General features: G+C 40.1%; 1 protein-coding gene across 7 annotated transcripts; it reads left to right on the top strand.

Moving 5' to 3' along the window:
* The first annotated feature begins 6,880 nt into the window (after nucleotides 1-6,880).
* On the top strand, nucleotides 6,881-102,504 carry RIC8B (RIC8 guanine nucleotide exchange factor B). Of its 7 annotated transcripts, XR_014314182.1 has the most exons (14): nucleotides 6,881-7,438; nucleotides 15,642-15,689; nucleotides 40,516-41,124; nucleotides 52,170-52,264; nucleotides 62,801-63,029; nucleotides 63,918-64,013; nucleotides 69,442-69,586; nucleotides 79,198-79,342; nucleotides 86,702-86,821; nucleotides 89,957-90,040; nucleotides 91,055-91,136; nucleotides 94,238-94,376; nucleotides 95,019-95,195; nucleotides 101,119-102,504. XR_014314182.1 is itself a non-coding variant. In XM_082740572.1 (11 exons), the coding sequence occupies exons 1-10, from the start codon at nucleotides 7,355-7,357 to the stop codon at nucleotides 89,994-89,996; spliced, it is 1,611 nt and encodes a 536-aa protein (XP_082596698.1). In that variant the 5' UTR covers nucleotides 6,884-7,354; the 3' UTR covers nucleotides 89,997-90,040; nucleotides 101,119-102,504. The 7 variants fall into 7 exon arrangements, 3 of the variants coding, with proteins under 3 accessions (XP_082596698.1, XP_082596697.1, XP_082596699.1); XR_014314183.1 differs by lacking the exon at nucleotides 89,957-90,040 and having other exon boundaries at nucleotides 6,883-7,438; XR_014314185.1 differs by lacking the exon at nucleotides 91,055-91,136 and having other exon boundaries at nucleotides 6,884-7,438.
* The last annotated feature ends 19,392 nt before the right edge of the window (nucleotides 102,505-121,896 follow it).

Below are 121,896 nucleotides of genomic sequence, written 5' to 3'. Positions count from 1 at the left end.
TGCCTTCTTCCTCCTTCCTCCTTTGTCTCCACACCACCCCCCACCCCCTCACCCCTGCCAGCCTCTCTCCTAAGCGCCTTTGGCTGGTGCAGTTTTTAAATCAACCTTGACCATGGTAATAGAACCTACTGGGGTTGAAAAGAGTTTCAGAAGTTCTGGGAAATTCTTGTGTGCGCTCAATGAAGGCAGTCTCTAAGCTGGGCACCAGATCCTTCCCCCACGCCCGAGGTGGCATTCCACTCACTGTAAGTCAACAGCACACGAGCTTTCCCTCTGTCATTTCCCAGGGTACCTACGAACAATACATGATCAAGGACCAAGATTGGGTCATTCTACACAGAAACAGGAACAAAAGAAAATCAGTAATAATGTAAAAAAAAAAAAAAAATACCAGGTCACAGGAGGATTTTTATTAGCAGGTTGAAAAAAGACTCTGCAGGGGAGGTGCAATGAGCCAAGTATTCAGGAGAATGAAGTCATTTGAAGGGGGGAGGCGGTGGGGGGGGGGCTGGCTACCTCTTGCTGTTCAGGTCACTACCCTTTGACAGCAGTGGCCTCTGACCTCAACAACCCCACAATTCTGTTTTGACTGACCCTGAAACCCATGAAATTCAGATGTAGGCACTGCCCAAAAGTTGAGATAAAGCTGACTAATATGGGAAAAGCTCCGGGTATGTGCCCCCAGCTGAAAGGAGCTGGCAGTTCTCTGGCGGTGGATGCAATTTATTCTGTCCTCCTCCTTCCAGGGAAATGCTAATCCTTCATAGGCAACTGGAGGGGAAGACTAAAACGTGTTGATGATGAATGACAATAATCCTTTGTCCACTCCTGCCTCCTCCTAGGGTTGAACCTTAAGAGTTTAATCAAATGTTGGTAAGTAAATTAATGCTTTACTGCCTAAACAGTTAAAAAGCAAGTGGTGGGAAGACAGGCTTTGAGAATATATTTCTTTTGACTTGTGAATCTCAAACACTTAATTGCAAAGACACGGATATAGGGTGTGTGTGTGTGTGTGTGTGTGTGTGTGTGTGTGTGTGTTTTGAGTGTTTTAGTCTCCTTACTTACACATACACATATATATGACAATGTCCCCAAACTGTCCTATCCCCTGTTAAATTATGTCAGCCTTAAAGACATGAACTTCAAGGCCGAAAGACCAAAGCAGTGTGCTAGAATTACTCTTCTGTTGTTACACATCAGCAACAACAAAACTCATGTGTTTGTACACCAGTAGGAATAACATGACCTTTATCCCTGGATCTTCACATCATTGTGAGGGAGGCTGCAGTTTTCATTCCAGTTCAGCTAACATTTCAAGGGCTACTCCACACTGGGGCTGCTGTGCTGCCCACTTGGATGGCCATCTCTTGTAACCCTCCAAAGTTTTATAATGCTCGCTGCAGCTGAGAAAAATCAATGCTCAATGAGGGTGAGTGACTTATCCCTGAACACCCAGGGACAGAGTTAAAATTCAAACAAGTCTTTCGGCTTTCAAGTTTTCCCATTAGATACAAAAAATCAGTGGTCAGTAGGGGTTTTAAAGAATTTCACGAATGATGGGCTTCTGAGATGCACGCAGAGAGTCGGGACTCAAATCCAGGTTTTCCAATCCCCGGTCCCGGGGCCGTTTGCCACATGACAGCACCGCCACCCAAAGCGCTGGGTTTTCCCAAGAGGTGCTGGATGGGATTCCAAGCCAGCAAGATGCAAATAGGTCTGACCCACATTCCAGCTCTTGGATAAATAAAAACTCCTAAAGGGCAGAGCCCATTTTGTGTGCTTCATTTGAAAGTCCCACTGTGGACAGTCAATATTAAACAACGATAGAAGGACTAACAGCATGGGTTCAATTTTAGCAATTAAAATACTGGGAATATGCCCGAGGAACCTAATAAAGGTGCTAAAAGGCTGGATCGAGTAATCATAGATTTTTAGGAGGTTTTTTTTCTTTTTTTTTAAATTTTTTATTTATCTGACAGACAGAGATCACAAGTAGGCAGAGAGGCAGGCAAAGAGAGAGAAAGGAGGAAGCAGGCTCCCTGCTGAGCAGAAAGCCCGATGCAGGGCTCGATCCCAGGACCCTGGGATCATGACCTGAGCTGAAGGCAGAGGCTTTAACCCATTGAACCACCCTGGTGCCTCAGATTTTTAGGAGTTAAAAAAACAAAACAAAACAAAAAAACCTTCAAAGTCATCCAGTCCAACTCTAATTTTAAGATACTTGAGAAATTAAAATAATCTGCACAATTATTTTACACCAGCTGGCAACAGACCCTCTCCTGTTTCCCCAGTGTTATTTATCTTTGTCATATGGCATGGTAAGAGAATGTTTTCAGGAACATCACATTCCACAAACTGAAGTTGCACTGGTTGGCTGTGGGGTCATCATTGATAATGAACTGTCTCTCAGATTTAACTTTTACTTATCCCACTGACCAACTGACCTCTTAAGAAATCTCCACTGCTGGCTTTCAAGTTTAACCAGGTTGGTATTTTTCAATAAGTGTCTCACTAATTTTGGTCTCTTGAACTCCTCTCAAGGCATCCCCCCCTACCCCCCAGTCTCCTGGCCCTCCAAGCTCTCTCCACTATTTTCTCTATATAATTCACCTTCGCCAGAAAGGCTTCTCTGCTTCCTTGTCTTCCCATTAATGTGTATCTTGCTTTGATTTGCACAGTACTTAATTCTCCCCTTCCTGCTAGAAAAGATTCATGGATTGCCTGGCTGTTTCTTAGACCCCCCAAAGGACAAGATAAATGGTTTCTACTCACTTTTCACTCACTTTTTTTTTTTTGGGGGGGGGGGTGCCTAGCACAACACTGTGCTCCAATAAGCACCAAATATTTGTTAAAGGAACAGACCATGTTAATTAGCTTCACTACAAAAGGGGGATTATTGGTAGAAAATGAAATAAAAATCACTTTTATCTGCTAGTTTATTCTGAATTCTCAAAGACTAACAGGTCACAGGCACACGAGTTTGATAAGTCTACGGAAAAACTAGTTGTGGTTGATACGCTATCAAAATCTTGGCCCAGGGACACCTGGGTGGCTCAGCTGGTTGAACAACTGCTTTCGGCTCAAGTCATGATCCCAGAGTCCCGGGATCGAGTCCCGCATCAGGCTCCCAGCTCCACGGGGAGTCTGCTTCTCCCTCTGACCTTCTCCCCTCTCATGCTCTCTCTCACTGCCTCACTCTCAAATATCTTAAAAAAAAAAAAAAAATCTCGGCTCAGTGGTTCTCAACCCTGACTGCTCACTCAAATCAACTTGGAAGCATTTACAGCTACCAAGACCTCACCACAGATCAACTGAATCAGAATCTTTGCAGGTGTCCCCAAGCAATGCTTTGCAATGATTTGTAATACATTGGTATTTGATCGGCACATACTGATTCCTACAACCTCACCCTAACAGATTTTTCTAAAGACTGAGCATGATCAAATATGGTTTTGTTGTTCTTGGAATCATGGAGTTTTGGAACTGAGAACTAAGATACTATCTGGACCAACCCTTTTATTTTATAGCTGAAGTTTCTGTGACTTAAGAGAGATTGAGCAAGTAGCCTGACACAGTGGCAAGGTGATTCCTGTGTGACAGGTCATGTCCTGAATTAGTGGAATTCTCTGGTTCAGGGACTGTAGCAAGTAGACCAAACTGTTCTGTTCTTAAATTCCTGCTTTCTTCTATAGAAAATGTATAAAGTGTGTGTGTATAAAATGTATATATACATTTATAAAATGTATAAAGTGTGAGCACTCGCTCACCCATGCACATACAAGATTTGGATTTTAAAAGCTGTTAGCACCAGGTACTCCTTAAAGACCAATCTGGCACATTCCATCGAGCCCATTGTCACAGCAGAGGAAATACCACAAGGGGATATATCAAAGTCTAAAAGAAATGACTAGTATGTATTTGCGGGTTTTTTTCACTGGCCTCGGTCCATAACATTTTATGCTTCAGAGCCCAGTGCACTTTTAACCCTTAACTATACCACTTATTAGTAGACTTCTTGCTTGTGAGCAAGCTAATCAACACCCTGAACTTCCCTTTTCTCTATAAAAAGGAAGATAGTGCCTGTCCTATTGACCTTGCATTTTTCCGCCATTAGGAGGATTAACCTAGATGATCTATTTGGAGATATCTGAGAAGAGTAAAGCACTATGTGAATATATGTACAGAATATACATATTAATAAATATATGTATAAAATCATTATATTACTATCTTTCAGAGCAACGACTCGTGAGTACTTATGTATTTTTTTTATTATCTGGGCTCTAAATCCTAATTCTTCAGTACATGCCACCCAAGAATCAACAGGAACTGGAGCTATGCTGGACTAGAAGCTCTAGTCACTGAAAGTATCACATAACTAAATATTCAGCGAGGTAAAGTGATGTAGTGGCAGAATTTAGCTAGTCTAGGCTCTAGTCCCAGAGTCTGCTTTTAACTATTGACTTTGGACAAGTCACTTAATGTTTCTGGGACCAGAGTCTCGTCAGTGGTCAAAGGATGACTTGAATTAGAGTCAAAGATCCTTTTGATTTATAAAATCAGAATATTAGTGCTTAATTAAAATTACTAAAGTGCAGTTTCCCAAGTTGTTAATTGATGTGGTTTTACATTTTTTTAAAATCTCTTTTTAGAAATACAGGGTCGGAGGCTAAAAACACAAGCCTATTTCTGGTAAACAGATATTTTGAATCCATGTCTAAGACCCTCTTTAAAAGAAACATCTCAGGGCACCTGGGTGGCTCAGGTCATGATCTTGGGGTCCTGGGATAGAGCCCCACATCAGGCTCCCAGCTCAGTAGGGAGTCTGCTTCTCCCTCTCTTTCTGCCTCTCCCCACAGCCCAGCTCATGCTCTCTCCTGCTCTCTCTCAAATAAAGTCTTTTTAAAAATTCTATAAAAGAAACATCTCAACTCTGATACTTCATGCTTGTTAGTATCCTGTCATGGTGCCCTTGTTCCAAAAATAAATATATGGTTACCCAAAAGGCATGTAATAGGACACAGAGTAGGAACCCAAATACTGTTACCTTAAAGCTCTCAGTTTGAGTCCTAGCTCTTGTTACCTAGCTCATCTGAGCCTGTTTTCTTATCTATAAATGGGAACAGTACCTTTCTCAATAATCCATTGAGACAGTGTATATTAAAATGTTTTGTACACTGTTAAAAACAATTGCAAGATATTACTATTATCTAAGGAATGTAGCTTATTACCACAACACCTCTAAGAACTGTACTTTTTTTTTTTTTTAAGATTTTATTCATTTGATAGAGATCACAAGTAGGCAGAGAGGCCAACAGTGACAGAGAGAAGGGGAAGCAGGCTCCCCGCTGAGTGGAGAGCCGGATGCGGGGCTCAATCCCAGGACCCTGGGATCATGACCCGAGCTGAAGGCAGAGACTTTAACCCACTGAGCCACTCAGGCACCCCAGAACTGTACTTTTGATTTCAAAAGATAGATTAAAATCTTTTTGAATTAGTTTATTATGGGCACAGCATGCACTCCAGGGCCTGGCTCAACAAATATGCTCAATAAATGCCGCATGAAAAGTATAATCCACAGAAAGACCAATCCATGAGCTTAGATACCATATTCCTTTTTATCGCCAAATTCCCAGAGCTAGCACAGCATCTGACACATAGAAGAAATAGAATAATTATGAGAGGAACAGATTTCTGTTCCGGAAATTCACTCGGGAATTTCTCGGGAAATTCACTCATTCTCTAACAAATAGCTTGGGAGAGCAAAAAGAGTATAGATTCAGGTTGTTTCCAAATTGCCCAATCTTGGTACATTACTCTATTAACCTCTCCAAGACTATTTTTTTCATCTTAAAGTGAGAATAAGAAGAGAACAGTACCTCCCTCAAAGGGTTAAGCACTAGACTGGAAGCCCCCTAAGAGCAGGGGCGTTATTTGGGGCCCACTGTACCTACACTGAGCAGCACTGAACTTTATTGAAGAGTGCCGGGCACAACGCAGGTTCTCAAGTACTTGTGGACTTTGTGAGACACCGACTGAGAGGACACAGGTGGAGCATGTAACTTACAGGAACAATGGCCCATAGTAAAAACATTTAGCAAACCTGAGCCTCTTTCACCTTCACTTTCCGCATCGCCACTATCATCACTAGGACATCAGTATTATTACACGACTGGAGGGTGTAGAGCAGCTGTCTTTGGGGGAAAGACCCGGATTTAAGTCTCTCATTCCCATTTACCAGCTATGTGACTTAGGACAAATTACTTAACCTATCGGGGTTCCTTTGCTTCCGCAAAAATCTGCGTGTCGCGAGAATCAGAAGCTGCATGGCGAGCACCTATCTATCACTGAGTCTGGAGCCCCCGCGGCGCGCGATACGTGGCAGCCACTATTACTAAGGGGGGGGGGGGGAGGGCCTTTTATCCAGATAAGTGCCTGCAATTTCCCACATTACTGCGGCTGAATACATAACATGACCGCAAACAAGGGGAGGAAGGAAAGAATTTCAGAAAGACCGAAACCGCTAAACGAGAAAAAGAGGGAATTAAACCGGTGCTCGGCAGTTCCCACCAAGGGGTGCCAGTTTCCGCGACTGTCAACCTGCCCGACCAGCCAAGGCTAGAGCAGGACAGTCAGCTCCGATAGGAACAAAAAGGAGGCAGAGCCGACGCTTACACCCTCCCCCTAACGGTCTCCTCGCCGCCGGCCTCGAGCGGCCCCGGGACTCCCGTTTCCGGCCCTGGCCGGACCACAGCTCCCAGCATGCCTTTGGAGGGAAGTCTTTCCCGCTGGATGACTACTAATCCCGGCATGCCATTCGGCAAACGAGTAAATTAGATGGAAGAGGGGAATGCCCCCAACGAACGCAGGGAATTGTAGTCCATTTAGGTGCTGGCTCTTAGAGGGGAGGAGAAGAGCCGGGTCGCTCTCGTCAGCTGAGGAGAATGATTCATAGAGGAGGGTCAGGAGAGAAAAACAGTTCTGTCTGCAAGCGCCCACTTAAAAGGCTGGACTTTTCTCCGAGGGAGGGAGAGGCTGGAGAGTAAGCCAGGCCTCGGGACTGACCCCGCCTCAGGCCGCTCGTCAGGCCTCTATCGAGTCCTGGGCCTTGACGGGGGCGGCCGCGAGGCGCCGGTTGCTGGGGGACCGTGACGTCGCGGGGTGAAAGTTGAGGGGCGGTGACGTCGGCCCAGCCCGGGCGGAGGCTGGCGGGTTGGAGGCAGGAGGGAGGGAGGGAGGGAAGGAGGGAAGGAAGGAAGCTGGGAACGAGCGAGCGAGCGGGGGCGCGAGGCGTTTACCTGGAGGCAGCGGCTTGGGCGCGCAGAGCGGCCGCGGCTCCCCCGCACCTGCGGCCATGGATGAGGAGCGCGCCCTTTACATCGTCCGGGCCGGCGAGGCGGGGGCTATCGAGCGGGTCCTGAGGGATTACAGCGATAAGGTAAAGAGCCCTGGACCCGGGCGTGCGGTAGAGCACCCCCGGGCCGCCCTCGGGGCTTGCACCTCGCATCCCTCCCAACCCCCTTCATTCCGGGGATGCGCGTTACTCTCCCCCGAAAACGTTTCCGGCTTGGGCATGCGTGTTTGTGCCCCCAGCCTTCCCGGTCCGTGCATCCTGCATCCCCCTGCCCCCACTCTGGCGCCCACTCCTCTGATTCCGGCCCAGCAGGCTGTCCTGTGGTCCTCCTCCCAAGCGTGCAAGTCACACCCCCGGAATCCGTAGATGTGCGTCTGTGCCCTGTGCCCCGCTCTGGGATGCCTAAATGCACGCGAGGCTTCCTCACCTGTATAGCATGAAAATCCGTGTTTCCGTGCTTAAACACGGCCCTTGATAGGCATAAAACCTATCAGCCACGATGGCAATTCTTTGTATGCCTACAGCACCGCACACTTTCAAGGCTTGATGTCTCCTGTATGGGCAAACTTGATTCTCAGGGTGTTTATAGGGTAGATGGTAGCATCCTTCCCATTTTATAGATGAGAAAACCGAGGCGTTAAGAACTGAAATCATGCCAAGGTCATGGACGTACTATGTTGTAAATTGGGGGTAGGTTCTGACTCCGAATAATACCTATTACATGTATCGGATTAACAGCTTTCCCATCCATCATCTCATTTAATCTCAACAGCAGTCCTGTGAGGTTTTATCTTCGTTTTGCAATTGAGATTGTTTCTGTTAAGTAACTTGCCCAAGGTCATCCTTGTGAGTTGGGATTCCAACCTAGGTCTTCAAACCATTAATTGTTCTTTCCACTTAACAACTGTGCAGTAAAAAGGTATCTTGTTATAAATCCCAGTCACTTCTCTGAATGTTTCCTCCAAGAACCGTTAGCTCTCCATTACTTCTCCTTCCAGGAATTTTACATGCGCACTACAAAAGGTAGCACATCACACCTTTATTCTTCATTTAGGAGACTACTTTATAGGAATTGACTGACTCTTCACTAGTGTGAAAACAGCCAACACCAAGTCTCACCTTAGATACCGCATCTTCTTCCTTTCACTTGCTCCCACTCGTAGTTTCCCCATCTGTGTTTGCTGTGTGCCCACCACTGCACTTTATTGTACTTTGTATGACTGAGCTGCCATTGTGCTGTTTCTGCCCTGGGTGGAGAAGATCCAAAGATAAGACACCTTCATTTCCATTTCATCTTCCCAAAAACCCTGTGAGGAAGGTGGTGGTATTCCCCATTTCCCAAATGACATTTAGGATAAGGTTGCCCTAAGTCCACACAGTCACTGAGAGATGGGGCTGGGATTTGAATATAGGTTGTCTGACAGCTCTTTCTACACTACTATGTTGCTTTCTCTGGGAGGATGTGTGGCTTGATTAAATTCTGTTTGTATCTTGCTCTTCCACTCTCTGATACGCTTTACTATTGCGTATCTGCCTAATTTAGGAGAAATTCATTTAAGGCATAGGTGTACATATTGTGGAGATTAAATTCATTTAACCCGATTTGTAACTCCTTTCCAAAAAGAAATTGAGGCAGCTACCAACTGATTTTCAAAAGAAAGAGTGTTGAATCAATGAGTATTTATTTTGCAATTACTATATGCCAGATATCCAGCAATAAATAGGAACTTTCTTCTTTAGGGAAGGGAGGAGGGAAAACCCCCCAACTGGATCTTACCACTTTCTTCAGTATTTCTCCTTCCCTTCATGTCTAAGCTGACCAGAACTCCAGATTTGATTCCTTGAGTTTATCTCTTCCTCTCCTTGATCTCCCTCCAGGTTGGTTTCCACTAACTACTCCTGGCCAGGTGCTGTCAGAGCTTAGCTTCTGGACATCTCCAGCTCTCCTTTCACATTGGGAATGTTTTTAAAGTTATAGTGCCCGGTGTATATTATTTAAGGCGGTATTCCTGAAGTACTCTTTGAGCCATGCCTGAGAATGCTCTGATTTGACACAAGCCCCATCAGTCAGCTCCTTCAGAAAAGAGCTCTCATGTTTAATGCTGATTATAGTAGGGCTAGCATACAAAGAAAATAGCGAAGGTTCATATTGACAATGGGGCTTTGCCCATCAAGGCAAGGGAGACCTTGGAGGCAGATGAATAGGAAGGGGAAGTATGACTGTGGTGGTCTGGCGATAAAAATGGGGAGGTGAAATTAAACTACCCAGCTGTATGGGATATGGAGTCTAAAACCCTTAAAAAGTAGCTGAATATTGTGTGCTTCATTTTCCTCATCTGGAAAATAGATTTGAGAAATGTTTAGGGACATTGAAGAGTCTAACCAAGAATGGAAATAAACGATGTATGGGGAAAGTGACAGGTTATTTGGGGGATGAGGTTCTTTATGCTACCTTGTTTCTCTAATAAAGCTAGAACTTGGGACAGTTCTAGAAACACAGTGTACACATTTGAGTAGGGTATGTAAATAGCCTGGACCATGTAAGAGGACTTTTGCTTTCCAGTTTGATGTTGAGTTCCAACTCTTTGAGTTCATTCCACAGATTTTTGCAGAGAGCATGTTTAATGGGCTCTTCCTGCCAGATAGTGGAAAGAAGGTAGAATTTAGAGTCAGATAAATCTTGGTTCAAATCTGCCTTTTATTGGCTTCATGGCTATGGATGTTATTTTAAGCTTGAGTCTTGGCTTACTAATCTGTAAAATAGGGATACTATTACCTAAGTTATCATGTGGCTTAAATTAACTGAAGTTTAATGCTGTACACTGAACACAGTGCACCTAGGAGGCGCTTACTCAGTGAGTTATAGTTCTAGTGATCAAGGTACTGAGGACGTTCTGTGGGCATAGCACAGGCTCTGGAGCCAGACTGCCTGGACTCTGATTTTTAACTCACCATCTATGTGGCCTAGGACAAGTTACATAACTTTGTTGTGGCTCAGTTTCCTCACCTGTCAAACAGGGACAATAATAGTACCTACAGCATAGGTTTGTTGTCAGGATTAAGTGAGTTTTATGTCTAAAGCACTTAAAACAGTACCTGGCAGTGAGGAAGGCAGGAGTTAAACCTGCAGCACTGAGTTGATGTAGCCTGATTTAACAAAAAATTAGGGGAGTATACTCTAGCCTTTCTTTTTCCTTGACACTTATATTTTCTAATGGGTAGCAAAATACCTTGTACCTTGTTTAGAGCATAGTTACCTATCTGGCTCCAGGTAACAGCATCTAATTTCTACTTTATTACTGAGACTCTAATTTTCAAGCCTTCTTCCTTCATTCCCTGACCCTTGTTATTCTGGGGAAGAGGGAAGATCCATCTATCCCAGAAAAAAATGAAATTTGTCTGTTTCTCAAGGGCATAATGCAAGTTGACCTAGCATAGGAAAGTATTAAAAAACAAATAGAGAGAATGGTTACTCTTTTTCATTTGTCTCAATTCACCTGTTAACCTTCACTGAGTGCTTGCTATGTTCTATGTATTATCTATCCCAAGCATTTTCACACGTCATCACGTATAATTCTTACATTATTACTTATGAGAAAGATAGAAGTATTCTCTTTCACAGGGAATAGGAAAGACAAGTGACTACCTATGGGCTCAAGGGCGTATAGCTAGAAGTGGCAGATTCCATATCCATATTCTTTGGATTCCATATCAGGACTCTTTGTGCAAGGTCATGTTGCCTTTACCCTGTCTATTCTGTGTTTTTGAGCACAGAAGAGAAAAATGTTTTCAGGACCAATACAGTACTTCCTTTGGTTACCGTTGGGTCCTAATCACCTCCACTCCAGTTATAGAGTGAGCTATTAATTATTTGACATATGGATTGGTCTAGTGTAGGCTGTCCAGCCTCCTCCTCCTTCAAGTCTTGTTCTGATAACAGATTTACTAGAGGGGGGCCTGGGTGGCTCAGTCAGTTAAGCATCTGCCTTCAGCTCAGGTCATGATCCCAGACTCCTGTGATCAAGTCCCACATCAGGCTCCTTGTTCAGTGGGGAGTTTGCTTCTCCCTCTGCCTCTGCCTCTTCTCCCCGCAAGCCCCCCACTCATGTGCTCTCTCTCTTTCTGTCAAAATAAATAAAATCTTTTTTAAAAAACCAACAGATATAGTAGAGAGATTACCACCTTTATGGTGTTGTTAGGATTATCAGAACAGTGATCAACGGCCCTGAGATATACAGTATTATCTTAGCTCCCTGAATCAGAGGATATTTAGACTGGAAGGAATCTCAAAGGTAATTGGATCTGTCCCCTTTAGTTAATAAGTGAAGAGACTGAGCCTAGAGTCATCAACTATGATGATAGAGAGATGGCTTGGTAGCCGTAGAGACTACCTGGATTTATGATTATCCCATAGCAATTTCCAACAGGATTCCATTTTGGAAATATGACAAATTTATGACTAAATTAAAGATAAAAGTTATATAAGATTTGGGGAAGTAGGTAGGTCTCCAAGAGTACTCCTCATAAGAAAAGAAAATGATACTGATCACAGCAAGGTCTTCATTTATGTGCTAGAAGAACCTGATGGATAGGGACCTAATATTGAGCCAGTTCTAGAAATACAGGCTACACATTTGAATAGGGTATGTAAATATCCTAGACCATGTCAGAGGACTTTTTGCTTTCCAGTTTGAGGTTAAGTTCTGACTCTTTGAGCTTGTTCCACAGATTTTTTGCAGAGGAGCATGTTTAGTGAGTTGTTTTTTGTTATACCTTGTTCTTGTTTCCAGACTTATAATTCTCAGTAACTGAGAATTATACAATCTCAGTTACTGGCGGTTAGTTCTAGGAATAATCTCTATTCGTGAAATACAGCACAACACACACACACACACACACGCCCAGTAGGCTAATTCCCTTGTATCAGTACTGTTTGAGTATATCTTCTAAAATATGAAATGACTCCTAGTTCTCTAGTAGGTCAGTATTTGGCTAGATGCCACATCATAGGCCATGCTATAATAACAATAGTGGCCACTTATTGAACACCTGCAATGTGCAAGGTGCCATACATAAAAGATAAGGAAACTCTGACAGGTAGTAAAGTTGGATAACTTGACCAAGGTCACACTTTTAGTAAACAACAGGACTGTACTCAAACCCAGTGCCGTCTAACTCCTAAACCTGAGCTTTTTAGAGCCTACTCATGGGATATAAAACCTACAGGGAGGAGTCCTCTTAAAAATCTGGTCTATCACGGAGCTGTTCCTAGTTTACTTGGTCTCTAAATTGAACAATGGTTTTACTCTTTAGTTTATATTTGACTTGTTGCTCCTGTTCATCTGGAAATTAAGCATATAAAGAAGGTGAGGTGGCTGGCTCTTGGCTAGCAGTTCTATAAAGGTATTTATAGCCAGAAATGCTAGTTCCCCTTCCCTTCCCTTTCAGCCTTTAAAAAGGTATAGAATAAGGGCTAGAAGTACTAAACAGATTAGGTACAATCTAAGTTGTATAAAAGAAACCAGCCCTAGAGAAGCCAACATCTTTGGATCCAAATAATCATAGAGGGCTGAGCTTCTGAATAGATTGGCACATTCAAAATTCAATTTGTATTGCCTCATATGCGAGTATATTTTCTAATTAAATTAAGCCCTCATGCTAGTTAGGGCTTTTGAAAGCTTTTCTCTCTTTCTTTGTTAATGTTCTGGTTTTATGACCGGATCAGCCTTGCATTTAAAAGCAACAGAAAATTTAGTCCTTGGTACTATTCTAAATTATCACCTTAAAAGATGAATTCTATGTAGAAATTGTCTGAAAGATATTTTTATAACTTAATGAGGGTTTTTCCAAAAGATGATTTCTTTCTCTGTTCCTTTAACACAAATGCCAGAAAAAGTTGAGGAGAACCATTATATTGGCAACCAGGTTCATTTATCCCAGATAATTTATGAATTTAATATTTCACATATAATGGAAAAAATCAGCTTTCTTGGTCTCTGAGTGCAATTTATTATCATATGTATTGGACTTTTATTATGCTTTAGTTTAAAACTTTAGCCTGATGTCTGCTGCTTCTTTATCTAAAGTTAGTTTTTATTAAACCTTGCCTATAAATTCCTGAGTTACAGACTTCGGAGTTACAACTTGTTCTTCCTTTCTCTCTTCTTTCTTTCTTTCCTTGTTCATTCATTCATTTTTCTTTCATTTTTTAAATTTCCCTTTTAATTATGAAAATAATATACCAACAATGGAACTTGTCAGACCTCACCAGAAATCCTACCACCGCTATACAGTTGCTTTTATTTTTGCATTTTAACACTCAAGCCTTTGTTCGAATGCATCCATGTACTTAAACATGTACTGTCACCATAGACATCTAGCTTGGTGTTTTACTATTTTTCCACTTGATGCCATTATAAGTAATCTTCCATTGTTGTTAAGATATTTTTAGCCATCTTTTGTTGTAATTGCAATGTAAAATTTTATCAGTGGATGCACAGCAGTTTATTTCCTCAGTCTCCTGTTGTTGGATATTCAGACTGTCTCCTTCTTCCATAATATTAGATAACTCTGCAACAAATATTATGTATATAATTTTTCTCTCCTTCTGGATGACTTCATTAGGATAAACTTCCTAGGAGTAGAAGTTCTGGGTCAAAGGATGTGAATATTTTTATATTTTCTAGTATATGATGCCAAATTACTTTCACTTTTAGAGTTTATTTCAGTTTATACTGCTGCCAGCAATAGCACACCTGGATTATTGATGCCTATTTCTTAGAAGGCTTTATGTCCTCAGTCTTGGTCTCCTTTGATCTGGCCTGTAAGCAGCTGCCCAAAATATTCTTCCAGAATGCTCTATTGTTTATACCTCCCTCAGAATCTTCCTTTAGTTGCCTGTCACCTATCTGCTAGATCAGGTATAAATTTTTAAATTCAAGCCCATCTTACCACCTGACATCATCCATTTTAATTGTTTCACAAACCATATGTGAGGCAGCCTCTTTCCAGTTTCTTTGAACAGCCTTGTCTCTTACCTCTAAGTCTTCCCCCTGACCATTTCTTCAGAACTGCTTCTCTGTCAACATTTTCCATCTCATTTAATTTCAAAAATTGCTTCTTCTGTAAAATTGACAACATAGAACCACCTGTAATCAAGATGTCTTTGGTACTCTGTGTACTTAACTCCTGATGAGTTGCCAATAAATGTCATTGTGGCCAATGAGAAAAATACAAAAGAAAGGCAGAGATGTTCAGTGGATATTTTTTTAAAGGAAAACTTAAGATTCATAAGAGCACTTGATTCTCCTGAATAAAACCTGAGAAAGGGAATGAGAAGCTTTGTGCTCTATTTTGGGTAATATCACTGTTTCTGTTGACAATGGGCAAGTAACTTACTCCATCCTCTGTTTCAGCTACAGAAAGGAAAACAGTGTTGCCAATCATTTGGATCGGAAATTTAAAGAGTCCTGGTGCTCTGTTCTCTTCCAGTTATTTTTTTTGTCAATATCATTGGCATCATCATCATTATAATCCTAATATTTACTGAGTGTTTACTCAGCAGCAGGCACTGAGATGTATGTTATATGCCTTAGCTATTTTAACCCTCACAGCAGCTCTGTGAACTAGGTATTCCCTCTTTTCACAAGAGAAATCCACTAATAAAGATTTTATTATCTGCTCCACTAGTTAGTGGTGGAGCAATAATTTAAACCTTAATTCTTAGAGAATTACTTTTCTGAAATACCAGTCTCTTAAATCTCTTTCCTGTCTACAATTCTCTGATCATTTCTAAGTGTGTATGAAAAAGAAAGCAACATTGGGTCTTAGCAACACTGAAGACCCTTCCAAATTTCTGTCCATTTTATTTTTCCATTCTCTTTCTCCACTTTCCCATCCCCTCACATGTGTCCTGTATTTCATTCCGACAGACCTGTTTATTTCACAAATATATCATAGCATTTCACACATCTGAGCCTTTGTTTCTGTCCTTACAGCAAACTCCTATTCATCCCCTACGATCCAGTTCAAATGCTCTATATTCTGTGCAAAGTATTCCAGATTTCCTCAGGCAAAGTTAGTGGCTTGGTACTCTGTTCTTCTTGTCTGTTTTTCTGCTGTAGGCTTTCATACTGCTTTGTAATTACATGCTAATCTTTCTTCCTTTAATATGATTGTTGAAATACAATGTGGGAAGGCAACATTTCTAAGACATGTTTTTAAATATAACCAAAATTAAAAATCTGTATATTTAAAATGACATTGTTTCCCTTTTTTTCCCCCTCAGCATAGGGCTACTTTCAAATTTGAATCAACAGATGAAGATAAAAGAAAGGTAAGCTTTGGTGTTTGTGTGTGTGTGTTTGTATGTATATGTGTGTGTGTGTGTATTTCATTCATGGACTTGTATTCATCTGGTGATTATTTAGTTTTTGGTTTCCCTTAGGTTTGTTTTTAGGAACTCTGAGAAGACGACAGTACCAGGGGTGGTATGGATTACACCCAACTTTCTCTGTTTCATCCTCACAGGACCATTATACTTGCATAAATCAGGGAAATGGGAAGAGTTTAGAGGGGACTCTTCCCATGTCTCCTCACCTCCAGAAATTGACTTTATTTGGTGGCAGAAATGTAGGCTGCCCAAAAATGCATTGCTAATATTGGGAAACTTGGCTTTGGATTAGGTTTTGGGAAAGCAGCTGTTCGTGGTGCTGCCCCTCAACCACACATTGTTTCCTGGACTGGCAGTTATTTATATTGTCAGCAATTGTCTTGGTCACTGACTTCACAGGAATAGAGGAAAATGGAATCGAGAGCCTCACCAGCGGAGGAGTTATAAGAAAGGGTGGATCAGAGGGGTGCCTGGGTGGCTCAGTCAGTTAAGTGTGTGACTCTTGATTTTGGCTCAGGGCATGATCTCAGGGTCATGAGATCAAGCCCTGTGTCGATTTCCACATTGGGCACATAGTGCCTACTTAAGTTTCTCTCTCCCTGTCTCCCTCTCTCTAAAATCAATAAAAAAATAAAAATAAAAATAAAGAAAGGGTGCATAAGAGATAAGACCATGTAATGTTATGTTTACCTGTTGGGGTTGCCTGTGGTTGCTTTACTTAGCTGATTAGAGCATGATGCTAAAGGAGGAGCTCACCAGATTCCCCTGAGCATTTGCTGGGCCCCTACATTTATCCCTGGCCATATAAATATCAAGACCAAGTGAGAGAATATGACTGAACCAGTGAAAACCTATCACTGCTGCTGAAAAAATAGCTTAAATCCAGGGTCTGCTGGGAATGGTTTGATAATATGTTGAAATCATCCCTTTATTTACCTCCACCCCCATGTATGTCTATATTTTGCTCATTCTACCTCTTAAGACTCCTTCAGTTCATTATCTTCTTAATCCCTGACCTAATTCAAGCCTTCACCTGAGTTACTGTACCAGTTTCCTGACTGTTCTTGCTTTTTCCAGTTATGTGTCTTTTCAGTCCACTGTCCCTAATTCTAAAACAACAGTATGATCTTGTCACTCCCAATTTTAAAACCCATAAGTGACTTTCTTTGCCTATAGAATAAGGTCAGGCATCTTAACATGATATTATACATGTCCAGTCATCTGATATCTGTCCAGTACTATATTATATTTTATGCCTTAGTCATATGAAGTATTTCCAGCTATATACGCATCCACATCCCTCTGTCTCTTTTTTCCTAACTTTGCATAAGTTGTTTTCTACCTAGAATGCCCTCTCCTTCTTGTATACCACTTCCTCTTTTCACCTGCTCAGCTCCAGGAACACCTTCAGGAAGCTTCCTCTGACATTCTGTCATGATGAAGTAGCCCTCTTCAGTGTTCCCATAAAATTCTATATAAATCTCTAACATTATGATTGCACATAGTTTCTCTCTCTTTTTTTTAAGACTTTATTTATTCATTTGACAGAGAGAGAGAGAGAGATCACAAGTAGGCAGAGAGGCAGGCAGAGAGGGAGGGAAAGCAGGCTCCCTGCTGAGCAGAGAGCCCCATGCAGGGCTCCATCCCAAGACCCTGAGGTCATGACCTGAGCCCAAGGCAGAGGCTTAACCCACTGACCCACCCAGGTGCCCCACATTATCTTTCAATTATATATTAATGTCTCTCATTGATAAACTCTGCACACTCCAATGATAGATACTAATATTTATATCTTCAACATCTAGAATGAACAGCACATAATAGGTACTCAAAAAATATTTATTGAATTAGTGACATGGGGTATAGATTCTGAAGGGTGAAGATTTAAGATTTAAGTTTTCTTTTGGATTTGAGCAATGTAAACAAGACTAGAGTACCTTGTGGAACAGATTCTCAGCTAGGGATATGCTGGTTGGAGAGCCTTTTCAAGATAGGCCTGCCCAGAGAAAGACAATTATCATATGATCTCCCTGATACGAGGAAGTTGAGAGGCAACGTGGGGGGTTTGGGGGGTAGGAAAGGAATAAATGAAACAAGATGGGATCAGGAGGGAGACATACCATAAGAGACTCTTAATCACGCAAAACAAACTGAGGGTTGCTGGAGGGAGGGGGTTAGGGAGAGGGTGGTTGGGGAAGGCATGTGCTATGGTGAGTGCTGTGAAGTGTGTAAACCTGGTGATTCACAGACCTGTACCTCTGGAGCTAATAATAAATTACATGTTAATAAAAAATAAAAAAGAAATAAAATTTTTTTTAAAAAGGTCTACTCAGGCCTGACCCCTTATCTACTGAGTCAGAATTTGGGGGGTGGAATCCAGGCACGTGTATTTTTATAAATAGTCTTCAGGAAATAAGTACTTACACATTTGGTGGGAGTACAAAATGGCACAATCCCTGTGGAATAGAAACTGGCACCGTCTTCCAAAATTACAGATGCATTTTGCCCTTTGACCAAGCAACGTCACTTTTAGAAATCTATTCTGTGAATAGGTTCAACCCAAATAAATATAGTTAGTTATTGAAAATTATACATAATAGCAAAAGATTAGAAACAAACAAATGTCTAGGGGGTATTTGAAGAAACTAGGGTACATCTGCATAGTGGAATACTATGACGTAGTAAAGAGAGAAGGGAAGGAGGAGGAGAGAGACAGGTATATGCTAAGGGGACAGAGTTAAGTGAAAAAAAGAAGGGGCAAGGTGTTTAAAAATAATTTTTGACACATTCATGATAGGTATTCAGGCTAGGGAGGCAGTTGCTACTTTTACTTTGAGAGAATCTATACTATATCTCTTGATTCAAGGTGCCTTGAGAATCTGATACTAGAATCTGATAGTGCTTTTACTGGTCAAATAAGTACATTAAGACAGAGATTCCCCCCACTCCATGTAGGTTTCAGTTGAGGCAGAATAATTCCCTACTCAGTTGTTAGTAAAGCATGTGTATTTTCTGTAGGATAGTAGCAAAATGTAACACATCGAAGTCTTGTCTTTTACTGCCTGCCAGATCTTTGGAGATAGTAACTTCTGTATCAGTGATGGTAGGTAGATTCCTGCTTCCTAGGAGGTCAGATATAAACATATGCCCTTAGGGACCTAGCTAGCTATCCTATTAATGGAAAAACATAGGCAAACAAAATCATGTTAGTCTCCAAGGGTTAAAATCATTAGTGACTCTTTCATGCCCGAGGCCCTAAAACTATTGGAATGCTCTAAAGGATCTATATCCTAACAGCTTTTTAGGTTCTCTCTATAGAGATGTAGAATAGTATAGGCATGACTCCACATTAAACCCAATCTGAAAATAAGAGGAACTCAAGTAGTAACTCAAGTTACTGTACAATTTATTTTGCTGCCCCAGTTCTCTTTTCCTCTTTCCTAAACATGTTTCTGGAGCCTTCTTCCAATAGCTCCTTGGTAACAGCAGCACCCCTTTCAATAAACTACAGGTGTTATCTTTCTGAAAAACACAATCCCTTTCTTCTAAGAACTTTAATGACGACTTAGAAGTAAATGTAAATGAATAGACAGAGCCTTTCAAAAAATAAAACTTGATTATACTGAGCTTTTAAGGAAATGGTTATAAATTAATGATCCTTATACCTAATATATATAGCTAATATATTTATATAATATATAATAAAAGACCCAACCCTTAGGTAGTGTCTACATTTTTTACAAAGATTTGTATTGCAACAGTAATGCAGTAAGGATGTAAGTATGGTGAGACTACTGCCAACCCTATTTTATGGATAAGAAAACTGAGGCTCCCGTTAATGACAATTTGCTAACACTCACATGACTAGTAAGTGGCAGGTCCTCAAATAGAGAATGGATTTTCGGACTGATAAGTGCAGCCCCGCCACTGCTCAGTGCTCCATAGCTGCCACTCATTACCACTTGAGGTATATTTCAGAGGTTTTGAAGTTATGACTCACTACCTTGTTTTATCTCTTGTTTCATTCCTTGAGACACCATTTAGGCAACTAGACTTAATTGGAAAATAGCAAAGGAAATACCAACAAGGAGGGCTTAAGTTTTTGGGGAGAAGCAAAGTCAGATACAACTGTTAAATTTTGCATATAATGCAAATAGTTCCAGGCGCATGTGGATCGTTGTATGGTTGGATAAAAGCACCTGTGCTTATTGAAGCATTTGCCTTACATCCTCTACCTCTAGGCTGTGATTGTTTACCTGCACATAAACAAATACATCATGCAAATAGGTAGGATGGTGGCGGGGGGAGTATGATGAATAATCTGAACATTTACATCGTGAGGAAATCTCTTATATTGGCTTCTAAAACACAACTGATCTCAAGACCAATAAAGAGTACTAATAGTAATAAATGTTTAAAAATACATGTCGTAAAAGAGTAAAAGAATTGCAGCTCTTTCACCTGTCAGGTAAGAGAATACAGCCGTATCAAATGTGGAAAACCTCAGTTGTCTGAGATAAATCTTTATGTACATAGCAATTTTCCTCAAGAGAGTAAAGTTAAAAATAGCCAAATTTTGAGCATTTATATCATAGCATCTAAACTCACATAGATAAGCCCATTTTTTATAAGGCAGAGAGTAATTGCTAGTAGAGAACTCTTGAAGAACAAGAACTCTGGCTTAGTTTTCTTTATATATTTCAGCCCCGCCTGCAACAGAAAATAGGCACCTAGATATAGTAAACACCTCTTAAATAAATGGAGGGAACTTGGAGATTGAGTGGAGGCCAGAATTCCTATGACTTGTACATATTGTTTGACTCTGAATCTGATATTCTCTTAATTATACAGCAGAATCTCAGTGTAATGTTTACTGGAAAAAAATGGATACAAAAGTATTCATACAGTATGATCATAATCATGTAAAAGTAATAACTATACAAAGAAAAATGACAAAGGAAATTTACTAAGTGGTGGCTATCTGAATATAATTTTTCTTTACCTTTTCTATATTTAAGTAGAAAATTACAGTAGATTATAAGAATATGGTTATTATATAGCATATGTTATATATTCTATTCTTCTATAATAGCGTGATTAGGGGCAAAAACAAAGACCAATGCTTTTTTAAAAATCATCTATTTTCTCTAAAATGGAGCCTTCTTGATTATCTTATTATATGCTTTTGGAAGGGAACATAAAAAACATTACTGGTTTAGAAATAATATCACACACGGAGCCAGTTTATTGTGCAAAATAAATTTATATGAACATGAAAGTTCATTCTACCATTTGAAATCTTCATTTTACTCTTTCCTCCCAGACTTGAATGTGCTTGGCATAGTAGTAGAGATCTCTGTAGTCCACAAATATTTTTTCAGTAATTCCTGTGTGCCAAGTTCTGTGTTAGACCTTGGTTGCTAAGTTGGCTATTTGCCTGTGGTGTGTGGTTTGGCATTTTCTCAGCTATAGATGCATACTAAACATTGCCATTGTAGACTCTAGAAAATGAATGGGTAAATTTCCATATTAGATTCTCCTAAGGAAAATGTGCCAAGACAGAACCATTGATTCTATACTGTGAATTCATACTTAGGAATAACTCAAGGTATGATATTTATCCTGAAAGCCCTTTACACTTGTTTTAGTTATTTGAAATTGTTAAACTCCAGTTTTTGCTAAAACAGAATGAGCTTTATATGCCTTGTAAATTTGACTCAAATTTTATTTGATGTCTCACCTTAGGGAATATTCTGTTACATGACACTAGTACAACTCTTACTTAGAAGACAGTAACTTTAAAAATAATCATTTTCATCATTTTGATTTCTTTAAAACACACATTCACACATGTGTGCACGCACACACACAAAAGCATCCTAAACCTTTTACTTTCTGAAGTTCTAGTCCAGCTGGGATCTGGCATAAAACTTGACTTAGAAGGGCTGAATTGTATCATAGGCCAAGGTGAATGCTTCATAGGAGTTCAAAATAATTTAAATTTCATTTCAGATTCCATTTTTTATCTTGGATGTTTACAAAGGCATTGAGAGACTAAGTGTAGGGAGAAAAAATCAAACAGCTCTTCCAATTTAGCAGGCCATAGATGTAGCAGCCCACATATGGTCTTTGGATTACATTTTAGGATTTCTTTTTCAGAATAATAAGAGTAGTATCTCCAATTTGTACTTTAGAGTTTCAGATTCATTTTCTCATACCAAAAACAAACAAACAAAAACAACAAAAAACTCATCAAGAAGTTCCACTTCCGGTCGTGACAGTATGAGAAGTTCTACAGACCTGCTCCCCACTGAAACTGGTGAAAATTATTTTTAAAAAACAATCATTTAAAGTCTCTGAAAATAGTCCTAAGAGCATACAGACAATAAGAAGTACTTATTCAAGAAAATCTACTAAAACTCAGTAAGAAAAATGAAAGTCTATGGTATTTGAACTGAGACCTGCTCCCTTCCGCTGTATTAGCTGAGTGAGATAGAAATTGTTCTCCAGACTGATGAGTTCAAGAATCAAGAACATAGAACTCTCTCTTTCCTCAGTTCTCAGGTGGAAGGCTATCTTCCCAGTAGGGATGTAAGATCAGCATTTCTCATCCTGCCCAGCTACCTGTTGCTGAGACTAAATTCTAGGTGAATGCAGTTGAATGGTGGGGTCCCCCTCCTTATAGAGGAGCCCCAGCTGCCCTTGCCCTCACCTGTGGGATGCAGATTCTACTCTGGGAGAGGTAAGCTGAGAACAGCTGGGGTTGCTGTTTCTCTGTTCCTTCATCAAACTCACCCAGAGAGAAGCACGACATTGTCTTTGCCCACAGCATCAAAACCAGAGCTCAGAAATTGTGCCCAGAGTAACAAGTAGACCTTATTGCAGAGATCTCTGAATCTCTCTCAAAAGGAAATCAACATCATTTGCAACAGAGTGTGAAGTGCATGCCTGAGGATGCAGGTTGTGGCGAAAGGAACTGGAGGGAGACTGATAGTCTTTGGAGATGCAGGCTAACCAGAAGACTAGCTAGTTTGCTAGAGAGAAAAGGGGAAAGAGGCAGCTGGGAGGAGCCATGGGGTAGTTAGAACAAATCCTAAATACTGACCTCAGGGACTGTCCCTTCAAAGGAGCCCTAATAGATTGGTTCAGTTTGTGGAGCAATTTATACCCAGGACATTGTTGAAGACAATAGATCAATCATCTGGTAGTTAGTGGAACTTAACAGCTGGGTGTGGTCAGGGAAAGAGAAGGTCAAAGAGGGGCCAGCCAAACCCACTGTCATTTTACCATGACTGTGGCATAACTGAGGGTGAGCCCCCTGCAGAGCAACATCTGTAGATAGGGAGAGGGAAAATATACTTAATTAAAATAACTCATCCAGTCACCGAGCAAATAATAATAGCAAGTCTTAGAGGGTAGATGCAATATCTAGTGTTGCTACTGTATGTTACATAAAATGTCCAGTTTCCAAAAAAAAGTGTGTGTGTGTGTATATATATATATATATATATATATATATATATATATAAATTCATATATGTATGAATGATGTGAAGAAACTAGAAAGAATGACTTATACACTGGAGGAAAAAGCAGGTGGCAGAAACTGTTGATGAGAATGACCAGATGTTGGCTTTAATAGACAAAGACTTCAAAATAGCCATTATAATTATATTCAGAGAACTAAAGGACGCCATGATTTAAAAAGTAATGCAAGGGTTGATAACAATGTCACATCAAATAAAGAATATCAGTACAAAGAAAGAAATTGTTAAAAGGGAAAAAAAGAACCAAATGGAAATTTTGGAGTTGAAAGGTATAATAAAGTACAGTAACAAATAAAAATTCACTAAAGGAGCTCAACATTAGGTTGAAACTGGGAGAAGAAAGAATAAACAAATTTGACGATAGATCAATAGAGAATATACAAGGTAAAGAACAGAGAAAAAAGAATAAAGAGAAAGAAAGACTCAGAAATATGGGATAACGTTAATGCCAACAGATTATATATAATGGGAGTAGCAGAAGGAAAGGAGAGAGAATGAAGAAAAAATACTGAAAGAAGTGATGGCTAAAAATTTCCCAAATTTATTGGAAAACAGTCTACACATCCAGGAAGCTTAATAATTCTGAGTAAGATAAGTCAGAGATCCACAAACAAATACATCATTAGCAAAAATGCTAAAAGCCAAAGACAAGGAGAAAATCTTGAAAGCAGCAAGAGAAAAATGACTCATCATTTACAAGGGAAGTTCTACAAAACATACAGCTGACTTCTCAAAAATGTAGGCCAGTGGCAGTGGGATAACATACTCATTCAGCTTAAAGAAAAATCCTGTTACCAGCAGAGCTATCTTTTAACAGTGCAAGGAAGATAAAAACATTTCCAGATAAATGAAAAACTGAGTATTTGTTCCAGACCCACCTTATAAGAATACTAAAAGTTCTTTAGTCAGAAAACAAGTGACCCAAACCACAGTTTGAATTTAATGAAGAAAGAAAAGGAACTGGTAAAGGTAATTGTGTAATTTTAAAAGACTATATAAATGCATATATTTCTCCTTTCTTAACTGGTTTTTAAAAACATTTGTATAAAACAATATACAATGCATTGTTGAGCCAATAACATACAGAAATGTAATATATTTGCTAAATGGCACAACAGTGGATAAGAGCGAAGCTGTATTAGACTAAGGAAGTGAGTCTAGATAGTAACTCACATCCTCAAGAACAAATCAAGAGAATTCAAAATGATAAATAAGAAGGCTAATATAACAAAATTTATAAGTATATGCTTGTTTTCCTTTCTCCTCGGGGTCTTTAAAAGACAAAATTATATAAAGCAATATTTATCAAGATATATTGTTGGGTTTACAACATTTGTAGATACATATATAACAATGATGCTACAAAAAGAGGGAAAGGGAATAGTATCATGTAGAAATAATGTTTCTGTATCTTACTGGAATTAAGTTAATATAAATCTGGAGCTGATTCTGAAAAGTTGTATATGTGAAGTAAGCCCTTGAGCAAGAACCAAGAAAACTTAGACTCAAGAAATAACTCAATTTTAGGAAAACCACAAAATGTTGTTGAAAAAAATTAAATAAAATCTAATAAATGGGAAGACATTTCATGTCCATGGATTGGATGACTGACTTTTGTTAAAATGGCAGTAGTTCCCATATTGATCTACAAATTTAATGAATTACCTTTTCGAATTCTATGTAGCTTCTTTGTAGAAATTGACAAGACAATTCTTAAGATTCATACAAAATTGAAAGGGATTCAGAATAGCCAGAACAATCTTGAACAAATTTGGCTCACAGTTCCCAATTTCAAAATATACTACCAAGCCACAGTATTCAAGACACTGTGGTACTGGCATGCAGATAGATTAAATATATGAATATACATGTAGATCAATGAAAGAGTATCAAGAGTCCAGAAATAAACCCCTGTGTCTCTGGGACTAATTTTTGACAAGGATGCCAAGACCATTCAATGGCGAAAAAACAGTCATTTAACAAATGGTGCTGTGATAACTAGCAAGTCCCAGTTAAAGAATGAAGTTAAACCTTTACTTCTTACCATATACAAAAGTTAATTAAGTAGATTAGACCCAAATGTGAGAGTTAAATCCATAAAACTCTTAGAAGAAAACAGAGATAAATCTTCATGACCCAGAATTTGGCAGTGGATTTTTAGATATGATCCCAAAAGAACAAGCAACAAAAGAGCAAAATAGATAAATTGGACTTCATTGAAGTTAATTTGTGCCTCTAGGGACACTATTAAGAAAATGAAAAGACAACCCACAGGATGGGAGACAGTACTTTCAAATCACATATCTGGTAAGAGACTTGTATCTAGACTACATAAAGAATTCAATAAAAGGACAACCCAGTTCGGAAATGGGCAAAGGATCTAAATAGACATTTTCCCAAAGACATGCAATGGGCCAGTAAACCACATGATCAAAATGATAACAGCACATCATTAATCACTAGGGAAATTCAAATCAAAACCACAGTGAGATTCCAGTTCACACTCACTGATATGGCTAGAATAAAAATAATCAGATAATAACAAGTGTTGGAGGTGGAGAAATCAGAACCCTCATACCTTATTGGTGAGAACATAAAATTGTGCAGCCATTTTAGAAAACAGTCTGGCAGTTTCTCAAAAGGTTAAACTCACCAATTGTACTCTTAGGTATCTACACAAAAGAAATGATATATGTCCATGCAAAAACTTACATGTGAATGTTTACAGCAGCATTATTCATAACAACCAAAAGGTAGAAACAACCCAAATATATCAGTTTGTGAATGGATAAATAAAACGTGTTAACCATACAATGAAATACTATTCAGCCAAAAAAAAAAAAGTTATTGATAAGGGCTACAACATGGATAAACTTTGAAAAAATTATGCTAAGTGAAAGAAGCCAGACACAAAGGTTACATAATGTATGATTCCATTTATATGAAATATCTAAAATAGGCAGATCCATAGAAACAAAATTGATGAGTTGTTGCATAGGGGCTAGAGAGAGAGAGGAATGGGGAGTTAACTTCTGACTAGTGGATATTTTTTTTTTTGGTAACAAGAATGTTCTAAAATGAGATAGTGATGATGATGGTTGTATATGTGTGAATATACTGAAAACCAATGCATTGTACACTTATTAACAGGGTGAACTTTATGATATATGAACTATAGCTCAATAAAGCTTATTATTAAATACTAGTAGGTAGCACACACTACCTGTCCATTATCATTCTTTTTTTTTTTTAAGATTTTATTTATTTATTTGACAGAGATCACAAGTAGGCAGAGAGACAGGCAGAGAGAGGGAGGAAGAAGCAGGCTCCCCACTGAGCAGAGATCCTGATGTGGGGCTTGATCCTAGGACCCTGGGACCATGACCTGAGCTGAAGGCAGAGGCTCTAACCCACTAAGCCACCAGGGGCCCCTGTCCATCATCATTCTAAGCAGTGTATGATATTAACATGTTTAATCCTCACAACCAGGCTATAAAGTAGGTTCTTTTATTTTGCTTTGCAGATGAGGAAACAAAGGCACACAGGAAATTACTTGCCTAAACTAGTGATGTGGGAGGCCATGATCCAAGCCCAGGCAGTCTGGCTCTACAGCCCGTGTGCTACGCCTTACTGCCACTCATTAATAATTCAGCTGACCTGCTGTATAGCTTAGGAATTGATTCTATTCATTTTCTGATTTTAGGCTTCTAAAATTCGAAACTTGATGCAGAGCATAAGCAAAGCTTTGACACTGACGGGAAACAGAAGAGCACGCTTTGCAGTGGGACTGGATAGGGTAGTATGTAGTGTCAGCTCTCCCCTTAAGCCATGTAGTACTTGATCAGAAGGAGCATCCTTCTGATTGGGCATCCTGCAGTTTTGGGTGTTTTTTTGTTTGTTTGTTTTTGTTTTTGTTTTCCAAAAAGGTACTGCTGCTTTTTCTTAGCAGTTAGCTCTTTTCTTCCTTACAAAGTTTGATTGTGTACTAAGGAAAGGGAGAACATGCATGTCTGCCTTTGACTAATTAAAAATTCTTAGGGACCTGAAAGAGTTTACTGACTGAACAGACATCTCCAGTGTTCCCAGCTTCCCCATTTATAGATGAAAAATTGGGAAGTTGATTTGCCGAAGGTCGCAATTAATGAATGGAAGAGCTAAGACTCAACCCATGTCCTCTGTCTCCTTTTCTGCCTTCAGTGCTCCTCCTCAGGGAACTCACAGTGTAGTAAGGGACCCAGAATATCTTCCAGTACTGTGGGATTCCTTCTAAGTAAGGTATCCTGTACCAAGGGTCATCACACTCAATACTTTCAGTAGCAGGAAACCCACAGCAGCCGCTGCTGTCAGATAGCTTTAATTGTTAGAAAGGTTGTGGTTATATGAACTCTAAGTCTGCTTTGGTTGATCCCCTACTTTACACATATCCCTCTCTGCCTCTACCTTTGTCCACTGTTTGATATGTTTTCCTACCTCCTTTCTGCCATACCGTCTCTATCATGTTTTCCCCACTTACTGCCTAACACTCATATTATTTTTTAAAGATTTTATTTATTTGACAGATCACAAATAGGCAGAGAGGCAGGCAGAGAGAGAGAGGAGGAAGCAGGCTCCCTGCTGAGCAGAGAGCCTGATGTGGGGCTCAATCCCAGGACCCTGAGATCATGACCTGAGCTGAAGGCAGAGGCTTTAACCCACTGAGCCACCCAGGCGCCCCTAACACTCATATTTATCAAGAAGATTTTTCTGGCTGAATTATGTATAGTTTATTCCTTCAGTCTTTTAATACACAGCTTAAATTGCTATACATTGAAACACATTTACATTCCTTATTTATTCATTTTACACATGTTCAGTCTTCCCAATATATAAACAACTTAAGTTATGCGCTTTTTAGCTCCCCAACCCAAAATAGACTTCTTGTCACTTAGAATTTATTTCTCTTGAATAATTTGCTTGCACTTGAATTTTAAGTTGGGAACATTTTGAGTTGTGTGCCTATATGGGGGCTGAGTACACAAGTGCTCAGTAATGGACACTATAGATTCCAAGTGAACACCACAGAATCTATAAAATTAATACATAATTGCAATTTTATGTTTATAACATCAACATTTTCCTTTTTCAAGTGGCTTTGCCATTAAGACAAATACAGATAACAATTTCCTAGCCATATTGTGCGTGTGTAGAGTATGCCTGTTAATGTTTCTTGAACTGTTTGTTCATCTGGCCATCTTTATGACGTAAGATATATTAGCCTCTACTCTACCTCAAGCAAAAGATTTTTAAATATATAATCTCATTTAATATTTAAAAGCCCTAGATGTTATTTCTATTTTTAGAGATGAAGAAATGAGGCAAAAGTGATTTCAAGAAATTTGCCTAAGATCACATAGCCACAAGGGCAAAGCTAGTGCTTCAAGCCAGGTGCTTTCTTCACTTCAATTGTGCTGTTTCCCAATAAGTGACATATAAGGTGAATTACATCTTACTGTATGTTCTCTTAGATGCTATCTATATTAACTAATGACTAATTGTGATACAGATACATTTCTGTCTTATAAATGAGGAAATTTAGCTTTAGGTAGATTAAGAAAATTGCTCCAGATCCAGGTTCAGAAAATAGTAGCACTAGGAAATAGAAAAACAATACTCTGTTCTCTGCTTAGTTTCTGCTATGTCATTAGTGTCTTCGTGTACCTTAAAGGATCTCTAAAATCTCATAACTGTCACATAGGGACACCTTAACTTCTCTGTTGTCCCTCTTCTCAGCTATCTTAGTCTGCTCTGGTTGCCATTAGCAGAATACCATCAGACTGGGTGGCTTGGATAAACAACAGAATTTTATTTCTCACAGTTTTGGAAGCTATAGGAAGTCCAAGATCAGGATGCCAGCAGTAGGTTTCATTCTGAGGCCTTTTCTCTTGGCTTGTAGATGGCTGCCATCTCACTGTGTGCTCACATAACCTTTTTGGGCAGAGAGGGGGTCGGGGGAGACTGTGAGTGAGCTAGCTCTCTAGTGTTTCTTCTTATAAAGACACTAATTCCATTGGACGAGGGTCCCTAACCCTAATTACTTTCCTGAAAGCCCCATCTCTAAATACCAACACATTGGGGGTTAGGGCTTCAACAGACAGATTAAATGGGGACACGGACATTCAGTCCATAACATCAGCTTACCATCAGAATGCCCCTATCTTCTATACATACCTATACATACCTGGGCCATTCTATACATACCTATGCATACTATACATACCTGGGCCATTACAGCTGAGAACCAGGGGTTCGGAGATAGAGTAATTAGTACAGAGTGAATAGTTCAAGGTCATGAGGTAGATGGTACTGGACACGAAGCAAGGAAATCCCAAAGAGACTATACAGGAAAAGACTTTGAGAAACTGAAAAAGGCAAAAAGGCAAAGCAGCTGTAGAGATCCATGGGACCATGATCTCTATTAGCCACTAAGCTATGAGGTATACATTGTAGCAATGCCCATCTTCCAGCCCTGTTAGTCATTGCATAATCAAACTACAGCTTGTGTTAAGAATTTGCTGAAGATTAAATGAGATAATGACCCTTATTTGGTAAATTATAATAAGCAACAAACGATGATACTTTGTATTTGCCAGTATATTAAAGCACTAAAATATGTTTTACGTAGGTAGTAGAGAAAAGGACTTTCTGAAAAATTAAAAGACTCTTAAGTACTAAGAGAAGCAGAGTTGGCTGGTACTATATTTGAAGAGAAATAAAAAGTTTGACATCCCCATTTCTGCCGTCAGTCAAGGAAGGATGGGTAGCTGAGTGATGTTGTGTTTCCATTTACACCTAAGCAGTCTTTCCTATCCCTTAATGAACCCTTGATGGTGCAACATGTCTTTCTCAGGATTGCTAATTAGCAAAAAAGCTTGAGCCAAACTTATGTAATTGTTGTTCCTCTGCACTCTTTTCAGTCTTTTTGGCAGAATTACCATGGTATAGAACATAACCGGAAGGACTGTCTTACTGAAAAGTGTGCATGTGCATAAGGGAAAGTAGAGGTGAAATTTAGGCAGTGAGATAAAATCTTACTCACGAGGACAGTATCCATTACATAAAAAGTGAGAATTACCATCACCGCCCGTACTACAAGCAGGAAAAGAAACACACAAGAGTGCACAGATAAAATAGTAAGCTAAATATCAAATGGACCCAGCTGCATGAATATTCATTTAGAAAATTTCATCTTTAGCTTTTAATAAAGAAATGCCAAATTTGACCTTCAGAATCCCTTCTCTAACCTTTATTAGAAGCACAGTTAGAAATTCTGGCAGTGAGTCGGTGATTGTTTAATATTTTTGTAAAATAGAAATTTTTAATAGGTCTGTCTTGTAGAACTGACCACACTGTTCCAACTGTTAATTATAGTAATCTTATTTTAGAATTTAATACCCCCCCGTCTGTCTTGCATGTGCACACATACACTCACACACTCACGTGTGCTGTACACAGAGGGCAAAAGTTTAGAACTATCAGATTTAGGTGGCTGACCTTCAACTCCAGTTAAGAACTAAAATTAGATCCCTGTGGAATATATATCCAGTGACATCCATCAGAGGAGAGAGTAGGCACAACCTTGAGAGGCCAGGGAGGTGTCAACCAATGGACCCTGCCTTAGCTACAATATTCCTTTCATCTCTTATTTTCTAATCTTAAAAATTCCTGTGACTTTTTGTATTGTGAGTTTTAATGTATTTATTTTCATGTACAAATTCTTCCCCACCCTGCCCCAACTAAATCTTTTAGTAAACCAGTGGTTAAAGAGGATGTACTAAGATTGTCCTGTGACTTTAAGTATCCTTGGCACTGTGCCACATCTCCCAGATGAATATGCATAGTCTATTTTAAGAGCAGTGTCCTATCCCATCACTATAGGAGCGTTGGTTGAAGCGAGAGCATAAATCAAGCATGTGGTTAATGTTTTGGACATAATGGACAAAAAGTGGGTGGGCGGGAGTCCATTCTTACTAAAGAGAAAGTAGTAGACTCTAAGAATAGGTATTCACTACCATGAAAATAGAAGAGCAGAAACATTAATAATAAAAAAGTGATAATAAATAGACCATGTTTAAGGACTGAAGTTTGTTTATTGAAGGAGGAAAAAAATCAGTCCTCAATAATTCCTTTCACAGGCCTAGCTTAACACAGAATTGCTTTGAATGTTAGAACACCCACTTTTGCTTTATTTTCTTATACATCATCTGATACCAGTTGAATAAATAAAGAGGAGGACTGAGAGGTAAGAATCTTAGTCCCCCTTCCCATTGTAGCTTTCTGTGCTACATTAAGCAAACAATGTAGCCTCCATTGGAGGTTTCCTATCTGTAAAATAAAAGAAATATTCCCTAATCCTGAGTACCTTATTAGGTATTATTTTTAAAAAGAATTCTGTGGCCAAACAAAGGAAGTATCAGTTTTTAAAAATTAAAAAGGTTTCTTTTCCATAGTACATCTGAGAATCTTTAATACTTTATTAAGCTTTATAAGTTTCTCCGACTTACTCTCCCCAGTATCCACTTTTTTATAGAACCTTTTGCACTGCTAATGTTTGCTAATATTAAATAGTCCCTATAGCCCCTTCTAACTCTTAGTATCCTGATCTGTCAATTACATTCATTTTGTTTGGCTCTTCAGCTGTTTTCTGACCTGTGAGTTATCGTATGGTTACTGCCAAGTTGAACTCTGTGTGTGTACCCTGAACTGGAAAGTTACTATATTTTCCTATTTCTTATAGATAAGACAGATGTTAGTGCATGTTTTTGGCAATGTTCACTTTCTCTGTTCACTGTTGTTTCATTTTGATTGGCCTACTTTTATTCTAAATTAATCTATAAATCTTTACCTGTATTTCCCTTATTTCCCAAATAAGCTGAGATTTTTTAAAATCTCAGCTTATTTAATCTTTTTGATAAGTAATGACGTTAGAGAGAAAATTACATGTCAAATATACATATAGGCTTATTATTTCAATCAGAGAAATAAGCCTTCAAAATATTGCTGTTGGCTGAGATTATTAATTAGAGGTCTTGTTCCTGGAAGCATAACAATTTTAGCTCTTACTGTGTACCATCATCTCGTTTACTAAAACAACATTGTAATATATATTATCCCCATTTTACACATAGTGAAAATGAAGCTCAAAAAAACCAAGTAACTTGCCCAGATTTTACAGGTAAAAACAATGAAGACTGACTCTGGAAGTCTTAAGTCATATTCTTTTTTTTTTTTTTTAAGAAAGTGCTCATATGAGCTGGTAGGGGGTGGGGTGGGTGCAGAGGGAGAGAGAGAGAGAATCTTAAGCAGGCCCCACACCCAGGATGGATCCCATCGTTGGGCTGGATCTCACAGCCCTGAGGTCATAATCTAAGTGGAAATCAAGACTCGGACTCTTAACCAACTGAGCCACCCAGAAGCCCCTAAAAGTCATATTTTTTTATTACAGCAGGTAGCCTCTCACTAAATTATAGTAATACTATATATGGTATATGCATTTTAGTTATAATGTTAAATAATGTTTATTGAGTATTTATTTTATTCTAGGGCAGCACATGCACACTGTCTTATTTAATTCCCCCAACGACCTTATGAAAGAGGTACTATCATACCTGTTTTACATATAAGGAAATTTTAAAAGTTGACCAATTTATTCTAAATCATACAAATAAATAAGTGGCACCTAGGAATTAAGCCTAGAGATTTAATGACCTATCTGGACCTAATACCCTATATTTAACACATAGTGCTTTGAAGATGTAGCACTTACTATGTATGTGTGTATATATATATATGGGTATATATTCAGCATATTTGATAGCATCTTTATACCTGTGGAACAAAAAGTAATAGTATCGGACAAATCCTGCCCCCCCCAAAAGTGATGAAAGAGATAAGAAATCTCCATACATATAATTCAAGGTCAGAAGTGTGTTAAGTGCTATAAAACTGGTAGATGTAGAAGAGGTTACTTCTACATATTACAAAGATGACATTTGCCTTGAAGATACAAGCCAAAGTATTGGGAGGGTGAGGGTTTAAGAAGACATTCTAAGTGCAGGAAATAACATGAGAAAAGGCACTTATGTTCACATAGGTAGTAGAGAGTAGGTTTCTTAGCCCAGGTCAAGGATATTGTGACAATAAGTAGTTGAGTATGAGTTTTGGAAAGGTGGACCTATGGGGGACTTATGATCTGACCCCCTCCTAGTTAATGAGTTTAGGTGTATTTTATTTGAGGTGACCACTGTGGAACAATTATGGAGAAATGTCTACCAAGCATTATCATTTTCTTTTTGCTGCCAACTTTAGGAAATGGTTCCCCTATCTCCTGAATGACTGATACCTCCATCAACCAAGTGGTCCAGATTAGAAATCTGGCTCATTGTCTCTTTTCCACCCTTGACATCCAGTCATTCTGCCAGTCAGTCAGTTCTACTTCCTTAAATCTCTTTTATTTCATTTTTTTTAAAGTAAGCTCTACGCCTAATGTCTGGCTTGAACTCAGGATCCAAAGATCAAGAGTCACGTGCTGTACCAACTGAGCCAGTCAGACACCCCTTAAAAATCTCTCAGCTTTCTATTTCTCTGCCCTAGTTCACACTACCCTCATTTTTCACCTTATTAACCATTTTTGGCTCTATTCCCTTTCTTGTGCATTCTCCATATTACTATCAGAATGATGATTCCAAAGCACTCATCTAATGTCTTCCCCCTGCTTAATACCCTGCAATAAGTTCTCCATTTCCCTCTGGATTAATTTCAACTCTTCATTCTCTTCAGTATCCAGACATGGACTAATATATCTTCTCTTTAAAAAAAAAAAAAAAAAAGGAAGGAAGGAAGGAAAAAAAGAAAAAAAGACTCTCTTTTGATCTTATAGTCTCTCTTATTACCATCCTATTTATCTGTTTCCTTATAGTCACATGTACTGAAAGATCCGTACTTCTCTCTGCATTTTCTCATCTCCGAAATACTGTGCAAAAACTGCTTTTATCAAGGTCACAGGTGATCTAGCATTGCCAGATCCTTAAACTACTTGCCACACTCCTAAATTTCCCTTGCTTCTAGCTGCAACTCTTAATCTCTTTTATCAAGTTCTCCTCCTCCCAGCCCGTAAGTATGGGCATTTTTCAGGACTCTTACCTTAGTCCCTCTATTTTCTATATATTTTACTCCAGGCCATCTGTTCCTGTAGCTCCAAACAACCTTTACTCATAGAGAAGACATAGCCCTGATGGCTGCTTAAGGTTTTAGCCACATATGTTCAACTTTCTACTTGACATCTCTGCAAGCATTGCAAACTTAATGTATCTATACATAATTTTCTCCAAAATCCATTCTTCCTGCAATCACTCCTTTCTTAGTAAATGGCACTCTACCACTCAAGCCAGAAACTTTGCTCTCCCCCACAAATGGCAAGTTCTGCCTCAAAAATATACATCAAATCCATCCACCTCTCTCTCTCTCTCTCTACTGTTTCCATTCTAGTTGAAGCTGCATTTGTTCCCCTCCATTTTCCACACCAGGGTGATTTTTTAAAAAAATCTTTAATTGGGTTGTATTTCTCCTTTGCTTAAACTCCTCTAGTGACTTCATAGCATTAAAAGTCTAATCTAATCTCTGTATCAAAGCCTATAAAACTCCACGTGATCTGGGGCCGTTTTACTTTCCAGTTACATCTCCGAGCACTCGGCCACTAACATCATCCATTCTGGCTTTCATGACCTTAAACACACCAGGCTCTGCCTGCAGTACTCTTTGCACTTTTAGCACCATCTCACCATTAGGTGGCTTAAATATCACTCTTAAGTTGATCCTTTCCCCTATTATTTTCAATCATACCATCCTGTTATTTCTCTTTTAACAATAAAATTTTTTGTTTATTTATCTTCCCCATTATACTGCCATCCCCATAACACATAAAAGAATTGTTTGTTTTGTTCACCTGTATACAGCTATCGCATGACACAGTAATACAGTAGGCATTCAAGTGTTTGTTAAATGATTGAATGGAAATCAAACATGTACATTTCAGCTCTCACCTTAGATGCCACTTCCTTAGGAAGTCTTTCCCTGAACTGGTGTACTTCCTCCCATAGAATTTAGATTTGTACCATCATAGTTTTTTACACTTAAATCAGTGATTCTCAGTAGGGGGTGATTTTGTTCCCTGGGAGACATTTGGCAGTTTCTGGAAACATTTTTGATTGCTGTGACTGAGCAGAGGTAGTGAGAGGGTGTTACTGGCATCCAGTGGGTAGGGGCCAAGGATGCTATTAAATATTTTGAAGATACATATCCTCAGAGAATTACCCAGTCTAAAGTGTCAGTAGTGCTGAGGCTGAGGAATTCTAGCATAGACCTATCAGACCTATTGTCACAATAATCCATGGCTTATATTTCTTTGTAATTCTCACATGTTCAATATTAAGTTCCTTAGAAGTTTGCCATTGTTTACCCAGTACGAAGGACATTGCCTTGGATTTATTAAATAGACACTTGGGTCTTTTTGGTGAATTAATAAATAGATAAACAAATGAAGATACAAACTAGCCATGGCACAACTGGGTCATTGAGGTGAAATTTAACTTCTGTCACTTACGGAATGATGGAACAAGGGGTTCTATATGGGTTATTGATGAAACGTCCTATTTCAGAGGGCGTTTTAAGTTTAAGTTGTTGCAACAAAGGGGCCCCAAGACAGATGTGATTTAGGGAATGTTGGTTTTATTACCTTTTCAAGTAATAGTTCTAAGGTGATTGATTAGTTCTAGTTAGATGGGTGAGTGACTCTGCTGCATAAATTTATTCAGTTGCCCTATTTCCTTCTAAGTTGTGAAGTTGTGTTTCACCATCTGAGCATTGTCGTGCTTGAAGTGGGCTGCCACTTCCAGGTTACAGAATGCGACAAGAAAATGGAGAAGGTATGCCTACTGTCGTAGGGACCCAAACCCGAAAATGTCATGTCACATGCCCACATACATTCCATAGGCAAGAGCTCAGGCATGTGGCCTTGAAGAGCACTGAGGAATGTGGTATAGCCAGGCAGTCATGGGCCTTGCCACAGTTCTTTTACTGGGCATTCCTTCTTAGGAAAGAATGGATTTTGGTGGACAGCTGTCAGTTTTCAACACAATGCCCAGCAATTAAACTAAATCTTAGATAAGCATATTTGAGGTATATTGTTCCCTTATTACTCTGGGATCAGAGTTTGTTTTACTACTTTAGTTATACAGTTGAAGAAAACTTATATAATATAAAATGCATTCTCTCATCAAAAACTAATGATGTGGGGCGCCTGGGTGGCTCGGTTAAGCCTCTGCCTTCAGCTCAGATCATGATCTCAGGGTCCTGGGATCGAGCCCTGCATTGGGCTCTCTGCTCAGCGGGAAGCCTGCTTCCTCCTCTCTCTCTCTGCCTGCCTCTCTGCCTACCTGTGATCTCTGTCTCTCTAATAAAAATAAATTAAAAAAAAAAAAAACTAATGATGTACTGTATGGTGACTAACATAACATAATAAAAAATTAAAAATAAAAAAATTTAAAAATAAATGCATTCTCTGAACGGTGCTTCTTAAATTATTTGTGTTGAAGGGCCAAGAGTTTTTTGTTTGTTTTGCAGTTTTTCCCGAACTTGTGGTAGACTAGTGCTTTCACAAAATACAATGAAAGTGAAACATTAAAAGAAACAATCATATCCTTCAACAGTCACAGCAAAGTTGGATTACCATAAATATTTCTAAATGCAAATTCAGTTTTTTATACCTATTTCAATTTGTGTAACTGTCTCAGTAGTCTGGGAACAAATAGTTTGTGAACTGGCACCAATCTGTAGACACTTTAGAGTAGCATCTACCTTTTGGGTTTCCAGAGTATAGTAAATTATGATGCCTATATTTTGAGCAAAGACTTTTTTATGTATAGAACTTGACATTGAGTTTTTTAAAGTATTTTTAGAAATCACCTTTTAAAACTGTAAATCACAAAAGATCATTTGAATGTTCATACATGCTTTATAGCATGTTCTACTTGTCTCATAGCTAAAGCCAAAGCTGATCTTAGTTTTACAGATTCACAGTGAAAAGCTTATCACTTTAGAGCTGGAAGAAGGTTGCTTTAGCGAGTCTTCCAGTTTTAGTATGTTTGCTGCCGAAGCAAACACTGCCTTAAACAGTTAATGCGTGGTATAGATGAATAAAGAGGCCTAATAGGGTGTCATGCTCAAGATACAGTTAATAAATGGTCACTAATGGTACAATCATTGACTTGGAGTGGAAATCACACTGGAGTCAGATGATCTAGATAAAGGCCTGGTCTACTTCTTAGTTAAGTGTCCTTAGGCAATGATTTGGTAAGTATTTAGTGAGCATTTCGTAGATTGAAGGATATATATGAGAAGTTCTTTTGTAAACTTTACACCACATTAAGCAAACAATATCACCATAATTATTAAAATTATGAAACCACCCCTTCCAATGCTAATAAGTCCACTCTTCTTACTGGATCCTGCTGTATATCATTCTAGAGGTTTACTAAGAACAGAAGTCATTTAATAATGCATCGATTTAAACATTTTTTTAAGATTTTATTTGAGAGAGAGAGCTCAGAGGGAGAGGGAGAAGCAGATTCCCCAATGAGCAGGGAATCTGACATGGGGTTTGGTCCCAGGATCCTGGGATCGTGACCTTAACTAAAGGTAGATGCTTAATGGACTGAGCCACCCAGGCGCCCTAAAATTATTTTTATAAGTATTCTGGCAATGTGGAAAAATGCTGGTAATTAAATTAAAAATTAAAAAGAACAGGATGATGTACACAAGATGATTGTAGCTGTGTCAAAACAATATGCATGGGTTACTGCTAATCAGTAGATTGACTAAGAATAAATCCTTCTGTCTACTGCACGTAAAATATACTAGCTAGTGTAATTACGAATGTTTTTCTACTAGAGAGCTTTTAGTAACAGGAAGGATGTGTTGAGCACCAAATGACTGCAGCAAATTGTGGTTTGGATATTCCTTGGAGAGGAAGAATGTTGGGGGCTGAAGTGGTTAGAAAAAAATTTATATCAAAAGTGAATTAGCGCGCGCGTGTGTGTGTGTGCATGTGTGCGTGTGTGTGTGTGTGTATTTTAAATATTTTATTTGAGAGAGGGAGACAGAAACAGCGACAGAGAGCATGACTGGGAGGAAAGGGAGAAGCAGGCTCCCTGATGTGGGACTCAATACAAGAACTCTGGGATCATGACCTGCTAATCAACCTTTACTCTGAAAATTATTTTGGTACCTTAGGTTATCAGGGAACCCAATTTTTTCCATTAAAATTAATGGTTCATCCAAATGTATGTGATTTATTAATTTGCTCTTTAAATGTTCTCTGACTAAAAAATGATTATGTTGAGTATAGCAGTAAGTGTGTCTATTAAGCATCACTTTTGTTGTATTTTAGGTATGTCTTGATTTTTTTTGGCGGGTTGTAATAAAAGAGAGAGAAAAGAATCATTATCCAAAAAGTGGTTTAATTTTCAAAATATGTTGAAATTATAGCAAAAACCTACCTAGTGATCATTATGTGAGGCAGATCTGTGAAAAGAACAACTATGTGGGGGGTATTTTATTGTTGCTCTTCTCTTTGGTTTAAAAAGGAAGGAGGTAACGGTGTCTTTTTAACTCAATATGTAGAACTCCAAATTCACATATATAATATTTTATAATACCTTATTTATTACATGTTTCTTAACTTAAGCAGCAGTGTAGATGATTTCTCTCCTGAGTAAAGTTATATGGGAACAAGTGTTATCTGACTCCACCTCCAGAAATACACTGCATAGGAAGTAGTATATAGAATGTGGTTTTGTTTTTGTTTTTTGTCTTGGATCTGAAAGATCAGACATTGGAGAAGAATTTCCCTGTTTTTTATATTTCTGTAATGGGGACATTATACTTACCCCCCCAAACTTGTGTTCATTTTTTTTTAATGCCTTAACGATAATAATAAGACATTGAATGAAAGTCCCTTCTAGTTATCAGAGATGGCCGGGTTAGAGTTGACAATATTATAAATTTTTCTCGGCTTGTCAAGTTAATTTCCTTCCCACCTCCAGAACATAGTATAGCCAGCCCTTAAACAATGTAGAGGTTAGGGTGCTAGTCCCCAGCACAGTCAAAGAATCTGCATGCAATTTTTGACTCTCCAGAAAGTTTAACTACTGATAACCTAATGTTGACAAGAAACCTTACCAATAACTTAGTTAACACATATTTTATTTGTTATATATTATTGTATCCTTTTTTTTACAATAAAGTAAGGTAGAGAAAAGTGTTATTAAAAACATCATAAGGAAGACAAAATACATTTATAGTACTATACTGTATTTATAAAAACAAACAAACAAACAAACAAACATGTGTAAGTGAACCCATGCAGTTCAAACCCCTATTTAATGGTCAACTATACATTTAAAGTTGCCACTTCACGGCTGTACAACTAGGAAGTACTGAGAAGGTACACACAGCCTGGGATTCTTATCATCATGCTTGACCCAAAGATAGCCTCTTTATAAGAATTAAAGTCTGATAATAGGTAAATACAAACTTTGTAAAATCTGATGTTAGTCCTGGTTGTTGCTGTTGTTTTTACAAGATGTAACAGGTACAAAAATGGTCAGCAAGAGAGTAGTTTATACCTGCTTGCTTCACATGTACAGTGTGAGCTTGAGAGACCCAGACCTGCAGTTTATGGACAAGAAAGCTGGCTGTTGAATTTTGAAAGAATGATCAGTGGTTCTTAAATTTAGGAATAATAGGAATAATTAAATTTCAAAAAATGCAAGATGGATATGTACACTTTGAGCCATTAGCTATGATTCAGACTAATTGCCTTTATCCTGATAGTCTGTGTATTCTGATATGAAAAATCTGTTGAGAACAAAGCTATATAAGACCCGACTGATTAACTCTGGCCCAGTACAGCCTCTCTGGCCTTTAATTTCCATATCTGTAAGTGGAAGAAGTGCAGCAAATATAAGGTCTCTTTCAGTTCTAATATTGTGTGACTTAAAAAAAAAAAAAAATGAAAAATCTTTTCTAGCCAGAATCTGATTGCTGTTACATACATTGGTAGAGAAGTATTCTGTTTTAAATCATTTAAGCCAAGTAATGATTTTTGAATACTCGTTCTTGTTTTTCAGAAACTCTGTGAAGGCATATTTAAAGTCCTTGTAAAGGATATCCCAACAACATGTCAAGTGTCCTGCCTGGAAGTTCTCCGCATTCTCTCCAGAGACAAAAAGGTTTTAGTTCCTGTGACAACCAAGGAAAATATGCAGATACTGCTGCGATTAGCCAAGCTAAATGAGTCGGATGATTCTTTGGAGAAGGTGTCAGAGTTCCCAGTTATTGTGGAGTCATTAAAATGTCTGTGTAACATAGTGTTCAACAGTCAGATGGCACAGCAGCTCAGCCTGGAACTTAACCTTGCTGCAAAGCTCTGTAACCTCCTGAGAAAGTGCAAGGACCGAAAGTTTATCAATGACATTAAGTGCTTTGACTTGCGCTTGCTCTTCCTCCTGTCACTTTTGCACACCGACATCAGGTCACAATTGCGCTATGAGCTCCAGGGACTACCGCTGCTAACCCAGATCTTGGAAAGTGCCTTTAGCATCAAGTGGACCGATGAATATGAATCGGCCATAGACCATAATGGACCTCCTCTCTCACCTCAGGAGACAGACTGTGCCATTGAGGCCCTCAAAGCTCTCTTCAATGTGACGGTAGACAGTTGGAAGGTGCATAAAGAGGTAAGGTTGAGAAGGATATTCTTATCTACTTATAACTTAATTGGTCTGGGCCATCTCTAGAGCTGCCTACAAGGGCGGAATCCTTACTTCCCATTTGTGTAACACTTACCAGAAAAATAGGATGAAGATGGGCTATTTCATTATTTTTGTTTTTTATGGATTTTTAAATGTTTAATTCCAATTAGCTAACTATGTATTATTATTTTGTAAGGTTGGCAAATATAGTTCCTTTTCCCAGTTGTTCTATCACCTGCCTTTTTTTTTTTTTTTTTTGAGTGCCTCTTTCAGTAACAAGGTTTAAATGAGAAGATTTGAAGGGAAATAAAGCAATATGATTCATAAAGTTATAGGCATTTACAATGATTGCCATCAAAGAAAAGATAAGCTAAATTAGGCCAGATAAAATTGATCAATCAGAATTCATGTCTGTTCAGAAGAGCAAAAGATCTTTTGGGTATCCCCTATCATCCCTAGAGTGTTACAGTATGAGATAACTATCAGAAATATAGGACTACAACTAGATATCCATACTTTTACACAGTTCTAGAAAATACAGTTACACCACAGTGTGGGAAAGGTTTTTTCTGGACTAAGATCCTTTTCTGTGGCTTAGACCTTACAGCAGCCAAAGGCAGAGTTGATAGTTTATATCTAAGTACCCACAAGAACGATATGCTAAACAAGAAACTTAGTTTAAGGAAGGCAACAATTGTAAGCAAAATGGACATAAACTTTTTTCCTTGTTTCTTTTTTATTTTTTTAAGATTTTATTTATTTGTCAGAGAGAGAGAGGGAGAGAGAGCGAGCACAGGCAGACAGAGTGGCAGGAAGAGACAGAGGGAGAAGCAGGCTCCCTGCCAAGCAAGGAGCCCAATGTGGGACTCGATCCCAGGACCCTGGGATCATGACCTGAGCTGAAGGCAGCTGCTTAACCAACTGAGCCACCCAGGCGTCCCTCCTTGTTTCTAGAATCTTAACATTTCACATTTACATTCTTTCTTTAACCTTAAATGATGAGTGAAATTGAGCCCCTGCCTTAAAAAAAGAAGAAGAAAAGAAAAGAAAGAAAGCAAAAAAGAAAAGAATAAGGAAAGAGGGCATCTGGGTGGCTCAGTGGGTTAAAGCCTCTGCCTTCGGCTCGGGTCATGATCCCAGGGTTCTGGGATCGAGTCCCATATCAGGCTCCCTGCTCAGCAGAGCCTGCTTCTCCCTCTCCCTCTGCCTGCCGCTCTACCTACTTGTGCTCTCTCTCTCTCAAATAAATAAATAAAATCTTAAAAAAAAAAAAAAAAAAAAAAGAAGAAGAAGAAGGAAAAAAACAAATGGAGTATTTTGGTGCCGGAGTAAATTATCTTTTATGACAGCTGACTTGAGGACTTAGGCTAGGATCTTGCTGTGTCCATTTGAAGCAGTGCTCACCATGAATACAGATCTGTTTTTGCCAGCAGCCTACTTTGAGAGGATTATCTCTGTACAGTGCTATAGTGGGAATATGCAGGCATCTGAGTTTTAAAGTGCAAATAGGTCTATATTTTGAAACCAAATATTTGAAGATCAGTCCTAACAGCTGTTTTAGATGACTGTAGTATGGTCAGTTTTTCCTGAGACTTGGCAGGAAAAGATGTGGAAAGCCCACATGCTCCATTTATGCTTTGAAACCAAATATTTGGAAGTATTTAAAATATTATGTCTCTGTGCTTATTTGGTACCTTCTATGGTTATTTTTCTTACACTGTTTGTTTTGGTGTTTTTAAGTTCTCCATTTAGTTGCAAGAGCTCTTCTGAGACTGTTGGTTTGCCATTGTTGGAGCCCCTGTTATTTAAATTGTGCCCAAAATAGTAGCTCACACTGTTCCAATTCCGGACTAAAAGGGTTTATTATAATTCAATGGCCGCACATCAGTATAAGTATGGAATGACATGTAATATATATCAGTAAATTGAGATTAGCCTTCATCAGTTTAATAGTGGGTTTGGAAGAAGCCTTGAAGATGTTGAAGCAGCAATTATTCATTCTGGGTAATAGAAGGTTTATTCTCCAAAAGATACGTGAGAAAGGACCTGAAGCAGGCATCTGTGCAGACCTAGGGCTTCTTGTGAGTTGTGGATCAGTAGATAAAGCCATTATAAAAATGTGCCCAGTTATTGTGACTCGGGTTATTACTGAAGTTATCAGAAATATGAACAGTATTGAAACCAGGAACTTGCCAACTCATTTAGGCAAGAGTGTGGGAAAGGTTTGTTGTTGTTGTTGTTGTTGTTTTAACCAATTCAGTTTCCTTGAGTCTCCAGATTCAAATTTTAGCAAACATTTAGTCAGTCAGTCTGTCAATAAATATTTATGGCCATTTACTAAATATTATACCAGCATTGTGTAATATCTTGGCAAATTATAGGCATAGTCTCTGCCTTCAGTTTTATTGGTAGGACATGTAATAAATAAGTAAACAAATCTATAATTCAAATTGTTTTAAGTGCTAGGAGAGAAAAGTGCAATGACTGCGAATAGTTAGCATAGTCAGGGAAGAGCTGTGAAGGTGTCTCCTGAGATAGGATGACAAAACGATGGAACTGTTTGACAACTGGGGAGGTGAACGTTTCACAGAAATTGAACAGCATGTGAAAAGACCCAGAAATCAGAGCATAGGGAGGGACTCAGAACTTAACATAAGGAAAATCTGTAAAAAGGGTGCAGAGAAACTTGCGAGTAAGAGCCCGTTTACTTGGACTTTAATAACACCTTGATTGTCAGCAAATGGCATTTTTCTCCAATGAAACAAGCACCTGAAGATTTGTTCATGCTTGAAGATAGCTATGGAAATAAAAGGACATTGAAAACTCATTATACAGAAGAATCCAACTTTAAAACTTAACTTTAAAAATAACTAATATTATTTTCCTTATAATGAAAATACATGCTTATCATAGATCTAAGGGGAAGAGTATAGAGGCAATAAAAAACTGCAAATCACCTATAAAACTACCACTCGAAGATAATCACTGTTTGCATATGATATATACCTTTCTAACCATTCTTCATTGTATAGTATGTAAATATAAACATATGTGTAATTTGTTTTTATAAAAACGCAGTCATTTTGTAATCTTGATCTTTTTTTCCACAGTAAATGTTCTTGAAGAGTGGTGGTTTTCAAAATGTTCCTTGGAGCCATAAAGTTCCTAGGAATAAGATGAGTTCCAGGTTCTCCACCCTCACTTTCAAAAGAGCATCTTTGATTGTTACAGTTGCTATTGTTTTTTCTCTTTATAGTAGGTTGTAACTAGATTTCAAGTGGGGATAAAAAGAGTTCTGCAACCAAAATATAAATTTTTTTTTAAGATTTTATTTTATCTATTTGACAAAGATCACAAGTAGGCAGAGAGGCAGGCAGAGAGAGAGGAGGAAGCAGGCTCCCTGCTGAGAGAGAGCCCTATGCGGGACTCGATCCCAGGACTCTGGGATCATGACCCAAGCCAAAGGCAGAGGCTTTAACCCACTGAGCCACCCAGGTGCCACCCAAAAAAATAATTTAACTGCCCATTTATTCTTTCTGTCAAAGGTTGGCAAATCCTTATGAAGAACTAATCTTCATAAGTCATTTTATACTTAATATGTAATTTTATACGTGAATATTCCTTCATAAAGATCTCTCAACCTTTAACAAATTCCTTATGTGTAGGCATTTAGATTGTTTGCATTTGTTTGCTGTTTTATATGATAATGCAGTGAATTTTCTTATTAGAAAATTTTGTAGATAAATTCCTGAAATTATTGTGCCAAAAGATTTTTTAAAACTCTAAGGGCTTTTGATATGTATTGACAAGCTGCCCTTCAGAAGAGTGCTAGTTTATACCTTTCCAGACCCTGGGCTTTCACCTTTAAAGATCTTTATCTATTAGACAGCTCAACTGTTACAGAAAATATAGATGTTTGGTTTGAGTTTTAAATGTTTTATAGGTATTTTTAATCACTGTTCACTTCCAGTTCATCAAAACCAGAAAATTAATGACTGGGTTTTTCTTGAGGCTTACCAGATTAGTGCCATTTGTCCATTTTAGGTTCATGCCTCAGTGTTAAATTCCTGCCTGTCTGCTGATACCATCAGCAGATTAATTTGGAGATTCCTTTCCATTAACTGAAATGGTCTTGTCTTTCTCCTCCTTTAACACTTTGCTAAATCTCTTTGTTGATGGAGTTAAGCATGTTACTGTAGAGATCCCTCACTTAGCAAACACTCCCTTCTGCAGTGCTTTCCAGGTTATCAGTACATTGTGACGAGAAGACACAAGGACCAACAGACATGGTAGAGCCAGACAACCAAGAGCAAATAGAGAAGTAATATAAGTATCTGAGTAGTCAAAAGATGCATTTAAGTCAGATAAAACAGTGACTGTCCATAGGAGTTATTTGGGAATGTCACATTATAACAGAAGAGGTTAGTGCCATGATTATTTTAGAGACTTGAAAGGGAATGTGGGAAAAGGACACGATATTAATTAAATAAAAATAAAGCTTCAAGCTGTGCCATTTTTTTTTTTTTGCTGAATCATCTTTTCAGTAAATATTGAGTGCCCAATATATGCTGAGTTCTACATTAGTCATACAAGATACAAGATGAAGAAAGTATCATTGCCCTCAAAGAACTAACAGTCTAAGAGGAAAATCAGACATATGAACAGAGATGGATATACAACTGTTTGTTACATTACTTACTTTTCTTCTATATTTTCTGTATGTTTAAAAATAAGAAAGATTCACCTCCGTAATGCACAGATGCTTCAAATACCATATGTTCTAGATCTTTGAGGGTTTATCTGACCTCACTGGCATAGTCTTTCTGCCAAGCAACATAACCCAGGACAGAGTACACATTCAATAAATATTTGTTTAATGAAAAATTAAGTGTGATATAGAGAAATATAGAGGAGAAAAAATCCAAAGTAAGCAGGGAAGAAGGAAAAGTTTATGATGCCTTTTAAAATGTCAAAGCTGTTGGGGCATCCGGGTAACTAAGTTGGTTAAGTATCTGCCTTAGGCTTAGGTCATGATATCAGGATCCTGGGATCAAGCCCTATGTCTGGCTCCCCACTCTGCATAGTCTGCTTCCCCTTCTTCCTCTGCCCCTACCCCTGCTCATATTCTCTCTTTCTCAAATAAATAAAATCTTTTTTAAAAAGTCAAAGCTGGGGCACCTGGGTGGCTCAATGGGTTAAAGCCTCTGCCTTCGGTTCAGGTCATGATCCCGGGTCCTGGGATCGAGCCCCACATCAGGCTCTCTGCTCAGCGGGCTCTCTGCTCTGCTTCCCTCTCTCTCTCTGCTTGCCTCTCTGCCTACTTGTGATCTCTGTCAAATAAATAAATAAAATCTTTAAAAAAAAGAGTCGAAGCTATTACAAAATTAACTAGAAGCCTAAAAGATTTAAGAACATTGTTTAGAGCAGCAGATTTCTAGCCTTTTTAGAGTTACGGCATTCTACTTTATAACATTTATATCTTCCCTCATAAATTAATTCAAAAAAGCATAATATTATTACTCTGTGCCCAGCACCATGTTCAATGAAAAAGATGCAGAGGTAAAATACATTATCTTTGCCTGTGAGGAGACTGAGATTTTGATTATATACAATTTGGCAGGAAAGATAACCTTAGTAAAGGTAAAGCAGAAGGGCTAGGGTAAAACAGCGTCAAATGTTACCTGAGATATAGCTTTATTTCTAGGTAAATTTGTGTATACTTCTGTGTGTATGTATGTCTGTGTCTGAAGTCTTTCACTTTCTATGGAATTGAAATCAAATTTTCACACATTCCTAAACCTTCTTGAAGAAATCAAACTTTCACACATTCCTAAACCTTCTTGAAGAAACTAGAACTGTCCTGGGATAACAATACAATGTTAGGACTTGGTGTGCAGTTTTCTCCCTTCAGACTTTCACAGGCATTGATTAGATCACTTGACACGTTGAATGGAAAGATATGAGGAAATCCATACCTTTACCAAACAAAAGTGAAATCTTCCACAGTTTGCACAGGAGAAAAAAGGCAGCAGGACAGTAATAGAATTTGTAATTAAGAAGTAAGGACTATATAAAGAGATCCCAAAGACTTTCCTGAGTTTTTATCTACCTTTTAAATGAGTGTTACTTTATTTTGATTTCCACTATCACAGCAAGTGGCTTTTTTTCTTCTCAATCTTTGGAGAGAAAGATTTCAGAAGACAGAATATTGATATCTGAAATATATGATTTCAGAGGAGAGAATATAGATATCTTAAAGATATCAAAACTAAGATGAAGCAAGTAAATTATAGTTATATAAACTGTATTTGTGTAATATTTTATAAAGAATAGTTATATTTAATCTATCCAGCATCTTTGTGACAAAAGAGCATTAACCCCATTTGATAAAAAAAGGACATGAAAGTTCAGAGTTTAAATTACTTATGGAAAGTCATACAGCAGAATAGCCAATACTAGAAAATAGTATCTACTCTAACCTTTGTTAAATAATACTTCTTAAATGGTAGCATTCATTCAGCAAACTTTGACTGAGACAGACTAATGAAATAGAGTCTAGAAATAAACCTACACATATATAGTCAACTCATTTATGATACAGGTAATGTTGAAGTGCAGTGGGGAAAGAGTAGACTTTTTAATAAGTTGTACTGGATCAATTATATGTCTTTATGGAAGAAAAACTAATTTGAATCCTTACCTTATGCCATACACAAAAATTAATTTGAGATAGATAAGGACCTAAATATGAAAGGTAAAATAATAAAGCTTTAAGAAGGAAACAGATTATCTTCATGACTTTATCTATCAAACATTTCTTAAGTAGGCAAAGATTTCTAAAACTGACAAAATAAAAATCAAATTTTAAAGGAAAAGACAAATTGATCTTCATTAAAATGAGCTCATCAAGAGAAGAAAGTAAAAAAGCAGGCCACCAAAGCAGAGGAGTTATTTGCAACACATCTATAAAGAACTCTATACAGAATACATTAAAAAGCCTTACAAATCCATACAGAGTCAACCCAATAAAAAAATCAGCAAAAAGCCTTGAACAGGCACTTGACAAAAGAGGTATCCAAATGACCAGTAGTCATATGAAACTTCATTAGTCATCAGGAAAATGCGTAATAAGAGACCACTGCACACCCAAAAGAATGACTAAATTTTATAACTCTGACAATACCAAGTGTTGCCACAACTGTAGAGTAACTATTAGGAGTGTAAAATGGTATAAACACTTTGAAACACTATTTGGCAGTATACTCTAAAGCTTGACACAGCATATGAGGTGTAAGAAATTATATTCACAGAAGTACCCGTCAATATAGCCCCAAACTGGAAACAATCCCAAGTGTCCATCCAGAGTAGGATAGGTAAGTAAAGTGTAATATATTCACTGCATTCAGCAGTGCTTTCTTAAACTAACTGTGGTGAAGGACCAGATTCTTTTTTGCCCTATCAGAATAAAACTCTTATATAACACAATATTACATGCATTGTCAAACTGGAAAAGTCTCTAAATGCTCATGCATACTTTTTGCACAGGGGGCACTGCAGGTCAATGGCAAACAGGGTGTGGATCGACACTGGTCCACAGACTGCACCTCAAATAGCACTACTCTCAAGTGATGAAAATGAACACAAATGATGAAAATGCGTAGACTAGCTACACATACCAACCTGGACTTATCTCACAACCAGACACAAAAGGGCATAAGTTTTATGATTCCATTCAAGCAAACTTGAGTGACAACAAAAATCATCTATAATGTTAGAAACTAGAATTACCCTTGAAGAACAGGTGACTGTCATCTGAAGAGGCCATGAGGGGAATTCTGCAGTTCTTGATCTTGACATTGGATCATTTTTGTGTTGGTTATATGGGTGTGCTCATTTTGTGAAAATTTATCTAGCTGCCCACTGATGACTGCATCTCTTTTTTGTTTTACTTATAATTTACATTAAAAATTATTGAATATTGGGGCACCTGGGTGGCTCAGTCAGTTGAGCATCGAAATCTTGGTTTCGGTCTGATCATGGTCTCGGAACAGTAGGATTGAGCCCTACATGGGCTTCACACTGGGTGTGGAACCTACTTGGGATTCTCTTTCTTCCTCTCCCTCTGCCTCTCTCTCTTTCCTCTCTCTCTCCCTGTCTAAATAAATAAATATTGAACACCTATTTAACATATGTACTCTAAACTTCTAAAGTTACCAGATAAGTGGAGAAAGCAATGGAAATGCAAGTGTGGCATTACAAATTATGATTTTATGAAAGGAATCATAATAAGATAGTGATAGAAAATAATGAAGGAAGAAGCCTACTTAGATGAAGTGGACAAGGAAGAGGCTTCTCTGATAAAATGTTTTAGCTGAGACCTAGGAGATGAAAAGGAATTGGTGATGCCAGGAGTGGGGGAAACAATCCATGGATTTCACCAGTTGCTTTGGGTACAGAAATAAAGAGAATTTAGTGGATTTATGGTAAAAGGGCATTGCAGACATAGGTACAACTTGGGAATTGGTGTTATACAAGTTGGGACACAAGGAAATGGGATGGAAAGAAGTAGGATTTTGGTGTACAGTTGCAAGTAAAAAGACCAAAGTGGATAGTTTTGCAAGAAGCTTATCAACATCAGTGTGAGAAGAGAGCAACTGTGATACCTAGAATAAAGGAAAACCTAGTGTTGGTTTTTGTTTTGAGAGACAGCATGCATGAGCAAGTGTGTGGGGGTGGGAATGGGGAGAGAGAGAGAATCCCACGCCAACTCCTCGTTCAGCATGGAACCCGACGCAGGTCTCAGTCTCCTGACCCTGAGATCATAACCTGAGCTGAAATCCAGAGTCATACACTTAACTGACTGCCTAACTCACGTGCCTAAGGAAAATCTTAAAACTCTTTTTAAAGGAAGTGCATTCCCGCTTAATTTTCAAAACCAAGGAAAACATCTTATTAAGACTTAGGAAATGGAAGGAGTACCTGGGTGGCACAGACAGTTGGGCATCAGACCCTTGGTTTTGACTAGGGTTATGATCTCAGGGTCACGGGCCCTATGTGGGGTTCTGGCTAGGTGTGGAGTCAGAGTTTCTCTCTCCCTCTGTCCCTGCTCACTGCTCACACTTGCTCTCTGTCTTTCTAAAATAAACGGATAAATCGTAAAAAAAAAACAACAAAAACAAGTTATCTGGAAGAATTTCACATGTGTTTCAATGTGCTTCATGTAATTTGGGGTAAGTAAATGTGTATTTACATATTAGAGAATTTTGTTTCAGGCATTTGAAAATGGATGGCCAATGGGACAGTCTCTGGGTCAACCCTGCCAGTCTTCAGGTCTCTGACATTCCACGGGTTCCTCCTCCCCTTTTCTTTCTTCCTTCCCCAGCACACGATTATTTCATTATCACTCATTTCAGCTCTATCTTCTGTTTCCTTTCTCCCTCATTATTCCCCTCATCTTCAAATGTTCCATTGCAAGTGCTAAGCACTTCCTTGTGTATCATCCTCTGTAATTCTTTTATGACCCTACCAGGCACATACGTGTGGAGATGCCTGTGGGGAAACTTTGGCTCAGAGAAGCTATATGACTTGTTTAAGGTCACAATTTAGCCACTAGACTCCCAAATGCAGTGCTTTTTCCGTTGTGCCACTGAGGCCTTCCTCTCTTCAAATAAACATATAATAATTTTATGCTTAAAATTCTGTCCTCTGCATTATGAGTAATGAAATTGTGCTCTATTGTTTGTTACATTTTTTAAGACACATCTTCTCACCTATATGTGAATATAAGAACATATATGAATATGTGTATAATATGTGAGTATATTTCACTTTACACAGACGTGAGATCAATATATACTAAAGTTTTAAAATTTTTTATAAATTTTTTTGAATTTTTAAATAGTTTTTGAAGTAATTGGTTACTTCCTGAAGTATAGCATACACAGGATCTCTTATAATTATCACTCATTTTATCTGTCTTCTAATTACTATTTTTTTTAAAGATTTTATTTATTTGACAAAGATCACAAGTAGGCAGACAGTCAAGCAGAGAGAGAGAGGGAGGAGGAAGCAGGCTCCCTGCCTAGCAGAGAGTCCGATGCGGGACTCGATCCTAGGACCCTGAGATCATGACCTGAACTGAAGGCAGAGGCCCAGCCCACTGAGCCACCCAGGCAGCCCCTGTCTTCTAATTATTAAAAATCTGGACAAAGAGAGAGATGACTTTGATACAGGTGACTAAAGAAATTGTAGTGGCCCAAGAGCTCACTAAAAAAGAGGAGGTAAACTAAGTGATTACTCATAACTTAGCTTATTTCCTACTGCTTGCCTTTTTCTCTCTGACTCTCTATGTGTCTTTAATACCAATGGGTGAGTAAACATTGGGAAAATAGGAGATTAAACTCAGATCACTTGTTTTTCATCACTTGCCAGTAATTTGGGAGGAATTAGCAAGATTTGGGGAAGCTAGGAGATTAAGAAGACTCATTAAAATAAAGTTGATAAGTTATAGATTTTAACTTAATTGCTTTTGAAAATCAAGAAATGAGGCATTAAGGATATATAACCCACTCTTAAAATATCTGATAGCAGTATATCTATTTAAACTTTTCTAACAATTAGCAGACTGGAACAGTATACTATCAAAAGAATCTAGGCTTTCTGGAAATGGCAAAGATCATTAGGTGAATTGAATCTTACTGTAAAACAGAGTGGGACATGCATGGATGTTGATCATGCATCTCTGTGCCCAGCATGCCCTAAGGGAGCAGCTAGACCAGTACCGTCTGCTTTCAGCCATTTCTGGAGGTGGTTGTAGCTCTTCATATGAGACAGTAACTATTCACTTAGTACTGAGAACTTTTTCTACAGTAACCTGACTTCTATTATGTATGGTATAAGAATGACTGACTGTTGCGGGGGGGAGGCAGGTGGGCCAGAAGGTAACTCCGAGGAAGGTAGTAATACACCAAGCTCCTTCGTTAAGGCATTCAATCCCAAATTTTTCCTCTTGTCTTTTTTATTTGCTGTAGAGTGATTCTCATCAGTTCCGTGTCATGGCAGCTGTCCTTCGCCATTGTTTACTAATCGTAGGTCCAACCGAAGACAAAACAGAAGAGCTGCACAGGTGGGTAACCTCTGTGTTGATATCTCAATGAAGAATATCATCAATTCTTGTTTTTATGCATCCAATTTTTGTTGTTAAAAGCACAAGAAAGTAAAAATATTACAGTAAGTCTGATAACTGTTGAGAAATCATTACTGTGCCCTGATGAGAAATTTTCATTCTATTCCCTTTGATTTTATTAAATTGAGTCCAACAAAAGAGAATTTGGCATTTGTTGCATTCAACAATAAAACCCAGAGTAACAGTAATAATAGCACAATTCAGTAGTTACTGAGTACTAAGTGTGACACGATGCTAAGTGCTTTATAAAGATTAACTTACTTTAATCAGCATACTCATCTTATGAGGTTACTGCTATTCTTCCCTTTCGATAGGCCATGAAATTGGGGCATAGAGAAAATGTAGCAATTTCTTTGAGATTACACAGCCCTAGTAAGTGACAGGACTTGGATTTGAACCCTGCTTTTCATTACTGCACTCAATAATCTCACTGATTTCACTGTAAGAGTAGTTACCAAAAAGTATATCATAAGCAATATGTATTAATTAAATTTTTAAAACTTATTATAAAAATTGGGTCACAGTCTCAAGTATTAATATTTAAAAAATAGTTCAAGTGTTGTGACTTGCTTGTTGGAGCTCTTGGTGGACTACTGCTAAAATGTGTCATTCTGTAAGAATTGAGTTCATGCATTTTTCTAGTCCTCTTTCTATTCTAGATCAGACTTGCAATAACAACACTTCTGATTTTAACATAAGACTGCTTATGGTGTTTTACTCTTTAAAAATACAAGTGGTTTTTTTTTAAGATTTTATTTACTTATTGGAGAGAGAGAGAGCATGAGCAGGGGAGAGGCAGTGGGAGAGGGAGAAGCAAAGGGAGAGGGAGAAGCAGACTCCCCACTGAGCAGGGTGCCTGACACACTGGTCTCAATCCCAGGGTTCCAGGATCCTGACCTGAGCCGAAAGGAGATGCTTAACCAAGTGAGCCACCCAGGTGCCCCAAATACAAATGGTATTTTAAACAACTCAAATAAATTCAAATCTGCAATTACCTTTGGCATCAACTCTGCTTTACAAATAAATTTGGACTCCTCTTAATAGTAGAAAGCACCTACATTTACAGTATTCTATTTTTTTAAATATGGCTTAAATAAAAATTCATAGAAACACAACAGAGTGTAAAAATGGAGCATAACCTTACTATTTTTCAATCAAATCCTTATTATTTTAGTTATGATCAGCAATTTATTTGATATTTTACAGAGTTAGGTTACTTTATGTACTCTGCCCTGCAAACATTCAAAAGATTATTTTATTCACAATTAAAAAGTGTGATTTCTTTTCCTTCGGGTACAGATCAAAAGTTCCTTTAATTTTCTTGAGACTGTGCCTTTAAAAATAATCAGGTTAAGTGCAATAAATCATGGTCTCTAAAACAATTTAAACACTCTGACTCATAATTTTTTTCATAATCGAGACACTAGAAATACAGATGCTGAAACTTTAAAAAAATGGATTTACAATAAGAACAGGAGTAAATTGATGGCTTTTCCTTTTGGAAATCAGTTATTGTAAGTTAAATGGCATTCATACAAGAATATAAGGAGAGGGGCACCTGGGTGGCTCAGTCGTTAAGCATCGGTTCAGGTCATGATCCCAGGGTCCTGAGATCGAGTTCCGCATCAGGCTCCCTTCTCCACGGGAAGTCTGCTTCTCCCTCTCCCACTCCCCCTGCTTCTGTTCCCTCTCTCTCGCTGTGTCTCTGTCAAATAAATAAATAAAATCTTTAAAAAATAAAAAATAAAGTCTTCATAATAAAAGAAAAAAAAGAATAAGGAGAAAGTGTTTGGGGAGTTGTTACACTGGTTACAAAAAAACATTGCTAAGGATTTCTCTGATAAATTTAATATTTTAAGACAGCACCCAGTATTTATCAAAAAAAGAGCAAGAGGAGAGGTTTTAAGAACCAGATTTTTTAAAAAGTAATCAGATTTCTTTATTTTCTTTCTGATAATATTTACTTTAAATATTCTTTTTAAAGACATTTTACTTTAAATTTACTTTTATCTTAAAACTTGTTCTGATAAAATATCTATTAGCTACACTGTAAATAAGATTTCCCTAGAGCCACAAACAGGATATAGGAGTATAGCTCAAAGCCTTTCCTATCAGATCAAAGTTGCTGCTGACTTGACAGTTTATCTGGAACGGCCCTGCATGTCCCTTTAATCGGAATTAAAGTGATTAGTATCATTTGAGAGTAGTGACTCTAGGCTAAGCCATTTAAATACAGAGAAAACTGCATTAACCTCAAAGGGCTATATTAGGAAACTTACTAGGATTTTAATACCCACTAAATTCTACGTATTTATTTATAGTATAATACCCACTAAATTCTGCATATTTATACTTCAGTATTTCTACAGAAAATCATGTGTGTGTTTAAGGCAAAGTTAAAACAAAAAAAAAAATCGGAATGTTTTTCAAAGTAACAATTTGTTCCATTTTTTTTTAAGTTATTTTATAAGTTTATTTTTTCTTTTTGACACGTTAAGGAAAAATGTAACAAAATAGGTAAACCTGGATAGTGTATGATTATACATTAAAACTCAAAGAGTTGTGGTAACAATTAAATGAGAAATTAATAAAGCAATCTGTCCCTGCACTGAGGAAGCACTCAGCAAGTGTGCGAACTGCTGTCACCTCTGCTGTCACACTGCTACCACCGCCACTTCTTTTACTATTATTACAATAAGCACACTGGCTTTTAGGTCCAATACTTAATTCCAGATATATTTTTAAAAGTTGTTTTTGATTTTGATATTTTGTTAGGATTTTTATGTATATCCTATGATCATGTAGAGAAATCTATTTTCCATTCATCTGTTTTTCTCAAGCCAGGGATGTTTTAGGATACGTGCATGCCAGGAGTCTACTAGGCTCCTCCAGGAGACAAGTGAGTAGAAACATGGCTAGGCAACAGCTTTTTCTGATGTGCGGTCTCCTTTTTTTCCCCACCCCCAGAGCAATCAACAGGACAGGGACATAAGAGATAAAATGAGTTAGCTCACATAGAAGTTGACCTTCACCTTTAGTTCCACTAATCAGCATCTTAGATAGTTTTTAAAATCTACTTATTTCATTTCCTTTTGTCTATACTTAAAGTAACAAGTAAATTGTTGGTTTGAGTCATCTTTTTTGATACATTAAAGGACATCCTAATTCGGTTCATCTCTGTTATCTTCCTGAAAGTATTTTCAACCTTCTTGTCCATAATCAGTAAACTTATATATAAACTGCCAAAAACAGTTGCATGTGGATGTGGTTGTGGTTTTGTTTTATTTTAGAGAGAAGGGGGAAATGGGAATGGCCTAAATGCTAGAGAGGTGAGAAGAGTGGAGGACCAGATCTGATTAATTTATTTTAGCCGCTCAACTCATTTCTTTCACTTAGCACACTGGCATCTACAAAATGCTTTCTCTCTTTTTTTTCCCCCACACTCAAAGAACCTGTGTGTCTTTAAAAAGTACTTACCTCCCTGCCTTTTTTGTTGTTTCTTTGCTTAGACTAATTTATCTCATATACTGGGGACAATTTAGTACCTAATGATACCTCATTACAATCCTAAGCAATGTCTTTTTTCCAGCTTTATTGAGATTCAGTGGACATATCACATTGTTTCAGTTTAAGGTATACAATGTTGTTGATTTGATAGATTTACATATTGTGAAATGATTACCACCACAGCATTAGCTAGGCATATGTCTTACACATGACCAACTTTTTTTTTTTTCAAATTTTTCATCAACGTTTACTGATTCTATAAATGTTATATCACTGAGGCAGCAGGAAAAAAAACAGTAATCAGATACAGAATGACATAATTAATTTACTTGAACTAAAATTTATGACCCGTCCAACATTACATTTTTTTTTTAATTTTTAATTTTTTATAAACATGTATTTTTATCCCCAGGGGTACAGGTCTGTGAATCAGCACTCACCAAAGCACATACCCTCCCCGATGTCCATAACCCCACCCCCCTTCTCCCAACCCCCCTCCCCCCAGCAACCCTCAGTTTGTTTTGTAAGATTAAGAGTCACTTGTAGTTTGTCTCCCTCCCAATCCCATCTTGTTTCATTGATTCTTCTCCTACCCACTTAAGCCCCCATGTTGCATCACCACTTCCTCATATCAGGGAGATCATATGATAGTTGTCTTTCTCTGCTTGACTTATTTCGCTAAGCATGATACGCTCTAGTTCCATGCATGTTGTCGCAAATGGCAAGATTTCATTTCTTTTGATGGCTGCATAGTATTCCATTGTGTATATATACCACATCTTCTTGATCCATTCATCTGTTGATGGACATCTAGATTCTTTCCATAATTTGGCTATTGTAAAGGGGCACGTGCACCCGAATGTTTATAGCAGTAATGTCCACATGACCAACTTTTAATTAATGTTTGAAAATTGAGGGGAGAGGAGATGGGGGAATGGTTAAAACAGGTGAAGGGGGATTAAAAGGTACAAACTTCTAGTTTAAAATAAATAAGTCCCAGAAATGAGAAGTACAATATAGGGAATAAAGTCAGTAATATTGTAATAATGTTGTTTAATGACAGGTGGTAACTACACTTACTGTGGTGAACACTGAGATTGAGTAATGTATAGAATTGTCGAATCACTATGTCGTACAACTGAAATTAATATAACATTGTATATCAACTGTACTTCAATAAAAAAAATTTTGTTAGAAGTTTGAAAATTGGATGATAACATTTTGGCTTCTACTTATTAACTGAGCACTTACTATATGCTAGGCACTATGTGAAACTTAAGGACAACAAAGATGAATATAGTATAATCTGTATTCTCTAGGGCTTACCAGCTAGGGGGTAAAACAGACATGTAAGTAAATAAGTACAGTTATTTTGATGAGTGTTGTGTAAGACATGGACAAGCTTATGTAGATACACAGAAAACAAGAGAGTTTACTTTGGAGAGATCGCAGAAGGGGGTTCTTATTTTATTTTTCTGTTATCATTAAAGCTCCTAGCTCCTTAACCTGATTCTTACTGTGAATAACCGAGTCATCTTTTTTGATACATTAAAGGACATCCTAATTCAGTTCATCTCTGTTATCTTCCTGAAAGTATTTTCAACCCTCTTGTCCATAATCAGTGAACTTATGTATAAACTGCCAAAAACAGTTTATACTGTTTATACTGCTTCCCCCTTTCTTCTAGGTGAAGAGATATCCACAGTGCATACTCTAGAGAAACGTAAAGTCTAAATGAGGAGACAAGACATAAATATTATGAAAAGTTAAAATAATTCAAGACCATAATAGAAGAGCTATCACAGATAGTTTTAGAGTAGTTTCCCAGTGACTTAATTATCCAAATAATAATTGCTAATAGAGGGGCACCTGAGGGACACCTGGTGGCTCAGTGGGTTGAGCCTCTGCCTTCGACTCAGGCCATGATCTCAGAGTCTTGGAATCGAGCCCCGCATTGAGCTCTCTGCTCAATGGGAGCCTGCTTCCCCCTTTCTTTCTGCCTGCCTCTCTGCCTACATGTGATCTCTCTGTCTGTCAAATAAATAAATAAAATCTTTTTAAAAAATAATAATTGCTAATGGAATTTAAAAGACTAGCTCACTGTGGTCTAACATGATGAGTAAAGTTTTCCTTACTCATACTATCTATAGCTGTTCTCATCCAGACCTCTGGTCTCCTGGTGATTCCCCTTTCTCCTACCTATGAGCCCTCTATGGGTTTACCTTCTTTCCTTTCTATTCTAAAGCATTGGTTCATCATTTCAACCTATCTGTATGCCTTCATTGTCATGTCTTGCTAGTCTTGAAGCACCCAACCCCAGATCTGTCAGACCACCTTCTTTTTCTACTTCTAAACTCAGGCTGCTCTGATCTGTGGGACAGTTTTACCTAATCCAACAGTTTGATCCATCCTCTCCACTGCATTTAGAGTTGTTTCTCAAAAAAGAAGATCTCTGCTTAGAATATTCGTTGGCTCCCCCATCTCTTTATGTTCAAGAACAAACTTGTATTGTCATTTTGCTTTTATTAATAATCTGCCTCCTTATCAGGGAAGTCTATGTTTCCCTGGCTTCTGTACCTTTTTCTTTGCCAGAATAACTCTGGTTTAAGGTCATCAGTAACCCATCTGGCTATCACCTACATCTTATCGTGGCAGCCCCCTTTATGATACTCCTACCCCACTCCCCACAGACATACATGTACTTTTCTGGTCTCATTGTCTACCAAGGCCGCTCCCTGCCTTATCCTTTGCTTTACACGGTATACTTAGGGCCTAGCACAAGGCATATTAAGTATTTGTTGAGAATGAAGTGAGGTTTAAGCTAGTCTTAAAGAATGAGACTATTCTTCTAGGCAGGAGAACCCAGGGCCAAACACAGAAAAGAGTTTGTGTCTATGGTGTATGTAGAGAACAATGACCAGGTCACTATGGGTTAAAAAGCTATGCTTTGCTGAGAGCAGCATTCAGGAGTCTTTACATCATATCTTATCCAAAGTTTTCTGGACACTTCTCACCTGCAGTGGCCCCAGTCTTCTCTTAACTATCTGGTTCTTCTACTGTTCTTGAATTTTATCTACTTGGGCTTTAGAGCCATGGCTCCACCAGAATGCCTATTACTAAGGACACTAGTGACTTCCATTTTGCAAAACCCAGTGGACACTTCCTGTCATCTTACTTGATCTGTCCCACATCATTTGACAGCCCACTTTTGCGTATGTACTTTCTTCCAGGATACCATACTATCCTGGTTTTCCTCCTACCTCACTAGTTGTAATTTTTTCCTCAGTTCCTCAGCTTCTAGGCAATAGAGTGCCCCAGGTTCAACCTTCACAGTTTTTTAGTTCACATGCATTCCCTTCCTAATTTAATCAACCTTTTGTCTTCAGACAAATACAGATACATTCAGATAGATGTATCTGCTAATGGTCCCTCAGCTTCTATCTCTAATCCAGATCTCCCTCTCCAAACTTGACTCTTGCCACTAATTTCCTATTAACATCTCCCCTTGGAAGTCTAATAAATATCCCAAATTTAACATATCCAAAATTAAATTCTTAGTCTTCCCCTGAAAAGCTGCTTCTCCTGCAGTGTTTTCCATTTCAGTTTATGGCAACTCCAGCTTTCCACTTGCTAAGGCTTGAACTTGGATTCTCACACTTCACAACTGGCCTGTCAATGTCTTTCAAAATGGATCCAGATATAACCGCTTCACTATTATCATCATATTCAGTCACCTGAATTTTATAGTGATATCCTGATTCTTCTCACCTTTGATGTCCTGCCATTCTTTTCTCAATGCAGTAGTCAGAATGACCCTTTTTAGGTAAATCAGAGTATATCACCATGAAAGACCCTACAGTAGCTCCCACTTCACTGAGCATAAAATTAAATTTTAAGTGCCTGCAAGACCAATCTGACCATACCTGATCTCCTATCCTACTCCTTTTCCTATATATATAGTGGTTTGGCAACACCAACTTCACAGTTCTTCATTTATGCCACTGCTTCTACCTTGGAGCCTTTGCTCTTGCTTTTCTTTCTGAAATGTTCTTTCCCCACATTGTGACATGGCTCCCTACCTCACTTCATTTCTTTGCTTAAATGACACCATTTTAGTGAGGTCTAGCCTAATCACTCTATTCAAAATTATAACCCCCCTGTTCTATCTTACTGTCCTGGGTTTCTCCGCCAGGCCGCTTATCACCTTCTATCATGCTATTTAGTTATCTTATTTCTTTTGTTTACTTTTCATTGACTGTCCTCTCCATGCTGGAAAATAAGCTCCCCAAAGGCAGGGATTTGTCTCTTTTCTTCGTAAAACAATGCCTGACACAAGTAATAAATAATTACTGAATCAAGCTAAAGTTAGGAATTTACATCTTTTGGAGGAAGTCTTTTGGAGGTCTGAAGTTTCATTTAAGTAAGTTTTCAGCCATAAAGAAAAGATATGCGAGCCCCAAATAAAGAAGATATATTTGAACCAGGAAGATTTGTTAATGGCTATAGGTCTCCATGTACCATTATCATGTCTCTCATTGTCATTTGGTATTAAATTATGTTTAGTCCAATGGTTGATACAGGACTGATTTTTAGATTGCCTCCCCTCCCCCACAACTAACAAGGCTTTAATCAGGGCATTAAGGAGTTCTAAATAGGCATTGCTTTTGAATCTGCATATCAGGAGGGGGCTGGGAGCATGAGTAGGAGGATGTCATGTCCCAGTGATTAATGATCTCTAGGAAGCTGAAAAGGGGAGAGTAATATACACAGTATTTCTACCCCCTGGAGTAGGAATGCAAACACCATTGTGCGGATCTGTGCATAGTCACTGACTTCCTGGTAGCTGGAGAATTTCATACACTCTTCTACCACAAATAAAACTGTCAGAGAAGTGACAGAGCTCAAAAAGCGGGCCTTCCTTACTTAAAAAGAATAGCTCAAACACAGTGAGCCAGAAAATTAATTTTGTAGTTGTTTGGAAACCCAGTTGTTTAAGAAGAAAAGTGAAAATGGGAACTTTCCTTGAAAAGCCTAAAACCTCCAAATATTTGTTGAATCAAACTCTACATTTGGTTTCTTAAATTTACCAGATTCCTAGAAACTGCTTATTTTAAATGAATTTAAAGGGAAACATTCCTTTGTAATGAAATGCATCGTTTTAAACTTTTCAGTGTGGTCTCTATGGTGGATTTAGAGAATCATACTATCAGTGGACTTCATTGCCTATTGCCTTATGTGTTGAAAAAAAAATCCTAACATTTCAAAATGGTTTATACAGTTGTAGAAAGTAATTCTATGGTAGAGTTCTTTTGTTTTATTTGTTTTCATCCCCAGTGAATCTGTGATATTTAATAACAGTTTCCAAATGCTTAAGTCAGAAGTGAAACATTTTTAAGACTAGATAAGGAACTACAGATGTTTGCAAAAATTTTTAAAAGAAAGTTTGTGGGGAAAGCATTGTGTTTCAACGAATTGTGATTTTTTTTTTTTTTTTTTTTTTTTTTTTACGAATAACCAAAATTAGGGTCATCGTTTAACAGTGGCAGGTAGTAATCACAGCAGCAGCAACAGATTTTTCATGGGGACCACCAAATAACTTGTATTCTGCCAGGACTCATTCATCCATAGGATTGTTATTTTGGTTTGTGGCTCAGATTGTTTTGATACCTTTTACATTACTAGTCATTGTTCTGCACTGTCTAATTTTTAAACTTTGATTTCTTATGAGTATTTTTTCCATAATATAAAAAGAGAGGAAGGATATACTCATTCTTGGAGAAATGAGAGCTACACTTCTGAATGAAAGAAAGAAAACAAATGTATATATTATTTCTGTTTTGTTGTTGCTTACTTTGTTTTATTTTTGAGGATTCCATTATAATCTAAATTAAAAAGAACTACTGTGGTCTAAATTAAGACAGCATCAGATAGATTAAGCCCTGAGTTTGGTTTCCAAGTGGTTAGACTTCTCCATTGCATTTGCAAGAGTTTATTTTTAGTCAGGATGTGGTTATTTTTAGATCTGCTTCTCTGTCACTAGGAAATGTAATGCCTGTCTTTCCATTGTTGTTTATCAGGAAGTTCTGAGGCACAGGCTTAGGAGATCCAGTTAGCAGAGAACACCACCTCCTTTTAGATGAAAGAATGTGAAATAATGCCTGAAGGAAAATCTGTTAATTGAGAACATATCTAATTTTAAAATTATTAGTGTCACTTTAATCTCTAACACACTGAGCAACAGAACAAGATTTTTAAGGAATACCAAAAACACAAGGTTTGGGTTCCCCCTACTGGTGTGCATCCCAGGTGCCTGTGTTCATTAACAACATAGCAGAAAGGCCTAGGGGATAAAGATTTGAAATGGCTATGTTGGGCTCTTTTAAAGAGACCTGGTGATGAGAAAAGAAGAAAAAGCACCATTACCCATTTTCTGCTAATGTCTTTTTAAAAATGGGATGATCTAAAATTGTATTTTTTATGTCCAGAAAGAACAAAACTTAATCCTATAATATTTGGTTTTTAATGTTGTTGCCTGTGATAAGCTGCTTATATACAGCTTCTCAAATGCTTTATGTTATAATCTAAGGAATAATAAAACACCAGTGGCTCCACAAAAGGATTTAAAACCCCAAGGAAAAAATATAAAGCTAGCATTGTGTCATAGTAAAATTAAAGAGCTGGTGTTAAAGCTAATTCCTATTTTAGCATTTCAGAAAGTGACATGACATCATGTGATTGTGTGTGTCCATTTAACATCTGTTCTTCCTAATTTGTCATATGTGTATTTAAAACAGTTCTCTTTATTTTCTGTCTCTTAGTCAGTAAATGCCAAGTAATATTAAAGGCTTGTTTTGAAAAAGAAAAATTTTAATTGACTCCTAGAAGTCATTTCTGAACTTCTTCTTATGTTTGCATTTTAAAAGACTATTCAATGAAATTAAAATATTGTATTTTTAAATTGCTTTTCAGCAATGCAGTCAACCTTTTAAGCAATGTTCCGGTCTCTTGTTTGGATGTTCTCATTTGTCCATTAACCCATGAAGAAACAGCCCAAGAGGCAACAACACTAGATGAACTGCCCAGTGATAAAACGGCTGAGAAAGAAACTGTTTTGAAAAAGAATACCATGGTATACAATGGTATGAATATGGAAGCCATTCATGTTTTACTCAGTTTTATGGAGAAGAGAATAGACAAGGTAAGACTGATAAAATGGGAGGCCTTGGGAAGATGTTTCTAAAGAATGTAAATGTGCCATATATGCAGACATCACAAGGACATGATTTTTAAATATAAGCTTTTTTTAAGTAGCTAATGTTTTACGTAGTTATATCCTGGAAATCATTTTATTACAGTATATGATTAATTACAAAAAACAAATTTATTTGCTTAAAGCCAAAAATTTTGTTGATCCAAGACTAAAACTATGGCTGGTGCCTGAAAGTGAAGGAAAAATTAATTACTTTTCCATGTAGGTATTTTGTAAGACCTAGAAGTAAAAATTATCCCCCAAAAAAACTTGATGATAAATTCTTTCCATAATACCAAAAGGCTATCTTTTTTAAAAATCATCAACTTTTCATTTGTTGTGCGTTGCTTATTTTCTTATCTCTCAGTTGCTTTTTCAGGTTAATTATATTAAAAGGTAGCAAGGTAGTGTGGGTGGGTCATCAAAACCTTTGATTCATTTAAGCCCAATATAGGAAAATCCAGGGAGGATAAAAACAGACATTAAGGGGCACCTGGGTGGCTCAGTGGGTTAAAGCCTCTGCCTTTGGCTCAGGTCATGATCCCAGGGTCCTGGGATCCAGCCCTGCATCGGGCTCTCTGCTCAGCAGGGAGCCTGCTTCCTCCTTTCTCTTTGCCTGCCTCTCTGCCTACTTGTGATCTGTCAAATAAATAAATAAAAAATCTTAAAAAAAAACCCACAATAATAAACGTGAAATTAAGTGATGGAATGGAAGCTTATGTTGCTTTAATAACATAAAATGTCTCTCCCTCAAAAAAGGAATATTAACATGCTCAGTTATACAGAGGAAAGTAATACTGTTAGAAACTAATATAGTATGTCTGGTTTTCTTTATAGGGAAGCAGCTATAGAGAAGGTCTAACTCCAGTTCTCAGCTTATTAACAGAATGTTCCCGAGCCCATCGAAACATCAGAAAATTTCTCAAAGATCAGGTAACTGCTTAATGCAAATTACACCTCATAGTTAATCTTCTTATACGTGGCTTTTAAAAGTAGAATTAATGAGTTGCATTCTTTCATAATGGTTTTCTTCCATAAAATCAGAAACTCAGAAAAGTTAGTTTTAATCTTTGAAATCTTCCTAATCCAGAAAAACGTGACCCTTTGTATTTTTCTGAGTCATTCATTCATTTATTCAACAAACATTTTAGATCTACTTTGTGCTGTCTTCTAAGCACTGAAAGATGACGTCTTTGCCTTGTAGAGTTTACCTTACAGTGGCAGAACAAAAAGAAAATGAATGTATGTATGATATAATGGCATGTAGAGATGTATTCTTAAAAAAGAAGGAGAAGGGGAGACTTAGGGGACTAGGGAGGGCCTCTGTGAGAAAATGACATTTGAGCAGAAAATTTGATAAGAAAAGGATCTCTGAGAAAACCTGGAAGAGGAATGTAAAGAGAACAAGCAAAGTCCCTGAGGTGAGAGGCTGGTTTGGTGAGCTTGCGGAAGGGCAAGGAGGCTAGACCAAACTGGCAAGGAGAGTGGTAGATGAAGTTAAAAAAAAGGTAAGTAAGAACCAGATGCCTAAGGTTGTATAGGACTTCTGATGCCCTTCTAAGTGAGATGGGAAAGCACTGAACCATTCTGAGAAGGGGAATTAGATGAAGGGGATCCCATTTATAGTTTAAAATACTCTGGCTGCTATATATAGGATAGACTAGGAGGACGTGAGTAGATGCAAGGAGGCCAGTGGAAAAGAGAGCTGATGGTGAAGGTCTGGGGTAGGATGGTTGAGTTCATGGTAAGAATTCTTTCCATCTGCCCTTATGATTTATCTTTGTCTCCCCTTCTGTCATAATGGGTGAGTTTTCCCTGCTTTCTTCTGTGCCCAGCCTCTGCACTTGTGTCCTGGATTCCTTTCCTTCTCATCTTCTTAGGAACTTTTCTCCTGCGTTTATTTCCTCTCTTTTTGAATTAATCTTTTTTTTTTTTTTTTTTAAATGTGCTAGGTCATTTCTGCCTTCACTCAAACACACCTTCCATCTTAAAAACAAAACAAAAACCTTCCCTCAATTTCTCTTCTCAGGTTGCCTCCCCATCACTCTGCTCTTCTTAGTGCAGTGTTCCTCAAAAGAGTTTTCCATACTCTATTCTTTTTACTCGTCTTTCTCTCCTGAACCCACCGAAATTAGGCTTTCATGCTTTCCACCCTACTGCAAAGGTGCTCATCAAAATTCATCAACCCAATATTGCCAAATCTGATAGCTCTCAAATATTTTTTTTAATGCATTCCCCCTAGTGCATTTTGATGTAACTGACTATTCTGTCCTTCTTGAAATAATTTCTTCACTTGGTTTCTAGGACACAATGGGGGAACCTCTTTGCAATGTCTGAGTGCCCCAAGACAATGTTGTCTTTGTCTCCACTCCCACTCCCCTGGTGATCTCATTCAGCAGTCATGGTTTTGAAAATCATCTATATGCTGATGACTCCCAAATTTATATTTCTAGCCCTGACCTGTCCCTTCAGCTCCAGACTAATGTAACAAGCTGCCTACTCATCTCCTCCCCTTGGATGTATAGTAGAGGTCTTTAACATCCCAAACTAAGCTCTTGATTTCCCACCCCTTCACCCTGTCTCTTTCCTTCTTCCACATCTCAGTATATGGTCCCATCATTCACCCCACTGCTCTTTTTCTGCCTTGTAGAATTTCCCTTGTTCAATGAACCAGCTTTATTTCACCCCTTAATGTTTATGGTTAAGATTTAGTAAGCTTCTTACTATATGTGGGGCACATTAGTAGATACTGCTGCTAAGGAGAGATTAGAAAGTAGAGACTCTTTCTTTGAGGAATTTACAGTTCACTGGAAGAAGAGAGGAGTGCCGTGAAAACATGAATAATCATTTAAATCTAATGAAATAGTTAATGAATTAAGGTAATTTCCAGTTTGATTATTTTAAGACATTCTACCATGACTAGGAATACTTGGTAAAGAATAATGAAGGAAAAATATTTTAAGTTTTCTGTATTTTAGCTTTTTTTCATAGGAGATGCAGGTTCAACTGAACTGTTTAGATTTTGCTGTCTCTGACCAAGGTAGTCCAAAAAAAACCTGTTTCTTAACAACTTTGTATGAAGGTCTTGGGCCACATATTATATGGACACAAAAATTATAAGACCCACTTGTTGTCCTCAAAGAAGCACTACAGTATAAAGAGATGAAACATGACAAGTAAAGATGACTAAGATATAAGACACACACAATAAAATCAACTTTCCTTCTGAGAAAGGTGCAGTCTAAGAAAGGCAGAATATGTGGCACCGGGGTGGCTCAGTGGGTTAAGCCTCTGCCTTCGGCTCAGGTCATGGTCTCAGGGTCCTGGGATGGAGCCCTGCATCAAGCTCTCTGCTCGGCAGGGAGCCTGCTTCCCTCTCTCTCTCTGCCTGCCTCTCTGCCTACTTGTGATCTCTCTCTCTCTGTCAAAGAAAGAAGGGCAGAATGTAAAGTAACCGATAATTAACTTTGGCAATAGTATAAATAGAACAAATAGTATAAATAGCTAATTAATTATTACGCCCTATAGTTAATACCTGATTAAGTCCAACTCACGCATACCCAGGGGAAATTGGTCCTAAGTATTTAGACAGGTGGAAAGAGAACATGGTAGAAATTACTGACCCAGGTTGGGTTAGTCTGGAGAGGCACTTACAGAAGAGACGAGATTTTGTGGATTTGAAAGAGGAAATGGACAAAATTTGTCAAAAAAAAGAAAAAAAATTGTTGGAGGGTAATATTTGGGAGAAAGTAGAATGAGTCCATACAAATGCAGATTGTCTGGGAGTGATATATAAGAATAAAAGCAACAATCTTCTATTTAAAAAAAAAAAAAACAAAACTTGTTTCTAAGAAACCCAAAACACAGCTAACAAAACTTTGGGGTGATAACCTTTGTTAATAGATTCTTTACTCTGGAACAGTAGGCACATACTACATGAAATCCCTTGTTCGAGATCTCATTCTTCAATATATTCAGCATATAGAGACTGTATAAAACTCAGTATGGTTGGCTGAATCTTTACTGTGCAGTGACTTTGTACTTACAGAGCACAGAAATCATGATGCTCTACTATTAGAAATATGGCTTCTATAAACACTTTGAGTAGATTATTCAGTTTTCTGAGGGTTAGTTGCCATTTGTGTTCACAGCACCTTCAGTACCTCCTGATACATGGTAGGCACTCAATATAGAAGGAGAGAGGAAAGAAGTCAGTTGAGTGGATTAAATAAAATGATATAAACATGAAGCGTCTGGCACGGTAAATTAGTATTTGACTTGGTTTTTATCCCCATTTCCTCTCATGGTGCCTAGCTCACAGAAGGCACTTTTAAAGATTCCGAGGGGTGCCTGGCTTTCTCAGTCAGTAGAGCATATGACTCTTGATCTCAGGGTTGTAAATTCGAGCCCCACTTTGGGTGTAGAGATTACTTAAAATAAAACCTTTTTAAAAAAAAAAAAAAGATATCTGAATCCATTCCTCCTTCAGTCAACAAATATTTATTAAACACCTGTAATATGCCATGAACTGAGAAGAATAAACAAAACAAAGACATCCCTGCCCCCTTGGCACTGACTCTTGTAGAGGAAGGGCCAATGGTAAAGCAATATATACTGTGTCAGGTGGTGATGAGTGCTGTGAGGAAGGCTAACAAAAGCGCTTAGAGGGGGTGGTATACAAAAAAAGAGAAGTCATATAGGGTGGTCACGGTTAGTCATATAGGGTGGTCAGGAAATGTCATCCTATAAGTAACATTTGGACACAGACCTGAAGTAAGGGAATGAGCCATGCAAGTTTCTAGAGAAAGAGTTTTTGGGCAGAGGGAGCAGCAAATGCAAAGACCATGAGACAGGAAAGTGGGTGGTGTACGTAAGGAGTTCCATGGAGGTCTGTGTGGCTGTAGCAGTGTCGGCCAGAACTGTAGAAATAAAGTTAGAGCAGGAAGCTGGATTATGTGAAACCTAAGGGAGTTGTAAGGACATTGTTTTTCACTGTAAGATGACAAGCACTGGGAACTAGAAGACTTTGAGAACAGAAATGATATGATGTGACTTTCAGAGGCTCCCTAGCTGCTTTGTAGAGGATAAATCACGAACTGGGATGGAAGCAGAGAGCACTGGGAGGCTGTGGTAGTAACCAGTTTGGGTGAGACATATCAGTAATTTGGGTGTGATAATTTTAGAGGAGGCAGTGAGAAGTGGCTGAATTATGGATATATTTCAGAGGTAGAAACAATATAATTTACTGGTGGATTGGATATGGGGTGTGAAAGAGAAAAGGCTATTTCCAAGGTGTTTGTACTAAACAGTTGGAAAAATAGACTTACCATTTAATGCGATGGAAAACTAAGAAGGAACAGCTTTGGTGGGAGCATGGAAGATTTGTGTTTAGGACATGCTAAATTTGAGAGGCCTATAAAAGTCTGGAAGTCAGTAAAGAAATCAAGATAGAAATATAATTTAGGGAGTTCTCAGTGTATAGAGACCATCTAATGCCATAAAGCTGGATGAGATCACCAGTAAATTCAGTGAAAATAGTGAAGAACGTTGCCCAAGAGCTCAACCCTTGACTATTCCAATACTTAGAAAACAAGAGGAGTAAAAGAATTGGCAGAAGAGTCTGAGATGAAGCAACCAGTTGAGATAGGAGGAAACCCTGAAGAGGGAGGGGTCTGGGTGGATGAATTGAGTGAGCGAGTGAGCAAAAAAACAGACAAACCAAGAAGTGTCCTAAGTCCTCTGCAGATCACAATCGATAAAATAGGGATAATGATGTTACTACCTCCTTTGCAAGGTTACTGTGGAGACTGATTATACAGAATGTATGAATATCCTCTATTATAGCAACTAGCACCTAGAAAATATTCAATAATGAATAGCCATTTTTTATTATAAAATAAAATAAGAAAACCTAAGTACAGACTTTTTTTTTAGTAAATACTGAAAATGCTACAGGAATTACAAGAAGGGAAAAATCAATAGGAGTCAAAGTTTTAAGGAAGGCCCCGTGGAAGAAGGAGAAACTTGACCCTGACTTTAAAGTGGATTTTGATAGAGGCAGGCAAAGGCATTCCAGATGCTTTGATGATTAAAAATTCCAAATGAATCAGAGTATTTCATGGTGGTACAGTGAAGGGTTGTTTCTCTTCAAATGAAATTTCATTAAAACCATGAAATCACATTAGGGTTTTTTTTTTTGTTTTGTCTTATTTGGAAGCAAACCTATTTAGTTTTTAAAAGCTTTTTCCATTCTTACAAAACTGAGCTCATAGACATTGTAAGACTGACCAGTTGCATGGTACCATCCTCACTTACTCTAGGACCCCACAACTGATGATGGTTTTTGCATTTCTGCCATTAGGTTTTACCACCATTGAGGGATGTGACAAATCGACCTGAAGTTGGCTCAACTGTGAGAAATAAGCTGGTGCGCCTCATGACACATGTTGACCTTGGAGTCAAGCAAATTGCTGCTGAATTCCTTTTTGTCCTTTGCAAAGAGAGAGGTAGGTTAAACTCTCTTTGCTCTCTATGTTTTTATTTTTCAGAGGGAATTTGAGAAATCTTTCTGTTAATAGTGGCCATCTCATTCCACTCTTTCCAGAGCTTACTCCTATCTTCTGTTAGAGGGCCTGAGGATATATTAAAAATTAATCATTTAAAAACATTTTCTGTATGCTTCTGTGCAAACACACTCACATTAAACTTTGCCTTCTGTATCCTTAACCCACGCTTCTTAATCTTGTGAGTCAGGACCTGGAGTCATAATGAAAAATCTGCTTAAGTAAATCAGGTACTACTATTTTTTTTTTTTTAAGATTTTATTTTTATAAGGGATCTCACTCTGTGGGGCTTGAACTCACAACCCTGAGATCAAGTGTTGCACGCTCGTGCAGGCACCAACTGAGCCAGCCAGGTCCCCCAAGGTGCTAATATTTTATAACCAGACATAGGCCTGGGTTAGTTCCCCTTTTTAATTCCTCTTGGAATTAAAGCTATAGGAGTTATGGTTTCTTCACTAAGTTACTTTATCAGTAGATAATTATTTGATGTGAGCTATATAACATAATATGGAAGTGAAAAAAGGAAAATGGAAAGTGCAAAGAATGCCAAAGATACATTCCTTACCCTTGAGATAAGGATAAGATAGAGATAGAGAGAAATTTTAAAATAACTATACTACAGTGTAATAAACACAATTATAAAGTAACTGTCTTCTGAGATAACACCTAACAATTTCAGATTTTTAAAAAATTATATGGGCTATTTCCCCTGCAAAAGCAGGTTCTTCAAACAAGGAACTTTAAGATACCCAGATATTTTTACCTATTTTTTTCTTTAGCTCCTAGTTTTATAAATGTACTGGTATGAAAATCCCATCTAAGGAGATTTTATATTCCACTTTTTTAAAGTACCTCCGTTTTGTGAGACAGAATTTGGAGGTAGAAAACTCACTTCTATCAAAATCTTAAGTTAGTTTAATTCTTTTTTTTTACCCAGCTTTATTGAGGTATAATTGACAAGTAAAGTTGTATGTATTTAAAGTATATTATACAACGTGATGATTTGGTACATGTATACATTGTGAAGTGATTAACACAGGTTAAGACATCTACCATCTCACAGAATTACTTTTTGGTTTTTTTTGTGTGTATGGTGAGAACGCTGAAGACTGATCTTAGCAAATTTCAAGTGTAGATAGAATAGTATTAACTATAGTTAATACTATTAACTATAACCATGCTAGTTAACCGTGCTAGACATTGGATCCTCAGAACTCACGATAACTGAAGGCTTACAGCATTTGATCAGCAGCTCCTCATTTCCCCCATCCCCAACTACCACTCTACTCTCTGTTTCCAGGAGTTTAATTTTTTTTTTTTTTAAAGATTACACATTTAAGTGAGATCATATAGTATTAGTGTTTCTCTGGCTTATTCACTTAGCATAATGTTCTCTAGGTTCATCCTTGTTGTAACAAATAGCAAGATTTCATTCTCTGTCATGGCTGAAATAAATAAACACACACACACATATCTCCTTTATCTATTCATCTGTCAGTGGACTCTGCTTTTTTCCATATCTTGGCTATTATGAATAATGCTTTAGTGAACATGGAACTGTAGACATCTCTTGGGAATAAAGACTTCATTTGCTTCAGATATATACCCAAAAGTGTGATTGCTTGATCATATTGTAGTTGTTTCTAAATTTTTGAGTAGCCTCTGTGCTGTTTTTCATAGTAGCTGGACCAATTTGTATTCCCACCAGTGGTGCGTAACTGTTCCCTTTTTGCCACATCCTTGCCAACACTTACCATCTCTTATCTTTTTGGTAAAAGCCGTCCTAACAGGTGTGAGGTGATCTGTCATTATAGTTTTGATTTGCGTCTTCCTAATGATTAGGGATGTTGTGCCTTTTCACAAAAATACCTGTTGGTCATTTGTATGTCTTTTTTGAAAAAAAACGTCTTTACAGGCTTTTTGTCCATTTTTTAATAGAATTATTTGGGGTCTTTGCTGTTGAGTTATATCCACAGAATTCTTAAACTTTAATTTCTGACTTTATTTCCACTTCAGTTCCTGTTAAGATGGTATATTAAAAACATAATTTGGTCAATATAATAATAATGATAATAAACGCAACTATTATGTATGGGTAATAAACACAACTATTATGTATGGGGGTGTCATGTTCCAAACATTCTATGCTATAAGCTCATTTATTTCTCATAAAGACCCTCCAGTGTCATAAATGAATTAACCTGGCACTTTCAGTAACTTATTCAAGGTCACAGAATTGCTTGAGGGCTAAAGCCCAAATTTGAGTCCTCTTTCCATTCTGCCACATTTCCTTTTATAGTAATTTTCACCAACTGTGCTCATATCTACGCTTTTAAACAATTCAATTCTTTCATGACTCTGAAAAAAGATTGATGTAGCATCTTGGAATTAAGTGACTGGTATAGTCATATGGTAATCTGTAAATACTGACTGAACTGAATCAGTTTTTCCAAGATCAGAAATGAACTGTTGGGGCACCGCAGTGGGTTAAAGCCTCTGCCTTCCTTCAGCTCAGGTCGTGATCCCAGGGTCCTGGGATCGAGCCCCACATTGGGCTCTCTGCTCAGTGGGGAGCCTGCTTCCTGCTCTCTCTCTGCCTGTCTCTCTGCTTGCTTTGATCTCTGTGAAATAGATAAATAGAATCTTCAAAAAAAAAAATTAGAAAAAAGAGGAAAAAAAAAGAAATGAGCTGTTTTTTATTTTAAAGTGTAATTATGTATGTATACATAAATCTAAATTACACACTGTATCTATCAGTCAAAAGAAGTTTATCAAAATATACACTAACATCCATTGTTACCTCTCACTAGGATGACTGGTGACTTTTTTTAGTTCTGTGTATTTTACAATTTTTCTACAATGACAATTTTTTTTAAGATTAATAATATATAATACATATCATATATAATTACATATCTAAATACATAAATTAACATATCTAAATATAATCACTTTACATTTAATGTGTCAGTGTGATAGTAAATATGGCATATGCATTTATAAATGAATTTGCTCACTGTTTTTCATTTGAAAGGATTACTTTTGTTCTCTCTTAGTCTGTTTAAGGTTTTTATAATCCTAACTTTGAGCCCAAAGCCAACCCATATTAGCAGAAGTGTATCATTTTCATTTGACCTTGAACAATTCTATATATACTCGTCCACTTTTCCTTCCAGTTTGATTTTAAGTTTAGTAGATATATTTTCTTCTGGAATAAAAATTTACCTATTTAACAAAAAACTTCAGAGCTAGAGCCAGGGAATACAGAGGTATAAAGATGAACAAGGTCTCTGCTCTCCTATTACTTTCTTACCAAGGGTTACCAACTCATGTGCCTACAAGTGCCAAGTTGGTAATAAAAATGGACCGGACATAAGAAGGTAAATGAAAACTGACACTTAACCTCATTGCTGGGAAGGCAGCGGGTTGGGAGTAGGGGAACAAGGAGATGGTGCAGAATTGGAGAGAGGACATCACTGCTACTTAGCTCCAATTGATTGTTACCATGAAGAAACATATGGCCAACGTTACCAAATCTTGCAGGTTTTTCAAGAGAAGCCAGGGCTCTGAATTTTTATATAAAATCTCCCAGTTTTTAAATGCTGTCAATGTATTCTAATTTAAAACCATCTAACCAAAAAAGAAAGAAAGAAAGAAAAGTTTGTAGTCTACATTCAGCTTGTAAGTCATTAGATTTTGGAGTTAGCGTTAGGTTTGGAGGGAAACTCTATTAAAATGAGATAAATTCCAAATAATTCATCAGTGTTGAACGTCCTTTTTAAGGACGTTCAAAGCTAAGCTTAAAGGTGAAGATACCATGATCAAGGCTCAAGAGTCACGTCACACTAAGTAGAAACAGCAAACAGCAATCAAATTAGGTTAGGGACGCAGAGACTAAATGAAGAATGAAAACTGAAATGGTACAAGATACAAAGGGCAAAATTTCATGGCAGACTTGGCACAGAAAGACTCATTCAAGTGTCTTAAATACCCATCTATGCCAGGCTAAAACTGTAACCTCAGTGGACAGTGGCCCACAGGTTAACTTGTACTCATGCCCACCAACTTGCGTTGAGCCAAATCTAAACTTCTGTTACCTGCTCTGCAAATTGTATACTTTCTCCAGGGTACCTAAACAGAGGCCTTATATCATATAATAAAAGAAACTAACTTATAATACAATCCTCCCCCTGTTGACAGATTCATTAATTCCCAGCATGTGGTAGGCACTGTGGTTGGGGCTGAAGCACACCGAGAAATAAGGCTGGAACAGCTCAGCACATAGCCCCGCAACTGCGAGCTTGCCCTCGGCTCCTTTATTTCAGTCTCCCAGGTAGAAGGGTCAGTTTAGCTTGAAGCTAACATCTCCTGCCTGCTGATCTTTTCATCTTCTTGGAAAGCAGTTACCTTCTGTTCTTTTGGTAACTCTCCCTATGTGTTTTCCTCAACCTATATACATCTCCATGTCACTGCCCTTCACATCTTAGCATCTTGAAAGATTAGTCTGGTTTTCCTCTTGGTATCCTTACTAGCCACTCAGGCTTCAACTTGCTACAAGTTAGGTTTTCCACTGTCAATCCCTCCCTTCCAGACCCCCCTGGAAGTGTTCTCCATAAGATCACAAGGTAACCAATGTTCATAAGCAATGGATTTTTTTTTTTTTTTTTTTTGGTCTTTATCTTACTGTTGACCACTCTCTGTCTCCGCGCTACCAAGCACTCCTAGATTGCCTCTGATCTTTCTTTCTAGTCTTACCAACTGTCTTTGCCCACACTTAATTGCCAGTGTTCCCTAGAGTTCTCATCTGACCCCTGTTCTCCCTTTCCATTGTTTCCTTAGTCATCTCTTCCTCTCCCTTAGCTTCTGCTTCAGCCTATTTGCTGGGGATTCCCAAATCTGTGTATCTCTTAATAAACTATTAAAATATTCATAGCCCTCTGTTTCTGGTCAGGTTTTCTTCAGTCTGTCTCCCACATGGCCAACAGAGGGATTCTTCTAAAATACAGTCTTGCCATGACCACCCTGTAGAACTGTCAGTGACTTCCTGACACCTGGTAGAATCCAAATTTTATTAGATACTAACCTCATGGCCTGCCTCTATATTCTAAATTCAGTTTGCTATTATATACTTTCTGCTTAGTCATGCTAAATTTTTTATTCTTGCCTAATTATATTTTACCATTGGCATCCTCTCTACGACTTGGCAGATGCTCTTCCCTTTGCATGGAATATCTTTGTTAGTATGGTGAGCTTTATTCTTGAAGATCAGCTTAAGTATCTTCTCTGTGAAGACTTGCTCATCATAGAGGCAGAGTTAATCATTCTCTCTTCCTTGTACCATTTTTACTTAAGTCTGTTTTTAGTGTTTTTGACATTTGCTATGTTCTCACTCTCGGTTAATGTCTAGAATGCAAGTTCAACGAATTGAGTTTCTTTAGGTCAGAGATCGTGTCTCCTTCATCTTTGGATTCCTAATTTTAACAAAGTACCTTACAAATGGTTATAAAAAAGTAAACCTTTCTGCTGTCTGAATGGAATGTAGTGACTATATGGTCTTGTGGATCTCTCCATATCAAGGAATAATCAGTACACTGTAAGAGAGAAATGACAGCCTGAAAGAGGGAATGACTGGGTAGTGTGGACACAGCCAGAGAAAGTCTTCACAGAGAAATGGGAAACACTTGGTATTTATAAGAAAGAGACTAATTCAAGAAGAGAAGAATACATGATGTATAGGAATGATAGGAGATCAGTTTGGAAAAGGCCACAGAGGCCAGAAAATGAAGGATCCATAGCCTTTGTGGCAGATCCTAAAGGTTTTATCCACAAAGGTGATAACACCATATTTTTGCTTTACAAACATCTGTGAGGCAGTTGTGTGGAACGAGGAATAGAAGGATGTGAGACTAGAAATAGGGAGACTAATTAGAGGAAGTTGCTAGTGTAAAATTTCCAAAAGTAGCAGTATTTGGAAGGAAAAGGATTATAAATCCTCTACATAACAGAGAAAAGGGAATGGTCTCTGGGTAGAATCTGGCTCTGCCATTCTGTCTTTGGTAAACAGCAGAACCTCTTTTTGTTTTCATGATAGAGTGTGATAAGACCCACATTTGTGTAAGCAATGATATCATTACTACCAGTGCGTGTCTAACTGCAGTGTACTCCTGTGGTTGTTTTCCTCTGTTCATAGTGCCCTCTGGCATCTTGATAATGTTGAAATACTTTATGCAACTGTCTGACTGAATGCTGACTTGTCTCATTTCTGTAGCAGTTTTACAAAACTAACTGCATGGTTGATTACTGGGACAAAAAAATTAAATATCTTTATATTGGTTTTTTGGGTTTTTTTTTTAAGATTTTATTTATGCATTTATTTGACAAAGAGAGAGCACAGGAAGGCAGAGCAGCAGGCAGAGAGAGAGGGAAAAAGCAGGCTCTGTGCTGAGCAGGGAGCCTGATGCGGGGCTCAATCCTGGGACCCTGGGATTATGACCTGAGCTGAAGGCAGATGCTTAACAGACTGAGCCACCCAGTGCTCTGTTTCTTTCTGTTTTTAAGGGCCACCCAGAAAACCTTTCCTTGCCTTAGCAACTCATTTTAACATCTAAATTCAGTCCATTTTCCTTTTACTACCTTCCCAATACTGAACAGGATATCGTGCAATATATTTGAAAATAGCTAAAAAGTAGCTCAAAACACTCCACCAAATAATGTCAGTCAGAACTTTACAAAGAAAATGTTTCTCACTGTGAAAATTTCATAGTCCATTTGTCTCCCTACCCCAACCCCCATTTTTTAAGTATTTTATCCTATTAAGCTCATTTGATTTTATAACTATTGGCTATAGCCTTACCTGTTTTAAAGGCAAAGTGTGTCTTAAATAGCCTTTGTAACCCAAACTGTCACAGAGTTGACACATTTGTTCCTGTGAATGAACAGTAAGTATTATTTTCATGAAAGTGCTAGGTGTTTTTTACTATTAACTAGCTTCCAGGAGGATTGTCTGATTAAGAAAGCAGACTATTTAATATTCTGTTTACTTCTTTTTAACCTATTTTGGCCTTTCATAAACTCTGCATTCTTCAACTATTTTAATGTTTAGCCATTGAGGTGGTTATTTATATTTTATGTCTTTTTTATTATTGTTATTTTTTAAGTATATTCATATCTCAACTTAGACATTTGTAGTTTTAGTGAATTTTTTTTTCCTGGAACTACTAAACCTCTTTATTTGTTAAAAAATAAGCCTTATCAGCGGGGTGCTTGGGTGACTCAGTCAGTTAAGCATCTGCCTTCAGCTCAGGTCACAGTCCCAGGGTCCTGCGATCGAGCCCCACATCTGGCTCCCTGCCCAGCAGGGTGCCTGCTTCTCCCTCTGCCTGCCATTCCCCCTGCTGTACACACTCTCTCTCTCTGTTGAATAAATAAATAAAATATTTTTTTTTAAAAGCCTTATCAAAAATGCTTACAGTGAGAGTATCAGTGCCATGTGCATTGTGATTATGATCCTTCGCCTCACTGACTTTGTGTCTGACCATGTCATTAAAGTCATGTCTGGGGGCACCTGGGTGGCTTAGTCAAGTGTCTGCCTTTGGCTCAAGTCATGATCTCAGGGTCCTGGGATCAAGCCCCACATCAGGCTTCCTACTCAGCAGAGAGTCTGCTTCTCCCTCTCCCTCTGCTCCTCTTCCCACTTATGTGCCCTCTCTTTCCCTCTCAAATAAATATAAAATCTTTAAAGTCATGTCTGATCCCCATGAATATTAAAAATGTCTGTATGCACTGGATATTCACTTCTCTAATTATCTATTAAGAATTCATTAATTTAGGTAAACCTTCCCAGTCTTGCAGAGGCACTGAGAGTAAGAGGGAGCATATTCAGATTTATTCCAAGGGCTTTCAAAGTATACCACACTGACCCCTCATTAAATTCTAATATGATTCTATCTAGCATCTACTGAGAATTATTACCAAAGAGACATCAGTTACCAATAGGTTTTAAGGTAGAAAATGGTTGAAAGAGAATAAACTTTAATCTACTTTATTATTTAATCCATGTTTCCTTTTGCACAGATGTCACCAATTTGCCATATCCATTGAAAGTAGGACTTCCTTTTATTTGTCCCCAAAGAATCTATTTTCAGTGTCAAGGAAGGTACCCTCTAGTTCAAGAACTTGAAAAATTTAATGAACAATTCACTCCTGGACTATTCATCCTATTGATGACTTTAATGATTTCATACTCCGATCACCTATATCCCCTTTCCCTACCCTATTTCCCTATCTGCTGCCCCTTTCAGACCCCAAAGTCACTTTAATTGCCCTTCTCTGAATCTTCTTCAACTTTATTTTGTCTTTTTCGAGGTAAATGCTCTGAATTACAACAGTATTTCAAGATGTAGGTTTTACTAAAACTTTATACATGAAAAAAAATAGTGTTGTTTCCTATATTTGCCTTTAGGATGATATTTTATTGAAAGCCTTAAATAAAATTTTTATCTTTAGATTGAATATGTTAGTGTTTACCTTGAAACTGTACCTGAAGAAAAGGAAGTGCTCTTAAATAAAGCTAACAGTTGTTTAATATCTTCCTTAAAGGTTCTTACAAATCACACACACACCCAAAGAATTCCTGTAGTTTCCGGTTACCCTGCAAAAGTTTTATGTGTCTGCTTATCTTAGACTTATCACCTTGCACTGATGACAGGGTGATACTGACCTGCACCAAATGGTTCATTGGTCTGTTGCTATTGTTGTTGACTAAGAGAAGTCTACCGTGCTCAGTTGACCTAATATTACCAGGGAAAAAGAAAGAGTATTTACTGTGTGCCAGATACTTTTCTAAGCATTTTGCATGTATTAAGTTGTGAAGTAGATTATTATTCCAACTCTCTAGACTAGAAAAAGTAGGGTACAGAGCTGTAAGATAACTTTCCCAAGTCAACCAGCTAGTTGGGTGGTAGAACCATTAATAAAATCCAGCCAGTCTTAACTCTTGGACCTTACCTTTAAAGCGGGTATCATGCGCTTATGTACTGTTGCTGACTTTTTGGAATAAGTAGTGACTTGGCTATCCTTTTTGCAAACATCCTTAAGATTTGTGATTTCTGGTACTCTTTCCCTATCATTCCTATGAAGGGTACCAGAAAGATTTTAGATAATGACTGTGTTAGTAAAATTCCAATCTGGGTTTCATTAATTCTCGTTTTTAGTCATGATTTCTCTAAAACTGGATAAAAAGCTTTGTGACCAGAAACTTAAAACACCGCCCTTACCAACAGCATTGTGGTCACAGAGGCTCCACTCCTGCCACAGAGTATATTCCAAACAGCTCCACTTGACTTTCTGATGCCTGGAAAAAAGGCTTTTGGTCCGCAGAGCATGTAGGAGAATTTGTAGGTAGCTCAGTAAAACCTCTAGCATACTTTGAAAACCTCTTAGTTTTAAGGTTTACTGCCATGGTGTGAATCTCCCAACTTCCCTGTGCTGGGGAATAGTCGGTAATGACAGTGAGTACCCACAGATTCCTCTAAACACCTCTTCTGTTTTTGCAGTGGACAGCCTGCTGAAATACACTGGCTATGGGAATGCTGCAGGACTGTTGGCGGCCAGGGGCCTCTTGGCTGGAGGAAGAGGCGATAACTGGTACTCAGAGGATGAGGACACAGACACTGAAGAATACAAAAATGCAAAACCAAAGTATAGTATCAAGTTTCTTTTCACCTAACTATGTCTGTGCCTTTGATTTGGTTATTCGCCCCTCACTTCCTTCGTCTCTCATTTTCCAAGTGTTTCTTTTCTTTTGTGGATTTGGAAGCTTTCCATTTAATAGTGTTTTCAGAGGCAGTTTCATAGCTAGTGGCTTAAAGAGTGACTTCAGGTGATTGAGGAAGGATAATATTGCAAGAAATATTCTGCTGCATGCTCCTGACCCTCTCCGAAGGAGAGATGGTATTTTTAGATATATGCCATCATATACTTAAAAAGTAGTATTGCCCAACTTTTGCTTTCTTTTCCATAAGGTTGAGATTTTATAGGGTATAACTAAGAACAAGTATTTAATTTGGTTATTTCATGCTTCAGTTTTTCTCAGAAATCTAAACATACATTCCGTGAATTCTCTTGCATAAAAGCCATTATGAGTCAGTAAAATGGTACCTTATTAGCAAAAAGAAAGAAGTATAGCTCCACAGTAAATTTCAATCCAACACTTGGGTAAGAATCTTTTAACAGATGTGTTATTGCACTGAGGCAGACCAGAGACTCTTTTCAAGTCTTGCCTGAATCAGTGCTTAGAAATCAAAGACACTAATTCTTCTCTTATCCCAAAACAAACCACCTCTACTTCCTTCTATTTCCTCCTCATCCTTTTCGTCCCCTTCTTAGCCCCCTATATCCCAGGTAAATTTCTTAGTTCCACTTATTAGAAGTTATATGAGCTCAATTTTCTCATTTCCATTACTAAATGTTAAAAGGGTATGCCCTTTCCTTTTGGCATTGCCAGTGATGTTGACATGCTAGTTTTTCTACTGACATTTTCTAGAATGTAGTGAGGAACATGTGGTAGTTGATGAAGGACAGAAAATCATTATCTTCAGAATTGGGCTTTTTTTTTTTTTAAAGGATAAATCGTGCCCTGTTAACATGAAAGTACTAGGTTATCAGAAGGTAAAAGCAAAGATCATTTCCTAATTAGACAAGACTTATTTGGCCTGTATTCCTTGGCAAATTGGGCCTGGGTAAATAGCATTACTTTTAGTATTTCCAGTTCAGCCTCAGCAGGATCTTGTAGAGTGTGTCCTAGAAAAAAAAGACTTTTGGGGAAAAAAAGCTAGCAGTGACTCTAAGCAATACATTCTTAAGACTGCCACCATTTAGATGCTATAAATCGGCAGCTCGGTCATCTAATTGAAGCTTAGAGGAATCATACTTTAACCTTTCCCTAATTATAGAAGTCATCATTCTAATTAGTTTTACTAGCTCTTGACTTTTCTATTTCATAAACTATATTTTCATCAGTTTAGTATTTTCTCTCCCTCCATTTGAGACATTAAAGAATACCACTTGAGGTATACCTTCATATTTTTAAATGAAAGTAGAAATTACTTTAGGCATTCATTGTGTCCCAAGTTATGTGGACACATCAACTAAGATTTTAAAACAAACAAACAAACTCTTAAATACTCGTGGGTGGTTGATGTCCTTATATCTCGGTGTGTATTGTTGAGTTTGCTTGACAGATGACTTCTACCAGTGGTAATGATCACATATCTTATAAGCACCGGAATGCTACTATAACAAGAAATTGCTTGGAGAAAATATAAGAACATTGGGTCTCTCCTAATAGAATGGGAAATAGAAATGTGTTAGATTATGAAAGTGATTTTAGATTTCAGGAGAGCACCTTTTGCTTGCATCGTGGACCATGATGTTTGGTATTGTTGTAGTCTTGGCTAGGAAGTTTCTGTATTAGACCTTGTGACATCCCTAGTTGGAATTTTCATCAGCTTTGGACCTGGCCTATATTGTTCATAGGAATGGTGTGTTAGTGTCATCAGAATAGTCACCATTGTGAAATCTTGTTGTTTCTTAAATATTACTCGTGACAGATATAAATATGTGTTTCTCACACAGCATTACGTCTTCCCCTTCAGATATATTTGCATGTTTTTTTTCTTATATCTTCCCTCCTTCAGGTAAAACACTAGTGGGATATTTGTTAATTTAAAATACTTATTCATGGGGCGCCTGGCTGGCTCAGTTATCGGAGCCTGCGATTCTTCATCTCAGGGTTGTGAGTTCAAGCCCCATGTTGGGTGTGGAGCCTACTTTAAAAAAAAGAAATGCTTATTCAAATGGTCCTTGTGGAAGTAGTGGGAAACAAAGTACTTTACAAGCAAGAGAACCCTTTGTGCTCTGGGGAGTGATCGATAATGCTCGAAGAACTTTTTCCCTAAAAATTATGAAAACTCTTTACCAATCTAGTCAAGCTTATAAACTCAGCCCTGAAAGAATTGCTTTTTCCCCTACTCTCTGATTACCCTTCACCATCAGTGTTCTCAAGATCACAGTATGCTTTTCTTATGATGCGTTTATTCACAACAGTTGCTAGTATTGGCAGAAGCAGAGAAATTACCCTTTATCCAGTTGGCCCTAGTCCCGTTGTCAAAAATGTAAGTGGATTCTGATTGATGCACCAAGGTAACCTATAATCCTTTAGTGGAATCTGAAACCAACAATTGTGTGGAGCTTACATTCAGGCTATGGGAGACCGTTAATTTCACAACAATCTTTTTTGTGTCAAAGTAAGTGTATTTAATGGACTGGAAATGGCTTTCCGCAATTAGCAGAAATATACTTATAGAATCAAGTTACATGCCACACAGGTTTTTGGTGTAAATCTAAGCCATGCTTGTTTAAAGTTTTCAGATAAACTTTGGTCCTGAATCAAAGAGAAAAATTTCTAAATTCTAACTTTTATACCAGTTTCTTTTGTGCCTCTGAGCATGGAGGCCCCTTGCGTGTATAGGAGGGTAAAGTATAAGTAACTAATGTGGTTTTGTACATCATTCTGAACAGCAATCGAAAGACGTGTACCTAATGGCATTTGGCTCATTTTAGACCAGTGGCTGTCAGGCTGAGTGTATAGGAACCTAGGAGTCCAGGGAGTGTCTTTAAAGGGCTGCTAAATGGAGGGCAGGAGGAGGGGATAACCAAGGTAGGCAGAACTCGAGGACACCTACTTAGATTCTTCATACCCTACACTAGTTCATAATCACATACAGAAGCTTAAAATCCTTGCAAAAGCAACTCGGGTGTTTCCTTCTCAGCCGTATTACTCTTAGGAGTAGCTGTGGCAGCGATTGTATAATTTCTCCAGCATGAGACAAGAGACTTTTTTTCTTCGTCAAGATTTTGTTTTGTTGCTTTAAGTCTCTTTGTAATTGTCACCAAATATTGAAGATGTACCCCCGAAGAAAACCTTTATTTTTAATATTTCTTGAAGTAAATGAACAAGGGTATAGTAACTTTCTACTGTTCTTTTTGTTGTTTTGTTGGGGATCAAGTATTCTGGGGAGTTTTTCCTGGAAAGACATTTCTAGCCTTATTTGCATAGGCTTTTCCACCCCATCTCCCCCTATCCTGGTTCTGGGCTCACAAGTACCTTTTCCTGAAAACCCTGATCCCTCTATTTTCAGAGGTTGCAGACTGTCCACCCAGAGGCTCGACTTAGCCCACAGTTAGCTGCTGCTGGGCTTGTTGGATCGTTGGTTATTTAGTTCTTGTGTTGCATCGTTGATTATTTAGTTCTGTGTTTTTATTTTCTGTTTTACATAGTACTTCTTAATTAGTTGCCAACATTTAGAATTCAGATATTTCAGATGCAAATTTGGATTTCTGACTTCTTTTCAATAAGCTCTAATAACATGAAGCCTGCATTTTCACATGGCAGACAACTGGCTGATGGAGCTGAGTGGCCGTGGTCCCCGTCATGCCAGGCATAAGCTCCTCTGGTTTGACAGTGGATCCTTTTCATTCTTACCTGCTTAGCCCCTGTAGAGATTTGCCCTCCCAGGCCCTCTTTTAACCAGAATGGTTTGAGTAAAATTCAATCCCTACTTTTTAGAGACTGACGTTAACTTTAATATAGCTCAGAGAAATTTTAATAGCTTTTTTGTTAAGTGACTTAGTACTGTTGATGTTGGCCAAGTGTAGCAACAATCTGAAAAGCAAAAGTCTTAAAATATATTTCAGCTTTTGCATATATTCATAGGTCTATACCTTTTTATGTCTTAATCCCTTCATCACCAGGTTCATAACTGTGGTCAGTTCATATAATGACCTTATATAATACATGTTCGATGATACTACAAATGAGTTTAAATAATTCTTGTCACCTAACTGGAAGACGTATATAATCACAGAATTGGAATGCTGGAAAGATGGGGTAGGGGAGCAGACAGGGTGAGAAAATGACCCAGTATAGTTTCCGCCACAATTAGTGTACCTTAAACATCTTAAGACTCAGTCTTAGAACAAGATAAAACCAACCCCAGAATTTCAGTGTCCAGATCCTAAAACCTACAAAATTAAGTCTTAGACTGTATTATCTGAGGTTCTGTAAAGGTAGCAAGTGGATGTTCAACTGAAAATAATCTCTTTTATGAAACCTCACATCATTGTTACAGTGACTATTTGTTTTCCTCTCTGGGAAGGGAAACCAAAAGAGTCTTGTTTCAAGTGGGGAGCAGGAGGGGAGACCATGTCCAAGTCTGCCTCCTGACCCCGAGCACATTGGCATTTTTCCTATGAGAATGGCACAGTTTGGTGCCCTAACTTGTGTTTTCTGTGATATTGCATACATTCTTCTGTGTACTGGGGGTGGGGGGTATTGCTTCAGTAAAGGATGATAAATTCTTACTCTGTAAGAATGAATTTCTGCCTATGGCTTTTATGCTCCTTGAGCAAAGAAAGGATTTTGTGACTTTAGTAGCTAATTTCAGAGCAAGCCATTAAATCATTTTAGCAGCAGAGGACTTGAGGTCAGCTTGTGGAAAATGGACGTCATTTCTATTAAGCCCTTAAAAGAACCCAAAAAAAGAATCAAATGTGCCCTGATTCAGGAATTCATGTCCTGACTTGACGTTGTGGATACAACAGAGCTTACCAGTGCATCCTCCTGACACGTTTTACCCCCGACGCAAATGATGGCTTGTGCTAATGTCATTATAGAATACAGCAGTCTGGGGATCTGATTTCTTAAATCACTCCTCCATTGAACTTGAGAAGAGGAACCTTCTCTCTACGTGTTTTACATAGTTAATCCGTCTACCTTCCTTGTACTTCCTTCTAACGCCTGATTTCCTTTGTCTGCTTGGGAAGTAGTATGTGCTGTATAATAAGTACCTTTACTAATTTATTTATAAGACTCGTTGTTTTCTAATTTAGCATGTGGCAGAAAAGAAACCAGTGGAAACATTCTGTTGTTACAAGCCTAAGCAAATAATAGATGGGTGGTGGAGTCACATTTTCAGTGTGGCATCTGGATACATCTTAAAAGGCTGTAGTTCTCTGAAGCCTTGTCTGGGTCCCCTTTGTTCTTGACTTTTGGGGACTCTGATGACCCTAGTTCAGTGTTTTTTTTTAAATGACCACTAACTAGAGGCCTTTTTCTCTTCTATTATGAGCACCTTAAAAAAAAAAAAAGAGGGAATAGTAGCACACAGTGAAGTGTCTGAAGTTGGCACTCTAGCCCTGTGTGGTTTTTAACCTCATTGTGTATCTGAATCACCAGGAAAATAAAATACATAGATTTAGTTGCTCTCAGTCGAAGCCTAAGCCTTTTCTTTAAAGTTTACCAAGTGATTCTAATGTGCAGCCAAAGCTGAGAATGACTGACAAGCCCAGGAGTTTTCAAACTATGTTCCAGAGTTCCTAAAATTGCCTCAGGGGCAAACTTAAGAGTAAACAAGGAAGTATAGACAAACAGGAGAGGCTTTAGGCCTCCACTCTGCTTAGCCACCCCATCCCCTCTTCTGCTTGATTAGTTCCACTTTGTCTGTTTTATATATGGCTTTCTGTGTAGATTTCATTTGTTTCCAAAAAAGGCAGGGGGAGGTTGGTGGTGGATCCATTGCTCTGAAGGGGAAAAAAACGTTTTAAATCATAGCTGTAGGTGTAGGTCTTAAGGAAGACTGTTAAAACGGATGTTTTAGATCTGGTTTTTGAGAATGCTGAGCACTGAGTCCTTCCACAAGAATCTGAATATCATGTGCCCTCTGAGGAATAAAGAAAAACAGAAGGAAATCTTTTAGTAATAGATAATAGTACCTAGTGGCCTAGCCCTTTTACTACTCAAATGAGAAATCCCTGTTAACCTGCCCAAGTCAAAGTCTAAAGCAGGGTTTGCAAGCTAGCTTCCAGAGGACCTAATTGATCACAGGGCCTTTGTTTTGGCCCACAGGATTGTACCTCCTGCCACTTTAGACTGGCACTGTCCTCAAGTTTACCTCAGTCCCCAACACTCCCCACTGTTCATAGCTGACCAGTTCACTCATTTGCTTATCCTACAGACCTGGCCACTGAAAGCATTTGTGTTTGTAGACCCTAGAAAGCAATTTATTAGCAATTTGCTCTTTGTTTTTAATGATTGAATGAAATATCCCTGCCAATTGTCCATACTTGGCTGAAACAAAATACCGTAACCTCTTGTCTGCTTTTCTAGAAAGATGTTTAAATTATAGATAACTTAGCAGCCATTGAAGAATTTTCTTCATCTCCTTTAAAAAAAAAAAAAAAAAGTGTGGCTTTCACCTAAGAGGGTAGCTTGTTTGGTATTAGAACTTCTTACAAAGTTTACGGGACATACACATTTTAAGTACTTTATTATTTCTCTAGAAAGTCAAATGGTGTATACCTGTCTCTTGGTAGGTTAGATTTCATTCTTTTTTCTTTTAAATCTAGGTCACATCAAATCTAATTAAAATTGTTCTTCTGCTTTATCTTTTATTATTTGAACACTCACTGCCTTCTGTGGTCTCACTAATGGACTAATTTCCTGAGATGATAAATCGGCATGCTTTCATTTTCAGATTTCAGCCTCTCTGCCATCATTTTTCTGGTTTTTTTTTTTTTTTGACACATTTGTTTTATGCTGTATCACAAAATGGATTTCTCCTACTCTGAAATCATTTGTCCCCTTATATTAATAAACTATGCATCCAAGGATATTTATCCTAACGGCACCAATCAAATTTCACATTTTTTAAAAGCAGCCATGCCTTTAAAAAAACAAAAAGTTGGCAAGTCAGCTATTGGTTTTTGTTTTTGTTTTTGTTTTTGTTTTTTTAAGTAAAACTACCACCCGTTTCCCAAAGCAAATTAATAGAAAAAGTAAATTTTTAAAAATTCCTGTAGTAGTTCTATACTACAAAATTGCTATTATTGCCCATTTTTGGCTATTATACTCTTTCTTATTATAACTTACAACTTGGACCAGAAAGTATAGAAAGAGCATAATTTTAAAACATACAGCATAACTTTTTCTTCTTTTTGTAGCATTAATCTTATCACTGGTCATTTAGAGGAACCAATGCCAAACCCCATAGATGAAATGACAGAAGAACAAAAAGAATATGAAGCCATGAAACTTGTCAACATGCTTGATAAACTTTCCAGGTATTGTATTCCCATCCATTTTCTGCTTGGTTTCTAAAAATGTTCTATTTCTTTGTCTCTCTTACTGAGAGTTATCATGGAACAGCAACTCTGGAAATCCATGTTAATTGGAACAGGGTGGCCTGGGCAGCAGTAGTTCAGATCTCTCTTGGCTACCATGGTTTTTCTACATGTGCCGCTTCTGGATGTGCATTCTTAAACATTTAAACTCTCAGAGCTAGGACAGTAACTACTAGATCATTGTGATATTTAACCAACTAACCTCCCTGTCTTCAAAAAGATGGAATGAGTTAGGTTCAATGATTTTGCTGCTTCTTGTATTTTTTGTTTTAGTCTGTTTTGGTTTTTGTTCCAAATCATTATGCTTTTTCCCCCCCTCATTTTTGATGTGCAAGTTGGCAATTCTGTCTTTTTGGGTTGCTGCTGAAACCGAGAATTGTAAAATGTCATGCACCCAGGAAAAAGTGAAAAGGAATAGCTCAAATTAAGGGCTTTCTGAAAGCAAGTGCTTATATTAATTAGGGGTTCTAAAGACAATCTGCCCTTCCCTTCTTGCTTCATACCGCCTTCCCTTCCCAAAATAGCCAGTCTTGAAAATTCTTAAGTCAAATATATACTAATCAGCAACTAGTCATCTTTGAGGAATACTGGGAAATATTAATTCCTTTCACACTTGCCTGAATTGCTCTATTTTCTAGTCATACATTGAGTCACTGTCTCCTTTAAGCCATCTTGAATGAGTGCTTCTGTGTGTCAGTGGCAGCCGCCACTTACAGGTGTATTTCTTCCGGTCATCTCCTTTTTCACAGCAACTATATGTAAAGGCTAGGACCCCTCAGTCAGAAGAAGTAGCAGCTGGAATCCCGGGAAAGCCAGAAGGTGTAACAAAGAAGCAAGTAGAGGTGAAGGCAGAGCAGGAGGCTGACTGACATGGGAAGTGTGACATATGGGAGAACTGCAGAGTCTGATGATGCTGGTAATGTGGTAGTAGTTATATAGAAATAAACAACTTCGTCATCTCGATCACATCTACCAAGCTAGTATGATTAGAATTCAGTATCTTCCAGCTAGTCCTTTTAAATTTCCATCTTTGCCCAAAGAGGTTAGAATCTACAGCGAACTATGCTCACAACCTCTGTTTGCAAATGACATTCTTCATACCTTTATGTAGAGCCGACATGTTCCTTTAACAAAGGAATTAGAATCAGAGAAGATCCTGTAGGCAAACCTACAGGAAGGAAAATAACACGCTCTGAATGAGTAGTTAAACATGAGATTTTTGCTTGACTACTTCTGAAAGGATCTGATGTAGCTAATGAAACAGTGGTATAAGTACAGAAGTTAGGATGAGAACCAACAGATCCATCTAGTAGAAGCTGGAGAGGGAAGTGTTAATGAGGACCTATGTGGAGCCCATCAGTGGATTAGGACAGTAAGCAAGTTTCATACATTTCACTCCAATAATTTCTGAGTCTTTCAGAGAACACAGATGTTGCTCAACTGCCTATATACCCTGAATGAGTAAACTCCAAACGAGGAAAATGGGAGATGGGAAAAAGACTGCCTATAATAAGACAGTTTAATCCAACTACTTGACTTACTGAAAGAGACAAGGTCATTTCATAAGATATCCCTATACAAGGGACAGAAAACAGTGCTAGGTCCTTCTCCTTTTAATCCCAAGGGAATCCACATATTCTAGAAGCTGCCAACAAATAAATACACAAATGTCAAGTTTGAAATATCCAAGCTTCCACTTGATTTAAACTATGCCTCAAAGAAGATGTGTACTCACCCAGAAACACCCAGCAGATGCCCAGCTCAATCTGAAGGTGATACTGATTTCACATGTATAAAACAGAGCAAGTATGTCTTGTGTTGGCTTTGATAGGACCAATTTTGCCATTAAAATGGAAGCGAAAGGCAACTTTAAAAATAGTCCTAAATCATTGGTATTTTGCATGACGTGTGGTGGGTTTTTTACATCGTCTGCCTTTGTGTGTGTGCTTTCTAACATTTGCTCTCACTAATAATCGATGACAACACTGCACGGAGACCAGCAGCGGGCATTCCAAAGCAGGAATGCAAAGAATGAAGCCATTCTTTATGCGGCTTACATGTTTGTCTTGAGTTTCTTCTCTCTCTTCACTGTTGGTTTTTGGATTTTGGTGTTTTTTTTGAGGTAGAAGATATTGCATAGAGCCAAAGTAGACTAAGTTCAGTACGATTCAGGGAACGTTTATTAAGCAGCTACTCTGTGCAAGTCACTGTGCTAGGAAGATGAGGGAGATTCAGAGAATGTGACAGGCTCTGCCTCGAACTCACATTCTAGTGAAGGAAATGGCTATAATCTGTTCTAAAATACAAGGTAGATGGAAAATGATGACAAATAAGGTCTATGTTGAACTGTAAACACCCAGGAAAAGGAGCAGTTCATTCTGTCTGGATGAATCAGGGATGATTTCACAAGGAAGATAGCATTTGTGCTGATTCTTGAAGCTTAAAATGTATTTAACAGATATGTGGAGAACTGACCATTCATTCCAGGTAGAGGGAAATCTACTCTTGTTGATAAGATAAACTTTGGTATTCACATACTGCATCTTTCTTCCCAAAAACTCAGGTTGTTTTATCATTATTTGATTAATATAATCTGTTACCAGATTTCTAATTGGGGGAAGACCCAAAGAATTGCCCCAAATATTTCCAAGCTAATGCCGTGATAATCCATTTCCTTTTAACAGTTTACAAAACACTTCCACGTACATTCTCTTTCTAGCTTCATACCAAAGTGAGACTAGGAACTTCATTTTCCAGAACTCAAGACCTTTGCTCTGTCCACTGTGCTACTGTGTCTGTCTGTTAGAGTCAGTGTTTGCCAGAACACTTCCTGATCATCCTCTTCAGCATTGTGCTACCAGTTAGTTCCCTCAACTGTCCTCTGAGGATGTTCTTCATCCCACCAAGTCTTTATTGTGCTAAGAGTGTACTGTAGCTTTGTCGGATTAACTTTTCTTCTCAAAAATGAAATCATTTTCTCCTGGGCCTGAATTGAAAGGCATGTGAGTAAAGGCTAGGTTGGAGGTGACGTGGCCAATGAATGGACACTAGACACTTCCTTTTTTCCATCCATAGGAGAGCAGATGTGAAGGACCTGCACCAGGATGGTGGTTAGCAACAGTGGCCCGTGCCAAAGCACTTACCAAAGTGATGACTAAGGTTGGTCATGCCAAGTACTGTTACTGAGCCTGGTGTAGGGTATAGATGTCACCCACTCCCAAAACTACAAAACCACCAATGCAAAAATTAAAGTTACATTTCCACTTTGCCTCCATGCTGGACACAGCGACCACTGCAAGGAGCTCACTACCTTGGCAGCTTTATTATAACTATATTTCCAAGGACACTGGAAAAATTCATACTCAAACATTTTCTTCCCATTAAATACCAACTGACTCAGTAGTATTCTGTGTGTGTGTGTGTGTGTGTGTGTGTGTGTGTGTGTTTAAGGATTGTATTTGTGACAGATGTAGGTAAGGGGATTCGCTGTGGACCTAGAGGTCTTATGAGTTTGAAAATAATCTGAACCCTATAAATCCCATCATGTCTAGCTAGTACAGTGCCTTGTACCCTGTGGTTCCCCTACTGTGTGATGATGAAATAATGAGCACAGCTGATCCCCAAATCTGTAGACCAGTTTTTTGCTCTATAAAATAGCCTACATGGTTTAACACCTTTGTCAATTCCATTTCTTGGCCAGATATGATAAAATTCAGGACTGGAAAGGAATTCCATAAAAGTACATTGGCCTACGACTGACTCATTTAAATATTAGGGAACATAATTTCTTTAAAGTGATCACTGTAATATATATCATAAACATTAAGTCCTGAAGCATGACATTTAAAAATGTTAAATGAAGCTTTCTATATGAGAGCAGAGGTGAAAGGGGGATGAAATTTGCCTTCCTCTCCACCTCCTCTTTCCTTCTTTGAATTGGAAAAAAAAAAAAAATAAGCCCCCGCAACTTAAGTGGGAGATTAGAATGGGGACTGTGTGGTTAAGCAAGTCCAATGCGGCTAATACAATTGCGTTCACCTTAGCTACAGCATACAGCTCGTGTACAGTCACACAGCCTCCTCCAGAAGAAGGGAGAGAGGATTGATTGGCTTAAGCTCAAACTAACCAAAGGAAAAAATATTTCAAGTTTCGATTTTCTTTTGACTTTTCTAGGCCCCTTCACTTCCTTAATTGGAACCAGGCACGGATTAATCTATTGTCGTCCCCCAACCCCGCCCCGGTCACATTTAACAAGGTGCATTGCATTTTGCTTACATATTCTATCAGAATCTAAAATTTAAATAATTGTTTTCCCGTTTCTTTCTTATATATTTTATATATATATATATTTGCCAGCCATTGTGCAGTATTTGGGAATGGCTTTCTTAATAAATGTAGGTTCTAAATATGGGAATAGTTCTCTTTAATCCAGAGATAATTTTTAGACTTATTAAAGCTGGGATGGGCTAACTGAAAAGTAATATCTAATTTTTTTTCCCTATGAATAAGTTACTCTGCTTACAAAAATATCAACAATTGTGATTATATCCACCTTTATGATAAGTTAGTCAGGGACATGTTTTTCAGGTATGTTTCCAAAACATCCTATTTTTTAAGCATTGTGAGATATAGTATAAGTACAAAAATGTACAGATCTTAATTGTGTATACCAGAAAATCTTTTTGATCTGTGCTGTCCAATATAGTAACCACAAGCCATATAGGAGTACTAAGCACTTGAAATGTGGGTAGTCTGAACTGGGATGTCCAATAGGGTTAAAAACTCAGGCTTTCAAAAACTCAGTATAAAAAGAGAAATGTAAATATCTCAATTGTTTAATATGGATTTTATGTTGAAATAATATTTTTAATATACCGTGTTAGCCAAATATATGGAAATCAATTTTACCTATCTTTTTCAATGCGGCTACAGTTAAAACTACATATATGGCTTGCATTTGTAGCTTTCATTATATTTACATGTGGCAGCACTATTCTACCTCATTAAAATACACTGTAAGGTTGCCTGGAAGTTCCATTAAGGGAACTTGGACCCAGTTAAATTAATAGACCCTTAAAGTGGAAAGGAAACATTGATTTGAGAAACTTGATATTATGTATCTTTAGGTTAAAGAGGGCCCTTCCACCGGCTAGGCATCTCCAGGTAGGATTTCATGTGACCTTTGTACTGCAAGTTGGTAATCACTGTCCTTTAACCTCAGTAGTGGGAATGACTACTTTGAGCTCTTGGTTTAAGCACTAGCTGAAACAGCTTCTATCTGTTAGAGAAACATCACGTAAGAATGTCCCTGGCTGTTTGTTCTCTTAGTTACCCTCCTTCAACTTTTAAGTCTTTCTAATTGGGGAAAGCATGTAAGAACTCCTGTTTCTCCTGCTTTATTCAGCAGTGTCACTTGGCATGCTGACCTCTTATTAATATTTATTTTGCTAATTTGGACAACACGATAGAAAAATTCTATAGAGAAATTCCCAAGAAAAAAGAATACCCTCACTTAAGAATAAAACTAAATTTGATTCTTTAGCACTGTCCCTAAATCTCTTTCTACATATTTTTTTTAACCATGCTATTTAATGTGAGGTAGGTAACAGATTTTTAGAAGCTTTGCATGTGATCTTCTAACAGAAATGAGGATAAAAAACTAATATTTATTTAGTGCTTTCAAGTTTAAAAAGTAGTTCCATATATATGATCTCCAATGATCAGTGAAGCAGCCCTCTGAATTAAATAGGGCAAGGATTTCACTGAAGAATAAATGGGACCAATCAGTAAGTGACTGACCCATGATCAGGCACCTGATTAATGACATAGTCAGGACTCCGTTCTCAGTCTTATGACGCTAGAACTTAGGTTATTTTGAAAATCAGAAATGTGTCAGTCTGATTTTAAATAAGATGGTCTAAATTTTAAGTAAATGCAAAGCACAAAGACCGATAGTAAGCATCTTTACCTGAGAAGAGGATTAAGATTTGGAAGACGTGTATTCCTGCTTTCTCATTCCACAGTTGAAGTCTTCTCAGTTGAGGTGCTAAAATAAATAGTTGATATCAAACACACACACACACACACACACACACACACACACACCTTTATATGAAGGAAACCAGTAAAATTGCTGTGATTCTATGTTAATGTAAGTTATTTTAATTATTTTAAAAAGAGAATGATTACAGGTATTCTAACAAATTCTTACCACAATCACATTAAGAAAATCTAACTTTAAAAAGGCTTTCCATTGGGACTATTTAGGCAACTCCTAATTTCCTTTATAAAGCAGAAAGTAGTCCAAAGTAGTGGACTACATATATGTATCCACTCATTATGCCACATTCATTTGTCATGGAAATATTTTTATGCGACATATTTACCTTCCTAATTGCACCCAGTCCCAAAGCACGATGGTGTGGTCTGAGGGAAGATCTCAGAATTATTTTGAAAGAAGCAGCCTGAAGACCTCAAATTTGCTATGGAAAAGCCACCATACCCCTTCAAATGTACTGGGTTCGTGCCTTAGTGAAAGATCAGTGCACCCAGTCGGCACTAGGAAGCCAGTAGATGGAAAATCACAAAAGTTGAAGGATCAGGGTCCAAGCCCAAAGGACATTCTTGCCCAGCATGTAACTCAACTTGTTAAGCAATGGCCAAAGTTACAATATTTTTCTAAGAGAAAAAGGCGTTATAAACACTTGTAAGCATATCAACAGGTTATTAGGCAGTCCACTGTACTTTGGTGGATTATGAACTGTTGCGGGAACGCCGAAATCTTGAAATAAGATGCACTCTCAGACTTGGAATTAGAGCAAAGATTACAGAGCTGCTTTCTCTGGGCTAGCACAGGCTCCACTCTAGCAGGCATTTTTGGAAAAGCTCTGTGTTCATGAAAAATGTTTTCTTTATTTACCAGTTTCTCATCCTATCTTTCACATGTGAAAAGGAATTAACTATGAAATGGCTAATTTTAAATGTCAGGGTTCTTTTTTTCCAAGCCGACCTGACATTAAGAGCAGGAGTCCCTGTACCACAGAAATGGTTCCCAATTATCCCATCGTGGGTTTTGTTATACATTGTACAGAAGTCAACAAAACAAGTATGTAACCGAACCTGCCTAAATAGCAGCCACCCTCATTAGAAACAGAGAATTAATCAGGGGGCGATTGAAGGAAGCAATGCCTCACAGGTTTCCCCCTTTCTTCTTTTCTAATCATAGAACAAAATATATTACATGAAAGGATCGGAACTATTATGCAGTACTCAATTAGAGGGAGGTGAATAGGTCTCTAACATGCTGTTTTATCAAAAGAGCAGACTGGTGTTTGCATGACTGTTGTTTCATTACAGACCCTGTCATTAATTCCATGTGTCAATACTGCCCTGTAGTACACAGAGCAGACAAGAAAGAAGAGCCCTTGAAAACAAGGGAATGATTTTTGAGTCGTTATCAAGCTAAGTGGCAAGCGGGAAGCTGAAACTCGTATAGGTAAATTCGAAGGGACTCTTGGGAGATCTGCAAGTGGGAAACAAGAATGCATTTTACCAACTGCTTAATTATGTCCTGGTTTTCAACAAGTACACTTGAATTGAATGCTTTGTTTGTATTGCACAAAAACATGTGCTGTGGGCAAGAGTATTCTCTTGCTTCCAGGTCAAGTAAAGTGTTTTATACACATATACATCTGGCCTATTCTATAGTGTGCGATTGGGTATGTTAGTGTCTGAGCCCCAATATTGCACTGTCATTTCTGGGGGAAAGACTTATATAGGACCAGAAGCCCTAAGAAATGGAACCTTCGGTTCTGAGAAATTATGTAAGCCCAGGCATTGCAGAGGACCATCCTTATAGGGAAATGGTGGCTCAGGAAAATGTTAATATATTTCTGGGGGAAGAAAAAAAAAATGAAAAATTTAAATATGGCATAAATGCCATAATCTCCCACCCCACCCCCAAATCTAAGAAGTATTTTTTGGTTTCTATTAGCAGTCCCAAGGGTTAGGCTGGGCAAAATCGGGTTTCCTTCCTTGGACGTGTTTTCTCTATGTCCTCGTGCCTGGCCAAGCCCTTAGAGATTATGGTTCCTTACCGTTTAGTAAGATCAAATTTCTAAATGATGTTTCGTTCCAGTTGAACATTCTTGGAGGCTTATCTCTTCCCTGGCCAGATGCCTGATCAGATGAGAAGCCCGCCATGATACTGTCACAGTGCCTAGAATGGGCTCTTTATCCAGTAGACATCACTGTACTTTTTGATGATAACGAGGGCAGTCTTAACTTGTGTTAAGGCCTGTGTATAGCATTGAAGGTAAGTATGAAGGAGTTGTTGCTATGTGAATATCTTAATCCTGATGCACATTTCAATATATAGTATCTACGTTTAACCATATGTACATATTATCTGACACCTAGCCATCCTTTTTAGATGTGACCTTCATATTTAGGGCCAGTAGCTCTTCATGAAATGGCCTGTTTACTGAGGGCCATGATTGAATTTAGATCCTTCCTTGTAACACTTGCCATTGCTTTGATTTACTTTTGTAATCATTCTAATCATCTGCCAGTAGTTTTGCAGAAAGGATTTCTCATCTTGGTATCGGTCAGTTACAGGTAGGATGCTGTGTTTGACTCTTAGGCTTAGAATATATATCTTGATTAGAAACAAAGGCTTAGCAGCATTGACTTTTAGTGTCTTAAACACCTAGCAGCTTTTTAAATGGAAGAAAATTAATTAGTAGCCTATATTTTGGTTCTTAGAATAGAATCTTGGGGATCATCTTGTCCAACCCCTTCATTTTATAGATGGGTAGACTCAAGCCCTGAGAAGGAAATGACTTGCCCAAGGACACCCAGCAAGTTAGAGGGAGATCTGAGACTAGAATCTAGACCTCCCGATGCCACATATGTAAGAAGCTGAGTCTACACTAGTTAGTGGTTGGGAATTCTAGGCTGTGTGGTACAAAGGGGGCCTGACTTCTGCTGCGCTGTCAGAATGTCTAATGACATAGACTCATCAGGGAAATCATAATTAAAATAATATAAGTATTCTTGACAAATGGTTCTCTACCATTCTCCATTTTTGCCATGACCCATGTATTATAGCTTCTTAATAAGCATTTACTGAGCACTTACTGTGTGCCCCCAGACTATACTAGATAGTGCACATCACAGCCAGATAAGACATGGACTCTGCCCTCAAGTTGCTCGTGGTTTAGCAGAGAACAAGAAATCCCTGGAAAGCATTATGCAGAATTTCCTGTAGAATGCTGCTGTCTTTCCTAACTTTGTCGATCTTGATGATGAAAATGAATTTTCTACTTAAAGATCTAGCTTTTCTCATGATCATGGTTTATTTATTAGGAGCCCCATAAAATACAAGATAACATCTTGTATAACAAGATAACAAGATAAAAAAACAAGATAACATCAACTGCAATTGAGTTTAGTCCGTAAACACTTATGAAGGACCCGCTATTGGCAAGGTGCTGTGCTAGACACATAAGAGTATAAAAATTGAATACTTATAGCATAGAACATTTTCTTTTTAATGTCAGGGCAATACGGTTTCATAGCTTTCAAACTTTGTAATGAGAATTATTTTAATAAGTATTCTTAGATGTGGGGCCCTTGAAATAAAAGACAAAAACACCTCTGTAACTATAATCCAGACTTGTCAACCTAGGATTTCAAAGTCTCCATTCAGATCCTCTTTTGTACCCCAGATCTGTTTTGAGCTTTCTTTTTCCCTTACCTCAGCCAAACCAGCCTGCTTGCCAATCTCTGCACACAACTAACTCTTGCTTCTGTGCCTTTGCTTGACTAATTCTTCTGCTCCTAGGATGCCTTTCTTCCCATGAATCCATGTCCGTCCCTGCCATTACAGTCTAGCCCTGAGTCCGTATCCTGCAAGGAGCCTGTGATCAGCATCCCTCCTCCTGTGTCCCTCCCACATGTACATAACCCAGATGATGGTGGGAAAACGTTTCTGTGGTATTCATTATTGCTTCCCATTCTCCGTCCACATCTTGCTGATCTAGATATCTAGATACAATATCTTCCTCAGTGAATAAGTTCAGTGAAACAGTCTAGTATAACCAGGTCGTTCATCAGACCTTTTAGGAGTGAGTCTCTATACCAAAGATTTCATTTGGGTATTTGTGGGCTGTTAGTTGCATGACAGAGGGAAGATTAGAAACGTTGAGATGGGAATGTAACAAGTAAGCCTGGAGTCCTGCAGAAAAAAACAGTCACATAGCTGTGAGACATCCTCTCTCCTTCCACTCCCAAACAGGGCAAGAAATTTTCTTTAAACATGTTTTAATTACAATGAGAGTATATTGGTAAACTGTCAAGGTAGGGAAAGCAGGGCTCTGCCTGTTAATCATCTCGAGCTTGTTGATCTGCTGTTCTGTAATTCTTTTAATATTGTTTAATGTGTGTGTGTTTTATCTTCTGAACTGACTAAAAGCTTCTTGAGGACAGGGACCATGTCTTTTATTTGCCTCTACATATTCTCCCCCGCCTTACTCCCAGAGTGCTGGCACCCGGCTTGGGGAAGCCTCCCATAGCACATAAAGACAGGAAATGCAACCCGCAGTTCCACCTACATTCCGGCCATTACATTCCGGTTTATATGTTTAGTGACCTTTTCATGACAATTCAGTGAGGTGGGTATTTCTATCCCATTTCTACAGATAAGGAAATTGAAGTTCAGAGAGTTCTAGGTCTTACTGTTAGTGACTGGTGGACCCAGGACTAGAACCTAGGTCTGCCCGACTCCAGAATCTATAATGCACCTTTCACTGTACCACAGTAACAACAACAACTAATATTTAGGACTCATTTGCAGTTCATAGAACTCTTTGATCTGCATCACTGTTTTTATTGCTACCACCACTGGTTCTGTTATGGTTCTGTTATGATGATGTTACTCCTCGTATCATCACTAGGAAGTAGGGAGAACTAGTATTAGCATTATCCCCATTTCACAGATGGGAAAACTGAGACTCAGACTTGCCCAAGATCACACAACTGGTAAGTGAAGAGACAAGGTTCCAAACAGACATTTTGACTCCAGATATTTTTTTGTACAGTGTATCACATCGCTATCTTATGTCACTTGCACAAATGTATATGGTCATAGGGCCAGTTATCACTGCCACCTCTCCTACAGAGGTTTCCGTTAAGTCCAGGTATCCTGTGGTGCCCTCAGAGGGTGATACAAAGGGCCCAAAAATTAAATGCTTGAGAAGAATAGTTTGCAGGTGAGAATTAAAATATGGGCCCCTTTATCCCATAGACGAGTTCCTATAACTTGGCCATGGGACTTCTGTAATGTTCTTAATTATTTCCATCATGAAACTGGAGCAGGGGATGAAACCAATGGACTTGATTGAAAATATTCCTCCTAGGTCTGGAGAAGGTGAGAGCTACTTTGTACAGCTGGTAGCTAGCCCAGCATCGTCCTGTTATCACAGACACGGAGTTGTGTCGGTGGCGGGGTGGGGTGGGGGCCTATCCACCCAGCGTCTCCTGGCGTCTCTAGTCCCATCCAGGGTCCTTCTTCCATCTACCCCGACCCTTCACTCCCTACCCCATCTTACTGTACCCTCTTCCACAGGCCCCTTTAGACTTTCCAACTTTCTTATGCATCAGTGTTTTATTCCCAGCAGGTTACCCTTGTCCTTTTACGTCATTAGTGAGTAGTGTCTAGTATCACAAAATCCTTCAGCACACGCACTTAGCAGTAGGCAACTATGTTGTAAAAATGTAGGTAAGGGAGATATATCAGTGCTAGAGGGAAGTTTTCATGGAAACGGGTTGTTTATAGCTTTCAACTAAACATTTCTACCTGGTTCTCAGGCAAGGGCCTCAGGCTCTTTGTGTCCTGAGAGATGTCCACATCTCCCCACCACAATCCGCTTCATCTGCTGTGTTCTTGCTCCAGTGAATTGTATCGCCATCCTCTTGGTCATCTGAGCCGGAGGCCACAGGGACATTCTACCCACGGCCCCAACCCCCGTCTCTCCTTCACCGGCCCTCTCCCTGCCAGTGGGTCACAGCCCCACAAGCCCACTATCCCATCTCTTATCCCATCCACACTGTACGGTGACATCCTCATGACTGGTCTCTCTGCCACCAGGTTCTCCCTGGTCCAGTGCGCCTTCTACATTGCTGCCAGAGACCCTGCCCTATAAAACAGAAGGGACATCCCTTACAGAGAAAAACCCAAACTCCTCACCTTGACTCTTACCTTTAAGACACTCACCTGCTAGACCCCAAATTACCCTTGAGCCTTACCCTCCTGTCCCTCCTTCATTGAACCTCACCACTCTCCACACACTGGGCCCTTTCACAGCTTCGTGGGAGCACAGCGAAATGGACATAACCCAAAACAAGATGCAAAACGCACAAGTAGGTGGGTCCATGCAGAGCCCTTTACACGGTCTCCTTAGCCTCAAAGGCTCTGTGCCTCCTTTGCCCGGCATCGGGTTCCTTCTTCGCGATGCCGCCGCTCCCTTCCCCAGGCAGTTCGGTCTGTGCTTCATCTTCGGAGCTGCCAGCTCTTTGTTCATGATTCTGTGACAGCATTTACCCCATTATGTTCTGAGTTATTTTTCATATGTGTTTCACCTGCTCCTCGAGGACCACCGTGCCCCCTCTTCCCTTCCCTGCCTCGGGTACGACCTAGCTTCTGGCATGTAGGTGTTGAGCGGACTCTGAACCGCTGAACTCAGTGCGCTCCTGCGGGGCAGTTAGAGCAGTTAATCCAGATATGGTACACTGCAAAGAGCACTAGCCTGGGCTGCAGGAGACCTGTGTCCCAGGCCCTGCTTGGCACTAGGTGTGTGACCTTGGGTAAGTCACTCAGTCTCATTTAGTAAACAAGGGTGTTGGACTAAATGATCTCTGAGGCCCTTTCAAGTTCTGTGATTCGGACCCCATTTCTTGGACCAGGAGCCACATCGCCTCCTCTGTAACTCAGGAGCCTCAACACAGCCCGGCAGCCCTCCCGTTACTCACATAGTCTTGGTGCTCGCCAGAGCTGCTTGCTTAGGTGTATCCAGGGGCCACGGAGCTGTTCTTACCCCTCCCCAGGGGTGCCCCTAACCTCACACTACTGTGTGGCCAGGCCTCCCGGAGGGAGCCCTTCTTTGTGCTGTCCTCGGGGACAACAGCAGGGAGGTAGAGGGAAAGCAGCTTTACCGTCCCCTACACCCCTTCACTCCGGATCCCGCCGCATCACAGCTGCCACCGTGCGGGTCCCTGGTTATAGACGTGTTCTCGGGGGGTGATGCCCATTTCCTTGAGAAATGAATTTTAAGCAGCTCCTGTGCCTCTTTGAGGCTACTCTTAAAGTCCACCGCTGACATTTTGGGGGTGGGAGGAGGGCTGGAGTCAGCAACTCAACAGGTACATTTGCCATAATCTCCATGTAATAAGTAAGAGCCTATGAAAAGATTAAATAAATCTTTCCTAATGCTTTTTGATTGACTTAATCAATAATTAATCATCTTTAGATGAGGCTGTAACTTGTGGAGTAGATGTAATTGGATTAGCTGAAAAGAGGCAGTTGGGGAGCTTTGAAGAGATTAAAATGGCTGTCAATCCCGTAATTAAACTGCCACAAACAAAAGCAGGGGTGTTTAAAAAAAAAAAGAAAAGAAGAAGGAAAGAGAGAGAGAGACGGAAATCAAAGGGCGGGAGAAAGTTGGGGAAGGCCAGTTGACTTGGATTGAATTGAGAAGTACTTATGTATCCCTAGAGGCTGGAGAGGCGAAACCAAATCTGACAGATTTATTCCACTGAACGAAATCCATACGGATCAAATCAGCCACTTGATTGTACCCTGGGCCCACTGGGACCCATGAAGTTTTGGCAGCTTCAACTTCACTAAAACAATGAATCCACAAAAGGAAAAAAAAAAAAAGTTAATTATTTAAAACAGAAGAGACCTGCTCCTTGTCCTGAGCCCATTTAGACCTTGACTTTTCATACTTTTAATTGGCTTAGTAGGTTTGGCCTGTGTGAATGAAGTCTTTTATCTCCCTCTTTTTCTTTCCATGCCCCTTTCATCTTTCCTGTTACAAACACACAGAGAGCTTGAGGAAAAATACTTTGGTTTTTAAAGACTTTTCTTTTTAAAAGGATGTGGATTTGGGCGGGGGGGAGGGGTGTGTGTGTGATGCTGGTGAATACTTTTTTTTTCTCTCTTTTATCTCTTTTTCCAGAGAGGAGTTGCTTAAACCAATGGGACTAAAACCTGATGGGACAATAACGCCTTTGGAGGAAGCACTCAACCAGTACTCTGTCATCGAAGAGACCAGCTCTGACACAGACTAAAAGCGTCACCTGCCCAACTCAATATTGCTTTTATCAGCATCTTTTCTCTGTAGCTCCAGGGGAGTCTTTTCTCTAAAACATTTATGCCCTTGCTTTGGCTAGAAACACATTAACTGGTTTACTCATTGAGAATCCAGCATATCTGAGAGGTGATCCTGTGTTTTCGCGAGACCGAGGCATTCGTCCAGAGCTGCACTCGGACGGAGCGGCAGGGGCTGACCGCGGACAGAGAGGAGCTCCGTTTCATCAGGATGGAACTGAAGGACTTCATCTGATCAAGCAGCCCTGGCTGAATCCGGCCGTTCTGCTCGCCAAGGTTCTTGGAAGATTTAATCGTGGCCTTCCTCTCGCCTGTGAAAGCTGCCTCTTCCAAATCTCTCCAGCAGACGGAGGCCCGGGAGAAGCAGAACGAGCCTCCACGTAAGGGCTGAGGCAAGTGACTTGCTAGATCAGGACTGACTACATGGAAGCCGAGCAGCTGCTCCGTAAACCTAGTCCCACTCTTCATTTCAGTTTTGTACAAATACGTGGAAATGCACACACAAACCCACACACGCACAGCCCCAGGCCTGCAAACTGATTACACTCTAAAAGTTTGTAGGTCCCTTATCGAGAACTTCAGAATACATTTCTCCCTATAAAGGGTTATAAATGATGGTTTAGTTCTGAGGCAGCTACAGATGCCTGTTTCTTCCTTATGTACCTTAACACTAGTACCAGAGAACTGAACCCCATCTGTATCATTGCATGGGAGCATGCATTCTGAGGTCTAACTCGGGGTGCCAGGGACATTCGTCCTCCAACCCAGCAGAGCGGGGGGGGACTCCCAGCGTGCTGGGAGCGGCCTCTGCTGGGGCTGGAGGGGGTCAGCGGCACCCATTTGTACATATAGGTCATTCATAGGTCACAGGTTGTACATTGGGGACTGTGTGTGCGCTTGTGTGTTCGACCTTTCTACCATATGTGATCAGTTTAATGGTAACTTTATTTATTTAAAAAAAAGAAACACAAATAGTTACTGTTAAACTGATTAAGGCTGTTTATTTTTACTTTTAGAATTGGTCATACGAAGAAGTAGAATATGAATCCTGCAATAGACAGTGGGCCTAGTTTTCAGTGGCTAAAGCTGAAAGGGGTTGGTTTCCTTGTGTATATGTACGCATGTATGTACACACGAATGTGTACATACATGCGTACATATATACACGTAGATAATGTGCTTAACCACTGCCTTTTAAAACTTTAAATTAAATAAAACATTGGGGTTGATTCAATTTAGCCATCTGTGTGTGTTTCTTTATAGATACATGGGGCAAACAATATTTCAGAGGTCATGCATTTTTAAAGTGTTTTCACACCCATTGTCTCACCATAATCCCCTTCTTCAGATAGGTAAAGTACATGTATTGGTGGAAAATGTCATTTATCCAGACATCCCTTCTCTGCCAAAACAACGGTTCAAGCATGGAGTTTTTAAAGGCCTTTGAGCTGCCAAAGAGATGATTAGAGTTTCTTGTAATTTACTCAGAGGAGAGACCCTCAAGAATCTCTCCTTTTACCCCTTTACTAAAATCCGCATACATTCCTAACAGATTGAGTCTGTCTGTCTGTCTTTCAAGCCCATTTAAAAGGAAAAAAAAAAAAAAAGAAAGGCAGATCAGGCGGCTGCTCCACAGAAGGCAGGTGGACAGAAAACTGCTGAAGGCCAGCGGAAACCCAGATAGGAAGGCAGGAAGGAGGACGTCTACACCAGGCTCCGCAAGTCTGGGATGGTCTGTTTCCCAAAGGACACTGGTAAACCCAGAAAGATCTGTACCAACAGTATGGCCCATAGACAAATTCTCAGAGAGAGGACCTGGACTTTATTTTACAAAACTGAGTAAGTCCAGAATACTCCAGCATAAAAGGCTAGGAAGAATAGAGTACGCTTCAGGATTTTCATCCAGATAGTTAGACATTAAAACATGACCCATGTTTTAATAGTAAATAAAATGAAACTCAGCAATTCATAAATTTAGATGATGTGAAAAAAGTTTAGAAAAAGTATTTTTGTTACTTCATTCTACAAATGCATTTTTAAAGTATTTTTATAATTTCTACAAGCAAATAGCTTTGGCATGCCTGTTCGCTTACCTAAATGAAGACATGTTTACTGAAATAGCATCTGCTATTCAGTCCTGCTTAAGTAGCTGTGCTCTTGTGCTCTCAAGGAGTTTGTCTGACTGAGTTTCCCTGCGCTGGGCACTAGCCACTAAGCTTTGTTTTTAAAGAGAGCATTTGCAGGGGGAGAGGAAGGACCTCATTCTGCCCCTGGAAAGAAAATTAACATCTGCTGAGTGCTTACTGCGTGCTGGGCTTTCCATGTCTCTCGTCGCAAGTAACCTCATCACATCTCTTGTTAGAGACCATCCCTGGCAGGCCTCGGTTTCCCAGTGACACAGCAAACAGGAGTCCAAGTCTGGCTTGCCTGACTCCCAACACCTACCTCCCTCCCTGACCTCGCCACCCTGACCACCTGGGTCCTCGCCAGGCCTCCCAGGACTCTGCAGCGCTGCAGGGCAGGCCTTCTCGGGCCGTTCTAAGCAATAACCATTTCAGCAGAACCAGTTGAAGGACCTTTATAAGCAGGGAGTGACCCGGAGTGATCTGTGAGTAGACTTGCTCAGGACTGGGTTTCAAACAAGGACCTGGAATCCCTGAGGTCAGAGACCAGGGCTGCAGGCCTCCCCCGGACAGGTGCCCACCGCGATGGCCCGCAGCAGGGATGAGGAGGACACCGTGGCCATCTGTGCACTGAGGGCCCGGGTGTCCGCAGCCCTCCCGTCCTCTGACGCAGGTTGTGCCGGCATCCTACGACCAGGCACCCGAGCTGCTGCTGCAGAGTAACAGGAAGACACTTGGGGCCCCTTCCCCACACCTGTGGTCCAGGGAGGTGGGCAGACAAGGCTTATCTGCCCTGTTTATAAATGGGGACACCAACTGAGGTGGCACACGTACTGAGCATCCCCTTAACACCACGTCGGTCTCACTGCCTCCCAATACTAGGGGTCACGTGTCACCAGTATGGACGTCTCCCCCCCCACCATGATGAAAGTAATAGATGAATATGTGTTCCTTATGAAAAGTTTGGAAAATGTAGAAAAAGTTAATTCTCCCAAATCCCACCACCGAGATAATCACTGTTAATGTTTTAGTGTATTTCTGTCCTGTATTTTTTCTATGCATATAGAATTTATTTTATTACAAGACTGGGATCATACTGTATTTACAGATTTGTATCCTGCTTTCTTCTTTAATATATTGTGAGCATTTTCCCATGTCAATAAATATTCTTCAAAAAGTAATGGCTACATGATATTCCATTGTATGGATTGCGGTAGACACTGCTAGTTGCCTACCCAGTGTTACTCCTCCTTGTTAACACAGAAGATATCACGTCCCCACCTCCTGGCCCCCACAAGAAGGTGTCTGCTGCCTTCCTGGGAGGCCGCAAGACCTTTGTCAGCACTGAAGAGCAACAGGACATAGGAATGGCTCCAAGAGGCACAGATTTGCTCTGCCATACAGCACCGATCTTTATTTAGAAGCCTCAGCAGCACCAATCATGACACGCCTAGATTAAGTGCCCAGAGAATTCTATAGTTTTTGTGGAAGAGAAGCATTTGGCAATAGCAAGGTTCCCAGAGGACTTTTCACAAATCTGTGTGTGAAGGAAAAAAATGTCAGTGTTCCCTGCTGTAGAGTCCAGGCATGACATGCATTTCTTGGCAATACTCTTCGCCGCGATCCTGGAGGAAAGAGGGGCGCAAGAGGATGGGGAGACACGTGTTCTTCTTTCAAGGGACGGGGACACCTGTCAGAAGTACAGGCTATGTGGTGAGCGCAGTGCCGAGTAAGAGCCAGGGAACGCTGTTTGAGGAACAGATTGCGTAGGTGAGGGAGGGAGAGAGTTTTATCCGCGGTCCTTAGAAGGCGGGAGAAAGCGAGGTTTTCAGGGAAGACGGGCAGTACCTCTGAGCCCTGCCCCGGCTCTTCAAGAAGCAGCGGAGCAGCCTTTCTGGAAGGGGTAGAGAGAGGCCTGCGCCCCAGTGTCCTCCATCAAGCACTGCGGACCGCCAGCCAGCAGTCCCGGGCACCCGGAATGGTGCCCATACGTGCATCCTCGGGGGAGAGAGGAGTCATTTGGCCGTTTTGAGCTTTGTGGCTCACATGAACCATGGCTGAGAAAGATCGGCCTGAAGAATGGACTCTAATGCAAGGCTTCTGGAGTCAGATTTAGGTTTTCTCTTAAAGCACCGCGGTGACGATCCTGGGCCAAGGAGTCCGGCTGTACCCCCGCTCTCAGACCACCTTTCCTGCGCGGGCCAGAATTTCAGCTGCGGATGTTTAGGGAGAAACATCACTGCGCCAGGTGCCCCGCTAAGCACTTTATGGACACTAAGTTCATGCTCATGACCATCTCAGGAAGAACTATCATAATAATCTCCGCTATTCAGAGGAGAAAACGAAGGCATACAGAGATCAAGCACACAGCTACTAAGTAGCAAAATTTGAATGTGAGTCTGTCTGATGTCCATGTAAATACCAGGCTATGTGCTGCTTTTGCAATCAGACGTAATAAAGCCTTACTGGAAGGAAAAAAATGTCAAAAGAGACTGAAATGGGGAAAAAAAAAAAAAAAAACCCAGACCTGAGAAAATAATTTTAACATGTTTTTCCTTGTTCCATTTCTATGGCTTTATAGTAAAACACAGGATCTAGTCTGCAAGAGACCTGTCCTCATAAGCATACCAACCCACACCAGTTTGTTCAGGAAGCATTTACTGGGCATCTGCTATGTACCAGGAACTAAGGCTCTTGGAGATACGAACATGACTGTTCCTTTCCCCATGGTGTCCGCATTCCGAGAAGTGCATCACCAGAGCCTGTGCTCAAGTGCTAGCAGGATTCCTGGAAAAGGTATGGCTGTCACGGCCCAGGAGGCTTGTGGGGGTTGATTGACGAAATCTCATAGGTGACGTCTGAGCTGAACACGAGCTTGTCGTGTACAGGAGGACACTGCTGTAGCCGGAAGAACTGGTTCAAACGAAAGGTCATAAGCAAAAGGCACAGGAAGGACGTGTTTGCAGGACACACACGGCTAAGCAGGACTGAAACAAAAGTACCCCGGCGGGACACGGGGAGTAGCAACATTTCAGGCAAGGGGAGGACACAACGAGAAACACCTGCAGTACAGAGCTCGGCTTGGAGAGGGACGGACAGCAGGAAGCGAGACCAGACAGACCACCTGCGAGGGCGAGCGGGGCCCGGACTGCAGCAGTGGCAACAGGTGTGGAAGAGGAGGATGGGGTCAAGAGGTGCTTCGAAGACAGAATAAATTCAGTGAGGTCTTGGAGAAAAAGCAAGAGCTCATTTCAAATCCGACGGAAAGGACTCTGGGGAGAAGGAAATCTAAAGCAGCGGCTGCCAACCCGTGAAAGAAGCATCTTTGGGTCTGGGAGTCGGTGCGTGGAGCGGCAGGTTATTTCAAGGAATGACAAACCCCCGGGGTTTGTCATCCCTTACACACTGAATAGACAATGTCTCAGACTTACGGGCTCTCCCATTTTACAAATATTGTGCAGATACGTCTTGCCGTGATGAATAACAGTTCATCCATAAGCATTACCGAATTCACTGTAGCCCTTCGCTCATCTGTCTGTACTGGCTACACTTTCTCGGTCAAAATTCTGCTAATAAAACAGCCATCATGGGGAACGGAGATCCACAAGGTTCAGACTTTAAAAAAAAAAATTCTCGTAACTGAAAAGACTTAGAACTCTTAGCAACACATCACAGAGAGTCAATCTAGCTTCGTAGTGGAAGAACACGAGGGTATTTTTCCGTTAAAGGAAGGAGCCATACACAACAAAGCTGTGCGGAGAGCAGAGATGAAGCCGCGTTTCAGTAACAACCGACATCCGAGTCTGGTTATAGCGCAGGAGGAGATAAAGGAATTTATAAAATCCTTTTTTCACAGTAAGTGACTTTTAAGCCTATTATTTTGTCTTCAAAGTGAGAAAACCTCAACATGAATTTCCTTCTTTGCTGCTGTAACAATTCTAATTCCCTCCTCATCCACCCTCTCCCTCCAGATAGATAAGCTTACTGGGAATAGAGTCACACTCAGGAAAGAAAAACAAACGTTGACAGATTTTTTTTTAAAACACTACCTCATTTTACCCAAAACAAAGACCCCTGAAACTAAAATCTTGACTATGGATTAATGTCTGATTTCTAGGTGGTTAAAAGAAAAGTTACTCCCGTGGTATTATAAGGAATCCATTTTCATACCAAAAGCTCAGTAAGCAATGGAAATTAAATGAAGTAAATTCTATCCTAAAAGTCTATGTGAGCCATATAAGGTTACTAACTATTCAACAGCCAAAAAAAGAGAGAGTCCATATAAACCAAAGAACATAGTCAAATTTTAAACTTGCATGTGCAGTAAGTTCAAAGTGATTCTAACTGCAGACCTTTCTGGTTAAACAAAGCACTTTGAACACCTGCATTTACCTTGACCACGTTCTGGAAACCACTGAAATTGCAAGTAAAAGGATGTTTTTCAGGAAGGCTTAGGACAGTAAGATTGAAGTCCAGAAGAGGACAAGCAGAAAAGAGCCACTCACAAAATTTTAGAAACTGGAAATCAGATGAACCAGGGATCACTGACATAGAAAGGAGATACCAGAGACCAAAAAACTAAAACGTGCAAGGGTAGGGGAACCCAAAAGCATCATGATGTATGCTAGAACCAGTTTTCAGCAGCGCACTAGAGCTATCAATTTTTAAGGAAATTTACAAGCTGGTTAAAAAGAACCATCATTAAAAATGATGTAAACTTCAAACATTTAATAAAACAAAGGTAAGAGCTGTTCAAAAGTCTTCACCTCCCTCTTATGTTACTAGGGACTAGGTCTTACCATCTACCCTCTTGAAGTCATTCACATCTATCGTGTCTAGAAGGTGTGACACTGGTGTCCGACCGCACATTTCTTCCCAAGTCCATGTTCACTGATGTCATGGCGGTAGCCTAAGTTCAGTTACGGTGGGAGGACTTACACCGTGACAATGAGCCAACACTGCACGCCAGGGCTTCCTCCCTGGTGAGCCAATGAAACGGTTACCAACATGTGCTTGTGATAAACCCCAGACGGTTTAGGACTCAGAGATGCAGGGCACTTTTGAGATATGGGTGTGGGTAGGGCTTAAAACTGGCGTCAGTCCGGCTCCTCTCCCCCACCTGCGCCCCTATATACATACACAACCAGGTGGTCGCTATTCTAGCCCCCAGGGTAAGGTAATGCAGCTTGGAAGTACTTTGGGGTACTTTGCTGTATACAGGAGGATCCGAAAAAAGACCTTCTCCTAGTCAACTCCAAGGACACTGGCAAGGAGGACTCCTGCAGCTGAAGGAACAAACCCACAAAAAGGATCTAAAGAGACTGAAGGTTAGGGCTCTTCCAGGAAAATGGCCAGATCCTGGCCCTTCCCCGCTCAGTGAAGACACCTCTCCTTCCTGCCTGCATCAAACTTACTAATGTGCCCCGGGCTGCTTCACGAGCAGAGACACACAGTGAACAAAACAAAGACCCTGACTGCATGGACTGTGCCTCCTCTGGATGAAAACAGACAGACAACTACAGCATCACCGGAAACCCGCCCAACAGCACCCTACGAGACGCCTTAACTAAAGCACAGGTAGGTCACGTAGAAGGTCACTGCCCTTCTCACAGGGCAGCAGGGAGGGCCTCTGTGGTAAAGGGTTATTTGAGCAGAGACCTGAAAGAGGTGAAAAGAGGGGGGTCGTGGTGGGGGGGGAGGTGGACGTCTCTCCAGGCAGTGGGAACAGCCAGTGCGGAGCCTCAAAGCAACAACACATCCAGCGCGCAGCAGAGAGAAAGGCGAGAGTCCGAGAGACCATGAGGCCAGAGCTCCGAGGCCTTCCAGGGCGCACAGCGAGCTCAGGCGGAGCCCGCAGCTGGTGCTCACGGACTCGCTCGGAAATAGGAAGGGGCAGTCGAGGGACAACAGAGACTGGAGGAAACCCTCACATGGGAAACAGACCAAAACAAACACAAAAGCGGGGCGCCCAGAAAACTCCTGCAGACTATGATGAATTATCATTACAGACTTCAACTCCGTTATCAGAATAGAGATTACGCAATAACCCAAAATAAATAATAAATCTGGAGCAGAACAAGACAACAAGGTAGAATCAACTGATAAGCGGGAAGCTCGGTGGCGAGAGGCTTGGCCCTTCAGTGTGGCTGGGTCACTCGAAGACCCCGGCGTATGCGGGGCCTGGACGCAGCGTGCGTGACGCCTTGGGGGGGGGGGGGGGACTGGAGCGCGAGCAAGCCAGGGGCACAGGGTCCGGACTGGGTGGGGACACGGAGGCCCCTGGGTTTCAGGCTTCTCACACTCCCTGTGTTTGTCGGCACGTGGTTTGCCCCAGTTCTTCAACAGGTGGATTTTTTTAAGTTCTCACCAGTCTTCCCTGCGTGTGTCAGGGAGGCAGGAAGGAAGGAAAGAAGAGGGAAGGGAAGCCACCATTTCCCGATCTCCATTTGTCACCTCTAAATGCTCAGCAATACTGTAGACTAAGTGCAGTAAGCACTCACTTTAGGACGCTATGATTTGTAAGATCACCTAAAGGGACCCAACCAGTAGGCCCACCCTATACGTGCAAGCCAGTAAGAACAGACACCCAGATTTTGCAGGGAAGAAAGACAGGCTCTTTACTGGTTGGCACCACCCAGGAGAAAGGGAGCCAATGCTCCAAAGTCCCCAGTTCCCCAATAACTTCCAAGAGCGGGCTTTTAAGGGCAAAATTTGGAGCTAGGGTCCCCAGAGAAGGGACTCACTGTTGATTTGTGCTCCGGTGCCACCTGGTCTGGTCCCGCAGAGGTCCTTTCCATCTCAAGAGACTTGGAATTTGAAAAATACCTTGACTTGCAAGCTAGTGGGGTTGTGTTCCTACAGGGTCCTCAGTTGGCCCAGCGTGCCTGGGGGGAGAGAGATGACCTCTAAGGCTCCTTCTTCCAACTGAACCAACAGAGATGCACCTAGCTTCAATCATTCCCACTACCGTCCTCAGGACCATGTTAAGGCATAGCCACTGTTTTGACTCCTAATTTACAGAGGGGAGATGGGAGTCAAAGGTTAGGTTACTTAGTTTGCTGGCAGCCCAAGAGGCCTCAAACTAAGGGGCAGACCCTAAGCCCCGGGGTCCAAGGGAGCCATCAAAGGGAGCCGCCTCTTCATCCCGCATCTCTAGACAGGCTTGCTGAGCGCCCCTTGATACCATCCCTAGTTTCCAGTCTGAATGTCTTGGGAAACTGAGCAGCCCTCATGGAGCCCAGGTGCCCTCCTGGGGCCACCTCCGGGTTCGGGGTCAGTTCCGGCCACCTCTCTCCTGGACCGCGGAGGCCGCCCCAGTCCCCTCTTGCGCGCTCCCTCGGGCCCGGATTGGGCCAGGAGGGGACCGGAGCGCAGGCCTCCGGATGCGGGTCTCCTCCCCAACCACCGTCCCCGCGGGGCCAGGCCTCTAAGAGGGCGGGGACGGGGGACCCACAGCCGGCGGAGGAGCCCCCATTCCGCGCGCGTGCGCCCGCTCTCCTGTGCACTCCCTGCCCGGGCGGGACACAGCCCCCGGGACTTACCTCCCGCCCCCACCGCGACTCTTCTGCAAACACTGCGAGGGCTTCCTCTCCACCCAGGCGGGAAAAGCCACCCGGTCCCGAAGGACCGGACCTCAAGCCCCCTGATCCTAATACTTCCCGAAACAGGAGCAAAAAGTGAAAAGACACTCCTGGCCTGCAGGCCGCCATTGCTGGCTGGGCAAAGAGCTCCTGCTCCCGCTCACTGTGGGGCGAGGAGGGAGGTGCAGGTGGGGCGTGGGTGGGTTGGAGACAGACGCCCCCGCCCCGTTTCTTCCTGGTGTCAAGTCACATAATTTACAAGGGAGAAAAACAAAACAAAACAAAACAAAAACCTGCCGATCTGTGTGACTGCTTTCAGGCTTTGAACTTCTCCATCCTTTGGAGCTGATTATGGCCAAGTGACCCATATTTAAAAAGCATTTAGAATAAAATGATGCACTTTCTTTGTGCCGTCGGGTTCCCTGATGAAAAGAAAAATGTTTGAAAATTGTCCTTTTTCGTCGGCGGTAATGGCTGTGCTCTGCTGCAGCTCGTCCCCACAGAAAGGGCGGGGTAATCAAGGGCACAGCTGTGGACACTTTATGGCCTGCTGGGGGGGCGGGGAGGGGGAGGAAGGGAGGAAAGCAGCAGATTGACTGTGTGTCAACAATCGTCGCTGGGAAAGCGAGAGCTCTTGGAGACCTCTGCAACGTGAAGTCCAAGATAAATGATGTCCCTGTTTGGCAACGGGACAAAATGGAGGTGAAATTCAATAAAGGCTGGCTGAAAAGAGAAGGGCCCCCAAAGGCCTTTCTCTGCAGCTAGGCAGCCCACAGAAATAGGCAAAAGTGGCCAGAGGCGAGGAGGCTGTGCGGCCGAACAAAGGCCCAGGCGGCCACCGGGCACGGCCCGCAGGAGCCCGGCACAGAGCTGGGCTCGCGGGAGCCCCGCCCCCGGAGGAGTGCGGTGGGGGACACCGGTGGAGAGAAATGACCCAGGAAACTCGGACCCAGGTCTCCTTCAGGACCCACTTAAGCCTTGCCTGTAGGGAAACGTCCGGGAAACGGGAGCCGATCCCTCCGCAGGGCGGCGGAGAGGCTGAGTCACGTTAGGATAAAGAGAACATCGCACTGGGGGGTCAGGAGAACGCAGGGGCGGGGCGACCCGGCTCAGCGCCCCCCCCCCCACCCCTGGGCAGGCTTGGGGAGAAGCAGGTCTGTGGGAGCGGCCTACTACTCTGCCTACTAAGATCTCATTCCAACCCACACCCGGGGAGGCCCTCCGGGATTCCCAGCCCCCAACTGACGGGCAAAAGAACTAGGGCTCCCGGAGCGCCGGCGAGGGTCACCCTCTACCAGGTGGACAAAGCAGAGATTCGCCTCCGTCCAGGAGCCCCGGGCTCCGAAGCTCCTGCTCTCTCTCTTGGTTCCTACCAGCCTCCGCGGCAGCTCGCCTCCGCGGGTGGACCCAAGTTTCCCTCCCCGGCAGCCGCCCAGAGGGGGCTGCGTTTTCTGGGCCCCCGAGCTCTGGGCTGATGCTGATGGGCTCTAACGTTAAAACAAGTCGTGTCCATTAGCAGTCAGCGTACAGAAAGGTCTCCTCACTCTAGCTTAAGTTAACTGGTTAAAAATAAATTAACCAGTTATTTCACTAGCAAACCGAGTTTGAGAAGAGCAGAGGCGTTGCACTTGGGACAAGCAAGCTATGGTGAACCACAGGCTGTTGTGAAGAGAGAGAGAAGGTCAGCTTTTATTAGGTTGTTGGAGGAAACTTGGTTGGGGAGGTGGGGGCGTTGCATAAAAGTTCGTGGGAAAAGACTTGGAGGTTGCAGTGATTTCTTGCTGGCGGCCGGCGGTGGGTGATGTGTTGTTGCTGGGCAAGGAGGGATCGTCCTTCTTTTTCTTAAAAGCAGAAGATGAGGGGAGCCTGGATGACTCAGTTAAGCGTCTGACTTTGGCTCAGGTCATGATGTCAGGGTCCTGGGACTGAGCCCCTGAATTGGGCTTCCTGTTAGCAGGGAGTCTGCTTCTCCCTCTGCCCTTCCCCTGCTTGTGCTCTCTCTCTCTCTCTCACGCAAATAAATAAATAAAATCTTTAAAAAAAAAAAAAAAGGCAGAAAATGAAATCCCTATGTGGAAAATGTGCTCCCTGGTCAAAATAATGACCTTCCTTCTTCTCGCTGGTGACGCAGGCGATGGGGGAGTACCTGCCTCAGAGCGCCCCCTTCAGGGCTCCGACTCCATTTTCAATGAGGTTTCCTGGATTACCGCACCCAAACTGAAATTCGAAGTATATGATTCAGCAGCTCCATGATGTTAAAAAGAACATCGCTTCACCTCAAGTTAGTAGCAAGATGACAGACATCCCAGGTGTCACACGCAGACGTGACTCTATCTGAGGTCATCTAGCCCCGTGCCTCCCTCTCAAGGCTAAGGAGACTTCCCAAATCCTTCCAATAAACCTCCTGAAGACTCTTTGAATGGAATCAGATCACCTGCCCATCTTTGAACTGACATTATTAAAGGGAGAGGAGTTGCCCTTAGTTAAATAAAGCCTAGACATGTAATCAGGGCTAAGATCAACTTCCTCTGGAGCCCAGGGTAAGGAGGGGAGACAGGAGAAAAAAAACACGGTTCTGTTGGAAAGGAGATGAAAGTGAATTCGGGGTAGGCAGCCAGGAGTGACCACTAAACAAATACATCCACTAAAGAGGTCTAAGAAATCCACGGGCTTTGACTCTCCAGCCACCAGAATGGCGGACGGAAATGAAAAAGATGAAAAGTGCCAGAAGACCAAGTAAGTTGGCAAAGGAGAGAAGCGACCAGATCGCTCATGCCCCTGACAGTGGTTACATGGTACATCTACACCAGTCTTTACTGAAGCTGAACGCATAGTGTGGAGGCCGAGAAAAATGAAGGCCATCCCACCTCAGGTTTAGCCTTAGCATAAGTACAGCCATCTTAGCTCTGGCAGCCATCTCAGACCCCTGTGCCCAAGGGCTGAACTTTCCCCTACTTTACTTTAGTTCTAAGGATGCCCACCCTGCTTTAGTAACAAGAACTCCCACCCTGCTTTGGTTCCAGAGAACCCCCACCCTGCCTTAGTAACAGGAACCCATAAATACCCCTGCCTTAACTAAGCTCGGGGTCCAAGTCCCTACTCCACTGTGTCGGGTATACTTGGGCCTAAGCTTAAGCTTGTCGAATAAACCCTCGTTGCATCAGTGTTGGCTCCTTGGTGGTCTCTTGGACTCGAAAACTTGGGTATAACAATAGGTGCTGTGTTATGCACCAATGCTACTCTTAGAAATATACCCAGATGTTCCCCATAAGACATGCGCTAGAACATTCTTGTATTCCTAAGTGCATGAAACTGGGAAGGCGCCCAAATGCCCATCAGCACTGGACCAGGTAGGCAACTGTGGTGAACTCACACAACAAAGAGAATGGGCAGCCCCTATCACATGCAGCAATGTATGTGAATCTCATACACAAAAGAAGCCAGGGAGTGTAGAACCTCACAAAAATTGGAAGTCCAAGGGGCTGACTCAGCAGTTCTATTGTGACAAAAGAATATTCTGTGTACATATAAAACAATATCCATGTATATAAAGTGCAAAACCAGACGAGTAATCTATCCACGGAGACACGCAGCAGTCACTAGTCCTCTTGCAAGGCCAGTGCCTGGAAGGGAGCATGAAAAGGGCTCGTTTTCATGGAGGAGCAGCTGTATTCATGAGATGTGTGCAGGCTTGTGTGTACATTGTGTCCTCCTGGTTTAAAGATACAGATTCTAGAATCATACAAGCTTGGAACTGAATCCTTCATGCATCAATTAACTTGCAGTGTGACTTGGGGCCAGTGACTTCACCTCTTAAACCTCATTTTTTCATCTAGTATCTGGGGATAATTATAATAGTCATGTCATAGAGGCTCACGTGAAATGAGAAAATGCATAGAAAATGCATAGCACGGGGGCGTCTGGGTGGCTCAGTTCGTTGGGCATTGGACTCTAATCTCAGTGTTGTGAGTTTGAACCTTGTGTTGGAGCCCAGCATGGAGCCTACTTTAAAAAGTAAAATGCAGGGACGCCTGGGTGGCTCAGTTGGTTAAGCAGCTGCCTTCGGCTCAGGTCATGATCCCAGCGTCCGGGATCGAGTCCCACATTGGGCTCCTTGCTCCGCAGGGAGCCTGCTTCTCCCTCTGACTCTGCCTTCCACTCTGTCTGCCTGTGCTCGCTCTCGCTCGCTCTCTCTCTGACAAATAAATAAATAAAATCTTTTAAAAAAAAAAAAGTAAAATGCATAGGGGGTAGGAAGAGGGGGCTGGGGTTAGGACATTGGGGAAGGTATGTGCTATGGTGAGTGCTGGGAAGTGTGTAAGCCTGGCGATTCACAGACCTGGGGCTAATAATACATTATTTGTTAATTAAAAAATTAAAAATTTTAAAAAATAAAATGCATAGCACAACACCAGGCACACAGTAAGTAATCAATAGATAGTATCTATTAGTATTATTGTTATCATCATCATTGATCACAACAAAGACAGGGCCTTCTCAGGCACAGTATCTATCCTGGGGCCTCAGCAGTAAAGTTAACAGTTTTAGGGTCACTGGTGACAGGGGACTTCTTTGCAATGAACTGGCGCATTCAGGAGGAAAATGGCAGAATCCACAAAGTGACACAGACCAGCACTTCTCCAACTTCGCTGCACACACAAATGCCGGGGACCCTGGCTAAAATGCAGATACTGATTCCATGGGACTGAGTGAGCTGGTGCTCTACGTTTCTAACAATGTCCCAGGTGAAGCCAGTGAAGCTGGTCTGCAGACCATACTTTGAGTAGCAAGGCTGTAGGTCTTGGACGATGCAGGAGTTGGAGGAATTTGAGAGACATTTAGGGTGTGTGCATGCATGGGAGGCAGCTTTCCCACATGGTGGAGATAGAATGTGGCGCAGCTTCTATAACAAATCCTGTCTCGCATGCCCTGAACAGAGCTTCTGCTCCCTCCTCAACCCAACGGCCACACCTGCCACAAGGAAGTAGTTTTTTGTTTTGTTTGTTTTCTTTTTAAAATGAACATATGAAGGCGCCTCGGTGGCTCAGTGGGTTAAAGCCTCTGCCTTTGGCTCGGGTCGTGATCTCAGGGTCCTGGGATGGAGCCCCGCATTGGGCTCTCTGCTCGGTGGGAGCCTGCTTCCCCCGTCTCTCTGCCTGCCTCTCTGCCTACTTGTGATCTTTCTCTGTGTGTCAAATAAATAAACAAAACCTTTAAAAAAAATAAAATGAACATATGAGATAGGCAAATTGTATCAGAAAAAAAAGCCAATCGGAAACTTCAGGAAATGAAAAGCTATACACAAAAGGAAATGTAATCACAGGCAAGGACTTGACTTGATGAAGAATAGTTATTGATTCCAAATTTTTAGAATCGACACATAGATAAAGTAGAGAAGCTGTAAGTATCATTACCCAACAGAATTTAGATGTCTCCATCTTGACAATACAAGAATGAAAGTTTGAAAAGTGAAAGTGAGGAGAAAAGAGCTGAAGGGAAGGCAGGAGCACTTAAAAATCTCATTTTAGGAAGTGATGAGTCAAAAAATATTGCTCACCCTCTATTATGATGTATAGAGTTTACTAGAAAGAGGACAGACCTTTGCTTTGGTCCCTATTTATCCCCAGTCTCTGGAACAGTGTTTGGCACAGAGGAAAAGTTCAACAAATACTTGTCCGATGAAAGGAAAGCAGAGCGTCAAAGCCTAAAGTCACCTTGGAGACCACCTCAGTCCACTCCTAGTTTCCTGATGATGAAAACAATGTGCAGAGAGCTACAGGAAGTTGCCCGAATCCCACTGCTATTTTGCGGACAAGCCAGAGATTAAATTTAGATTCTCTAAACTCCCAAGTGTTGTGCCCTCTCCCCCAAGCTGCCATCCTCAGCATGAGCCTTCTTCTGGAAGAATCACACTGTGGTTTGGCAGAAGTCCCTTCCAGTCTCAAGAGTGCATCTGAGAGCTGACCCTGAGGGTACCCTTGTGGCCGGCTGAATGGCACCAAGGAGCCAAGACGGGGATGGGAACCTCAGTGGACTGACCCCACTGCCACTGACCTACCCACCAAAGATAATCGTAGCTAAGAGTTTAGCATGTCTTCCTCGTCTTTTTTTTTTTTTTTAATATATTTTACAATTGTGATCATATTGCATGGAATTTTACCTACTTTTTTCACTTATTATTAATCACATGACCCCCTTTTCTGTGACAGCACATTCTGAAACACTTGGTTTTCTAGTCACTTGCATAATATTGCCTCACAGGGCTCTACTCCCCTGAAGCATCCCCCCACCGCCCCTGACCATGGCTGACGAATGAGGTTGCTTACTATTTCGGCCTTTATTATTTGGGCCTTATTGTAATGGCCTCAGTGAATGGCTCTGTAAGAAAATCTCTGCATTTCTTAAAACTTGCTTAGTGTAGACTCCTAGAGCTGGAGTTACTGGAAACAAAGAAGAAGCATTCCTAAGACTTTTGTTACAACCAAACTGCTTTCCAGTAAGTAACGCTATATTTTCTAAAGGACCATCACATTTCTACCTGACTTGTTACGGCCGACGCTCTGACAATGTGTTTCATCAAAGAATATCAGTCCTTTGATTCCATGGCTCTTTCCTCACCCCTGCGTGTGTACATGGTATCGCTCAGGTGATTCATTCATTTAATGGACATTGACTAAAAACTACAAAGAATCTTTACTATGCACTAGACAGTCTGTGTATGTACAGTCCATGTACTAGTGCTTGAGATCTATACCTTCTAGTCTTTACTCCAACTCACAACTCTAAGAAACCGTATTGTTATTTTCCTCACTTTAGAGCTGCAGCGATGATATACTTAGAAAAGTTGAGTAGATTCCCTAAGGTCACGCTACTGTAAGTGACAGGACTGGAATTCTAAGCCAGGTTCATTGGACTTGCCACCATTAACTAACAGTTACCGACCCCAGGTGTGGACTGCCAGGCTGGCCCCGCGGCGCTGACTGCTCAAAGTCTCCAATCTCTGTCCCCACGTCCCAATATCTGTTTAGCCTGCTCGCTCAGTATTCCCAGCGGGGGTCCCCCTGCACCCACCTCCCGAACCAGTTATTGAGGAAATGCACTTTGAACACCCATCGCATACCCGGGGTCCCGGTACACGAGAGACACAGCGTGGACCTCACAGTCCAGCTGTCGGGAGGAGACCGCCCATGTGCAGGTGAACAAATTGGAAAAGAGCTCCGGAGAGAAGAATCGAGCAAAGAGGTAGGAGGTGGACACAGAAAGGCTGGACTGGGACGACCACGTGCCGAAGACTGAAGCTGTCTCAGTCCTCCTTTCTTGGCCCAAGGCTTACTTTCATTGGGAAAACTAAAGAGCTACATACAAGATCCCTTTCAGTTCAGAGGTTTTAAATTTGGACACATCTCTGCCTAATCCCTTGTGGCTACCCCAGCTTTGCGGTTTTTCAGTCCTTTTGTTCCAGCTCTAGATTTTAATTTTGATCTCTGGCCCCGTGCTTTGTAAACATTTTTGATTGCATACGCCTCCACCAACAAGCTGCGCTCTGCGTAAATGTTTTCTTATTTATGTACCAATGCATGCACAGAAACGACGGTACTAACACACACTATCACCTGTGCCATCCAATATAGTGGTAACTTACTTTAAATTTTAAAAAACTTAAAAATTCAGTTCCTTGGTTGGACAGGGCTACATTTCAAGTGCTGATATAAAACATTTCCACCATCGCAAAAAGTTCTATTGGACAGTGCTGTTCTAAACTTCAGACCAAAATAGAAATGTTTAAAGGGTAAGATTAAAAATTAAAAATAGAAATTCCAATATTTTCCTCCCACACCTCCTGAGATCATCTAGCACATCCCTGAGAGGCACGCAAACCACCCTCTTCTTTAGAGATCACCGCTCTAGATGTCTGATGTGAAGAGTGGATTAAAAGCAAAAGCAAAAAACCAAACCAAAAAACTGCCTTCTTCACCAGTATGCCTTCTGTCCAGCACTCCAATCCAGTCCAATCCAGCTTCTGGGAGAGATGAAAAAATACCTCCAAGGAAGAGGTCCGCCTCTGTTCAGGCTGCCATAGAAATACCACAGACTGAACGTTTTATGACCCACAGAAATGTATTTCTCACACCTGCGGTGACCCAAGTCCAAAATCAGAGGGGCAGCATGGGCAGGTGAGGGCGCTCTTCCAGGCTGCGGACTTTCCCGTGTACTCTCAGCTGCTGGCAGGGGCAAGGGAGCTCTGGCTCCCTTTATCAGGGCGCTAATCTCACTGGTGAGAGTTCTACCCTCATGACCCAATCACCGCCCAAAGGCCCACTTCCTAAGACCATCACATTGAGCATTAGGATTTCAACATATGAAATTGGGGCGGGGGGAGGGGGCACAATTCAGACCATAGCATAAGGGGCACAGACGGAGCTATATAAATCAATATAAACACATATTCCAAGAAGCTGCCAAGGCTTCCCAACCTTTCTGGACAACTCTTTCGTGAGTCCCTGGGAGCAGTTTACACAAAGCTTTAGAGTCAAGCCTCATTTCTGACCCAAAAGTCCATGGCCAGCCTTGCCCACCCAGCTTATCAGTGACAAAGCCAGAATTCTAAGAAGCTTCTAGAAGGAAGTCTCCCCAGGACCCCAGGAGACTCACAAAGTCCCTTGTTTTTTCCTTTCACAACTCTTCTCACAACTTGTAATTACATGATTACATGCTTGTGAGTATGTGTTTACTGTCTGCCTCCCCGGCTGTCAGCGTTTTTGCTCCCACTCTCAGGGCTTGGCTCTCAGGAAGGTCTCAGCAAATTCTGGTTCAGCCTCCAGAGGCCAACACATGAGCCCCGCCCACCGATCACAAGGCCCCACCCATTTACACACGGTCCCACCCACTCCCTGCCAGGCTCCGCCCTCCACCTTGTCCTACTGGAAGCGCAGGTACCGGCTCTCGGAGTACACAATACCAACCAGTCCCCTGGGCTAGGCTGCCTGGGTCCCACTCCCCTTTGCCGTTGCTGTCCAGGTCCCAGACTGGCCCCTCTGCCACCTGCAGGCCATGGAGGACCCAGGCGGGGAAGAACTGGAGGTCCATTACGGCCCGCCTGGGATCTCGGTCTCCTCTGCAAACCTGTGACCCCAGGCGGCGCCCCGGGGCTCATCCCCTTTCACTGCAGAGAGAGAAACCCACTCCCGGTAAAAACGAGGCCACAGCCACCATTGGGAAGCAGCTCCCAAGCAAAGGGCCCCTCAGGCACAGGGCAGGAGGACAGCCTTCTGTTTGACAATCGCCCTTAGGAGTTGCCTACAGAGCTTATGGCTTTCTAAGATTTATTTATTTATTTGACTGAGATCACAAGTAGGCAGAAAGGCAGGAATAGAGACAGGAGGAAGCAGGCTCCCCGCTGAGCAGAGAGCCTATGTGGGACTCGATCCCAGGACCCTGGGATCATGACCTGAGCTGAAGGCAGAGGTTTTAAACCACTGAGCCACCCAGGTGCCCCGAGCTTATGGCTTTCTTAACTACTAAGTGTTGCAGCTTCCACAAATCCGCCAAGTGTGGTGGGCCCAGGCCAACTGAGGAACGCCTGGCTGGGCTGCGGAGTGGGCGGGGCCTGATGGTAGGGAGGCGGGGCCTAGTAAGGTGCAGGTCGGGGCAGGTGTCTTCTCCCAGTGCTTCGCCCATACATTCAATGAGGCGTCAAACACTGCAGGTGGCCAACAGTCCCTGTCTGACAGGTAGCCCCCTTTAACTGGCCCATCTCGTACGATGTGGACACAGTTTTCAAAAACGTACTTTCTAACCGTTGTAGTGGGTCTTTCCTGCCTTCAGAGTAAAAGATTATAAGCACCTTTATTCAGTGTTGTTTTAAATCAACTTATGATTACCTTGTAATATTTTCTAAAAATATTTAAACATTAAGAAATTTTAAAAAGCAACTCCTATACATGTGACAAAATTGCACACAGCTAAAAATACATACAAATGTATGCAAAACTGTTGAACTCTGTAAATTCAATGGGTCATACCAATATCAATATCAGATTGTGATGTGGTATTATAGTTATGCAAGATGTCTTATTTCTTGTAACTATATGTGAATCTACAATTGCCTCAAAGCTTTTCTTTTAAAAAAGCAACCGACTGGATATGTAACAGGAAATAGTTTGTAATAAGCTAATTTTTAAGTATATTTTTATGTAATCCTGTGTCCCTCGAAATGTGCTTGAGGAGAAGAATCAGGTCTGATTAAAAAATTTTTATAATGGTAATAGTAGATAGTAATTAGGGCAGGACTTTGTATATGGCACAAATGCATGTCCATGAATTCCACACTTTAGCATCTAACTTAATACAGTGTTAGGTTCTAGGGAGGCAAGGGTCCTTGCCTTCAGGGACCTGGCAAGAGGACACAGAGGAGTAAAACCCACCGATACAGTACCATGTGATCGACGCAGTGAGGGAGGGGAAAATGGGTTCAGTGAGACCATTCAGAGAGGGCTTCTTGGAGGAGGTGGAGATGTAGCTGATACCTGAGAGAGGCAGGCTTACCTTGAACTCAAAGAAGATTAAGCTTCTGGGCCCCCTTAAGGGCCTGAGAAAGCCCTAGTAAAGGGTCACATGATTATGTATTTTTTTTTAAAGATTTTATTTATTTATTTGACAGACAGAGATCACAAGTAAGCAGAGAGGCAGACAAGAGAGAGTGGGAGAAGCAGGCTCCCTGCCAAGCAGAAAGCCCAATGCAGGGCTCCATCTCAGGACCCTGGGATCACAACCTGAGCCAAAGGCAGAGGCTTTAGTCCACTGAACCACCCAGGAGCCCCTGATTATGTGTTTTTAATAAAATTTAAAAATGAAGATACTTGGGTGCCTGGGTGGCTCAGCAGGTTAAGCCTTTGCCTTCAGCTCAGGTCATGGTCTCAGGGT

The sequence above is a fragment of the Mustela nivalis genome (assembly GCF_964662115.1).
Source record: "Mustela nivalis genome assembly, chromosome: 7".
NCBI lineage: Eukaryota > Metazoa > Chordata > Mammalia > Carnivora > Mustelidae > Mustela > Mustela nivalis.
The sequence above is the reverse complement of the archived record's forward strand: the minus strand, read 5'-3'. Positions and strand labels throughout refer to the sequence as shown.

What these genes read in the sequence shown, in the direction of transcription:
- RIC8B (XM_082740571.1), top strand. Translation starts at nt 7,355, where the DNA reads ATGGATGAGGAGCGCGCCCTTTACATCGTCCGGGCCGGCGAGGCGGGG. An exon ending in CAGATGAAGATAAAAGAAAG is followed by an intron (nt 15,690 to 40,515) that starts GTAAGCTTTGGT and finishes CTTGTTTTTCAG; the next exon opens with AAACTCTGTGAAGGCATATT. An exon ending in AAAACAGAAGAGCTGCACAG is followed by an intron (nt 52,265 to 62,800) that starts GTGGGTAACCTC and finishes ATTGCTTTTCAG; the next exon opens with CAATGCAGTCAACCTTTTAA.